The following is a 144,179-nucleotide window of genomic DNA, read 5'->3' as shown; positions in this document are numbered from 1 at the left end:
TTTGTTCTTCTAAATGAACTTTGTTATAGCTTTTTCTAATTCAGTAAACAAGTTTCTTGGTAGTTTAATGGGTACAATACTAAATGAGTAAATTATTTTGGGTAGCATTGTCATTTTTATTATATTAGCTCATCCTACCCATGAACAATTAATGTTTTTCCAGTTATTTAGATGTAATTTTAATTGTGTGCCTGGCATTTTGTAGTTGTGTTCAAATTATTCCTGTGATTGTCTCGGCAGATAAATTCCTAAGTATTTTATTTTTTCTAGGGTGATTTTAAATGGAATTTCTCTTTCAAACTTGTCCTGCTGAGATATGTTGAAAATGTAAAGAAATGCTGATGATTTGTGTGGGTTTATTTTGTATCCTGCAACTTTACTAAAGTTGTTGATTATTTCCACTAGCTTTTTAGTGGATTCTATAGGATTCTTTAAGTAGACTATCATATCATCTGCAAAAAGTGATAGCTTGGTCTCCTCATTACCCATTTTAATACCTTCAATTTCTTTTTCTTCTCTGATTGCTACTGCTAGTATTTCTAGTACAATGTTAAATAATAGAGGTGATAATGGGCATCCTTGTTTCACTCCTGATCTTATTGGGAAGGCTTCTAATTTATCCCCATTGCAGATGATGTTTAGTGATGGTTTTAGATATATGCTATTTATTATTCTTAGGAAAGTCCTTTCTATTCCTATACTTTCTAGTGTTTTCAATAGGAATGAGTGTAGTATTTTGTCAAAGGCTTTTTCTGCATCTATTGAGATAATCATGTGTTTTTGTTGTTTTATTTTGGTTTGCTAGTTGACATGGTCAATTATGTGGATGACTTTCCTAATATTAAACCATCTTTGCATTCCTCGTATAAATCCTACCTGGTCATAATGAATGACTCTCATGATCACTTCCTGGAGTCTTTTTGCTAGTATTGTATTTAAAATTTTGCATTTTGTTCATTAAGGAGATTGGTCTATAGTTTTCTTTCTCCTTTTTTAACCTGCCTAGCTTTAGAATCAGTACCATATTTGTGTCATAAAAGGAATTTGGTTGGACTCCTTTGTAAGTTAAGTCAAATACTTTGTATAATATTGGGATTAGTTGTTCTTTGAAAGTCTGATAAAATTCACTTGGAAATCTATCAAGCCCTGGGGATTTTTTCTTAGGGAGTTCTTTGATTGCTTGTTCAATTTCTTTTTCTGATATGGGGTTATTTAAATATTCTATTTCTTCTTCTGTTAATCAAAGCAATTTATAGCTTTGTAAATATTCATCCATATCACCTAGATTACCATATTTATTGCTATATAATTGGGCAAAATAGTTTTTAATGATTGCCTTAATTTCCTCTTCATTAGAGTTGAGGTCTCCCTTTTCATCTTGCATACTGCTGATTTGATTTGCTTCTTTCCTTTTTTAATTAGATTGACCAGTACTTTGTCTATTTTATTTGTTTTTTTTCCCCAAAGTATCAGGTTCTAATCATATTTATTAATTCAATAGTTCTTTCACTTTCAATTTTATTAATTTCTCCTTCAATTTTTAGGATCTATAATTTAGTTTTCATCTGGGGATTTTTAATTTGTTCCATTTAAAGTTTTTTTGATTTGCGTACCCAATTTTTTGACCTCTGCCCTCCTTAATTTGTTAATATATGAACTCAAGAATATAAATTTCCCCTTGAGTGCTGCTTTGGCTGCATTCCATAGATTTTGAAAGGTTGTCTCATCATCATCATTTTCTTCAATGAAATTATTGTTTCTATGATTTGTCCTTTAACCCACTTTGGAGAATCATACTATTTAATTTCTAATTAATTTTTATTTGCTACTCCATGTACCCTTACTAATTAGTATTTAATTGTTTTATGATCTGAAAAGGTTGCATTTATCATTTATTCTTTTTTGTACTTGTTTGCCATGTTTTTATGCCCTAGTATATGATCAATCTTTGTGAATGTACCACATGCTCCTGAAAATAGGTTGTATTCCTTTTTGTATCTATTTATTTTTCTCAACATATCTATTACATCGAATTTTTCTAAGATTTCATTCACATATTGTACCTCTTTCTTATGTATTTTTGGTTTAATTTATCTAGATCTGATAGAGGAAGGTTCAGGTCTTCTACTAGTATAGTTTTATTATCTATTTCCTCCTTCAACTCCACTAGTTTCTTATTTAGAAATTTGGATACTATACCACTTGGTGCATACCTGCTGATTACTGATATTTCCTCATTGTCTATATTGCCTTTTATGAGGATGTAATGACCTTCCCTATCTCTTTTAATCAGATCTCTTTTTACTTTAGCTTTTTCAGATATCATGATTGGAATTCCTGCCCTCTGTTTCTCATTTGAGGCCAAATAGATTTTGCTCCAGCCTTTGATTCTTATTTGTGAGTATCTACCTCTCTCATGTGTGTTTCTTGTAGACAACATATGGTAGGATTTTGATTTCTAATCCACTTGGCTATTTGCTTTTGTTTTATGGATGAGTTCATTCCATTCACATTCAGACATGATAACCACCTCTGTATTCCCTAACATTTTGATATCCTCTCCTTGTTCTGCCCTTTCTTCTTTTGCTATATCTTTTTATACCAGTGATTTGCTTTCAGTCAGTCCCCCTAATGTCCACTCTTATTATAGTTTCCTTTCTTCCCCCTCCCTTTTTATTCCCTTCTTCTTATTTTTTTTGTCTATTAAGTTCCTCCCCCTTTCCCTCCTTTTTTTGTACTCCCTGCCCATTCCCTCCCCCTTAGCTTTTCCCTTATGGCTTTCCCTGTAGGGTAAGATAGAATTCTATACCCCACCAGATGTAGATGTTCTTCCCTCTCAGAACTGATTTCACTGAGAGTAAGATTTAAGTATTCCTATTAGCACTCTCTTCCTCTCCTTCTGATGAGAGTATTCTTTCCCTTTCTTCCCCATGGGCCTCTTCGTGTGATATCAATTATCCTATTTATCTTATTCCTTCAATTTTCTCTTGGTACCATCTTCTATTTCCCCCTCCCTTTTTCTTTTCTTTTCTTTTCTTTTTTGCATATCATCTTAGGCTACTCATTGACCCAATCTTTACCTATGAATGATTCTTCTAATTACTATAATACTGAAAATAATTTTTGAAAGTTACAAAAAACATTTTTCCATACATTAATTTAAACAATTTGATATTATTGAAGTCCTTAAAAAAGAAAATTTAAATTAAAAAAAAGCATTTTCCCTTTCTCCTCTCTCTTATTTACCTTTTCATGTTTCCCTTGATCTTTGTGTTTGGATATCAAACTTTGCTCTTAGTTCTGGCATTTTCTTTAAAAATACTCGGAAATCTTATATTTTGTTGAATGCCTATACTATTCCCTGGAAGTATATAGTCAGTTTTGATGGGTAGGTGATCCTTGGTTGAAGATCTAATTCTCTTGCCTTTCTGAATATCATATTCCAATCCTTGGGGTCCTTTAGTGTGGAAGCTGCCAGATCTTGCATGATCCTAATTGGTGCTCCTTGATATCTGAATTGTCTCTTTTTGGCATCTTGTAAATTTTTTTTCCTTATCTTGGAAGCTCTTAAATTTGACAATTACATTCCTGGGGGTTGTCTTTTGAGGATTTAGTGTAGAGGGTGTTCTATGAACTCTTTCAATGTCTATTTTGCCCCCTTGTTCAAGAACATCAGAGAAGTTTTCTTGGATAATTTCTTGTAGTATGATGTTAAGGTTTCTGTTTATTTCTGGGTTTTCAGGTAGAACTATGATTCTCAAATTTTCTCTTCTAGACCTGTTTTCTTGGTCAATCATCTTCTTAGTGAGATATTTCATGTTTACTTGTATTTTGTCAATCTCTTGATTTTGCTTCATTAATTCTTGCTGTTTTGAATGATTATTGACTTCTCATTGCCCAATTCCGGTCTTTAAAGACTGGTTTTTCATTATAATCTTTTGATTTTCCTTTTCATTTTGGTGTATCCTGCTTTTCATGGCTTCCAACTGTTTAATTTTGGTCTCTAATTTAGTTATTATTTTATTTGATTTCTGGGCTTCTTTCTCCAATTGGGAGTTCCTATATTTTAAATTGTTTTCTTTTTTAACTATTCCCCATTTTTTTATAATATTCTTCTGTGTCTTTGATAAACTCTGATTTAAATTCTTCAAGAGCTTGTAGCCAATTTCCTTTTTTTTTTGAAGTTTTGAATGCATTTGTTTGTGTGTCTTCTTCTGCTATTTCCTCTGTAGTCTGGATTTTTCCTCCATAAAATTATTCAGGGTCAATGCCTTCTTCTTATTTTTCTTGGTGTTGGGAAGATGTTTTTTCTGGGTATTTTTTGACATTAGTATGGTGGGTTTTTTCCCTTTCCAGTCAGAAGTCTGAGTGAGGAGGGCAGGCTCTCTGTGTATGGAGCTATAGAGCAAAGTTTTTGCCTGTGGCCATCTCTTGAGTCTCTGGAGCTTTTACTATTTGTAACTCTTCTCTGAGCAATCTCCTCACCCAAAGTCTGTGCTCCTATGCCTGTTGGGATCTCAAGTCTAGCTGCTCTCAGGGGCAGGTCTTTGGTGGTCTTAGTCAGTTGCTAAGGACCTAGACATGCCGCTCACTTGCTCAGATTTTAGCATATGCAGGCTCTGAGTCTAGTTCACTGGCTCCATAGGTTGAGTAGGGGCAGGGTAGATCATCTCTTGTTTTAATGGAAGCTATTTCACCCCTCATAATGTGGAAATGTCAAAATCCCACATACCTCCAATGTTGCACCCTACTGTGCAGTTCCTTAGTTCTCATGAATTTGTTTTTTTTTAACCTTTTGAGGTAGTCTATATGGGTAGCCACTGATGAGAGGTAGATTCCTGCATCTAAACTGCAGTAATGTTTATCCAGAAGTCTCTTGCATATGACTTTCTAATGCCATTACTCTCTTTGACATTCCTAAAACTAATCTCGTATGTCCCTGTGCTGTTATTGTTTATCATGTGATTTTACATGATGATCAAATCTTTGGCAGTTGTGTTTAAACATTTAAAAGCAATCATCAAGCAATCTACTGAAAAGAGTTATCTAATGTTAAAAATGAACTATCTATAGATTAAACTAGATAGAATGCAAACTCAATATGAGGAATTACTCAAGGCTAAAGGGGAAATGGCAGAAACTAAAGAATATGAAGCAACTAAATTAGAGAGTGCAACTAAATCAGATAATCCAACTAAATTAGGAATGGAAACTGAATCATTAGAAGGCAAACCAGCTCATATGTTACCTCTAAGGGAGGTACCCAAAGTATCCCCAGAGCATGGTATAGTGAATCTCATGTGGTACAAACAGTTTACACAAGCTGATATAGACAGTTTTAAGAAAAATAATCCAACATATGAAGAAGAACCAATGGGAGTTGTAAAGCAGTTCAAGTGCTTAGTTAAGCTTTACAGTCCTTCTTATTTGGACTTTGTCATCTTTATGGATGAATTATTTAAAAAAAGGAGAAACAGCAGATTATACAGGACACTAATATTCTCCAAATTGCTGATTGGCCAACTCAGTATCCTAGTTGGGAAGTTAACTCTTTTGCGGGGTACAGAGATGTAACTACAGCCAGTGAGGCAATAATTGAAACTATGAGGCAAAATTCCAGACCCCCAGGAACCTGGTCTAAATTTGAGCTCCTAAAGAAGGAAGTGGGAGAGATTCCCTCCACTTTCCTCAATAGAACTATTGACTGTGAAGAAAAATAGATTGGATTTGATACTTTAACAGATGAGAATATAAATTGTATTCAAAGGCAGTTTGTAAAAAATGCATGCCCTGTGGTCTGAAATTATTTTCAGAGTAACTGTTCAAATTGGTTTGGCATTGATCTTGATGAAATTAGGAGAATTGCTATGTTTTCCAAGAAGAGAAATATAGGCAATCAGAAGAGAAAAATTATATAATTGATAACATAAGCAAAGAAATCAGAGATCTTAAAGAAAAACTAAAATCCAACGAATTGCAGGAAAAAACTGTAGCTGCACTAAGAACTTATAGATAACCCAGAAATATTTACAACCCCAGACAATACAGACAAACCCCAAGATGTTTTCTTTGTAACAGATCTGGTCATCTCATGAGAGAGTGCAGATTTAGGGGACAATTTTTGGGACAAAGGTTCAGAGGAAATTGAGGCAATATATAGAATTGCTTTAATGGATTCAGGCAAAATGGATATAGGAAATTATGGGTTTAATAATGGAATTAATAATTAATTCCAGTATGGAAGACCAAACTATTCAAATTGTTTTGATCCTATATTTTGATCCATAATTCACAATAAGCCACAGTCCTGAATACCATGCAAGAATATATCAAAGCAGTTGCTTGTCCAAAATATTCCCAGCAGCTGGAAGGAATCCGCAAAAAGGTATAACTTCATTATGAAGATATGTCAAGGTGTATGCATTTAAAATATAGTATATGGAGAAAATGAACTAGGATATATGGAAAATGGAATAAAAACTAATTAAAATGACAAAAAGATTTTAAAAACATGGCAAATTGGGAGTCAAGATGGCGGTGTAGAGGAAGTGAAAGTTCAGACCTCTGAAAACCCTTCCTTACCGATTACAAAATAAATGCTCATAGAGGACTGAAATTCAAACCTAACAAAAAGAGAGAGCAAAGGAACCCTCCTCCTGGACTCAACTTAAAAGGTACTCCCCCAAAAGCTGGAATTTGAGAACACACCTGTATAAGGGGAAGAAATAAGGAAGGTCTCAAGATCCCTCCCCCACCTAGAGTGCTAAGACTCCACTGGTAGCTTGACCCTCCGGATGGGCAAAGGAACTGGTCTGGAGGGAGTGCCTTATGGGAAAATCTGTGCCAGGCTCAGTGCTTCAAACAGGCAGTGAGAAAGAAGTTAAGAGAAGCTCAGAGAGTAGAGCAGGTAGCCTAGTTGCAGCATTGGAGACACTTCATATTGCCCCCCTCTACCGAGGTTTTGGACTCAGGACACATCCAGCTCTGCACCTCAGCTGGACTTAATCTCATCAAGGCCTCCAGAGCTCAGGGAAGCTCAAGTTCCGACACCCATGCTGCACAGACTACACTGAGAGATTTTCTGAGAAAACTCCAAGGATGAAGGCTAACAGAAATACCTAAACCCACAAAAAAAATGAGAGGATCAAAAACACAGGCAACTTCAGAGAGTAAAGAAGAGATAAATATGAGCAAACAACAAAAAAAGTAAAAAGAATTACAATCAACAGCTTCTATACAGGCAATGAACAAGGAATAAAGGAAAGTATTGAAGAAGGATGCAGGAACACCAATCAAAAAACACAGAAACTCAAGCAAATTGGATACAGGCTTTGGAAGAACTCAAAATACATTTCAAAACACAATTAAGAGAGGCTGAAGACAACTTGGAAAAGAACTTAAAAAGTAAGATAAGTCATCTGGAAACAGAAAACAGTGTCTTGAAAGCCAAAATTAATCAGCTTGAAAATGAGGCAAAGGAGACAAAATATGAGGCAAAGAAGATGAAAGATGAGGCAAAGAAAATGAAAGATGAGGCAGAGAAGATGAAAGATGACCTCCAAAGATAATCATACCAGAAGGAGAAGGATGACCAAAAAGCGAGGGAAGAAATCCAGTCTTTAATATCCAGAATACAGCAACCAGAAGCAAGCAACTTCACAAGGAAGCAGGACACTATAAAACAAAACCAAAAGAATGAAAAAAATTGAGGAAAATATAAAGCACCTCATTGACAAAACAGAAGACTTAGAAAATCGTTCCAAGAAAGACAACTTAAGAATCATTGGTCTACCAGAAGACCATGACAAAAGAAAAAACCTGGACACCATACTACAGGAAATTATTCAGTAAAAATGCCCCAATATTCTAGAACAAGAGGGAAAAGTGGAGATTGAAAGAATGCACAGATCACCTCCTGAACTTATCTCCCAACTAACAACACCCAGGAATGTTATAGGCAAATTCAAGAACTATCAGACCAAGGTAAATATATTACAAGCCCTAAGAAGAAGTCATTCATATACCATGGAACCACAGTGTTAGGATAACACAGGATCTGGCTGCATCTACACTGAAGGACCGAAAGGCATGGAATATGATATTCCAAAAAGCAAGGGAATTAGGTCTACAACCAAGAATTAATTATCCAGCAAAACTGGCCATATTCTTAAAGGGGAAAGTATGGACATTTAACAAAATAGAAGAATTCAAGCATTCGTAAAGAAAAGGCCAGAACTGAACAGAAAATTTGATGCCCAAGAACAGAACTCAAGAGAATCATCAAAAGGTAATTAAGAAAGGACAAAAGAAAAACAAAAGACCCACTTTTTTTTAAGAGACCCAATAAGTTAAAATGATATGTATCCCTGTAAGGAAAGAGGCCATTGGTAACTCTTTAAAATTGTTATTATCACCTGGCCAGCTAGAAGAATTATATGTAGAGGGAACAGTGACAAACAGTATAGGATAAAATGCCAAAACATAAATATGTATATAGATATATGTATGCATAAATACATACATATGTGTGTGCATGTATATATATTTATATATATACAATTAGAGCTATAAAAAGAGGTCAATACTAAAGGAAATGGGAAAAGAAACAAAAGGGCTTAAGTTTATATTTCACAAAGAAGCTCATGTCAGGAGTGGGGAGAATATCAATACACAGGAAGGGTAAAGAGCTTGGAGATAGGAAATATTCAACTCTTATGCACAGTGAAATTGACTCAAAGGGGGAAGAACAATCAAATACATTGGGGCAGAGAATTAATTTTCTCCCTATAGGGAAGTTGAAGGGTAACAAATGGACTGGTGGGGAGGGAAGCAGTGAAAGGGAGAGTGAGGGGGGTAGTATAAAAAGACTGTAAAGAAAATAAGAGGGGGATAAGAAAGGAGGGGCAGTATAAAGGGAATTAATATAAGGGTGGGAATTAGGGGGACTGATTAAAAGCAAAACATTGGTGTAGAAGGAAATAGAGAAACAAGAAAAGGCAGGATTAGGAGTGGAAATCAAAATGCTGGGAAACACACAGCTGGTAATCATGACTCCAAATGTGAATGGAATGAACTCACCCATAAAATGCAAGTGGATAGCAGAATAGATTATAAAACAAAACCCTACTATATGCTATCTACAAGAAACACACATGAGGAAGGTAGACACATATAGGGTAAAAGTAAGAGGAAGGAGCCAAATCTATTGGGCATCAACTGATAAAAAAAAAAAAGGCAGGAGTCTCAATCATGATATCTGACAAAGCCAAAGTAAAAATAGATCTAATTAAAACTATAAAGCTAGTGGAAATAATCAACAACTTTAGCAAAGTTGGAGAATACAAAATAAACCTACATAAGTCATAAGCATTTCTGTATATCTCCAACAAATCTCAGCAGCAAGAATTAGAAAGAGAAATTCCATTTAAAATCACCCTAGACAATATAAAATACTTAGGAATCTATCTGCCGAGACAAACACAGGAATCATATGAATAAAACTACAAAACACTCTCCACACAATTAAAACTAGATCTAAACAATTGGAAAAACATTGATTGTTCATGGGTAGGATGAGCTAACATAATAAAAATGACAATCCTACCCAAATTAATTTACTTATTTAGTGCCATACCCATTGAAATACCAAAAAACTTTTTTTACCAAATTAGAAAAAAAACATAAAAAAGTTCATTTGGAAGAAAAAAAGATCAAGGATATTCAGGGAAATCATGGGGAAAAAATATGAAAGAAGGAGGCCTTGCAGTCCCAGATCTCAAATATACTCTAAAGCAGTAGTCATCAAAACAATTTGGTACTGCCTAAGAGACAGAAAGGAGGATCAGTGGAATAAACTCGGGGTAAGTGACCTTAGCAAGACAGTCTGTGATAAGCCCAAAGATTTCAGTTCTGGGGACCAAAATCCACTATTTGATAAAAAACGCTGGGAAAATTGGAAGACAGTATGGGAGATATTAGGTTTGAATCAACTTCCCACACCCTACACCAAGATGAACTCAGAATGGGTGAATGACTTAAATATAAAGAAGGAAACTATAAGCAACTTAGGTGAACACAGAATAGTATACTTTTCAGATCTTTGGGAAAGGAAAGAATTTAAAACCAAGCAATAACTAGAAAAAATCAGTTTTTTGTAATTGTATAATGTAAATGTATAATGTATATGTAATGTACATGTAAATGTAAAGTGAATAATTTTGTTCACATCAAATTAAAAGGTTTCTGTACAAACAAAACCAATGCAACCAAAATTAGAAGGGAAGCAACAAATTGGGAAATAATTGTCATAACAAAAACCTCTGACAAAGGTTTAATTACTTAAATTTATAAAGCACTAAACCATTTGTACAAAAAAATCAAGCCATTCTCTAATTGATAAATGGGCAAGGGACATGAATAGGCAATTTTCAGTTAAAGAAATCAAAACTATTAATAAGCACATGAAAAAAGTGTTCTAAATCTCTTATAATCAGAGAGATGCAAATCAAAACAACTCTGAGGTATCATGTCACACCTAGGAGATTGGCTTCATGACAGCAATGGAAAGTAATGAATGATGAAGGGGATGTGACAAAGTCGGGACATTAATGTATTGCTGGTGGAGTTGTGAATTAATCCAACCATTCTTGAGGGCAATTTGGAATTATGCCCAAAGTGTGCTAAAAAACTGTCTTGCCCTTTTATCCAGCATAGCAATGCTGGGTTTGTACCCCAAAGGGATAACAAGGTAAAAGATTTGTACAAGAATATTCATAGCCTCGCTCTTCTTGGAGGCAATGAATTGGAAAATGATGGGATGCCCTCCAATCGGGGAATGGCTGAACAAATTGTGGTATATTTTGGTGATGGAATACTATTGTGTTCAAAGGAATAATAAACTGGAGGAATTCCAAGTGAACTGGAATGACCTCCAGTAATTGATGCAGAGTAAAAGGAGCAGAACCAAGAGAACATTGTACACAGAAACTGATATACAGTGGTACAATCAAATGTAGTAGACTTCACCATTAGTGGCAATGCAGTGATCCTGAATAATTTCGAGGGATCTATGAGAAAAAACCAGTATCCACATTTAGAGGAAAAACTGTGGGAGCAGAGACACAGAAGAATAACAACTGCTTGAATACATGGGTCGAGGGGGATATGGTTGGGGATGTAGACTCTAAATGAACATCCTAATGCAAACATCACCATCATGGAAATAGTTTTTGATCAAGGACATGTAATTCCCAGTAAAATTGTGGGTCAGCTATGGGAAGAGTGAGTTTAGGGGAAGGAGTGAAAAAATATCATTCTTATAACCAATGAATAATGTTCTAAATTGACTAAATAAATTAATTTAAACTTTAAAATTGGCAAATTAGTACAGTAAAAATCAATGAAGAATTAGAGAATGAGGAATAGGAACAAGTGTTGAGTTTTTCTGATCCTAGTGTGTTAGCTCCTGTGATACCTGTCCATTCTCCAGGAAATAGCATAGAACTCCATGTAACCCTAAAAATAGAAACACAAGTTTATGATTGTAATTTAGACACAAGTGCTACAAAATCTGTGTTGCAGAAATCCCATGAGGAAAGCTGTGGGTTCAATAGAAGTTGTGGGTGTGACAAGTGTCTATTACTCCTTACGATAAATCCTAGGGATTCAGTTTACATAAAAAGTCCTTAAGTATTAAGTGTATTTGAGAAAAAAAATGTGACTGCATTGCCTTCATGTGAATAAAAAGCAACAGAAGCAGAAGAGATTACATCAGACAAGACCACAGTCAAAAAGATATCAGAAGAAGACATTATTCAAGAAGAAGGAGAATGAAATAGACAGAGATCAAAATCAAGACAAAGAAGACAACATAGAAGAAACATAGATGACAGCAAAAGGATGATTGAACAGTTACAAAGACATTGCAGAAAAAATCAACACAGAGAACAGGAACACAGACTGATTATGGACATGAACTATAATTTTTTATTTTGCTCCATTCTAACATTACACACTTTCACTATAGTTGCAAACAAACTCTATATAGTAACAGCACGAAGACAGAAGATAGTAGCAGACGAGGTGACTTTAAAGAATTGGTTAAGTATTCAATACAAAATGACATACACATATAAGACACATTTCTCACAAACTCTGAAACATCATAACCAGGTGATGACTATCCATAGAAATAAATAAATACAGATAAATCACCTTGGGAAAATAATAATAACTGTACACATTAAAATAACAAGATTTTATCTCATATTATTTCACAGAACACACAAGAACACCTATGTGTTCCTAAGAGATATAATTAAGAAAACATACATAACTTTCTAAAGAAAATCTTTAAGTTTTTCTTAGACTATCTTAAGGGGGAAGTTTATTTTCCTGCTGCAACATATAGTAGTAGTAGTAGTCTCTCAGTAACTGAGGATGACTATTGTCTCTGTGTGTTTCTGTGCACAATGAAACTTGTGCATGAAGATTTAAGTGGAAAAGTCGATGCACAGAGACAGTCCCACTCTCTCGGCGTTGGAAGCCTGGGTCCATTGGCACGAAAAGTCGTTACATCTGGAGACTTCCTCAGCTGCATTGAATGGCCGTGTTGTCTTTTGTGCTCCAACACGCCCTAAGCACTCCACAGTGCCTTGCTGTGTTGCCATCTCAGCCATTGAACCTTCTTAATGTTTTCTTCCATCTGTTCAGCCGAAGCAGTCTTCACATATTGGGTGAGCAAAGCCCTAGTTCACCAGGGGTCCACGACGACCCGATGGCTACCCTAACAAGGTTTAGCCGGCCTGTCGAAGCCATTGCCCAGAGTGTGACCTCTGCCCCATGCTAGCAGCTACTGGGAGCCACAAGTGAGAGCTGAGTGTCAGGTGAGGGTCAAAGGCTGGAGAGCTGCCCTAGGAGGGCACAACAAGCCCTCCATACCAAAGATATTACTCCTCCCTGAGCACCCCATACACCCCAACATATAGTTTATATATAACATATATAGAGATGTAGAAATTGTACAGATCTGTATATTTATATAGATGTATATATAGTTAAATTATTATAAAGTTTTGATTTTATTAGTATAATAAGTTGATTTTGAGTTTTAATGCAGTTAATTTTGGTTTTCTGTATTAATGATAAGATCTTAGGATAGTAAAAAGTTTCATTTGAATTGTTCAAATAGTATTTGTAAAATGAAGTTTGCATGAATTTTGCATATTTATTATTTTAGATAGACTTTAGTTTTTGTAAAACAAGTTAGTTTGTAACATATTTTATTGTTTGAAAATTTTTTCAAATGTTTGCATTTTGTGTTTTCCATTTTAAATTTCTCTAATCGTTTATTCTGCACTTTCATTTGTGCAAATAATTTTTCACTGATTATTTGTTTTTATTGAAATTTTCTTTTCTTTCATTTATATCCCTATTATAGGTTAGCATAGAAGTGTAGCAATAAGAATAGGATAAGCAGTATAAGATTAAAATTATTTTTAGGAAATATAATAATAATAAGGTTAGGTATAGTTTAGAATTACATAGAATAGCAAGCATATGGGAGAGTTTTTTATCTCTTCATATGCTTGAAGGGAAGAAATTGTAAGGATGATATTAGAAAACAAGTATTGTTTTATCAGTTTAGGGATAAAAAGTAGAGTGCTGGCTTGAGAAAGAACTGGAGTTTAAAGCTGACCTAAGAGAGTATGTTAATTTCAGATGTTGACAGTTATAACCATTTTTCTGTGTCAATTACTCTCTCTGGTAATTGGGAGTTGGTTTCTGGCAGTTGGCAGAGACACACACTCAGAGATTCCCTCTCAGAGCTGGAGGAGGTAGCATCTTTGTCTCTCTCTCTATCTGAGGGAAAGACCTGGAGGAGCTTAGTGTTTTCCTTTCCCAACTTGGGAAACAATATTGACTATCTATTGCAGCCTTTATAGATGGATTTAACTCTGAGAAGACCAAAGAAAAACCTGGTTTTTAGTTTGGACTCTGAGTTTGTTAAGGCTCAGAGTCATAACTTGATTCTTGCTGAGACTCAACTAGCTAGCCTTTGCTATTTTATAATTTGAAGGCAACATTAAGAATTACAAGGATAACAGTGGTAGTTTTTATTTAGATAGTATAAATTATGGGTTAGTCAGATCAGGGAGGATTAGTGTAGCCTGTGAATCACAGGAGAATCAGTTCCTTGTGGAACCAGGGCATTTATTTGGGTGTATTTTAAATCCCTTAGAATTAGAAATCCTTTTCTATCCTTATATATATCAAAAATATTTTAGTTTTATAATAAGAATCTCTTTAGCATTCTTGAGCCTGGCCCTGAAGGGAAGTTCACATTTGAGCTTCACTTCATCACTGAGGATACTTTTGATTACATCTATCAAAAGTATCTGAACAGTTTTGAAGCTGTATTGGCGAGTTTCCCATATATTTTTATGTACCTCACCATTGTCATTTATTTTTACATTAGGTGTGTGCCAACTCATTGATAATGTCTCCAAAATATGACAATACATATCTTCCAATCTTGACCATAATCTTTTTTTTATTTTTATTTGGTCATTTCCAAACATTATTCATTGGAAACAAAGATCATTTTCTTTTCTTCCCTCACCTCTCTCACACCACCTCTCCCATAGCCCACACGCAATTCCACTGGGTATCACATGTGTTCTTGATTCAAACCCATTTCCATGTTGTTGGTATTTGCATTAGAGTGTTCATTTAGAGTCTCTCCTCAGTCATATCCCCTCCACCCCTGTAGTCAAGCAGTTGCTTTTCATCGGTATTTTTACTCCCACAGTTTATCTTCAGCTTGTGGATAGTGTTTTTTAGATCCCTGCAGATTGTTCAGGGACACTGCATTGCCACTAACGGAGAAGTCCATTACCTTCGATTGTACCACAATGTATCAGTCTCTGTGTACAATGTTTTCCTGGTTCTTCTCCTTTCACTCTGCATCACTTCCTGGAGGTTGTTCCAGTCTCCATGGAATTCCTGCACTTTATTATTCCTTTTAGCACAATAGTATTCCATCACCAACAGATACCACAATTTGTTCAGCCATTCCCCAATTGAAGGACATCCCCTCATTTTCCAATTTTGGGCCACCACAAAGAGTGCAGCTATGAATATTTTTGTACAAGTTTTTTTTTTCCTTATGATCTCTTTGGGGTACAAGCCCAGTAGTGCCATGGCTGGATCAAAGGGCAGACAGTCTTTTATCGCCCTTTGGGCATAGTTCCAAATTGCCCTCCAGAATGGTTGGATTAATTCACAACTCCACCAACAATCAATTAGTGTCCCTACTTTGCCACATCCCCTCCAGCATTCATTACTTTCCATAGCTGTTATGTTAGCCAATCTGCTAGATGTGATGTGATACCTCAGAGTTGTTTTGATTTGCATCTCTCTGATTATAAGAGATGTAGAACACTTTTTCATGTGCTTATTAAGAGTTTTGATTTCTTTGGCTGAGAACTGCCTGTTCATGTCCCTTGCCCATTTATCAATTGGAGAATGGCTTGATTTTTTGTACAATTGATTTAGCTCTTTGTAAATTTGAGTAATTAAACCTTTGTCAGAGGTTTTTATGAAGATTGCTTCCCAATTTGTTGCTTTCCTTCTGATTTTAGTTACATTGGTTTTGTTTGTACAAAAACTTTTTAATTTGATGTAGTCAAAATTATTGATTTTACATTTTGTGACTCTTTCTAAGTCTTGCTTGGTTTTAAAATCTTTCCCTTCCCAAAGTTCTAACAGGTATACTATTCTGTGTTCACCTAATTTACTTATAGTTTCCTTCTTTATGTTCAAGTCATTCACCGATTCTGAATTTATCTTGGTGTAGGGTGTGAGGTGTTGATCCAAACCTAATCTCTCCCACACTGTCTTCCAATTTTCCTAGTAGTTTTTATCAAGTAATGGATTTTTGTCCCAAAAGCTGGGGTCTTTGGGTTTGTCATAAACTGTCTTGCTGAGATCATTTACGCCAAGACTATTCCACTGATCCTCCTTTCTGTCTCTTAGCCAGTACCAAATTGTTTTGATAACCACTGCTTTATAGTATAGTTTGAGATCTGGGACTGCAAGTCCTCCTTCCTTTGCATTTTTTTTTCATGATTTCCCTGGATATCCTTGATTTTTTTGTTCTTCCAAATGAACTTAGTTATGTTTTTTCTAATTCAGTAAAGAAGTTTTTTGGTAGTTCAATGGGTATGGCACTAAATAAGTAAATTAATTTGGGTAGGATTGTCATTTTTATTATGTTAGCTCATCCCACCTATGAGCAACCAATGTTTTTTCCAATTGTTTAGATCTAGTTTTAGCTGTGCGGAAAGTGTTTTGTAGTTGTGTTCATATAGTTCCTGTGTTTGTCTCGGCAGATAGATTCCTAAGTATTTTATATTGTCTAGGGTGATTTTTTTTTGTTTTTTGTGTGTGTTTTTTTTTAAATATATTTTATTTGATCATTTCCAAGCATTATTCGTTAAAGACATAGATCATTTTCTTTTCCTCCCCCCCCACCCCCCATAGCCGACACGTAAGTCCACTGGGCATTAGATGTTTTCTTGATTTGAACCCATTGCTTTGTTGATAGTATTTGCATTAGAGTGTTCATTTAGAGTCTATCCTCTGTTATGTCCCCTCAACCTCTGTATTCAGGCAGTTGCTTTTTCTCGGTGTTTCCACTCCCATAGTTTATTCTAGGGTGATTTTGAATGGTATTTCACTTTCTAATTCTTGCTGCTGAAATGGGTTAGAGATAGATAGAAATGCTGATGACTTATGCGGGTTTATTTTGTATCCTGCAACTTTGCTAAAGTTGTTGATTATTTCGAGTAACTTTTTGGTTTATTCTCTAGGATTCCTTAAGTAAACCATCATATCATCTGCAAAGAGTGATAGCTTGGTCTCCTCATTGCCAATTTTAATACCTTTAATTTCTTTTTCTTCTCTAATTGCTACTGCTAGTGTTTCTAGTACAATGTTAAATAATAGAGGTGATAATGGGCATCCTTGTTTGACTCCTGATCTTAATGGGAATGGATTTAGTTTATCCCCATTGCAGATATTAGCTGATGGTTTTAGATACATACTGTTTATTATTTTTAGGAAAGGCCCTTCTATTCCTATACTTTCTAGTGTTTTAAATAGGAATGGGTGTTGTATTTTATCAAATTGACCATAATCTTGCCAGGTCCATTCTAATAGGACATATTCCTGGGCAATTGTTCCAAATCACTAGAGCTGCACTATAGTTGTGGCTAAATTCTATCTACTTTTTTTTTTAACCCTTATCTACCATCTTAGAATTGATACTGTGTATTGGGTCCAAGGTAGAAGAGTTGTTAGAGCTATGTAATGGGGGTTAAGTACCTTGACCAGGGTCACTCAGCTAGGACCTCCATCTGGACCCAGGACTTCTGCTTTCAATCTAGTGAAGCACCAATCTACCCCCATTCAATCTACTTTGGGTGCTAAATTTGGATTTTGATGATTTCAGAATTAATTCAACATATTTTTATGGTGGGTTGAGATTTTTGTTTATCTCTATTTTGTTTAGTCTTTTAAATTATACTTTAATTATGATCTCACCAAAGGCCAGGCTACCTCTAGGAAGTTCTAGATAGAATATGTCATAGTTACAAACTTAATCATGGTTAACATCTCCAATAGGAAAAGGCAATGAATACAAACTTGAATTAAGGTTTGGTTACTATGTGTTATTAAGAAAAAATCATTTAATTTAATTGAAACTCTACATCTTTGTTAAAGGTGTCAGAACATGAATGTATTGACTGAACTTGTCTTATTGTTGTGAAATAAAAACACATGGAATTCTAGAAAAAAGTGATTAGTGTCAAAGAACTGAGTTCAAAAGTCTCCCATTTACCCTTTCCTAACTATGTGACCATGTACAAATCATTAAACCCCTCTGGAACTTAATTTATGTCTCTTATACATGGATGCATACCATCATGGTTGACAGGAAGAAAACTCTTTTTCTTACCTCTCATAATCATAAATAGCTGTAATCATGACAGATAAACTTTGACATATGATTAATTTTAACAATAAAAATGTGAACAGAACCATATGGTATAAATTTATTCATTAGCAGATTTTCCTTCTGGTGACATCAGCCCATGTCTTTTGTCAAGGCAGGGCAAAATTAAATAATATCTGACCTGGTTGGAGCTGCTCTTCTAAATTGCTGATCTTTAATCTAGAGAGGAAAAGCTAGGTGGCACTATAGATAGAACACCAGACCTGAAGTCAGGAAGGCCCTAGTTCAAATTCAGTATCAAATAGTAGTATATAACCTGGGTAAGTCACTTTACCCTGTTTGCCTCAGTTTCCTCATCTTGTAAAATGAACTGGAGAAGGAAATGGAAAACCATTCTAGTACTTTTACAAAAGAAAATTCCAAATGGGGTGATAAAGAGTCAAGTATAATTGAGAAATGATGAAACAACAGAAAATCCAGAGGTGGTGAAAGTGGCATAGAGTAGAGCATTGGACTTGGAATTAGGAATCTTTAAGTTCAAATCTTTCCTCAGATACTTACTAGCTGTGGGATTCTAGGTAAATCGCTTAATCCCCTTGTGCCTCAGTTCCCTCCTCTATAAAATGGGGATAATAATAGCACTTACCTCCAAGAGTTGCAATGAGAATCAAATGAGGTAACAATAAAGTGCTTTGTAAACCTTAAAACACTACATAAATGCTAATGATGATAACCTATCCATCCAAAAAAATTAAGACAGATCCCTGTTTCATCTGGCAGTTATTGCTTACCACCCAAGAAAAAAGAACTTGTCATTTCAGCATAACCTAGAAATGGAATAGAGTCTTAGATAAAAGTCTGAGAGACCCAAAGAGAAGCCCAAATGGCTTCCTCTTAGAAAATAATGTGCTTTGGGTTCTCAGGAAGTGGAATCCATCCTGAGGAGCAGAAAAGTAAATAATCAGTTACCTAGCTGGGAAAAGGCTCACCATAGCCTCAGGCAGTCTGTGTTGATCATGAAACAGGGTTTGTTTGAAATTTCAACATGCCAACTCTAGATTGGTCTGGAAAGACAGGAGAAGAAATGCATTGATGATTTATATTATAGATCCTCCCCAATCTCCATGCCCCGATATACGTCACACATACCTCCTCACGCCAATTAATTACTGGACAAAGAATAATCTTTAATATGGAGCAGGTTCCAGCCCAGAAATGAGAGTTGCCTTCAGGAAATGCCCACACACCTTTGCTGAGAGGACATTTGTTTTACTAGCCCTTTGTAGGAAACTTGAACTCCATTTGGTCAAAAGATATCATAGCCATCTGAGCAAAAGAAAGGTCAGTGCCATCATTTGGTTCAGCTGTCACAAATTTTCAGAAACATTTTCTTTTTCAAAGAAAGTCTTCCTAGGCAAAAATCCTGTGATCACCTTCTGTAGTCCAATGACCTGACTGATCTAAAGCTTCCAGCTCCTTTTGTTTTTGCTCAGTCTGGATGTCCTTGAAGCAGTCAGTCAGCATTTATGAAGCACAAGCTATGTGCCAGGCACTGTGCTAAGTGCTAGGGATACAAAAAAAAACAAAAAAGAAAAAGAAAAAGAAAAAAGAGAGTCCCTGCCCTCAAGGAGATCACAGTCTTTTGGGGGAGACAACAAGTAAATAACTGTGTACAAACAAGTTATATATGGAATAAATAGGAAATAATTAAGAGAAAGTAGGTGCTATGATTAAAAGGGAATGGGGTAGGGCATCTAGGTAGCTCAGTAGATAGTCAGGCCTAGAGATGGTAGGTCCTTAGTTCAAATGTGGCCTCAGTCACTTCCTAGCTGTGTGACCCTGAGCAAGTCTCATAACCTCAGTTGCCTAGCCCTTACTGCTCTTCTGCCTTAGAACCAATACTTAATATTGATTCTTAGATGGAAGGTAAGGGTTTAAAAAAAAAGAGGAGTTGGGAAAGGCTTTCTATAAAAGACTGGATTTTAATTTGCACCTTAAGGAAGTCCTGGAAGCCAAGAGGTAGAGATGAGCAGAGAACATTCCAGGAATGGGGGACATCCATGAAAATGCCCAGAGACAAAAGCCTTGAAGGGTAAATGAACAAAAGGCAGCAATGGTTCAAAGGGCCATGGATTAAAGCAAACAAAAGCTTAGAGATAATACCCACATAGCAGCTGAAGAAGTCTCAGAGGTCTGGTTCAGTCCACTAATTTTATAGATTAAGAGACAAGGCCAGAGTGCAGAGATTTCTAAGGTCACTCAGGTAGTAAGTAGTGTGGAGATTTGAGCACAGATCATCTAACTTCACATCTAATTCTTTTTCTACTACCTTATAGCTGCCTTAAGGTCATCCAGTCCAAGCCCTTCTTCCTAATAAAGTGAGGACCAAGGAGGTCCAGCCAGGGTCACTAGCATGACAGAGGATTACAACTCAGGTCTCCCTCCTTCCAGGTCCAATATTCTTTCCACTATGCCAAGGTTGATCAATATAATTAAGGTCTATCACATTTAAATGATAGTACTAGGATTTGTGTGATGGTGAAACTGGGGTCAAACTCCTACGTGTGGCAGTCAAGACCTTACACAAGTGGACTCTCCTTTACATTTTTTGGCTTTATCTCATACTATTCCATTCCATATATTTTTGTTAAATTACTCTCTGAATCCTTCACACGCAAGCTGCTCCTGAAATCACTCACTACTCTCCCACATCTGTACCTTTTCTTGGTCTATTCCCTATGCCAGGAATATCCTCCCACCCACGTGGGCTATTGCAACAGCTTCCTTTCTTTCCACCTCCACTCTCCCCTCCTCTGATAGATACTTTATTACTCTGCCAAATTTATCTTTCTTATGCATACATCTGGTAGAGTCACTCCTGCTGAAAAATACCCAATGACTCCCTATTGCCTCCCAAGTAAATTTCTAATTCCTGGACAAAGTCTCTTCTCTCCAACCCTACCTTTCCTGACATTTCATGCACCATATGGGGCTCTCAAATTAAATTATTCCTTGTAGCTACAAAACACACTATACTCTCTCTCACACATCTGTATCTTTCCTTTGATTGTTCCTATGCCTCGAATGTTTTCTGTCTTCCTATTATATTCCTACTCATCCTTTTAAGCCCAACTCAAATGCCAGTTCCTCTAGGAAGCCTTTCCTGATCTCCATGAGTGATTCATGTATAAATAACTTATTTTTAACAAGAGAAAAACAAGGAGAGACAGTAGCAGACAGACAGAGTGGGAGAGATTTCACTCTATAGGTATAGATAAGTCTATCTATCGTTATCTATAGAAAAAATGGATACAAATCTATCTATAGATATAGCCATCTCTCTCTATCAACTATTAAAAAGGAAGTACATTAGAGAGTTACCTCCCAAAGTGCTATGTGAGTGAGGTCTGAGGGAGAAATTTGCCACTGCTTATGGAGATCAAGGAAAGGTTTTTTTCCTAGAGGAATTCGCATTTGAGTTGGGCTTGAAAAGATGAAAGACTGATATCTATATATATATAGATCTTTCTATCTATATCTATAACTCTCTATCTTGATTTGTCTATGTGTATATAGTATAGGTATATATGTGTCTATATATATACATATTCTATAGATATGGGTGTATCTACATTGGACAGCTAGGTGGTACAATAGCTAGAGCACTAAGTCTAAAATCAGAAAGACCTGAGGCCAAATCAGGCCTCAAATACTTATTTGTTGTATGACCTTGGGCAAGTCACTTAACTTTGTTTGCTTCAGTTTCCTCATCTATAACATGAGCTTAAGAATGAAATGGTAAATCACTTCAGTATCTTTGCCAAGAAATCCCCAAATGGGGTTACCAAGAGTTGGGTACAATGAAAATAGCTAAATAGCTGAACAACTCACCTATATATAGGTGAGTTGTTTATATATATATATATATATATAAACATATATATATCTTTCCATGTCAACTAAATATTGATAGATATAGACTATATCTAGGAAGAGGGAGAGAGGAGAGAGAGAGAGAGAGAGAGAGAGAGAGAGAGAGAGAGAGAGAGAGAGAGAGAGAGACAGAGAGAGAGACAGAGAGAGAGACAGAGAGAGAGAGACAGAGACAGAGAGAGAGAGACAGAGAGAGAGAGAGAGAGAGGAGAGGAGAGGAGAGGAGAGGAGAGGAGAGGAGAGGAGAGGAGAGGAGAGGAGAGGAGAGGAGAGGAGAGGAGAGGAGAGGAGAGGAGAGAGAGAGAGAGAGAGAGAGAGAGAGAGAGAGAGAGAGAGAGAGAGAGAGAGAGAGAGAGAGATGGAGAGGGGGAGAGAGAAGGAGGAGAGGGAGAAAGGGAGAGAGATTTCAGTCAGCTAAGTCAGTAACTTATCCTCCTAATAGACCAGATGCTTTTGAGGTCAGGGACTATTCTATGATCTAAACGTTTTATCTACCTCAGCACAATGAAACAGTGGGAAGTGTGTGAAAATAGAGTCAGAGAATCTATTTTTGAGCCCCAGCTTTGCTGCATACTACTGATGTCCACTTAATTGTGTGGACCTCAGTTTCCTTATCTGTAAAATGAAGAAAGTTTAACTAGAATACCTTTAAGATCCCTTCCAGCTACAAATCAATGATCCCATGTCGTGCTGTTGATAGTCATTGATCCATGGCTCTTTTTATTTTGCCTTCCTAGAAGCTAGATTAGTCCCAGACTCTGGGACATTGTTGAGACTGCAAGTGGGAGATTAGAAGAATGTGATCGTTTCTACACAAGGATACATATATGAGGAGGTGGCACTAGAGTACCTCCAAATATTGATTGCCTCAAGTCATCTGTAGATTGCACCACCACCACTATGACTTTCACTGTCTTTCTATGTGGTTCTTTCACCGCCAGATCACTTCTTTGGGTATAGTGACTCCAGAAGGTCACTATTAAAATCCAAAGGTGAATCAGAACCCATTCACACATTGGCAGGGGCTCATGCCAGAGTAGTTTAGAAAGAAGAAAACAGGGCCTGGCAGTAATATAGCACCAGCCATTTTAGTTGTAAGTCATAGGGTCAGAGAGACAGTATAGGTCGGGGATAGAAAGCTTCCCTGGGAGTTAGGAAAGCTGAGGTTCAAGTGTTCTCTTTGGCATACTAGTGGCTGGCTTTGTGACACCGGGCAAATCACTTTACCTCAGAGTGCTGGGCAGAATCTTTAATCTTTTTAAATTGATTATTCATTCCTTTATGCATTTTTACATTCTTTTTTAAAAATTTGAATTCCAGATTCTTTCCCTTTCTCCAGCTCCTCCCTCACCTGTTGAGAAGACATACAATATGATATCATCTGTGAAGTCATGCAAAATATATTTCCTTATTAGCCCTATTGTGAGGAAATGAAAAATGAAGTGAAAAAAAAAGAAAAATGAAGTAAAAAATTATGTCTAGGCAACATTCTAAGATTATAAGTGGCAGAAAAGGGGTTGACCTGTACTGGTTGCAAGAGGTTCCCTCTATTTTAGGATCATGGAGAACAAGCTAGAAGGGAATCATGTACAATGCTTCATGACCTCATGGACCATGCTCTCCATGGGCTTTTCTTGGTAGAAACAATAGAGCAGCTTGCTAATTCTTTCTCCAATGAGTTAAGGCAACAAAGCTCAAGTGACTTGCTAAGATAGCAAATGTCTGAGGCCAAATTTGAACTCAGGTCTTCCTGACTCCAGACCCAGCACTTTTTCCACTATGCCATCTTGCTGCCTCTAAGAAGTTCTTAGGAAGGCATCTTAGATATCATCAGCATTACTCTATTTTATAGAGGAAACCAAGGCTGAGGGTTGAAGGTAAGTGTGATACAGTCATAGACTCCATCCCTTGCCAGGGTTATAGATTAAGAGCTAGCAGGGTCCTTAGAGTTTTTCTAATGCAATTCTCTCATTTTACAAACTGAGCCCCACAAAGGCAAGATAACTTGTGCCTTGTCAAAAAAAAGTATTCAGTCAGTCATCAAACATTATGAAACCTCCCCTAAGAGGCAGGCACAAATTATCTCTGATTTCAAGGATCTCACAGTCTAATGAGTGAGAAAGAATATGAGCAATTATGCACAAACAAACCATATACATATAAGATCAATTGGGGACAGCCTCAGAAGGAAGACACTAAGATTAAGGGAGACTAGGAAAAGTTGTTGCAGAAAGGGTGATGTTACCTAGACTGAAAGGAAGCCAAGGGAGTCAGGAGGCAGAGATGATGAAGGAGAGAATTCCAGGCAGTGGAAAAATACTCAAATGGAGTGTCTTGTGCGGGAAATAGCAAAAGCACTAGTGTCGATAGATCACCAAACAAATGGAGGGGAGGTTTTCTAACTCCACATTCAATAGTTTCCATCATGCTGCACTATTATCTTTCTAGGTCTCATTTGAAAAATGGGGAAGATGAACTAAATTATGCCTGTTGTTCATCCTTTGTTTTCAAAGATTGGTGATAACTAGAATGGATGTCCCACTGTGTTGGGAAGGTAAGTTCTGAGCAAGTGAATCACTAAGTTGGCCTTAATATGATGAATTCTTTGACACAGCTAGGTGTTTTGAGTAGATAGAGACCTGGGCTCTCTATCTACTGGATAGATACTGGACTCTAGAAATCTAGAGTTCAAATCTGGCCTCAAATACTTCCTGATTTTATGACCCTGGGCAAGTTACATAATTTTTTCCAGCCTCAGTTTCCTCAACACTAAAATGAGGATAATAGCAGCACCTGCCTCCCTGATGTTTTGGGGGCTAAATGAGGTAAATTTATAATGCTAATACCACAGTGCCTGACATATATTAGGTAAAAATGGCTTTAAAATAAATACGATTATATAGTACTGGGATTAAATGAGAGAGAATGTGTTAAGTGATTAGCATAGTACCTTGTGAATCTTAAAATTTCTCAGACTCTACCTTGGAACATATTTGGTTAAGGGTTTGGCCTCACTATAAGTATGGGTTGGGGACTTTTTCTCATTGTTCCATCAATAGTGGTGAAGGTGCTTGGTCAGGAATGTATTGAGAACTTTACATTACTCCATCCATACTTAGGCATACTTTTGGGGAAGATAAAGTTGTAAACTCTTGATGGAACAATGAGAAAAAGTCCCCAACCCATACTTATAGTGAGGCCAAACCCTTAAGCTAGGTCTATTTTTGGATCTAATACAAAAGGGTGTTAAGTACCTATAAAGGTCCAATTAATCACTAAAAGGTCAAGCAACTTACAAAGGGCAACCTTAGCAAAGAGGTGTGAGGTACTCAGAAGATATAATCTACCCAGAGAAGGTGAGAACTAAAGAGTGGTAAAAACTAAGAATGGGCAGTCCTAGGAAAAGTGTGTACTGTGATTGGTAGACATGAAAATTTAGGGGAGGTGACACAAGAGAAAATTTTCTTTAAAAGGAAGTAGCTTGAGGCCTCTGAAAAGGAGTTCAGCTTTGGAAGCTGAATTGGAGGTCAGGAATGAGAGGAGGCTCTTTGAAGGAGTTGGATCTCGGACTAGTTGGAGTAGCTGGGCTTCTGAACCTAGTTGGAGTTTTGCTTGGGACAAAATTTTGTGGTGAGTGGATAAAAGACTGACAGTTTTCTCTCTTAAAGAGAAAGGCCTAGGCCATTTGGCCTAGGCCCTAGCCTTTTCCTACTATTTCCTCTTACTCTGTCTCTCACCCTTCCCTTAATTCCTTCATTCATATTAATTAAAATCTCCATAAAACCCAGCTGACTTGGGTATTTCTTATTTGGGAATTTTTCCCATGGCAACCACTTATTTTTGATTTAAATCAAGACTCTAAAATTATTTTTACAGTTTTGGCAATTCACAGTCTTGAACCCACCTTTTTGTGGTCACAGCCTGGCACATAGTAGGTGAAAAAGGCACTTTATAAATGCTTATTTTCAACTTTCTTTGACCCCAACAACTATTGAATACCATCTTCTAAATTACAAAGGGGTTGCAGTCTTCTCTGGTTATAGGAATGCCCACATTAACCCAATTATGGATTTTTTTTTGACATATTGAAAAAATACCTTCTCCCCCAGTGGGTCCTCACATCACTTCTTTACTCCTTAATGTGCTGTTTAAGGTAATCAGAAGGTTTAAAATCACAACCCAAGGCTCCATGAATACAAGTCTATGCCAGGCACATGAACTTTAGGCATTTAATTAAGGAAAATCTCCTTTTAATCACTTTCCCTCTCTGTTAATCTCTCCTTCCAAGGAGAGAGACACATTGAACCCACCTAACTCTTGGAAGCAGTGGGAAAGGAATGAGCACCTACTATGTGGTAGACATTATACTAAGCACTTGACAAATATTATCTCATTCCACTAGTGGGGAAGCTTAGGGTCCAATGGTATCTGCCTTGAGTTTGTTTTTTGTGGGTTTCTTTTTTTGTTTGTTGTTGTTTTCTTCTGTAGTCTCAGCAGGACAGGCTAGAGAGCACTGAAGCCACAGGAATAGACAGCTGTGGAAACCTGTTGCCATAGCTCCCAAATCATTATACCATAACCAGACTTCACCATCCATCCCCATCCTGAATCCCAAAGGCCCCACCAATTTCTACTCCCCACAGCTCAATTGCTGCTCCAGAAGGCTGCCATCTCTTTCTTCCAAGTCTGTGCCTCCTGCTCTCTCTCCATGTGGCCACTCTATCCTTCTTCCAGTCCATGCTGTCTTCTCTCTCTCTAGCATCTGGCTGCTTTCCTTTCTAGTCCACACCAACCCAACATAATTTTGTATCCAGGCACAAATTGTCCCCAAAGGCTTTTCTCCTGGAACTTTCTCCAATGAGCAGTAGCTCCACCAAACTAAGGCAAACGGAAACTGTGCTAGGAAAAGCTGTCCATGAAAGACAAAAACTACCTCTGCCCATATTAAAGATGTAATTAAAGATTATAAATATAAGAACAAGAAGAGAGAAAATGAGACACAATAGATGGAAAGCTAGCCTTGAAGCTAAGAGGACATGGGTTGAAGTACCATCTGTAATGTAACTTCTGGGCAAGTTGCTTAAATTTTCAGCCTTTAGGCAACTCTCAAAGAATATAAGTTGCAAAAAGGTGCCAATGTGCATTGGAAAATTAAGTTGCCTTACCTGAGAATTCTCTAAACCAGTGACATCATAGTTAGAGTCCCTGTCCCTGAGTTTGAAAGAAAAAATATGACAGAGAACCAAATGTTAAGTTGACTAAAGTTTTGTGGCTTTCCCAAGTGATTCATATATGAAAAGGATATCAGTCAACTAGCATTTACTATGTGCCGGGCATGAAGGTAAGTGCTAGGTTTACAAAGAAAGGCTAAAAACAAGACCTGTTCTCAAGTAACTCACAGTCTAATGGGGGAGAAAAAATTCAAACAATTATGAATGAGCAAACTATATTATACATTATAAATTGGAAATAATCAAATATAGGAAGCATATTATGGAGGCCCTGGAACCCTTCTTTTCTTATTTATTTTTGTGCAGATTAAACATAGGTACAATTTTCAATAATTATTTTCTAACATTTTGCCGTCCATATTGTCTCCCTTTCTCCCAATCTTCCCCTTTCCTAAGATGGAAGGTAATATGGCATAGGTTGTACATGTACATTATACAATGCATATTTCTATGCTCAATATTTTGTAAAACAAGATACATATTACTTACACTAGAGAAAAATTCATGGAGTAAATAAAATGAAGAATGGCATGCTTTGATTTGTATTCAGACTTGGTCATTTCCTTTTGGAGCAATGGATTGCCTTTTTCCTATTGAGTCTCTTGGATTAGTTCTGGATCCTTGCGTTAGTAATGGTAAGTTATAAATCATGATGCTTTATTGTTGTTATTGTGTGCACTGCTCTCCCACTCATTGCTCACTTCATTTTGTATCATTTCAAATAATTCTTTCCTAGTCTTTTTTTTTATCAGCTTGTTTATTCTTTTACAAGAAATGTTTCTTGGAGGGAGAGTCAAGATGGCAGTGTAGAGGCAGCAAAAGTTCAGACCTCTGAAAAACCTTCCTTACCAATTGCAAAATAAATGCTCCTAGGGGACTGAAAATCAAACCTAACAACAAGACAGAGCCAAGGAACCCTCCTACTGGACACAACTTAAAAGGTATGCCCCCAAAAGCCAGAATTTGAAAACACTCCAGTTTAAGGGGAAGGAAGAAGGAAGGTCCCAGGGCCCCTCCCCCACCTAGAGTGCTAAGCCTCCAGCAGCAGCTGGAACCTCTGGGAAGGCAAAGGCCCTGGTCTGGAGGGAGTACCTTGAGGGCAAAGCTGTGCCAAGATCAGAGCGTCCAACACAGGGACTGGAGAAGCTGATAGCGGAGAAACATAGAGCTCAGAGCTGGGGGCATAGTTGCAGCAGCAGAGACACTCCATAATCCACCCCCCCTTCCAGAGATTTTGGCCCCAGGGCACTTCCAGCCACCCAGCCAGACTTAATCCTATCAAGGTCTCCAGAGCTCAGGGAAGCTCAAGCTCTGAAACCCCTCCCCCACAGACTGCTGGACTTAATCCCATCAAAGCTTACAGAAGGCAGAGAGGCTCAAGCTCCAACACCAGTCCCCAACAGACTGCACTGAGAGATTTACTGACAAAACTCCAATTGTGAAGGCAGAAATAAAAGCCCAAAACCACACACACACACACACACACACACACACACACACACACACACACACATACACACAAATAAAAAGGAGAGGAGCAAGATCTCAGGCAATAACAGGGATTAAAGAAGGGGGCAAATATGAGCAAACAACAGAAAAATAAAAAAAATAAATTACAATAGACAGCTTCTATGCACACAATGAACAAAGAGCAAATGAAAGAGAGAAGGATGAGGGAACTCCAAGCAAAAAATGGAAAACCCAGCAAATTGGATACAGGCTCTGAAAGAACTCAAAATACAATTCAAAATGCAATTAAGAGACACTGAAGACAACTTTAAAAGCAAGATAAATCATCTGGAAACAGAAAAATGGCTTGAAAGCCAAAATAAATCAGCTTGAAAATGAGGCAAAAGAGATGAAAGAGGAGGCAAAGAAGATGAAAGATGATTTCCAAAGAAAATCAGACCAGAATGAGAAGGATGATCACAAAGCCAGGGATGAAATCCTGTCTTTAAGAAGCAGAATACAACAATTAGAAGCAAGTGACTTCACAAGGCAGCAGGACATTATAAAACAAAATCAAAATAATGAAAAAATTGAGGAAAATATGAAGGATCTCATTCACAAAACAGAAGATTTAGAAAATCGTTCGAGGAGAAACAACTTAAGAATCATTGGTCTACCAGAAGACCATGACAAAAGAAAAAGCGTGGACATCATATTACAGAAATTATCCAAGAAAACTGCCCCAATATTCTAGAACAAGAGGGAAAAATGGAGAGTGAAAGAATCCACAGATCACCTCCTGTACTTAATCCCCAACTAACAACACCCAGGAATGTTATATAGCCAAATTCAAGAATTATCAGAACAAGGAAAAAAATATTACAAGCTTCCAAGAAGAAGTCATTCAGATACCATGAAACCAAGTAAGGTTAACACAGGATCTGGCTGCATCTACACTGAAGGACCAAAAGGCATGGAATATGATATTCTGGAAAGCAAGGGAACTAGGTCTACAACCACGAATCAACTACCCAGCAAAATTGACTATATTCTTATAGGGGAAAGTGTGGTCATTTAACAAAATAGAAGAATTCCAAACATTTGTAAAGAAAAGATGAGACCTGAACAGAAAATTTGATGTCCAGGCCCACAACTCAAGAGAGTTATCAAAAGATAATTAAGAAAGAGAGAAAAAAAGAAAAACAAAACCCAAAAAACACGATTTTTTAAGAGTCTCAATGAGTTAAAATGATATGTATCCCTATAAGAAAAGAGGTCATTGGTAACTCTTAAAAAACTGTTATTAGGGGGCAGCTGGGTAGCTCAGTGGATTGAGAATCAGGCCTAGAGACGGGAGGTCCTAGGTTCAAAACTGGCCTCAGCCACTTCCTAACTGTGTAACCCTGGGCAAGTCACTTGACCCCCATTGCCTAGCCCTTACCACTCTTCTGCCTTGGAGCCAATACACAATATTGACTCCAAGATGGAAGGTAAGGGTTTTAAATTAAAAAAAAAACTGTTATTATCACCTGGGAAACTAGAAGAATTACACTTAGAGGGAACAATGACAAACTGTATAGGATGAAATGCCAAGACAAATATTTATACAGATATATTTATGCATAAATACATATATATGTATGTATATATGCATATATATATATATATATATATATACAACTAGAGCTAAAAAAGAGGTTAGTACAAAAAGAAATGGGAAAAGAAACAAAAGGGGGTAAATTTATATGTCAAAAATAAGTTCATGGCGGGAGGGGGGAGAACATCAAATCACTGGAAGAGCAAAGAGTTTGTAGATAGGAAATACTCAATTCTTAAGTGCATTGAAATTGACTCAATCCATTGGGGCAGAGAATTGATTTGCGCTCTATAGGGAAGTAGAAGGGTAAAAAGGGGACTGGTGGAGAGGGAAGCAGTACAAGGGAGGGAGAGGGTGGGGGTAGTTTAAAAAGACTGTAAAGAAAATAAGGAGAGAATAAGAAGAGAGGGCGGCAGAAAGGGAAGTAAAACAAAACATTGGTATAGAAGGAAATAGTGAAAGAAGAAAAGGCAGGACTAGGAATAGAAATCAAAATGCTGGGAAATACACAGATGGTAATCATAACTCCGAATGTGAATGGAATGAACTCACCCATAAAATGCAAGCGAGTAGCAGAGTAGATTAGAATCCAAAACCCTACCATATGCTGTCTACAGTCTATGACAAGCCCAAAGATCCTGGCTTTTGGGACCAAACCCCACTATTTGATAAAACGTTCTGGGAAAATTAGAAGACAGTATGGGAGAGATTAGGTTTGGATCAACACCTCACACCCTACACCAAGATAAACTCAGAATGGGTGAATGACCTGAATATAAAGAAGGAAACTATAAACAAATTAGGTGAACACAGAATAGTATACATTTCAGATCTTTGGGAAAGAAAAGACTTTAAAACCAAGCAAGAGCTAGAAAAAGATCAGAAAATGTAAAATCAATAATTTTGATTACATCAAATTAAAAAGGTTTTATACAAACAAAACCAATTCAAGCAATATTAGAAGGGAAGCAACAAATTGGGAAACAATCTTCATAACAAAAACCTCAGACAAAGGTCTAATTTCTCAAATTTATAAAGAACTACATCAATTGTACAAAAAATCAAGCCATTCTCTAATTGATAAATGGGCAATGGACATGAATAGGCAATTTTCAGTTAAAGAAATCAAAACTATTAATAAGCACATGAAAAAGTGTTCTAAATCTCTTATAATCAGAGAAATGCAAATCAAAACAACTCTGAGGTATCAGTTTAGCTAACATGACAGCAACAGAAAGTAATGAATGCTTGAGGGGATGTGGCAAAGTTGGGACATTAATTCATTGCTGGTGCATTTGTGAATTGATCCAACCATTCTGGAGGGCAATTTGGAACTATGCCCAAAGGGCATTAAAAGACTGTCTGCCCTTTGATCCAGGCATAGCACTGCTGGGTTTGTACCCAAAAGAGATAATAAGGAAAAAGACTTGTACAAAAATATTCATAGCTGAGCTCTTTGTGGTGTCAATAAATTGGAAAATGAGGGGATGCCCTTCAGTTGTGGAATGGCTGAACAAATTGTGGTATATATTGGTGATGAAATACTATTGTGTTCAAAGGAATAATAATCTGGAGCAATTCCATGTGAATTGGAATGACCTTCAGGAATTGATGCAGAGCAAAAGGAACAGAACCAGGAGAACATTATACACAGCGACTGATACACACTGTGGTACAATCAAATGTAATGGTCTTCTCCATTAGTAGCAATGCAGTGACCCTGAACAACTTGGAGGAATCTACAAGAAAAAACATTATCCACATTTAGATGAAAAACTGTGGGAGTAGAAACACAGAATAAAAACAATTGCTTGAATACATGGGTTGAGAGGAAATGGCTGGGCATCTAGACTCTAAATGAACATCCTAAAGCAAACATCAACAACATGGGAATAGGTTTTGATCAAGGACACATGTGATACCCAATGAAATTGCATGTTGGCTGCGGGAAGTATTGGAATAGGGGAGGGAGGGAAATAATGTGATTCTTGTAAACAAGGAATAATATTCTAAATTGACTAAATAAATTAATTCAAGAACTCAAAAAATTTAAAAATTTAAAAAATGTTTCTTGCTGAATGTAAGTCTAACTGAGATTTGAAGGAAGCTATGGAACCAGTATATAGAGTTGGGGAGAGAGACAGGCAAAAAGAAAAGCCAGAGACAGAGAGAGAGAGAGAGAGAGAGAGAGAGAGAGAGAGAGAGAGAGAGAGAGAGAGAGAGAGAGAGTTCTAGGGTTCTAGGCATGCAGGGCAGCTGGTAAAAATACTTGGAGTTGGAGGAAGCCAAGTTGCACAATGGATAAAGAGCGAGCTCTGGATTGGGAGGACTTAGGTTCAAATTTGACCTCAGACAGTTCCTAAGTGCATGGGCTGAACAAGTTACTTAGGCTAGATTGCCTAGTCCCTGTATTTCTCTATTTTGGAATTGAAACTAAAACAAAAGAAAAGGGTTAAAAAATACTACTTGGAGTTAGAAGATGAAATGCTTAATGTGAGGAATCAAAGTACCACAGTGTCACTGGATCACAGAAAGAATGGCAGGGAGTAAGGTGGAAAGGTAGGAAGGGGCCAGGTTATGAAAAGTTTTAGTGGCAAATTTTCTATTTGATCCTGGAGGTATTTCGGAACCACTGAAGATGATTGAATAGGAAGGGAGGATGACATGGTTCGACCTGCATTTTAGGAAGATCAATTTGACAGCTGAGTGGAAGATTGGCAGATATGAAAATGTAGCTCATGGAGTGGGTAAAAGACAGGGAAGGTCAAGACACTCATCTCAAGAGAAGTAGAAGTAATAAGGAATAGATAATAGCATCTCAGCAGAGCTTCAGCTGTTAGATGAACTCAGTCAGGTGATTTTTAGTGGTACCCATTTTACCCCCACCCCAAAAAAAACATAGAGGAGAAGATCGTTCATAGAGTAACAGCTGCAGCTAAAAACATTTGAGGGGGGGGAAAAGAGTGCTCAATGAGAAGGAAGGCTACAGGCTCTCATATGGGTCTACTACCTTTCCACAGCTGGGCTATTAGAACTTGGCTTCAGGCTGCTGTCTTCAACAAGTGGCAGTTCATCTGAAGTTCAAGCCTACAAAATAATAGGTAAATAAATATGACCCAGGGTTCAAGTGTCTGAAATACTCTTATAGACATGTATGGGTTATAAATGAATGAACTTCAAGTGTATTCCTCTTCCTGATGTGGTCTATAAATATTTATGATGGGTCACATGAATCATTTAGGACTGAGCTGCCTGTCTTTTAATTTTTCAGGGATGGTTTGGTTGATTCAGACCTGGAGATGGTGGCAAGTGGGAAAATTTGGGGTTGTGCTGACTTCTCAATTGCCCACCTGGGAAACAAATGAAGAATCAGGAGTTCGAAATGGAAAAGAAAGGTCCTGAATGTCTGACACTTTTCAGATACCTCTTCATCAGCAAATATTGAGAAAGGAAGGCAGCCTTTTAAAGTGGAAAGAGCACTTGAATGGGTGCCAAAGGATGTTAGACTCTGCTGCTAACGGATGCCTAACATCTTTGGACCTGTTTCCTTAGCTGTAACAGGAGAAGACCTAGATTACCTCTTAAGTCTCTAAAGTCTACTTCTAAGGGCAGCAGACTAAAAAAAAATGTCTCTCAAAGCTGAGCTTTCCCCCCTGACTTATTTTGACAACCCACGCCCAGCCTCAGCTCTGTTTCACACCTTAGGCACATTAATTGTTCCATGTGAGTTGGTTTCTTTGTTCTGATTAGAATGTAAGTTTTTTGAAGGCAAAAACCTTGTCCTCTACATTTGTAGTTCCTTCAGTGGTGATTAAGAATTTTTGTTGAAGAATTTTGGCTCGGAAGCTGGCAGAATCCCCCCACTGTCTTCCATTATCATAGCATAACATAATATAATATAGTTGAATTAAGGTTATTTGTTGAAATGAAAGTCTGGAAGTGAAAACAAGCAAGCAGAGCATTGCTGAAACTACTACAGTAAATTTAATATATACCTTAAAAAACAAGCTATAAATAATAAATTCAGTGTCATATACAGTCCTCTTTTTCTGCTTCTTTTTATAAAGAATTGTTCATAATTGTCACACTTATCATGAAAAAGGAAAATTTTAAATAAATATTTATTAACATTTATCTGAAGTATGGACCCTAATATTTAACTCCATCACTGAATCCCTGAGTAACTTGAAACAAATTAGATGATAGATTTGGATAGGGATGATACCCATGATTTTATTGGTATGGAAAATGTCTATATGAAGAAAATCTTTCTAGCAGTGAAATTTGACACCATCTCTACTGCTTAGAGTTTTGAGATTCTTCTATGGCACTGAAAGAGTAGATGCCTTGCCTGGGGTTACATAACCAGAAAAAGTCAGATGGGCAACTGAGAGGCACAGTGGATAGAATGAAGGAACTGGAGACAGGAAGACTCTTCTTCCTGAGTTCAAATCTGCCCCCAGACACTTTCTAGTTGTGTCACCATGGGCAAGACTGTTTGCCTCAATTTCCTCATCTGTGAAATGAACTGGAGGATGAAATGACAAATCACTCCAAGAAAACCCCAAATGGGGTCAGGAAAAGTCAGACATGACTGCATAACAAAACAACAAAGGTCTCTTCCAGGTCTCAACGATCCAATGATTGTTATCATCCTCATCAATAACCATTCCTTCCATTTATGTAAGAACTTTAACTTTTCAAATATTTTCGCTTCTAGATGCTCATAGCATTTTATTACTATGCCCCAGTTGTTCTCTCCTGACATGTCTGACATTGACCAATGGCATCCCCTCCCTAGGAAAACTGCTTTGTAACTCCATGAATGTGTGTAGAGGTACGCTAAAGCCAGGTTTAACCAGCTCACTCAGTTGTTACATTATCAGGGTAAGCTTTTGTACCTTACAAATCAGTAACTGCTACAAATCTAAGTTTGACTTGTTGTTTTGTGGATCACATAGTGATGGGGAAAATGTGACGAATGCAGATGAAATTTAATATGTGTTCAAGAGTTTTTCTTTCACAAGAAAATCCAATTGTTAAATTTTTTACCAGCATACACCTGGCATGTCCCCACTTGGGATAGATAAGAACAGCACCCCTCAACTCCCTAGAATACCCATCCCCCTACAGAATGTACCTCAGTTGCCTTTCTGAATGTCATTTGCCATGTTGGAGGAGAAAGGAAAATTGCTTTTTGCTGGCACTTGTTTTCCCTACTGACCTTAGAATTTGTGTCCCAGGTAGTAAACCAGAGCTGCCAATCAAACAGTTTCATCTGACTTTTTTGAAAGAAAATGTCATTTAAAAAAAGAAAAAGGAGGTTTGCTAGGCAAGGAAATAGATCACAAGGTTTAACTAGGTGAAGCATTAGTGCCCAGGAGCCAACTCTTCTCTTTTGCGACTTTTCCAACCCAAATCCCTAATTGTATTATCAACCAGTTCTTCTGCCCTTCTTTAGGTAGAACATTAAATTTATCTAAGGCCCGAGGAAGCAAAACTCCCTCTAATCATAAGAAGCAATGAAACAAAGTGGAAATATTTTTAGTTTGATATCAAGGCTCTTTAAATGTATTTCTGAGGACATTTCAAAAAAAAAAAAGTGGAAACCCAATATTGACCTATAATTTCATCACTGATCGCACAGTTGGCAGGAAAAAGGGTACTGTCACTTAGCATTTTTTTTATATTCAAGGTGCTTCTTTCTCATGCCAAATAGTGAATTATATCCCTAAAACCAGGGCACATTGACGTGTGGCACCCATCAGATGTACAGAACAGATTTCTGTCTATTTGCAGAGAAATCCCATGAAGTTATAGAGAGATTCTCAAGAGTGCTGATTTTGTTTTTCCCCAGGCAGCCAGGTGGTATAATGGATAGGGTGTTAGGCTTGGAATCAGGAAGTTCTGAGTTCAAATCCTGCCTCAGAAGCTACTATCTATGAGACACTGGGGAAATCATTTAACCTCTCTGGTGCCTGTTTTCTCATCAGTAAAATATGGATGATAATGGCACTTACTGCTTACAAGGTTGTTGTGAGGATATAATGAAACAGAAGATGTAAAGCTGCATTGAATACCTTCTCCGTTTCTCTCCATGACACTCTAGACTTTCTCCACTACGCCCCCAAAACATCCTGGAAACTCATTTCAGCTCTGAAATTCATATCTTAGAAATTCCCTCAAAGCAAAGGCTTATTTTCCCCTAGGGTATGTAGGGAAGGGGAATGTTCAAGTTCACCCACAATATTGGTACCATGAATTGAATTAGTGAGGAGAGAGGACTTCCTTCTGGACTTCCTTTCTCCCCTTTATCTGTGAACCTGATTCAGTCTTGGGTTTTTTTTAGGAGGTAGCTAGGTTGCATAGTAGATAGACTGCTGGGTCTGGAGTCAGGAAGACCTGAGGTCAAATCCACGTCTCAGATACATACTAGCTATGTGACCTTGGGAAAGGTCATTCAATCACTGTTTGCTTCAGTTTCCTCATCTATAAAATGGAGATAATAACAGCATCTATCATATCCCAGGATTGTTGTGAGGCTCAAATGAGACAAAGTTTTAAAGTGCTTAACACAGTGCCTGGCACTTAGTAAGCAGTCTATAAATATTTTATTTTAAATAATATATTATTTTCCCCCATTTACATGTAAAAACAATTTTAGTGTCCTTTTTAAAATTTTGAGATCTAAATTCTCTTCTTCCCTCCTACCTCACCATGAGAGGGGTAAGCAATCTGATATAGATTTTATGTGAGTAATCATGTAAAATATTTTTCAATATTAGTCATTTTTGGAAGAGATATCAAACAAAAAAGGAAGAAAGTAAAATATAATATGTTTTGATCTGCATTCAGATTCCATCAATTCTTCCTCTGGAGGCAGATGGCATTTTTCATCATAAGTTGTTGAGATTGTCTTATATCACTGAATTACTGAGAATGGCTAGATCATTCACAATTGTCCATAAAATAATATTACTGTTCCTATGTAAAATATACTTCTGGTTCTGCTCACTTCACTTTTCATCAGTTCATGTAAGCCTTTCCACATTTTTCTGACATTATCCTGTTTGTCATTTCTTAAGTCACAATAGTATTCCATTGCAATCATATACTACAACTTATTCAGCCATTCCCCAAATTCCCCAATTTCCAATTCTTTGGCACCACAAAAAGAGCTTCTACAAATGCTTTTGTACAAATATGTCACTTTTCTCTTTTGTTATCTCTTTGGTATACAGATATATTAGTGGCATTGCTGGATCAAAAGATATACATCATTTTATAATCCTTTGGGCATAAGCACTATATAAATGTTAAGTTATATTGTCCCTTTCCAGTTCTAGACACAGATTTTAGAATTTCCATCTGATTTGGAAGTTCCATCAGGGCAGTCTTGGAGTCAAGATTCCAGGCCAGATGTATGGTCAGCTAGCTGAGCAGGGAAGCCCCAAGAAGCCACCAAACTCCAACCTTGAGGCATTGGACTTGAAGCCTGGTACAACTCTGCTAATAGGAACTGAGTTAGACTGCGAACCTAATCTCCATCCCCTCTTAGAATATGAGATGGGAGAGAGAGTTATGTCCTCATGTATTGGGGGTGGGGAGGGTATTTGTATGTTTTATTCTTGTTTTTGAAGTAAGATATTTCTTTTGAAGAAAATATTCCTTTGTTAAAAGCTAATCCTACTGTTAAATTATAAAGAGGAGTGGGGTGAAAAGGACCCCTACCCCAAGTTAAAGGAATATCATCAATTGGGGATGTATCCAATGGAAGAAAGCTTAGACACCCCTAAACTTCCTAAAAGGTACTGAAGTACCCTAGAAGAGTAGAGAGGGTAGAAAGCTTTTTCCAGATCCTCCTAACAAGAGTGCCCAAGGCAATCATCTCATCATTTCCCAACCAGCTGTACTACTGGTCTTCACCATGCTCCAGTGCTACATAGTTCCCTTCTCTCCTCTTCCTTTTAGCTTTCTGTGCTCTCTTCCCTTTTTAGATTGTCAACTCTTTGAGGACAGGAATTGTCATTTGTCTTTATATCCCCACAATTTAGCAAGGTCCTTGTCATGTAGTAGGTATTTAAATGTTCATCAACTGCCTGACTGAAATATAATATTGGCCATTCAGGCAATGTGGGGGGGGGGGCAGAATACTCACTGTTACAATAATAAATTCTTGTTGATTGATTGATTAATTAGGTTATCTCTAAAGTTTCTTCAAGCTCTGACATTTATGTTGCTCAGGACATGGAAGTCCAAGGTCAATGATCCACACATATAATTCACTAAGTCCTCTTTGTCAAGTAAGAGACCAAAAATAAGTTTCCCCTTGAAAAGCAATTAGGCATTAAAGATTCAAATAATAAAAACTCTAAATTATACTAAAGAATGGCTTACCTTCTGTCTTACTATTAATTCTAAGACAGAAGAGCATCAAAGGCTAGGCAATCAGGGTTAAGTGACTTCCCCATGGTCATCCAGCTAGGAAGTAGCTAAGGCTAAATTTGAACCCAGGATCTCCTAACTCCAGACCTGGTACTCTGACCACTGTGCTACCTAGCTGCCCCTCCAAATCATACTTTTAAAACCACTAATCTTCCCACCAAGAAAGAAGAGGGGGGGAGGACTTGCTGCCACAAAGAAAGAAGGAGGGGAGGAGGAAAGTTATACTCTTCATTCTCCTTGGCATCTCAAACTGCTGAGTATGAGGCATTGCTATGACAACAAACTACTCCCTCCCCCCCCCCCCCACACACACACATACACACCCCATTCTCCTTGTTGGGTAGGAAAAAATGTGGTGAGTCCTTCAAGTCAAATAGACATGCATCAGAACATTTTGTGAGCAAATAGTGGTGTGCTGGCTTACACAAGTTCCCAGCATTATTACTTAAATAGGGTGAATCACTTTTTAGCCGAAGATGAAGAGCTGGCTTCTTGCCTAAAGAGTTGAGGTTAAACAAGCCCTCGGAAAATCTTTCAGTGACATTGAGAACTAATCCATTTTGCTCTGGGACCTGAGCTCATCAATGCGAGGATTAGAAATCAAATTGTAAAGTAGAATGGGAGTTTTTGGCAAGTTACTTTATGGCAACAGCAGCTCCCTTTTGGAGACTGACATCATCCTGTCTGTCCTTTTGATTCGAGCAGAGATCCTTGTTGCTTAGTCTGTTGGAATACCACAAAGTGAAGTTGATGATTATTCACTTGAAAATGAAAGGCTTTATTTTGATCAAGAGAGTTAGTTTCTGAAGGAGGCTATTTTAGCCTCCACACAATTCCTGACACTGTTGTTATAATTTCTATGTGATATTCATGTCGACTCTTTGTGGTAGAGAGGGCTTAATCAAAAAAGAAAATTTCCCTACCCTCAAAGGAGAGTCTTGTATTGTCGCACTCTAACTGGGACACTGACATGTTCAGAGTGGACCAACATTAGTATCCTTCCTGATAGTGATTGTTCTAATGGGAAGGAAGGAAAGAAGCATGTATTAAGTGCCTACTATGTGCTAGAAGTAGCAAAATGGTGCAGTGGATAGAGTGTAGGGACCGGAGGCAGGAACATTCACCTTCTTGAGTTCAGATCCGACTGCAGATACTTACTAGCTTGGTGAACACTTAAACCTGTTTGCCACAGTTTCCAAATCTGGTAAATGAGCTGGAGAAGAAAATGGCAACAAATTCCAATATCCTGCTTGCAAATGGGGGTCACAAAGTCAGATATAACTGAAATGGCTCAACAACAACACTACACACTATTTTTATAATTAGTATCTTATTGGATTCTCAAAACAACCCTGGGAAGTAAGTAGTGTTATTATAGCATTCCCATTTTGCATTTGAGGAAACTGAGGCAGATAGAGGTAAAGTGACTTGCCCAGAGTTCTATATCTAAATTTGAACATTAGTCCCCTGACTTGAGGTCCTTTGTTCTATCCATTGCATCACCAACTGCCTCTAGCGCTCTTATAAATTCATCTAGTAAAAATCCCTTATTTTATAAATGAGAAAATTAAAATGTACTCTGCTCATCATCACAGTGTTAAAAAGTATTACAAAAGGGACTGAAACCCAGGTCTTTGGATTCCAAGTCCAGGGCTCTTTCCTCTCTCCATAAAGCTGCCATTTTCATAGTAGTATAAGAATATGTGAATTATTTGTGATTTTATCAACACAGGGAGCTTGGTATAGGAACTCCATCCACTAATATACATCCACTAACCCAGCTAAAATAGAGTTTCTTAATCTGAGGTCCAAGGATAGATTTCAGTAGATATATGAACTTGAAAAAAAAATTCATCTTTATTATCAACCAGAATGCCTAACTGAAATTTGGTATTTCTTCAATTATCTAAAAAGATTATGCTGAGAAAGAATCTGGTTTCCCCAGACTGACAAAGATGACTAAGATGCAAAAAGGTTAAGAACCTCAAACTTAAAAGATTAGCCCAGGAGAGTTGCTTGATGCATGGAGAAGTTAAAGGACTTTTCAAGGTCACATAGCTAGCAAGGGTTTGAGGTAGAATTTGAACCTAGATTTGCATTCCTAACTTCAAGTTAAGCCCTCTTTAGGTATTGCATCTTGCTTCTTAGCATAGCAATAAAAATAATAGTTATGATTCATATGGTACCTATAGCTCATAAGAGGGCAGCTAGGTGGCACAGTGAATAGAGTGCTGGGACTGAGGGCAGAAAGACTCATCTTCCTGAGTTTGAATCAGGCCTTAAACACATAATAGCTATTGTGACCCTGGGCAAGTCATTTAACCTTGTTTGTCTCAGTTTCTTCATTTTAAAAATAAACCAGAGAAGAAAATGGCAAACTACTGCAGTGTATTTGCCAAGAAAACTCCAAAATGGGGTCATGAAGAGTCAGATGTGACTGAACAACAACTATGGCTCATAATGAAAGTACTTAAAACCATGGCTAGAGGTTGGAGGTGGATTCTGGTATCATAGAAGGGAAAACTAGACGAGAATAAGAACTATTCCAAGGTGTATTGGACTGCCTTGGAAGGAAGTAAATTGCCTCTCACTTGTGGTTTTCAAACCAAGGTTTGATAACCACTTGCTAGGGCTGTCATAAGTCAATTTTTGTCCGTGCATAGGTTGGACTATCTGGCTTCTGAGCAAACTTCTTGCCAGCTCTAATTTTCTGTGACTCTATGTTTCTTTCATTCATCACATTTTATCCTCAAACCAACCCTGAAAGGTAGAAGATAAAAGCATTATTATTTCCATTTTCCCTAGGAAGAAAGTGAGATACAGAGATAGGCACCATGCAAAATTGACTAACAAAGACATGCACAGGTTAGTGTGCTTCTGGTCTGAAAACAGTAGATAATATGGCAAGCAAATGTTAACATGTTTCCTGGTGTTTATGGATTCTCTCTCAAATACAAGTCCTTTGTCAGGCAGCCAGGTAGATTTCTTCACACACCCCATGCTCATTTTCTTGCCTTATCGTGTTTCATGCTCATCTCCTTGAATGAAATACTTTGTCTACCATACTCCATACATCCCCTAAGACACAGCTCAAGACATGTCTTTTGGGTGGTCTATTTAAAATTGTTTAAACTGGGAGAAAAATTTTATAACAAAACTCTCCAACAAAGGTTAACTCTTCCAAATATACAAGGAACTAAGACAATTGTACAAAAAAAATCAAGCCATTCCCCAATTTACAAATGGGCAAGAGACATAAATGGGCAGTTTTCAGATTAAAGAAATCAAAACTATCAATAAGTACATGAAAAAGTGTTCTAAATCTCTCATAATCAGAGAGATGCAAATCAAAACAGCTCTGAGGTATCATGTCACACCTAGCAGATTAATCAACATATCAGTAAAAGAAAATGATAAATGCTGGAGGGGATGTGACAAAATTGGGACACTAATACACCACTGGTGGAGTTGTGAATTGATCCAACCATTCTGGAGGGCAATTTGGAACTATGCCCAAAGGGAGCTAAAAGCCTGTCTGCCTTTTGATCCAGCCATAGCACTGCTGGGTTTGTACCCAAAAGAGATAATAAGGAAAAAGACGGGTACAAGAATATTCATAGCTGCGCTCTTTGTGGTGGCAAAGAATTGGAAATGAGGGGATGCCCTTCAATTGGAGAATGGCTGAACAAATTGTGGTATAAGGTGGTGATGGAATACTATTGTGCTCAAAGGAATAATGAACTGGAGGAATCCCATGTGAACTGGCACAACCTCCAGGAAGTGATGCAGAGTGAGAGGAGCAGAACCAGAAGAACATTGTACACAGAGACTGATACACTGTGGCACAATGGAACATAATGGACTTCTCTACTAGCAGCAATGCAATGATCCAGGACAATCCAGAGGGACTTATAAGAAAGAACGCCATCCACATCCAGAGAAAGAACTAGGGGAACAGAAATGCGGGGGGGGGGGGGGGGGAACATGATCAATCACATAGTTGGATGGGGACAAATATGAATAACATGGAAATAGGTTTTGAACAATGATACATGTATTGCCCATTGCTTGTTAGGTCTGGGAGGGGGGTTCATTCAGGTGGGGGAAATCATGAATCATGTAACCATGGAAAAATATTCTAAATAAAAAATTAAAAATAAATACAATTAGAGGTTTTTGTTTAAACAAATACAACTCTTAGTGACCCTATTCTTATTTTATTTATTTATTTTGTTTGCAAAGATCCTGGAGGGGTTTGTCATTTCCTCCTCCAACTCATTTTCCAGATGAGGAAACCATGGCAAACAGGGTTAAGGGACTTACCTGGGATCCCACAGCCAGAAAGTAACTGAGGCCAGACTTGAACTCGGGAAGAGGAGTCTTCCTGCCTCCACTCCCTGCACTCTATTCATTGTGTTACCTAGCTGCCCCATTAAAAAAGTAAGAGAGGCAAAAAACACTGGTTCTGGAATCAGATGATCTATGTTGAAACCCTACTACTGATGCATAATCCCTGTGTAATTTTGGATAAATTACATTACATCTTTGCGTTTAGGTTTTTTTATCTTTAAATTAGGGGGTTCAATTCAATGGCATTTGATGTCCCTTCAAGCTTCAGTTCCACACTTCTGTAAGTCCTGGATTTAACATCAGAAGATCTGGGTTTGAGTTTCAGCCCTTTCATTCACTAGTTCTAAGAGCTTCAGTAAATCATTTTACCTCAGTTTTGTCATATGTAAAATGAGAATAATAGTATCTATTATATATATATATATCTACTTCAAAGCATTGCAGTGTAGAAAGCATGTAGTAAACCATAAAATATTATGCAAAAGTAAACTATTATTATAAGTCTGGCCTATGTTCCTCCCTCACTTCTTTAAACTCTTTTTACATTTTTTTTTCTCTCCTTAAAATCACCATAGGTATAAAAGTATTAGAAATCACATTGGCAAAGCCATTTAGAAGGCACTTTTACAAACATCTCATTTGATCCTGGCAAAAACTTTGGGAGACTGAGTAATACAAATATCATTACCTCCATTTTATGGATAAAGAAACTAAGATAAAAAAAAACTAACTTACCCAATATCACCTTTTAATAAGTGGATGAGTTATGATTTAAATTTGACTTTTTGGCTTTATCCTCTGTGTTTCTCTCATAATTTCTAGTTCAATAAACCAATTAAGTATGTATTAAACATCTACTATTTACTAGGAAAAAAAAGACAAAAATTAAACAGAGCCTGCCTTCAAGGAAATTATATTCTAATGAGGAAGAAAGCATGTATGTATAGGGACAGCATATGCATAACTAATAAAAGATAATTTCAGATTAATTTGGGGGGTACTGGAATGAGGCGCTGACCTGCAACTGAATGAATCAGAAAGGGCCTCATGTGGAAAGTGCCTCTTGGGCTGATCTTGAAGGATACAAGGGATTCCAAGACAAAGAGGTGACACTTTATATAGATATAGATAGATATAGAATAATGACATGTAAATCTGAGATAGATGTATATATGTACCTGCATACAAGCCTAGATATAGATAGAGGAGACAGAAATAGAGCAGTGGATGAAGACAGAGATACGGAGACAGAGATAATGACAAAAATATAGAGACAAATGGAAATAGAGATGGATGGTTTAGAGATAGAGACAGAGCTAGAGATAGATACAGTTCTGCCTTGTCTTTCTTTTACATGTTCTCAATTGTTTTATGTTTTAGTTGTTGCAGCTGTCAAAATGTCTTGTTTCCCTGATTCATATATATATATATACATACACACACACACACACACACACACACACACACACACACACATATATATAAGGACAGACACAGATGAGTATACATGTATATGTATCTAACAATTTGTGAAGATTTGTGATGATGATGATAACAGGTAACATGTATATAATCTCATTTGATCTTCACAACTACGCTGGGAAGTTGGTGCTATTATTACCCCCATTTTACAGATGAGGAAACTGAGATAAACAGAGGTTAAGTGACTTCTTGTTCAGGGTCAGAGAGCCAGCAAATGTTTGAGGCAGGATTTGAAGTTGAGTCTTCCTGACTCCAGGCTCAGTACTCTATCCACTGTGCTGCATGTGTATGAACGCTTAAGTGTATATACATGTGTGCAATTGCATAGATTTCTGCATGTTGCTATAACAGCATTATATACATTTATTAATATGTATATGGAAGTGGATTTTGAATGCAAACTACTCCCTTATGCATGCATATGATATCTCTACATACATATTAAGGTGAGCTTATCAGCATTATATATATTAGCATTTAAATGACATGTACAAATCAGCTTTAAATGTTTACATATGAATACATGCCAATATTATATATATATATATATATATATATGAAAGTATATTCTCTTACTTGCTGAAACTTTTAAATTCATTCAGAAAACTGAGGGCAGTATTAATTATTCTTCCTGGCATCAGATTTTGGTTCTGAGCTCTCCTAAACACCACAGGAGAAAATGCCAACAAGGTTCCTAAGACATTTTGTAGCCTTCGTGTGTTATTATTGGAGGCAATAGTGCTGAGAATTCCTTGTCCTGACATGTCACCCATAGGGTGTTAACATGATATGGAGAAATATCTTAGGAACACCAACATGGTACCTACCTAAAGAATCAGGAATTAACTCTTCTTTTTTTCAAAATCCACCTATTTATTACCTGCCTTCTTGGGGAGAGGGGAGGATTTGGAGGGAGAGGGGAAAAATGAGATATAGATTTTTAGGCATAGCTAATGTGAAGATTTGTTTCTCTCGGATAAACGTATTTACTATAATTTAATGCATATTTGCAAAAGTCATATATACTATGTTACATATTTATATTATATTATATTATATTATATTATATTATATTATATTATATTATATTATATTATATTATATTATATTATATTATATTATATTATATTATATTATATTATATTATATTATATTATCATGTTATGTTATATGTTATATGATGTTATATTATATTATGTTATGTCATCTTATATCATATCATCTTATATTCTATAAAATGTAATCCAAAAACAACCTATTTAAATCCATGACTTTTCTTACGTCCCAATTGTAGCACTCTCCTTAGCAAAAGCTGTTTTCAGATTGCCACAGGCATCATGTCCTACCCATCCATAGATCCCTGTAATTTGGATCGGAAGCCAAAGCAGCATGTTGTGCCACTTAATGAAGGGTTTATCAGGATTCGTACAACTTCAGTTCTGTGCACAGCGGCCACCAGGCTTGTTTGTAAGTCTCTTCTGCAAACATCGGGCAGATGTGCCGATCTGAGCGGAAACATGTTCAGTTCTTCCTGCTGAGGATATTGATCATCAGTCTAGTTCCACAACTCTTATATGACAGAACCTATCACCCCCATAGTGGTGCCATGATCTATCCCCTGACCCTGGCTCTGCCTCAGGAATTTCTTCTTGCATATATCAGATAGGTAACATGATAAATATTTCCAGGACTGTTCTTGTCTGATAATCCAATGTCATTCAATCAAAAGCATTTATGAAACCCCACCATCTACTATGTACAAGGCACTGTGCTAGACCCTAAGGATAAAGAAGACAAAAAAATCAGACCTTACTCTAAAGATATATATATATATATATATATATATATATATATATATATATATATATATAAAACAAAGATTTTATATTCTACTAGTGGGTTTCAGACATATACCCAGGATTCTAAACCTATTCTCTTTTTTTTTTTTTAAACTGAACATTCTGTCTTAGTATCAGTACAGTGTTTTGGTTCCAAGGCAAAAGAGCAGTAAGGACTAGGCAATGAGGGTTAGTTACATAGCTAGGAAGTGTCTGACTTCAGATTTGATCCCAGCACTTCCCATCTCTGGACCTGGCTCTCAATCCTCTCAGCTATCACTCTGCCACCTAACCTTATTTCCTGGTATGGAATTCTTTGATAACCTGGTGAAGCCTAGGGACCGCTTCTCAAAATAATATGTTTAAATAGTTGAAGGAAATACTAAATTTCAGTTAGAGATTAGTGAAGATTACAGTAAATTTTTTCCCATACAAGTCCATAACCTTTCTGAAATCTCTTATAGATTCCTTGTGTAAGTTTAAGAGCTCTTTGCCATAAACAAATAGGTTACTACAAAATGTATACAAAGGTAATGGAAACACGTATTTATTTAGTGCCTTTGCTATTCTTGGAACTTTGCTTGGCGTTCAGAGGAATGAAGAGATGAATAATCTGGAATTTGCCCTAGAGTAGCTTATACTCAAGTAGAACTGATGAGTCACATTCCTAAGTAGGATAGTACAAATTATAATGCTATTATCATGGCAAAGACCCTAATAGAAAAAAATGGTAATAATTAAGTATACTGCAAAGGACAGATGTTAAATATTACCATGAAATAATGTCCAGAGAAAACTATGACATACCTAGAAAAGATATTTGAAGATTGTGCTAATATCTAGTAGGTTAGAATAGCAGAAATTTTTAACTCATTTTATAAAATTAATGGAGATTAAAAAAATAAACATGTGAAGAATTTAGAATAAATGTTTAAATCTTTAATCAATAATAAAAAGTGAAAACCAAAAGGTTAGGGTGATCCAAGAAAACAAGCAACTTGAGGAAATAAATAAACAATATAAATTTAAAATTCTATTATTCAGACTTGAAAAGCAAAGAAATTAGAGAAAAATATCCCCAAAAAAGGGTAATATGAAAAGCTTCAGACTACCTATATGGCAAAAGACGTCCAACACACAAAAAATATAAGCCAAATGAAACTAGAAATAGATATCATGATGATATATAGATATAGTGTGATATTGAAATCACTTTAAAAAGACTGATATATATTAATTTAAGGTCACCAAGGAATTCACTTATGTAATTCCTAAATGAAACACTCAAGTCAGCTGCCAAATTTTTTTATGGTGTTTAATTACAAACAGGAGGAAGAAAATATCAGAAGGAGAGAGAGAGACACACACACACACACACAGAGAGAGAGAGAGAGAGAGAGAGAGAGAGAGAGAGAGAGAAAGCCAAAGTCTTCTATAAATGTAGATCAATTAAATGTTTCTGTATTTCCTACAAAGCATCTGCAACTTGTGTTGATCAAAGAAAAATATATAAACACCTAAAAGAAAACAATATACTGGCAAGAGCAAATAGGACATGTCAAGTAGTCATAAGGACATAAAGAGCAACTTAGTATTGTCATTGATTATTAAATAAGCTACCCAAGAGTTCTATAACAGTGATGTCACTTTTATCTATTCTCTTTAGTCCCTGACTTAGTCATGTTCTACAAATATATAAAACCCAAACATAGTGGGAAAAACCAGAGTATTTCATACCCATATGGAAAACTATTCTTTGTTTAAAACATGTCACCAACACAAAAATGTCAAGAATAATTGATATAAAATATGACATCTTCTAGTGAGACAGTTTAAGCCCACTATGGTTCTGCTAAGTCATAAATCCAGTATCATCACTCCTGAATAGAAATTAATATGGAGTTCACATTAAAAAGGGAGTCATACCAAAACATTAGATTAATCATTTGATGTAACTTGAATTATATCAAGTTATATGACTCCTTCAAAAACCACATTAACCTGCTACTCCATCTTGAAGAAATTATATCTAAAGATATTAAAAATGACACTTTGATTCAGTAAGTACAAAAGTGTTGAGGAATGCCAAAGAAGAATAGAAGTCAAAAGTTTGGGGTCTTAATTAAGAGTTCAAATTAAACCAATGGATGATGGTGAGCTTTATGAATACCTTGATCTTCTCCAGATCAGATACATAGATCATAAGTACTGGCAAGAAGAAAACTGAGGCTATGTATGATATGTCAGGAAACTAAATGGCATCCTGAAGTCAAAATGAAGAGGAAGAATAGATTTGGATCAATTAAAATTTATGTAATATATTTTAACATACATTTTTGGCACAGTGGAAAGTATGATCATGGCTCTAGAAGATACTCTAAAAAAATCTGTATGATTTTAATAAAGCACAGGGCTCTTCATCTCAAGGCAGCCATAGAAAGTTGCTTGTCATAAAAGGACAAAGTTTTATGTAGATCTCAGAGCATGTGATTAATGGGTAAAAAATTATAGGAATAATTTGGAAAAAGCAGAACTCACTTCATAAAATAGTAAAAGATAACAATAAGTATACCCCATTGGTTTAATTAATATAACTGAAAATGTTTTATTCTTGGTAGAGCCTATGAAATGTCCGAGTTTCAAACTGGAATCAAAAGATATTCCATGAGTGACAACCACATGAGCTCAACTAGCAATATGCTTACATAAGTGCTGAATAAATATTGATCAAGCAGATTTATGTATAGAAACTGAACATTAGGATAAACCCTTGATTCAGAATCAGGTTAATGCCACCATAAATATTAGAAAGATTATGCAAAAGCAACAAAGACTTACTGAGTAATATGCATTAGGCAATGAAAAAATGAAATCAGTGCAATATATAGTTCCAATTGCCAAAATTCAACTGCTAGTTACCTAGACACAATCAAGTGGTTAAGATTGTTTCCCAAAAGTTCTCTATTCTTTAGGAATTTATAGATGACAAATCCTGGCACTATAAATATTTCCCAAACATTCCTGAAAATTAAATATAGTAAAACTAGAACAAATGAAACTATTTTTACATAATTGCCTGGACATTAATATTGATCCATAAAAACTTAAGAGCAATGTTTTAATAGATATTTGGATGCCAAATGTTTATACTCTCCAAACTGCATGCAATAAAAAGATTTCAAAATATAGAGACCTAGCAAAAGAAATTAAAACCACGTGGAAAGAGGACAAGGTAGAGGTATCACAGACATTCTGTCTGCTCCCTATGTTCCTAGAAGTTGAACTTTAAACCAAATATTATTTTTAAATTACAAAAAGCAGTCATTTGGTCCATCTGCAAAATAGTTTTCAAAGAATTGACCATAGGCTAATAGCAGCATAGCAACAACATCCATTTCTATCTGAACATCACCTAGCTAGCATTTACAAAGTATTTTAAGGTCACCAAAGCTAGTGGTGTCAAACTCAAGTAGAAATGGATACCTACAGGGCACACTTTGACTTAGAAAACCACAAATTAACATTATATATTTTATGTTATATTTTTATTTATTTTGATAAATATTTCTCAATTAGATTTTAATCTGGTTGGACATTTGACAACTCTGTTCAAAACACTTCACAAATATTACTTCATCTGATCTTCATAATAATCCTGGGAGATTGGTAGTATTATTCCTTCTCCTCGTTTTATTGTACAGGAAATGGGGGTGACTCATTTAGAACCACTCATTTAAAAAGGTGACTGAAGTAGGATTTGAATTCAGGCCTTCCTGATTCCAGGTCTAGCACTCTATGTATTATGCTACCTAACAGGGTTGATCATGAGCACTAAACTTTACCTCACATAGAACATTATCACAGGCTGCTCTGTTGCTGACAGTCATCCATATATTACTCTGGCCAACAAAAATTTAAGAATGACATATCAAATTCTCATAATCTCTAAGATATATGGAACCAAAAACTTTCAAAACATAAAGATCAAAGTCATGTGGGAATAAGATGAGGAACATCTCATGTCTGTTATACTGTCTGCTTGTGGAGTTGTATTCAGGAGCCCAAAGATGAGGTCACATATGAAATAATTTATTCAACTACAAAAAGCAGTTATTTTATCTATATGTGTAATAATCAATAAAATGAATATAAAGGAAGAAAAATAGGAAGAGTGATTTCTTTAGGATAATTTCTCTCTCAATTGCATCAAATAAGATGAGAAGAATGATATAAAAAAAGAAAAGATGAAAAATATTGCAACATTTATACTGGTATTTCAGATATGTACTGACTTTACATACATTTTCTCATATGATCCTTATAGCCATTCTTTGAGGTAAGTATTAGAAGTCACAGTACTGGAGTACTGCAGGTACTATTATTTCCATTTTACAAGTGAAGAATATGAGCCACTAGGAGATTAACTTCTTTGCCTATCATCATGTAACTAGCAAGGATGGAAACAAATGTAAGAGCTAGAAGGGACCTTAGACACCTAATCTATCCCCTTGTTTTTACAGATAAGACAACTAAGGACTAAGGTCCTGATGGGAATAAGGATTTGCTCAAGATCACAAATCTAGTAAAGAAAAGAGCTAGGATTCAGACTTAGGTCTTCAAAGAATCCTATCTTCCTTCACTTCCATTAGTTCTAAGGCAAGTAAAAAGCTTATTAATAGTAATAAATAATTTGACTGTTATTGATTACAGACTATTCCAGATGATCAAATGATAGCATTCCTTTTTTCTTTAATTTCTACTACTATTTAAAATTTTTACATCATATTCAAAAAAATATCCTTGCCTTCTTTTGCCTCCCAGAAAGATGTCCCTTAAAACAAACTGGGTTTATTTAATTTATTCTTTTCCCTGAACTGTAAACCTTAAAATTTCTTAGACTTATGAATGTTGGAAATTTCCCCATTGGGAAATTTCATACTTGAAAAATTCCCTACTGATAGTAAGAACTCTATTGGAATGTGAAAACCCTTGGCATGGGAGGGTCCTTCTCCTCCCTACCTAAGACTACTTTAGGACAGAAACCTTTTGCTAAACAATGGAAAGGGCTTTGACCTATGCTTAAGCATAGAACAGGAAGTTCTTTGAGTCATGATTGATTTTAGAATTGATACAATAGAGATACTTGGAATGACAGAACCAGGTCTTGAAACTACAATCCCCACCCTACTCAGAGTAAAAGGATTTAGGAAGGGCTGCAGCAAGGATCAAGATTTAGTTATTTGAGAATATGACCTTCAACAGACATGTGCAAAGGGACAGACCTCTGGGCGGTCCTGGGTTAAGCTAGAGCCACCATTGGCACAGGGAAGACATGGACAGTGATTGGTAGATGTGAGAACTGAGGGGAGGGAACTGAGATGGTTTCCTTAAAGAGAGAGGGGTCTGAGGACTGGGAGGGGGTCGAGAGGTTTTGCTCTGAGAGGTTGTGCTCTGAGAAGTTTTTCTCTGAAGGAGTCTGAGAGGAGAGAGGTCCTGTAGGGAGAGCTCCTGGAGAGGTCTGAGAGGAGGGCTTGCTCTGAAGGAGGCTGGAGGTGGAGACCCCTGAGACTGTTTCTCCATTTTGGTCACGTGAGTGATAGGGACTGATCTCTTTTCTTTGCCTCAGCTATCTAAGGGCTTGGGCCTTTTGGCCCAGCCTAAACAGAGTGGGTATTTAAGCCCTATTCCCTTCTCTCCCCTTTCTCTCTCTCTCTCTCTCTCTCTCTCTCTCTCTCTCTCTCTCTCTCTCTCTCTCTCTCTCTCTCTCTCTCTCTCTCTCTCTCACCTTTCTTCTTCCTGTTTGTAATTAAAAACTCCATAAAAGGTTGACTGCTGACTTGAGTTTTCATTTATGAATTACATAGCTGAATTCCTTGGCAACCTTAAATTAATATATATCAGTCTTTTAAAGTGATTTCCTTGTCACAGAACATAACAAACTCACATGTTCATTAATCATCTGTGTTCAGACAGAAAATGGACAAGGCAATATATTGAAATTGAATTTGAAATTGAAATTGAAAATTTCTCCCAGATTCTTTCCATCAGTCCCTGATGAACTCTGACTTGAATGCTTTTCATAGTATTTATCCCAAGTTTGAAGTCAGTTCTCTTGGCCCACTGAGTTCAGTCATGAAGTAATTACTTTCACTCCCTATCATGTCCATTTCTAGTATGCCCAGATTTCATGATTAATGTCAGGCTAGCTGAAGTCTTCATGGTACAATGGGTCCTTTTCAATGCTTTATCTATTTTTCCCTTTTGACAGACTACTTCTCTTCATGTTCCTTTTTCTTTCTCAAAATTTAGAGGGCCATCCCAGAGCTTTCTCATCAGCTCTTTTCCACTCCTGCTTTCCATCTTCTTGTGATTTATTATTTGCACAGAGAAGACTAGTTAGAACCTGTGCCAGGTTATACACAGCAAGGAGATCTTTTCCCCCTCCCTGCCTCATAAAGTGCTGCTTCTTCCATCATAAGAGACTTCATCTATCTATAAAGCAAAGTCTTTGAAACAAATAGCCTGATAGTTAGAAGGGCAGAATGGAAAAACTGTTCTATACTCTATCAGAAGTCAGAAAACTTGGAATTCTACCCTTAGTTCTTCTCTGTTAACTGTTTGACCTTCAGACAGTCATGTAATCTGTCCAAGTTTCAGCTTTCTCGTCTGTAAAATAAAATAAAATTAAATGTAAAATTTTAACTAGGATAGGATGACTAGGATTTTTCCAGAGCAGGACCTTTGTTCCAGTTCTCTAACCTTCCATGTCCACACCTTGTAGTACTCTGCCAATCCTACACAATTGTACAACCCCTCTATTCTAGCCTTTTTTGCTAACTCCTAGATTTCTACCTCAAGGTATCAAAAATTGTACCCCTTTCCTAGGACATAATTTTGCTTACCACCCAATCACTATACCATTTTGCCACTTATTGGAAAGTACAAGGAAGACTCTCTAGAGGATACTCTGTCCCATTTCCATCAAGCACAATTGCACCCTATTGTCTTCTGTGTTCTTTGTGGTTCAGACACCTATTTCTTTTATAAAGAATTTTAATGTAGTGTGCAATGGTCTCTATTCATGGGAATAATCTTGGGATCTTTGTCTTTCCTTAATAAGGTTTTCTTTTTCTCTTAATTTTTTTAAAATTTAATTTAATTGATTAATCATGAAAAATTTTCATGGTTACATGATTCATATTCTTCCCCAATGCTCAATTCCACCGGATTTTACATGTGCCATTGATCAAGACCTATTTCCATATTATTGATATTTGTATTAGGGTGATCATTTAGAGTCTACATTCCTGATTTTATCCCCATCAACCCATGTGATCAGGCAGTGGTTTTTCTTCTCTGTTTCTACTCCTACAGTTCTTTGTCTGGATATGGATAGCATCCCTTCTCATAAGTCCCTCAAAATTGTCCTGGATCATTGCATTGCTGCTAATAGAGAAGTTCATTACATTTGATTGTGCCACCATGTATCCATCTCTGTGTATAAGGTTCTTCTGGTTCTGTTCCTTTCACTCTGCATCAATATCTAGAGGTCATTCCAGTTCACCTGGAATTCCTCCAGTTCATTATTTCTCTTTGCACAATAGGATTCTATTACCAACAGATAACACAATTTGTTCAACCATTCCTCAATTGAAGGGCATCCCCTCATTCTCAATAAGGTTTTCTGTACAGAATTCCACCATCTGTGTCCCCCCTCTCCCAAGTTTGTTTCATCCCAGCATTCTAACTTATGACTCAGACTAAATTATCTTAATGTCCTCTGCAGTTAAAAAATCCCATGATCTCTAATAGGGGTAGCATTGTACACAGTATGAATAGTAATGGATTTGGAGTCATGGCATCTCTGTTGATTATCAAGGCTCAGATACTTATTATGAGTGAATTTGGGAGACCTCCATTTCCCTATCTACAAAAGATGAGGATCTACATGATCTTCCAGCTTTAAATCACAGGATCCTCTGTGATTCATAATCTACTCACATTGGCTACCTATGGAGGTCACATGTTGTAACTGAAAGAATATTGGACAAGTAAGGACAGCTGGGTCCACAAATATACATGAGACCAGAAACAGGAGAAAGGGTAAGAGCTAGGCAAACCAATTGTAATGGGATTAAGTAACTTGCTCAGGATCATACAACTAGGAAGTGTCTAAGGTCAGATTTGAAAACAAGACTTCCCACCTCCAAGAATGGGATATTTCTTTATCTGTAAAATAAGTTCATTGGACTTGATGGTTTCTAAAGTCTCTTACAGTTTTGAGACTATCAGCCTATAATCCTATGACTTCATATTCAACATTTTTCTTACTTTACCTTTACTTCCTTAGTGAACTTTGAAAAGGGTCAAATGAGATAAAATATATTGAAACAACTTTGAAAAGTATCAATTGCTTAGACAAATGACAGATTTCTGCCAAAATGACTAAGATTGTTTTAGTAATAACATACCCATGAATGTTCTGTGTGCATAATTAATTTTTCTACCAAGTGTTTATTAAAATAGTGCTACATAAATAAGCCTATTGCTGGGTTTTGGGGTGGAAAGGTAGAGATAGGGATGGGGACACTAATCAAGAAAAAAGATCTGATCTCTATCTATGAGGAGATTAAAATTTAATCAGGTTTCTAGAAAACTAAGTCATAATATATAGAAAGTCAGCTTTGGTGCTTGGAAGGCCTGAGACTATATCCTATCAGATATATTGCTTCTGTGAACCTGGGCAAAACCTTTAACATCTCAGGTAAGCAACTCTCCAAGATTATGAAGTTGGAGAAAAGGTTACAGCCTACATTAATAAACAGACTTTCCTTCTCTGGAAGCTCCCTACACCAATGAAATCACAGTTCCATTTCCTATCCCTATCCCAGACAACTAAAGAAAAATTCCATGACAACTTATCAGTTCATATAATCTTGTTTGGCATAAACTATACAAGTGTTGAAAGAATTTAAGATAAGGGGGAAATTAACATGAAGGGAGATTAATCAAGAAAAGCTTCATGGAGGAAGTGAGTCCTGAGGTAGATATTGATGGAAGGATAAAATCAGAATTGATGGGAAAAAAAGGCAATAACAATTCCAAGTGGGGATGAGATCAGAGCACATGTCAAAAATCCAGTTAGTTAATTCATCCTGAGGAATTCATCCTGAGAAAAAGACCTTACAATAAAATCAATAACCAACACAGAGGCTTGAGATACAGAAAAGGGGAATTTGGAATCAGCAAGCACATGCATTTCATGCACCAGTTGACAGAAATGGCATTAAAACTGCTGATTCTCTTCTTTGAAATTTTCACTGTTTGTATTGAATGGTATGGGGCAGCAGGCAGCCCCACCCCTAAAACTAAGGTTTCAGATGCTCATAAAATTGCTGGAACACTGTTAGAGCTGAATCCAAAAATAATCATATTAGTCACATTCGAAGAGCTAAGCAGAAACAAAAAGAAATCAAAATTAATTTCAATACTTGCAGTGACAGCAGCAATTAAGGTGACATGATTATGGAAATCGTTGCTATCACTGAGCCTCAGCCTAGAGAGGGAAAAGAACCACTAAAGCAGAATGTTGAGAAAGAGAAGAGCTTAGAACTGAAGATGATGGACTCTATATCTCTCCAAGGTCTACTCCCCAAGAAGTCCCTGGAATTCTAAATGGAATGTTGGTCTGGAGAAAGTAGGAAAGGGACTGTGATTGTCCTTTCTTCGGGGAAAAGAAATCACTTTTTCCAGACTGCCTCCAAAATGTCATTTTAAAAATTCCTTTAAACTAAGAACATATACATGATGTTAGAGTAAATGTGCAGCATTATGATGGAAAATACCAAGAGTTAGATTTTCTGCCAATGGGACAGAAAAACCTACCTATATGAAAAAGAGGGAGAGATAAGAGTCTGCATTGTCAGGGGATCCAACCCAGTACCGTTACTTCTCAGAATATACTAGACACTGTCCAAAAGCACTGGGAATAGCAATTTCAACCAGACCACTGACCCTTCTAGTCTGGCCGTCTGTGGAGAGCAGCCACCAATAGCACTAACCACTGATCAAATGCCACTGATGATAAACCTGAGAGTCCTGGAAACATCAAGCACTACACCTCTCCCCAGACCACAAACTGTGCTTCGAGCCCTCTCCACAATGATTGTTTCCAAGGGAGCAATCACTGTGGAGTGATATAATATATTCTTTTCTGGGTGTTGTATCCCCTCCCTCCTTACAAGTCAATGAATACTGTAGACCCAGAAAGGAGACTTTTTGCATCAAAATCATTGTCATAGTCAAATGGTTTAACGTCAGAAACAGATACAATTTTATCAATGAAAATGACATTAAAGAAATTACATTACCATCTGCTTTAGCATTGTACCCCAAGGACTACTGGGCTTTTCCATCTGCCTTAATGCTGAAATTTCCTTTATGTGTTGTCTATCCTGATTACGATATGAAACTCCTTGAGAATAGAGACTCTCTTGCTTTTCCATTTGTATCCCCTGTGCTTAGCACAGTACTCTTAATAAATGCTTTCTTACAATAAGTACTGAATAAATGCCTCTTTCCTTCCATCATTCTACTTCTTTGGGGTAAATGTTCATTATAAAATTCTGGAAATGGTGAAACCAGACAAAGAGGAGCCTTCTGTTCTGAAATCATAAAGCTGGGAACTGAGGGCTTGTTGGAGAAAATAGTTCAAAAGGTTGTTGAAATGGAATGGGGCTTCCAGGAAAAATCATAGACTGCTCCAAGAAGTCTCTAATAGCTCAGTCCCCCAGATTAGCTCTCAGCTTTTCTGAGTTTACAATAAATATTTGCTGATTATGTGGCTGACTGATCAGCTGACCAGGGACAGGACCTGGGGAGATATGGACTGGATCCTCAAAGTTTAGACAAATGAGAATGGGTTGAAGGAAACTTGTTTCTAGCAAGATGGTAACAAGTCATTAGTTGATCACAATTAGATCTATCAGCATACTTCAGTACTATGCAGAGGGATTTTCAGAGAAAAGAAGAAACCTCTCTGGGGTAAATAGCAAAAGAGGCATGTGCCACTACTACCCCTCTTCTGATGCTCCAGTCCAACTGCGTCTGATTTCCTCAAGTGACTGGTTCCTGACCCTACACTCTGGCCCCTGACTCTGACAAAGATCTGTGCTTCCCAAGAATCCTTTCATGCCCTCCTTTAGGATTAGGATAATCTAATCCCTCAAAATCATCTCTTCTCTTCCAACTAAAAAAAGAGTAATTTGATATATTAAGAATGTTATGTGTTCTCCTCAATTTAAATAATATCTAGGGACAGCTAGGTGCCTCATCCTAGAGAAGAGAGGTCATGGGTTCAAATCTGACCTCAGACACTTTTTAGCTATGGGACTCTGGGAAAGTCACTTAACCTCTATTGCCTAGCCCTTACCTCTTTTTTGCCTTGGAATCAATATATAGTATTCATTCTAAGGTAGAGAAAGGTATGGGTTTAATATCACATAAAAACAATGATGGTGAACCTTTTAGATACAGAGTGCCAGGCCCTACTCAGTTCTGTGCCTGCCCTCACAAGAGACCACATGCCATGGCCCCCCCACACCAAGTGCCAGGCAGCCCCCCCCCCTTTACCCCACATAGGGGAGGGAAGAAGCACTCCCTTTGGGCTGCTGGTTGGAGGGGCAGGTGAAGTGACAAAAATTCTCAGCCAGTGTAGAGAGGGGGAGGGAGTAGCCCAAGCACTCTGCTCCCCTCCAGCTCTGCCACCTGTGAGAAACCCACCTTATCCCCTGTGCTCTCCCATTGGGATGCTGGGCAGAGAGGTGGGAGATGTGAAAAAATGTCTTCAGGCATGATGGAGAGAGGAAAGGAAGCAGCTCCACCCAAGTCCCTCTGCCTTTCTAGAAACAAACTCTGGGGGTAGGAGGTTGGGAGAGAGGATGTGTGTGTGCCCATAGAGAGTACTCTGAGTGCCATCTTTGGCACCTGTTCCATAGGTTCACCATCACTGACAAAAAGCATAATGTAAAAACATAATATTTAACATAACAGAGCTTAACAAGACAAAACAACCCATTAAATATATATTATTAAGCATCTATTATATGTAGGATGTGGTGGTAAGGAGTAAGAGATGGAAGGTAAAGTTTAGATGAGATGAGATCCCCATCATCATAAACTTTGGTTTCTATTTGAGGGATATTAACATACCAAGAAAACTGTAGTACATAATAAAGTTCAGTAAGTATTTTGGAGAAGAACAAAAAAAAATCATATGTGAGTTATGAGAATGGTCATTAACTAAGAGTAGGGAATCAGGGAAGGCTTCATGGAGGAGTTGCCTTCCTAAAGCACTAGTCTGAGCTTAAAAAGGTAGGTAGGAATTCAATAGATGAAGAGGGGAAAGGAAGACATTCTAAGTATAGGAATTAGCATGCATAAAGAATCATATATTAGGATCATATATTTAGGACTGGAACGAAACTTAAAGTCATTGAATCATAACCTCTCATTTTACAAATAAAGAAATTGAGGCATAGAGGAGTTTATTGACTTATTAAAGGTGACAAAACTGGATGATGTTTGAGGTAGAATTTGAACCTGTCTTTCTAAGTCCCGGTCCATCATTCTACATACAAGATCACATTGCCTTTCAGAGCAAGAAAAAGTATTTATGAGGGGCAATTTTATGCATAAAATATGTTAGGTAACTAATATGAAATAGGCCCAGAAAAATAAGAAATAAGAAAATAGTTTTCAATACCAGACAAAAATATTTGAATTTACTTGGACAATAGGTAGTCTCAGAAGAATTTTGAGCAAAGGAGTAACATGACCAGATTTTGTGCATGAGAGTTATTCTGACAGCAGTCTAAAGGATAGCTAGTTTAAAAAGGAAGAGAGAGGAAGCAAAAAATCTCATTAAGGAAATCTTGTAATAGTCTAGGTATTATCTTGTGGTTAAAAGATAGTGATGAGTCCATGGAATAGACTAGATAAGAAAGAAGCAGAAACAATGGAACTCAGCCTAGTGTTTGATAAAATGAAAAAGATAAATGACTAGGGGGCAGAAAACTCTTTTTTTGATTAATAATGTCTAGGGAAAACTGGAAAACAAACTGACAGAAACTAGATGCTTAAATCAAACACTTTATACCATATTCCCTAATAAATTGCTCCAGACCACTGCCTTCAAAGAAACTACTTACTAAGAGTCCATTTCCCTATACATTTACATGGTTTGTTCTTTTTTGAGCTTTGAGAATAATTGCAATATAATTTATCAGTATAATCTTTGGCTCATTGGGAAGCCACCAACCAGACATCTTGATTATTTGAAAAAGAATCTCCCTGTCTCTGTCCCTGACTCTCTTTGACTGCTTTCCTCTCTCCCTCTCCCTCTCCCTCTCCTTCTCTCTCTCTCTTCCTCTCCCTCCCTCCCCTCCCCTCTCCCCTCCCTGGTTATCTTACAACATATTGGGAAAGTCTATCATACCCCAAGTTCATTGCCCACGTCTCAATTCCTAATAAGTTTCAATTCTATCTTATTTTTTAGATGAGAAAGAAATAGTATTTTCAGACATGTTCAAAGAATACACAGTTCCCTAAAGTCAGATAGAGGAGAACCATGATCTATCCTATCTAGAATATATTGCCTCTCATGACCTAGTAACTATATCAACATGCCTTAGATTTCATCATCTAGGATGGATTCAAAGCAAATATTATCAAGGTACTTTCTCTTACTAGTAGATTGGTCGACCAGAGACTGGATTACATGTTGATCTCAAAGAAGCAGTGTAGCATAGTGTATCAATTCGCAAACTAGGAAATTTTCCTAAAAATGAAAGTTATCCATAAAAAAATGGCCTGCTCAAGAGGTAGTGGATTCTTTCTTTCTGGACGTCTCCAGACCAAGGTTGTATGTCCACTTGTTGGGAATGTTTTAGAAGGGATTCTTATTCATGTACAAACTCTACTTACTATGTGTTGTATGAAGTCATGTCCTATTCTTATATCCTATGATTCTTTAAAACTTCCAGGAGGAGCCCATATCTTTCATTGTTCCTTGACCTGGTCAGCCAAAGGGGATTCTGGCCTGGTCAGCAAGGATGCCTCCTCCTTAGCCATTCCCTTCTCTTTATCTGCATTGGGACACCATGCTGAGGGACCCTGAGGGAATAGCACTGTCTCTGTAACATCTGGAGCATGAGTCAAAAGACTTTTTCTATTCTATGCATGTGATGTTTCAAACATATGCTTCTATCAATCAAGGCCATTTCTTAATCATGCCTCTAAGGAGTAAGAAACATGGGGATGAAAGTTTACATGGATAGAGCCACTCTACATAAAAGTCTTTAAAATTGTATACCAGGAGAAAATGGCAATAATCTCACACTGAACATATGGAGACTGCTAAAAGAAATTAGATAAACTCAATTCTTAGTATAACATCAGAGAGTTAGCACTTTGAAGCAATCTTAGAGATCACCTTTTCCAGACTTCTTTTACAACTAATGCCCAGAGAGATTAAGTGACATGCCAAAGGCTATAAAGAGGGTAAATGACAGAGCTGCAAATTGAACCCAGAGCATTTGACCAACTCCATACAGTATCTTACTTGGAGAAAAAGCCAGTGAATTGGACAGTTCAGGTTGGAGAAGAGAAGAGATTGTTCATGAAGTAACAATTGTATCACCCAACAAACATTCTCCTCTAAAAGGAATTAATATTATGGATCCAAAGACTAACCAGCATCATACAGTAGTCGATAGACTTCTAATCTACTGAGATGCTTAAAAAAAACATTAGTTGATGCTTGATCACATGGGTCAATGGGGATACGACTGGGAATGTAGATGCTAAATGATCACAGTAGTGCAAGTATCAATAATATGGAAATAGGTCTTGATCAATGACACATGTAAACCCCAAAGGAATTTCATGTTGGCTAGGGGAGGGGGGTGGAAAGAGGGGAGGGAAAGAACATGAATCTTGTAACCATGGGAAAATATTCTAAATAAATTTTCCAAATAAAAAAATTATTTGAGGCACCTTAGACCATCTAAAGTAATTTGTTGTTATTGTCCAGTCAACTCTTAGTGTTGAATTCTTTGTTACCCCATGGACCATAGCAAACTAGATCCTTCTATGCTCCACTTTCTCTTAAAGTCTGTGTGGTTTCATGTTCATTGTTTCTATAACACTATACATCTCAACCTTTTCATACTTCCCACTTCAGGGTCTTGTCCAATGAGCCCTGCCTTGTCAGCTTGTGATCAAAGTACTTAAGCTTCATCTTTAGTATTTGATCTTCCAGTGAATATTTTGAATTGAGTTCTTTAAGTATTGACTGATTTACTGATTTGTCCTCTCTCATAGAATAGAAAGTCCAAGGGACTCTCAAAAGTCTTCTCTAGAACCACAAATTAAAAGCCTCAGTTCTGTGATGCTCAGCTTTCCCTGTAGTCCAACTCTTGCAGCCATGCATTACTACTAGGAAAAAAAAAATATCTACAGACTATATGGACCTTTAATAGAAGGTGATGTCCTTCCAAGGAGCAAACATCTTTTAACTTTATGACTGTAGTCACTGTCTATAGTAACCTTTGGGCCAATGAATATAAAATTTGACACTTCTGATTTTTTTCTCTATTTGCCAGGAAGTGATAGAACAAGTTGCCAAAATCTTAGTTTTCTTGATGTTAAACTTGAAACCAGTTTTTACACTCTACTCTTTCACCCTCATCAAAAGGCTTCTTAATTCTTCTTCACCTTCTGCCATCAGAGGATATCATCTGTGTATCTGAAGTGATTGACATTTCTCCTGATGACTGTAAAACCAGCTTTTGATTGGTCCAAACTGAAATTTTGTGTGATTTGTCCACTGAAGCACCTAGCTTTCCCACTCAGGTGCTGCTTTCATCTTTGATATACTTTTTTTAAAATTATAATATATTTTTATATAATATATATAATATATAATAAATATATATTTAAATAAATAAATATATAATAATATATATAATATATAATAAATAAATAAATTTAACATACTTTAATATACTGAATTTGTTTTACATAGTTCTGATCTTATTCTTCAATAATTCATGAATCCATGATTTCATTGTTATGAATTTTTTCTCATATATTACAATTCTTGTCCAGTGTAATAGATGGATTTTGAGATGGATAATATCATGAAAGAACTCTTCACTCATTGGCCAATCTGGTGATGAGTTTTTCTGACTGTTCTAGTGATGAAGCTTATTCTCAGGTGACAGTTTCAGACTAATGCCCAAAACATTTCTAATCTGGTGGAGATTATAAGAGTTTGTGTTCCATTAGGAGTCAATACCCTATCCATATTATTATGGGGCATCAAAATAGGACTATAGTGGAGAATTTCTTATATACACAGAATAAAAAGAAACACAGAAAAGGGCAAAGTAGAGTGAAATAGAATAAGAGCACTTCTAGCTTTCCAAGTTCTTTCTTCATATAAATAGTTGTTTGTTTTTTTTTACTCAGGTACTTCCTATATTAAAGGTGTGTTCCCAGACTATTGGCAATATCATAGACCCCCAGAATGAAAGGTCTAAAATATAGATTATATAGTTCATTTCACAAAAGAGGAAATTGGGACTTGAGAGTTAAAATTATTTCCTGAAGGTTATCCAGAAAACTAGTGGCAGAATTGGCACTAGAACCCAGTTCTCAACTTCCAGATACATTTTTTTCTTCTTTGCATTCATTCCCCACTGACTCATATGTAAAGGGAAGACTTTCTAAAACATTTTTCCTTGTGGTTTCACTAGACTATGGTATTGCATTATAGAGGTTATCATCAACAGGGAGAATTTTAATTTAAACAAGACACCAGAACAGACTAAGATGAGGTAATGCAAAATGGCAGAAACATCTGGATTTGGGATTCAAGAATATGAATTTAACACCCAGCTAATTTACTTTGTACAGCAGCCGGCCAGCAACCACTGCATAAAAGGGAAATCTAAAGGAATATAATTTTGAGGAGGAGAACAGAAGCCGGAGAGAAGGTAGTTAAACTGAAGCACACACAGATCAGATTTTGGGGAGGAAAGACACTTCTTCCTGTTATCTTCCTTTGTAGGGCATACATTGAAAGAAGATAAAAATAACCAAGAATGCATGGAGAGTAGAATTCTGAGATAGGATTATGAATTAGGTGTGAGGAAAGAATCAGTTGAAGAAAAGTATGGCTTGCAGAATTGGGAGATAAAACTCCAAGTGCAGATTGCACTGGCTGGTGGTCAGGTGAGAAGGAAGAAAAGAATAAAGAAAGAAGACTTTAGAGACCATAGAAAAGCTCCAAAGAAAGAGCAATCCATATGGCCAACAGGCAGGTTAGAGAGAGAGGAGAAAAGAAAGGAAGAGAGGCAGGACCGCACCCTTCCTGACTTTTATTAAGGTAATGAGGTAAGAGGTATGTAATGCATATGCAACAGCACATAGTGGATTTACACTGGCTTGACATATCTTTATTTCAATTTAATTGGTTATCTTTGTAATCTTATACACTATTTTCATTTAAATAATTATCCTGCAAAAATATGAGCTCTAGGAGATTGAAAAAGGGGCCATGGCACAAAAATTTTTAAGAATATCTGGACTGAAAGCTCACTATGGCTCTTTCCAGCTCTAAATTGATGATCTCATAAGACTGAGAATATCTTCTTTCTTAGACACCTCTTTAGAGAAGAACTAAAGAGAATTATTAGAACTTAGATACATTTTTTTACCAGAAGCTCATTCTTGAGAGACTATTTTCAAGAAGGAGGTAACAATTTTCAACTAAAACGATTCTAATATTCCCTATAATCTGGAACAATCTCTTACTTTTCTGTCTCTCATTAATAAATTCTAATCAGCCTGAAGGGGATTGATAATTGTAGCAACTGCACACAGTGATTGCTACCTACAGCAACAATCACTGGCATCACCTGCAGACTGATGAGCAATTTATTATCAAAGATTTAATTACAAAAAATCTGGAAGGAAAGGGATTTCACTTAAGATTTCCAGGTTTTCATGGAAAGGTGCTTCTCCAATACAAATTGATTTTGTAGAGTACAAATTTCAAATCAGATAGTTGTAGGCAGATGACAACATAATAGTGAGTACAGCAAATGTTTTTGCATACCTAACCTTGAACTTAAATGGGGAGCATTTAAGTTAACACTAAGTTACAGAGAAGACTTGAGGAAAAATGATTTCCATAATCAATGACCCATTAGAGAAACATTAGATAATAATGGCCTGGCAATAAATGTGCTAATGCTATGGTGAAAAAGTTTTTTTTTCTTTTCTGGTTAAAGATTCCAGTATGAATGGATATAAATTTGAAAATTTTGCCATGATTGCATAGTTTGGGTTCTATTAAAGCTGCTATGGATTATTTCTGTGATCCTGGGAGCTATGGGCAGGTGAATAATGGTGCCTAGTTTTGAATCTGATGGTCAAATGATTGGGTTTGCCCTATTCATCAATCAATAATCAAACATTTACTGACAAACAATTACTGACTGTGCACAAGTCACTATGCTAGGTGCCTGGGGATACAAAGACAAAAATAAAAAACCCAAGATAGCCCCTTTCTTCTAAGAGATTATATATAGGAATAGGAAAATGAAATACACATAGGGGACTAATGGCCAAGGAATGAAGTTTTGGTCTAGACATTCAGAATCACTGTAAATGGAAACAGTGTGATAGACCATCATTCTCTTTTCCAGCAATGATGATTTTTTTAAATTTAAATTTATTTATTTGTTACATTAACATACCTAATAACTCCCTCACTCACTCCCCTCACTCCATTAGATAAGGTATTATATGACCAAAAGATACAAACCTATATAAAACTATCTTTGTTATTACTATTTATCGGTTCTTTGTGTGGAGGTGGACATAAGCAAGTCATTCTTCAAATGATATCTCTGTTGCTATATATATAATGTTCTCTTGGTTCTGCTCTTTTCACTCGTCATAACTCTATACATGTTGACCCATCTGCAGTAATGGTTTTTTGTGTTGTTATTGTTATTGGCGGGGGGGGCAGATATGTGAGGGAGGGTGAGTATGTTAGCATGATAAATGATTAGGTGCCCATGCCTGGCAAGCCTCATGTCCTGGTAAAGAGTTGGACAGACATCCCTCCTCTTCATTTTCCCATCCCAAATAACCACATATATTGCTATGGACAAAGAAATGATGTTCTACTCTTTGCATTCTAGACACCAGGTTGGCTTGACATGATGGGTGAGATGAGTTTTTACCATCCACCAATCAGAATATCTTAGCCTCAGGGCTCTATCCCAAATCTGAGAATATGAACTACCCTGGGATACAGAATAGAGTCTCTGAAGTTCCACATCTGGAGAGTCTGACCCAGGTTTGAAAAAGGGGATGGTGGCAGGTCAAATATCATACTGAATAAGCCCAAGTATTGTGACAGTGAGAGATCAATACAAAATCAGAGCACATAACTAGACCATGATCTAGCTTCTTAAGCTTACATCATAATATTATATCATATGTCAGGAAGAAAGGAAGCAAGAATTTATTAAACATCTACAAGCCACTAGGCACTGTGCTAAATGTTTCACAAATATTATCTCATTTTATTCTCATAATTATGCTGGGAAATCAGTGCTGATTATTTCCATTTTTTTATTTGAGGAACTGAGACAAAGAGAAATTAAGTGACTAATCCAGAATCATGCAGCTACTAGGTACCTGAGGCTGACTTTGAATCAAGTTTCTCTGACTTCCGACCTAATACCCTATCCACTGCTTTACCTATTTGCCTGTAGGGAGAAAAAAGAGAAGAGGGGAGAATATAAGAGAAGAAGAAAGGAGAAGAGGAGAGGAGAGGAGGGGAGGAGAGGGGAGGGAAGGAAAGGGAAGGAGAGGGGAAGGCAGTAAAGGGAAGGGAAGGGAAGGGAAGGGAAGGGAAGGGAAGGGAAGGGAAGGGAAGGGAAGGGAAGGGAAGGGAAGAGAAGGGAAGGGAAGGGAAGGGAAGGGAAGGGAAGGGAAGGGAAGGGAAGGGAAGGGAAGGGAAGGGAAGGGAAGGGAAGGGAAGGGAAGGGAAGGGAAGGGAAGGGAAGGGAAGGGAAGGGAAGGGAAGGGAAGGGAAGGGAAGGGAAGGGAAGGGAAGGGAAGGGAAGGGAAGGGAAGGGAAGGGAAGGGAAGGGAAAGGAAAGAAAAAGTAAAGATCCTGGATCTTGATCTAAGAACAAAAGAGCCTTACCGATTCATAATTGAAGGTCCTCATTTTAAATGTCTTTAAAGTATATCTATTTATTAACTTTACTGAAACCATGGTGCTGCTTAAGAATATTCTTTAATATATGTTCAATTTAAATGACAACTGAAGTGTTTAATAAATGCTTACTATGTACAAGAAATCATAAGTAAGGAGATAGAGTCAAGATGGCAGCATAAAGGCAGCAAAAGTTCAGACCTCTGGAAACCCTTCATTATCAATTACAAACAAACTGCTCCTAGGGGACTGAAAATCAGAGCTAACAAAAAGACAGAGCAAAGGTACCCTCCTACTGGACTCAATTCAAAAGGCATGCCCCCCCCAAAAGCTGGAATTCGAGAACACTTGGGTTTAAGGGCAAGGAAGAAGGAAAGTCCCAGGACCCCTCCCCCACCTAGAGCACTAAGCCTCCAGCGGCAGCAGGAACCTCTAAATTCACAAAGGCACTGGTCTGAAGGGAGTACCTTGTGGGTAGGACTGTGCCAGGTTCAGAGCATCAAACACAGGTGGTGGAGAATGAGCTGGGGAGGGAGTGCAGAGCAGGCAGCCTGGTCACAGCAGTGGAGACCCTCCATATTGCTCCAGAATTCCAGGAGGTTTGGGCCTGAGGGCATATCTAGACCAACTCAGCTGGACTTAATCCCATCAAAAGACTTCAGAGGTCAGGGAATCTCAAATTCCAACATTACTCCCCCACAGAATACTGGACTTTAATCCAATCAAAGACACCAGAGGACAGGGATACTCAAACTCCAATACCCCTCCCCCACAGACTACACTGAGAGATCTCCTGACAAAGCTCCAAGAGGGGAGACTGACAAAAAACCCAAAACCAAAAAAAAAAAAAATGAGAGGAGCAAGAGCACCAACAACTATAGGGAACAAAGAAGGGGTAAATATGAGAAAACAACAGAAAAAGAAAAAAGGAGTTACAATCAGCAGCTTCTATACAAGCAATGAACAAAGAGCAAATGGTACTGAGAAGGAGGAGGGAACATCAAGCAATAAAACAGAAATCCCAGCAAACTGGTTACAGACTTTGAAAGAACTCACAATGCAATTCAACACACAATTAAGAGAGACTGAAGACAATTGGGAAAATAAATTAAAAACTAAGACCTAAAAACAGAAAATACTGTCATGAAAGCCAAAATCAACCAGCTTGAAAATGAGGCAAGGGATATGAAAGATGAGGCAAAGAAGATGAAAAATGAGGTAAAGGAGATGAGAGATGAGGTATGGAGAATGAAAGATAACCTCCAAAGAAAGCCAGACCACAAGGAGAAGGATGACCAAAAAGCCAGAGATGAAATCCAGTCTTTGAGAACCATAATACAACAACTAGAATTAAGTGACCTCACAAGGCAGAAGGATACTATAAAACAAACCCAAAAGAATGAAAAAATTGAGGAAAATATCTCATTCAAAAAACAGAATATTTAGAAAATCGTTCCAGGAGACACAACTTAAGAATCATTGGTCTATCAGAAGACCACGACAAAAGAAAAAGTCTGGACATCATACTACAGGAAATTATCCAAGAAAACTTCCGCGATATTCTAGAATAAGAGGGACAAGTGGAGATTGAAAAAATCCACAGATTGCCTCCTGTACTTAATCCCCAACTGACAACACCCAGGAATGTTATAGCCAAATTCAAGAACTATCAGACCAAGGAAAAAATATTACAAACTGCCAAGAAGAAGTCATTCAAATACCATGGAACCTCAGTGAGGATAACAAAGGATCTAGCAGCATCTACGCTGAAGGACCAAATTCCATATTCATTAAATATGATATTCCAGAAAGCAAGGGAACTAGGTATACAACCAAGAATCAATCCCTCCCCCCCAAAAAACTGACTATATTCTTACAGGGGGAAATATGGTCATTCAACAAAAAAGAAGAATTCCAAGCATGTGTAAAGAAAAGACCAGACCTGAACAGAAAACTTAATGACCAAGCACAGAACTCAAGAGAATGATCAAAAGGTAATTAAAAAAGAGAGGAAAAAGAAAAACAAACAAAAAAAACCACTTTTTTTTAATTTTAATATTATTTTATTTGGTCGTTTTCATACATTATTCACTGGAAACAAAGATCGTTTTCTTTTCCTCCCCTCGCCCCCCCCCGCCTTTCCCTCTCCCATAGCCGAAAAATGATTCCACTGGTTATCACATGTGTTCTTGACTCGAACCCATTTCCCTGTTGTTGGAGTTTGCATTATAGTGTTCATTTAGAGTCTCTCCTCAGTCTTATCTCCTCCAACCCTGTAGTCAAGCAGTTGCTTTTCAGCGGTGTTTTTACTCCCACAGTTTATCCTCTGCTTGTGGGTAGTATTTTTTTTTTAGATCCCTGCAGATTGTTCAGGGATTGCATTGATACTAATGGAGAAGTCCATCACCTTCGATTGTACCACAATGTATCAGTCTCTGTGTACAATGTTTTCCTGGTTCTGCTCCTCTCGCTCTGCATTACTTCCTGGAGGTTGTTCCAGTCTCCATGGAACTTCTCCACTTTATTATTCCTTTTAGCACAATAGTATTCCATCACCAACATATACCACAATTTGTTCAGCCATTCCCCAATTGAGGGGCATCCCCTCATTTTCCAATTTTTGGCCACCACAAAGAGCGCAGCTATGAATATTTTTGTACAAGTCTTTTTGTCCATTATCTCTTTGGGGTACAAGCCCAGCAGTGCTATGGCTGGATCAAAGGGCAGACAGTCTTTTATCGCCCTTTGGACATAGTTCCAAATTGCCCTCCAGAATGGTTGGATCAATTCACAACTCCACCAGCAATGAATTAATGTCCCCACTTTGCCACATCCCCTCCAGCATTCATTACTTTGCATAGCTGTCATGTTAGCCAATCTGCTAGGTGTGAGATGATACCTCAGAGTTGTTTTGATTTGCATCTCTCTGATTATAAGAGATGTAGAGCACTTTTTCATGTGCTTATTAATAGTTTTGATTTCTTTGGCTGAGAATTGCCTGTTCATGTCCCTTGCCCATTTGTCAATTGGAGAATGGCTTGATTTTTTGTACAATTGATTTAGTTCTTTATAAATTTTAGTAATTAAACCCTTGTCAGAGGTTTTTATGAAGATTGTTTCCCAATTTGTTGCTACCCTTCTGATTTTGGTTACATTGGTTTTGTTTGTACAAAAACTTTTTAATTTGATGTAATCCAGATTATTTATTTTGCATTTTGTAATTCTTTCTAATTCTTGCTTGGTTTTGAAGTATTTCCCTTCCCAAAGGTCTGACATGTATACTATTCTGTGGTCGCCTAATTTTCTTATAGTTTCCTTCTTTATGTTCAAGTCATTCATCCATTTTGAATTTATCTTGGTGTAGGGTGTGAGGTGTTGATCTAAGCCTAATCTTTCCCACACTGTCCTCCAATTTTCCCAACAGTTTTTATGAAATAGTGGATTTTTGTCCCAAAAGCTGGGATCTTTGGGTTTGTCATATACTGTCTTGCTGAGGTTGCTTGCCCCCAGTCTATTCCACTGATCCTCCTTTCTGTCTCTTAGCCAGTACCAAATTGTTTTGATGACCGCTGCTTTATAATATAGTCTGAGATCTGGGACTGCAAGACCCCCTTCCTTTGTATTTTTTTCATTAATTCCCTGGATATCCTTGATCTTTTGTTCTTCCAAATGAACTTTGTTATGTTTTTTTCTAAATCAGTAAAAAAAATTTTTGGAAGTTCCATGGGTATGGCACTAAATAGATAGATGAGTTTGGGTAGGATGGTCATTTTTATTATATTGTCTCGTCCTACCCATGAGCAGTTAATGTTCTTCCAATTGTTCAAGTCTAGTTTTAGTTGTGTGGAAAGTGTTTTGTAGTTGTGTTCATATAGATCCTGTGTTTGTCTCGGGAGATAGATTCCTAAGTATTTTATTTTGTCTTGGGTAATTTTGAATGGGATTTCTATTTCTAGTTCTTGCTGCTGAGCTGTGTTGGAATTATATAGAAATGCTGATGACTTATGTGGGTTTATTTTGTATCCTGCAACTTTGCTAAAGTTGTTGATTATTTCAATTAGCTTTTTGGTTGAGTCTCTAGGATTCTTTAAGTAGACCGTCATGTCATCTGCAAAGAGTGATAATTTGGTCTCCTCCTTGCCTATTTTGATGCCTTCAATTTCTTTTTCTTCTCTAATTGCTACTGCTAGTGTTTCTAATACAATGTCAAATAATAGAGGTGATAATGGGCATCCTTGTTTCACTCCTGATCTTAATGGGAATGGATTTAGTTTATCCCCATTGCAGATGATATTAGCTGATGGTTTTAGATATATACTGTTTATTATTTTTAGGAATGACCCTTCTATTCCTATGCTTTCTAGTGTTTTTAGTAGGAATGGGTGTTGTATTTTATCAAAGTCTTTTTCTGCATCTATTGAGATAATCATGTGATTCTTGTTGGTTTGCTTGTTGATGTGGTCAATTATGTGGATAGTTTTCCTAATGTTGAACCAGCCCTGCATCCCTGGTATGAATCCTACTTGATCATGGTGGATGACCCTTCTAATCACTTGCTGGAGTCTTTTTGCTAGTATCCTATTTAAGATTTTTGCATCTATATTCATTAGGGAGATTGGCCTATAGTTTTCTTTCTCTGTTTTTGGCCTGCCTGGCTTTGGAATTAGTACCATGCTTGTGTCATAAAAGGAGTTTGGTAGGACTCCCTCTTTGCTTATTATGTCAAATAGTTTGTATAGTATTGGGGTTAACTGTTCTTTGAATGTTTGATAGAATTCACTGGTGAATCCATCAGGCCCTGGGGATTTTTTCTTAGGCAGTTCTTTGATGGCTTGATGGATTTCAATTTCTGATATGGGATTATTTAAGAAAACTATTTCTTCTTCTGTTAGTCTAGGCAATTTATATTTTTGTAAATATTCATCCATATCACCTAGGTTGGTATATTTATTGCCATATAGTTGGGCAAAGTAGTTTTTAATGATTGCCTTAATTTCCTCTTCATTTGAGGTGAGATCCCCCTTTTCATCCTTGATGCTATTAATTTGCCTTTCTTCTTTCCTTTTTTTAATTAAATTAACCAGTACTTTGTCTATTTTGTCTGTTTTTTCAAAGTACCAGCTTCTAGTCTTGTTTATTAAATCAATAGTTCTATCACTTTCGATTTTATTAATTTCTCCCTTAATTTTTAGGATTTCTAGTTTGGTTTTCTGCTGGGGGTTTTAATTTGATTGCTTTTGAATTTTTTCATTTGCATTTCCAATTGATTGATCTCTACTCTCCCTAGTTTGTTAATATAAGCATTCAGGGATATGAATTTACCTCTGATTACCACTTTGGCTGCATCCCAAAAGTTTTGAAAGGATGTCTCACCATTGTCATTTTCCTTGATGAAATTATTAATTGTTTCTATGATTTCTTCTTTAACTAAATGATTTTGGAGTATCATATTGTATAATTTCCAATTGGTTTTAGATTTGGTTTTCCATGTACCATTACTGATCATTATTTTTATTGCCTTGTGATCTGAGAAGGCTGCATTCATTATTTCTGCTTTTCTGCATTTGTGTGCTATGTTTCTGTGACCTAATGTATGGTCATTTTTTGTGAATGTTCCATGTGGTGCTGACAAGAAGGTGTATTCCTTTTTATCCCTATTTATTTTTCTCCATATGTCTATTAATTCTAATTTTTCTAAGATTTCATTCACTTCTTTTACCTTTTTCTTATTTATTTTTTGATTTGATTTATCTAAATTTGATAATGGTTGGTTTAAGTCTCCCACTAATATTGTTTTACTGTCTATTTCTTCCTTCAGTTCTCCTAGTTTCTCCATTAGAAATTTGGGTGCTATATTATTTGGTGCATACATTTTGATTAATGATATTTCCTCATTGTCTAAAGTCCCTTTTAACAAAATATAATTACCTTCCCTATCCCTTTTGATCAGGTCTATTTTTGCTTTGGCTTTATCAGATATCATGATTACCACTCCTGCCTTCTTTCTGTCAGTTGAGGCCCAGAAGGTCTTACTCCATCCTTTAATTCTGACCTTGTGGGTGTCAACCCGCCTCATGTGTGTTTCTTGAAGACAACATATGGTAGGGTTTTGGATTCTAATCCATTCTGCTATTCGTCTACGTTTTACGGGTGAGTTCATCCCATTCATGTTCAAAGTTATGATTGTCATTTGTGGACTCCCTGGCATTTTGATATCCTTCCCTAGTTCTAACCTTTTTTTCTTTGGCTCTACCTTTTAGTCCAGTGATTTACTTTGAATCAGTCCCCCTTGTCCCCTCCCTTGATGTTTCCCTTTTTAGTCCCTCCCTTTTTCTTCCCTCCCCTTCCCCCCTCTCTTTCCCTCCCTTTTTGTTCTCCCTCTCCCCCTCCCCCCCTTGGTTTTCCCTTCTCCCTACCCTTGTTGGGTAAGATAGAATTCAAGATCCCAATGGATCTGGATGTTTTTCCCTCTCAGAGTTGATTTCCCTGAGATTAAGATTTAAGTAAAAAACCCTCTCTTCCTCTCCTTCTTATAGGAATTTTCTTCCCCTCCCCTTCCCATGTGAATCTTTGTGTGAGAAAGATTATTCTATTTGGTTTTTCTTTACCCCCTATTTATATATTACATTTTCCCCACAAGTTAGTATACATAGATTGATAGAAATGTAGTCCTTATAGAAGAGAGTTTGAATAAAGGAAGAAGATAACATTTTTCTCCTTTCCCCTTTCCTTAATATTTACCTTTTCAGGTATTCCATGCTTTTTGTTTTTCGATATCGAACTTTCCACAAAGCTCTGGTCTTTTCTTTGCCAAAAGTTGGAAATCTTCTATTTTGTTGAATGCCCATACTTTCCCTTGGAAGTATATAGTCAGTTTTGCTGGGTAGCTGATTCTTGGTTGAAGACCCAGCTCTCTTGCCTTTCTGAAGATCATGTTCCATGCTTACGATCATTCAGAGTAGAACTTGCAAGGTCTTGTGTGACCCTGATTGGCATTCCTTTATATCTAAATTGTCTTTTTCTGGCTTCCTGTAGGATTTTTTCTTTTGTTTGATAGCTTTGGAATTTGGAAATTACATTCCTGGGAGTTGTCTTTTGGGGGTTTAGTGTAGAAGGTGTTCTGTGAGCTCTGTCAGTGGCTGTATTACCCCCTTGTTCTAGAATCTCTGGGCAATTTTCTTTGATTATATCTTGTATCACGATGTTGAGTTTGGTGTTTATTTCTGGCTTTTCTGGAAGTCCAATTATTCTTAAATTATCTCTTCTCCCTCTATTTTCTAGATCTGTCACCTTGTTGGTGAGATATTTTATGTTCTCTTCTAATTTCTTTGTGTTTTGGCTTTGCTTTATTAATTCTTGCTCTTTTACACGATCGTTGTCTTCCAGTTGCCTGATTCTGGCCTTTAAAGCCTGGTTTTCCTTTTCAGTTTGGTCACACTGGTTTTGTAGATGTGTGAATTTCTTTTGCATTATTTCCCACTTTTCCTCCCAGAAGGCTTCCATCTTTTTGGTCATTTCTGATTAAAATTCTTCATGGGTTTGTGGAGAGTTTCTATTTCCTTTGGAAGGTTTTGGAGCATTTTCTTGCGTATCGTCTTCTATCTCCTCTGTATTTTGTATTTTGGCTCCATAGAATGTGTCCAAAGTCGCCCCTTTCTCCTTATTTTTCTTGATATTTTGGGGCTTCTGTGCTTCTGTGGAGTTTGCCATCTCTGAATGGGGAGGATTAGCTTTTCTTATCTCTGTCTGGTGTTCAGAGGCTTTAGTCCTGGGCAGATTGTCTGTTCTATGAGCTTTCCCTGGGTTAAACTGAGTATGCCTTAAGGCAATGACTTTCACTGGAACTGGAATGGAAGTGTTGGACCAGGGGGCCACACTCTCCCCCGGCTCTCTCTGTTTCCCTGCTGCTAAGGTGCCCCCTCGACTGGACTGGGTCAGGTTGCTTTTCGGAAGTTGCCTTCAGAATAGCTGGCCATGAGGCTGTCTTGTTGGCCCTGAGGATTACTGTTGTTTCAGAGGACCCTGGGCAGTGACTTTCACTGAGACTTGGATAGAAGGATCTGTCTGTGAGGCTGTCTTGCCAGCCCTGAGGGTTGCTGTTGTTTCAGACGACCCTGCTCTCTGAGGGAGGAGGGGCAGCGGCTTCCCAGAGCCTTGGACTCTGGGCTCCTACCCCTTAGGTCCGAGTGATCTCGGGTTCTGGCTTTTGAGGGGGGCCATACCTTTTGATCCAGGTCCAGGTCCAGGAGGAGGATTCCCAGGGTCTATGCTGTTGATCGTTTTGAATTTCGCCACCTTAGGAGCTTATAGTTTGAGATTGGTCGGGAAGGGTTTCCGGAGATCTGAACTTTAGCTTTCTCTAAGCCGCCATCTTGACTGGAAGTCTGTTTATCACAATTCTAAGCATTGTAGGAGACAGCAAAAAGTATACACAGATTTCCTGCCATGAAGGACTTCAACCATATAGTTAGGAAGGCACAATTAACACATCAGAAAAAAACTGGAGGAAAATGCATTATAGTGATTAATCAAGGGTTTAAATGTGTTATGGAGTAGACAAAAATGTTAAAAGATAAACGATGGAGTGATCAGTGTGACCCAAAGTAATCATAGAATCATAGAATGTTTGGAGTTTCAGGGACTTTAGAGACCACCTAGTCTAACCCATCTATATAATCAGTTAAGAAAAATAAGAATCACAGGTTAGCTTATTTGTCTAGGATTACCCAATTATTATAATAGGACTAGAGTCAAAACATTATTTTTTTTCTGCTTGGGTAAAGTGCCAAAAATCATGCCAAGGGAATGACAGGAGGACAACATAGAGAGAGACAGAGACTCTATCTAGCATGAAGGCATGGTCCTACCATGGGGCAAGAGGGAAGCAGTTTGCCCCTGCCTTCCATCTAAGAGCTTCCTATTTTAATTAATTATTTTTGCCAACTAATTTCTATTGCTTCTGTGTTACTTTGCAAGAGATACTCTTAATTCATTTTTCTCCAAATTCAGAGACCTGGAGTACAAACTCATCACCTCTTCCTTGATGTGGATTTGCATATAAACATCCAGTCCTAGAACAGAAAAGGACCTTAGAGGTAAATTAATCCACCCTATGCCTGGAGTCAGGATCCCACAATCACTGAATAGAATAGACTCAAGACCTCTTATGTTAGTATAAAACAGAGAATCTGAAGGTATTGTCAAGTATATAGCTATTCCTGACTATATTTGGAAAATGAATGCTAAAGAAACAACATTAGAACTCAAGAATGTATTTATGAAAAAAAAAATTGAGGCTTGGTTGGTAGATTGAATTTAGTTTAGAATTCCCAAATGTGTCCCTGAGACTTTCTAGTCTTTGCTGGTCTGGAAAATATATCAAAATAACTTATGAGCTGAGACTATCTTTATGCAATAGATATTCTATTTCCCTTTTGTTTCCTGTGTTCTTTTTCTCCTATTTACATGGCTTCTGATCAAAAGCATTAAGATGTATTGAATTTTTCCTGCTTCTACACATAAGCCTCATATTCTAGGCCATGACCATCCATTGCAAAGCTCCAACAGAAATGAACTAGGACAATTTATTATTGAAAGGGATGAAAGTGGAATGTTACATTATTCTAATAGATTTTACTTTCTAGTCACGTGAAACTGGTGAAAAGGTAAGACTCCAGGAAATGGCTTGAAACCCTTTCTCAGCTGATATTGTTGATCTTCTCTGAAAATAGCAATGACTTCACAGTCAAAGCATAATTATCCCCAAGTTCTTTGCAGTCAAGGGATAAAGGGGAATGTTTGGGAAAACATACAAAATCACTAAGGTTATGTTCTGTGTGTGTGTGTGTGTGTGTGTGTGTGTGTGTGTGTGTGTGTGTGTGTGTGTGCGTGCGTGTGAAGAATCTCATTCAAAATCATTTCTCTGCCCAGCTCACTTGCCCTAAGAATATATTTTGGTGGATTTAATAGAAGAAGAATGTTATTACCAAAACAAAAAGAAATAGAACACTAACGCCAACACTTGGTTTTGAAAAGGCAAATCCTAGACCCTTAGAGAGGGCAAGAAGATGGCTTGGCAAAGTGAATGGAACAGTAGATTTTGAGTCAGCAAGTCCTGGGTTCAACTCCCAGCTCTGCCACTTAATACTTGTATGATCTCAGGTAAGTCATTTATCCTCTGTGGGCCTTGATATCCTTATCTGAAAATGAGAGAATTTGACTAACTGTAGCTTAAGGTCTCTTCCAGCTAGAAAATATTTATCCTAGTCTGACTACTTGTTTTTAAATGCTATTATATATCTGCTTTTCTCAGTAGTTATTCCTTGAATCATGTTTCAAATAAGTCTTTATTGATTTTTTTTGTTTTTTTTTTTATGTCACCAGAGTTTTTGCCAGTATTCCTCCCACTCCCAGATATGCATCCCATATAACAACATCATTTTTAAAAGAGAGGAAGATGAAGAAGAAAAAGAAGAGAAAGAAGAGAAGAGAAAGAAAGAAAGAAAGAAAGAAAGAAAGAAAGAAAGAAAGAAAGAAAGAAAGAAAGAAAGAAAGAAAGAAAGAAAGAAAGAAAGAAAGAAAGAAAGAAAGAAAGAAAGAAAGAAAGAGAGAGAGAGAGAAAGAGAGAGAGAGAGAAAGAGAGAGAGAAAGAAAGATAGAGAAAGAGAGAGAGAAAGAAAGAGAGAGAGAAAGAAAGAGAGAAAGAAAGAAAGAGAGAAAGAAAGAGAGAAAGAAAGAAAGAAAGAAAGAAAGAAAGAAAGAAAGAAAGAAAGAAAGAAAGAAAGAAAGAAAGAAAGAAAGAAAGAAAGAAAGAAAGAAAGAAAGAAAGAAAGAAAGAAAGAAAGAAAGAAAGAAAGAAAGAAAGAAAGAAAGAAAGAAAGAAAGAAAGAAAGAAAAATAGAGGAAGGAAGGAAGGAAGGAAGGAAGGAAGGAAGGAAGGAAGGAAGGAAGAAAAGATACATAACTGATACATCAGGAAAAGTATGAAAATTATGCAATGTGCAATAATTGTGAACCTTACACCTTCACAAATGGATAAGAGAATCTTGTCATGTCTCATCTTTCAAACCATGTTTGTTTATTATAGTTTTTCAACTTTCACTTTTGGCTTTTTGAATATATGTAGTTCTTTCAAATTTTCATATTTTTGTAGTCATTGGGTTTGTTGCATTTTGTCATTGTGTTTATTTTAGTTCCTGATTCTCAAAGCTTTAATATTTGCAAAGTATTTTATACTTGTTAATTCATTTGATCCTCACAATATCCCCTCTGAGGTAGGCTTTTATACCCATTTTACAGATGAGAAAACTCAAGTTGAGAGAAAGTTCAGCTATGTATCAAAGTCAGCATGAACTCATCTTCCTGACTCCTAAATGTAACATTCTATTGAATGAGCTAATATTTGTAAAATGCTTAGCATAACACTCACTTGGCATCTAATAGGTGCTTTAAAAATGCTTGTTCCCTTCTCTTCTCCATTCTTCACTGTGAGAATAGACTTATTTTGGATGGCCTGGGGAGCAAAACTAGAAGTAATTTGTGGAACTTTGCAGAAGTAAATTTAAATTTGAGTTAATGAAAAATTTCCCTAAAATTAGTTATCCCATAATGAAATAGATTCCCATGGGAAATAGTGTTTCTCCCTCCAGGGAAGTGAACAAGAAGGATCTAGAAGATTACTTGATGAAATCTGTTGCAGAAGATAATCTTGTTCAAGGACAGATTGGATAACTTAGTCACTCAAATGACCAGCCAGCCTTTATTAGGTACCTTTTAGATTCCAGGTGCTGTCGTAGGCAAAGAGAATGCAAAGACAAAAATGAAACAGGCCATCCTACAAGGAGTTTAAATTGTATCATGGTAAAAAAGAATAAGTAAGTACAAAAATAGATACAAACTAACCTGTAAACTATCTTTCAACTCTGAGATTTTTTTGTATTTTTGATGGAAATATTATCCTATCCAACAGAGGGGCAAATTACCCATCATTTACTTATGTCCACAATAATGACTCATAAAGAAAAGTCTCAAAGGGCCTCTTGAATCATCAAAGAAAGATTAAAATATATTCTTTCTAGTTCATGTTTTAAATATATTATAATTTTAATTATTTGATTAAATCCATCATTGACAGATTTCTAAGATAATGCTCTAATTGGTCAAATGTTTTCAAAAGCCAGCATGTGCTATGCAAGAAAATTTTGCTTTTTAAATTTTTAACAAGAATAGTTTTCATGTTATAGAGGATGGCAGAGTTCTTTGCTTCTAAAAGAAAATCCAGATAAATCTAGTTCATATTCTACTGGCTTCAATGCAAACCCATTTCCTTGTTTCTCTGCTTTGTGAAGAATAATCTGGAATCGTTAATTGTTTTCAGTTTCTTCCCTTGAACCCGAGTTACTCATCATCCTCTTTCTCCATTATACCTACAAAATGAATCAGGTTGGTGTAAAGATTTCAAAACAGTTTAAGAAACTTCTCTCTTTGGGAAGGGGAAGGAAAAGAAGGTAACACATTTTCTACACCTTAAAAATGAGATAGTTATAGTCATTCAACAAGCTTTAATTTTTTTTAAAAATCTACTTTGTGCCAGACATTGATCTAGGCTCTGGTGGATTTAAAGACAAAACGAAACAAAACAAACAAACAAAAAAAAAAAAAAACAGTCCCTGCTCCCAGGCACTGTAGTAAAATGATAGCTGGATTTGGAGTCAGAAGACCTGGCCTTGAATCTAGCTGTTTTTATTGACCAGCTATATAATTCTGGGCAAATAAACCACTTCAAGCCACTGTTTTCTCATCTCCAAAATGAAGGGAAATCCATTATGCTTTAGGATAGTGAAACAGAATGGAGTTTAAAATTTAAAATTAAAATGAGAAAATCCTGACTTCAATATTCCCAGATGCTAAGAATGTTACCCCTATAATTAATATTGTGTAAAGAGCCAGAATACCACTCCTCCTTCCAACACTGATCCTGGAAATAAGAGCTTCCATGTCTCCATGCTTCCTGTTTCTACCCTCCAATGTCAGAAGGGAAACAATTACTAGAAAACCTATTCATGAAATGAATCCACTGAAGAAGTCAAAGGGCATAGTCATCATATTATCTTTTGTACAACAGCTGTACCTAACCTATAGGGAAGCACTATGGTCCATGAACAGAAGACTTTTAATTGAAAAATCTGACAGATACTCCCTCAAGTAGGATTTTATTCTTCCACAATATAAGAAGATTGTTCAAAACCATGTCAAATCTCATTTCCAATAACTCCACACATTGAGATAAAGGAGTTATGCAAAGGGTCATGTTAGAATCTAAATGAATTTTTCAGTTATTATTTCTTTGAGCTCTGTCAGCTTTCACATTGTGAAGCTCTGAAACTAAGAGAAGAGGAAGAGACAAGCAAAGATGATGTGAAATACAGAAGTAAAATGTGATTGTGTACATTTATACGTGTGTATATGTGTGTGTGTATAAGAAAGGGAAAAAGAAAAAGAAGGAAGGAAAGAGAGAAAGGAAGAAGGAAGGAAGGAAGGAAGGAAGGAAGGAAGGAAGGAAGGAAGGAAGGAAGGAAGGAAGGAAGGAAGGAAGGAAGGAAGGAAGGAAGGAAGGAAGGAAGGAAGGAAGGAAGGAAGGAAGGAAGGAAGGAAGGAAGGAAGGAAGGAAAGAAGGAAGGAAGGAAGGAAGGAAGGAAGGAAGGAAGGAAGGAAGGAAGGAAGGAAGGAAGGAAGGAAGGAAGGAAAGAAGGAAGGAAGGAAGGAAGGAAGGAAACTTGAAATAAGTTGGAGGATCTCTTTTGAAATCTTTTCAAAGTTTCAGAAAAAGATTATAATAGTAAAAATTGTAAGGCATAAAGATTGAATACTGCTTACCTCCCAGCTACTAACCTCTTCCTACCATTACTTCATTATAGAGAGGAAAATTTTAAAATATTAATAATGTTGAATCCCTATGCTTGATTTCTGCTCCATTCCCAAAGAATCATCTCTGCATTATGATTGATGTGAAAATGAGTCCTCTAAACTCTATAGCTTATAGACAAAATAAACTTGGTTTCACAATCCTATTTGACTGATGTTATTCTTTTTTTTTCTTCCTTATTTTTTTACCCCCAAAGATGGAGTTTTCTAGCCAATAGTAGTGTAACAAAGAAGACCTCAAAGAATAAGTCCAGCATACTCTTCTGCATAGAGGAAAAATAGTATAGTAGTGAGAATGCTAGACTTGGTATTAGCAAAACCTGTGTCTAAATACCACTTCTAACACTTAACTAGCTATAACCTAGGGCAATTATTTTTTTTTCATGTTTACCTTTTTTTAATAAATTATTTCCCAATTACATGTAATAACACTTTTCAACATACATTTTCCAAAATCATGAGATTCAAATTGTCTCCCTTCTTCCCTTCCCTCTCCCCTCCTGGAGATGGCAAACAATTCTGGATTATACATCTATGATCATGCAAACATGTTTTATCTTTTTATGTTGCTTTTGACTACTTTGTTTTCACTTAAAATCTCTGTCTTTTCATTAGGAATGCTTGAAAACCCTCTATTTCATTAAAAATTTATTCCCACCCTGTAAAATTGTACTGTTTCTTGGGTAAGTTTTTCTTGATTGCAAGTCTACATCTTTTGTCTTCTGTATGTAAAAAGGAATTCTTTATTCCTTTTTTTTGTTTTTTTTTGTTTTTTTTAACTATTTGAATTTGAGTGCTACTTCTTTTTTTTATTCTTTTTTTTTATTGTCTGGAGTGATTTTATTTATTTATTTTTTTAATTTTATAGTATTTTATTTGATCATTTCCATGCATTTTTCATTAAAGACAAAGATCATTTTCTTTTCCTCCCTCCCACCCCCTGTGGCCGACGTGTGATTCCACTGGTATCATATGTGTTCTTGACTTGAACCCATTGCCATGTTGTTAGTATTTGCATCAGAGTGTTCGCTCAGAGTCTTTCCTCTGTCATGTCCCCTCAGCCATTGTAGTCAGGCAGTTGCTTTTCCTTGGTGTTTCTATTCCCTCAGTTTGTCCTCTGCTTTTGGATAGTGTTTTTTTCTCCTTGATTCCTGCAGATTGTGCAGGGACATTACACCACCACTAATGGAGAAGTCCATTACGTTCGATGATACCACAGTGTATTAGTCTCTGTGTACAATGTTCTCCTGGTTCTGCTCCTCTCGCTCTGCATCACTTCCTGGAGGTTGTTCCAGTTCACATGGAAATCCTCCACTTTATTATTCCTTTGAGCACAATAGTATTCCATCACCAACATATACCACAATTTGTTCAGCCATTCCCCAATTGATGGGCATCCCCTCATTTTCCAATTTTTGGCCACCACAAAGAGCGCAGCTATGAATATTTTTGTACAAGTCTTTTTGTCCATTATCTCTTTGGGGTACAGACCCAGCAGTGCTATGGCTGGATCAAAGGGTAGACATTCTTTTATCGCCTAACCTAGGGCAATTAATGGTGAACTTATGGCATGGGTGCCAAAGATGGCACACAGAGTGCTCTCTGTGGGTACGTGTGACACCCTTTCTTCTTACTTCCTACCCCCAGAGTTTATTACTAGAAAAACAGAGGGCCTCAGAAAGACTTGCTCCTCTCCGACTCTCTACCATGCCTGAAGACATTTTTTCACATCACCCACCACTTTGCCCAGGAGTCCAATGGGAATACATAGTGGGTAAGGTAAGCAACTCATAGGTGACAGAACTGGAGGGGAGGGAAGTGCTTGGGCCACTCTCCTCCCACTCTTTACACTTGCTGAGGACATTCCTCACTTCACCAGTCCCTCTGTCCAACAACCCAATGGGAATGTATTCTCCCTCACCTGTGCGGGGAAAGGGGAGTGGGGTGGGGCACACCCACTTTATTGGGGAGAGGAGCACAGCATGCAGTCTTGGAGGTTGGGAAGCCACTTTGTCTGAGACTTGGGATAAAGTACTGAAAAGTTGTCAGAGTCACCCAGCCAGTCAATATAAGAGGTAAGACTTGAACCCAGATCTGACTTTGTGTCTGGCGCTCTCTCTCTACTATACCTATCAATATGCCTAGCAAATGTTCAGCAAATTTTTGTTGAAACTGAACTGAATCCTTGAATCTCAGAGTTAGGAGAGGTTCCATTATCATGGAAAATATCACATTATTTCATAGTCCTACACTATGTCTTTAAGTCATGTGTGCCATTGATCATAAGGGGCAACTAGAAGATGATGTGGTTGGATCAGAGAATCCATCCCTGCCAGGGAACACAAAACTCACAACATGTGCCCTATTATCAGTGAATCAATAGCATCATCCCTGCAAACGAAATAGTCTTCATTTGTCTCAACTTCAACAAAGTTCACAGGGCCTTAATTCAAGAGGAGGAAAGAAATATTAAAGTCATCTACTCCAGTGGTGTCAAACTCAAATAGAAACTAAAGGGTATGTTTAGAATCACTGTAGGATACTTATTGATGTACAAAACCACATATTAACATAATCTATATTCTATATTTAAACTACAATATGGAATAACTGTGATATTCAAAAATTGTAATGTAGTGTATGATTGTTGGAAATCCCTGCTAAGTCCATCAAGCCAGAGGTACACCGTAGCTTCCAATCCAGAACTCCTGACCACCCAGATGAGATTAGTTGAACAGACAATGTCCAACTGGATATTCTAATGAAAGAACCCTAAGACGTTTAGACGTACTCCTTGAACAGTTAATCTGCAAAGGAATATTTGGTGTTATGAAGATGAGACCCTAATTCCTTTTCCTACTTGGACATCCTATCCTTGTTCACAAGCCCTTCTTCCCTTTCCTGCTTGTGGTTGTAAACTTTTAAAAGCCATGCTCACAGCCTCCTCAGTGAGTGCTTTCTTCTGCTGGGAGGGACTTAGTCCCTTATGCATACTACCACCAGTAACTTTCCTCTCTCAATAAATCCCTCTGATTTTGACATATTTATATCCAAAATGATTTTCTCAATCAATATTTGATTGTAGTTTTCATTTATTTTGTAAAATATTTCACAATTACATTTTAATTTGGTCCTGCCCAATGTTCTAGCCCAATGAGATCAAATAACTTGGCCAAAGTCACTTAAGTAGTACATGGCACATCCTTGATTTGAGCCAAGATCCTCTAGTATTGGCTCTGGAGTCAGAGGAGCTCAATTCAAATACTGTCGCTCATGCTTGCTCCTTATGTAACCTTGGAAGAGTCATTAGGCTTCAGTTTCCTTGGAACAGGAGGTCATTGAGGTCTCTTCCATAACTTGATCAATTCTCCTATGATTTCAATTCCAGAATTGGTTGTTCTGAACCATGCTGCCTCTCTAATTCGGCATGTTCTTATTCCATTCATACATGTAAAGTTAGAATTGATTTCAACTAACTGCCATATCAGTCTGTTAGTCCCTTCACCCTAGGTCTTTGAGGGCTCTTCTTAATAGGCTATATAAATCATTCCAAATAGAAGGTGAGAAATGAATAGAGCTAAACAAATTGGAACCAATAAGCATCTATTTGACACTAACAAGATTCACCCGAGTTTCAGATATTTTTCTTATTATTATTTTTAAATGAATCAAATTTCAAGATATGTTCCTTAATTGCCTCTGCCTTGGTACCTTCTTCATGTGCCCTGCTGGCATGAAGTCTGTCCCTGCTTGGTATCTTTTCCCTTTGAAAATATAACATTCTCTTGTCTGCTCATGAGCACACATTAGCTTTTCCTGACAACACTGACTCTTGGAACCCATGAGCTCTTCAGGAAGCTGCTTTCATTTTAAATATAATAGAAGAAAATCTGGACTTTGCATTTAACCTTTAACCAAAGGTTACCTTGCTCATAGATGTGCTTTCTTAGAGTTATTCTCTTTTCCTAAGTTTGTGTCTTACTTGTACCAAAATAGCATTTTAGGGTGAGTTTCACTTTTTGTTTGCTTAAGTCATCAAGCCTGCTTCTTTATTTCAGATGTGATGATAGAACTATGCTCTCTGTACTTCTAGAGAGAAGATTTGGGTTGGTCACATTGTTGCTTTCTTGGAGTATTCAATTTGAGATTTCCCTGTTCTCCTGGGATGAGAGCCATATAGCCACTGCTTGCGTCTAAACATTCTTCTTGCTCAGTATACAGGCGTAAAGCTCATGATCACTTCTCAGACTAGATCACTACCCCTAGATGCAAGTCCCATCTTAATTCTGTATTTGTGACCCAGAAATGAGGTCGTTAACAGCAGTACTGTCATTTGGCATCTATCCTTGTACCCTACACCAGATTTCCCCCCTTTGTTAAATCTGAAAACTCTTCCAGTCTCTCCCTATGTCAGAATGTACTGTGCAGTCATACCTGAAGAGATACTATTCCTCGGATCTATCTACAGTCTTCTCTGTCTCTCTCTGCTGACTGGGGATAGACAAAAATGACTCACTGTGATTTTTTTCTTGGATTTCCTGATCAAGACTTTATCTTGCACAATGCAGGAGAATTTATTAAAATGATAGAGGCAAAATGCCCAAGTTTTTTGCAACAAGATCTATGTAAGAACACTAAATCCTACTAAAATGGTAAATCCATGAATATTATTCTCATCCAATAAAATAATATATGTAAAGTAGTTTGAAAACATTAAAACTCTTTATAAAAATATTAACTATTGTTATGGTTATTCTTCTCCTCACCTCCATCAACATCACCAGCACTGATGCAAAAGAATTTACACAGCGCTAGCCTTTTGCATGGATGAATAAAAATAATACTGACTAATGAAAATATAATGATCTGCCTTTTAAAGAGAGGGAAACTTTTGCCCTTTACATGAAATTATGATGAGTGAAATGAGCAGAACCAAGAGAACATTATTTACAGCAACAGAAATATTGTTTAAAGAAAAAGTTGTGTATGTCTACCTCCAGAGAAAGAACTGATAAATAGAAACAAGCAAAACATAGTTTTATATATGCATATATCTTTTTGTCAAATGATGCCTTCTCTAGTGTGATGATGGAAGGAAGAAGGGAGGAAAATATCTGGGAGTTTTAATATAAAAATAAATTAATTAAATTAAAAATCTAAAGAGAGGGAAACTGCATTATCAAATGATGAAACCTAGATCATATGACAATTAAGAGACTGATCAGTATTACTCTGACATATATTATGACTTGAGAAAGCCAAATAGATACTACCTTTAGCAGTCAGTTACACAGACCCTATATTTTTTAAGTGCCTCCTTTATTAATGCTTGAAATCCTACTACTTACAATTTATTTCTTTGGTTAAGTATCACTTTCTCTTCATGATCATCTCTTTAAAAGCCTTGGTCATGTCACTCCTCTACTCCAACATCAGTTTATTCTTCTTCAAAATGAGAAGATTGGATTTTATGACCTCCAAGATCTCATTCAGCTCTAAGTTTGAAAGTTCCTAATACCTTAGTGGGAATGCGTGAATTGATGTTTTCCTTAGTGACAAGAAAGATCCAGGAAACACAGACTATTGGGAACTGGGAGGAAAGGGAACAATGGAGAAGAAAATAGAATAGTTGGATGGATATGTAAATGTTAAAGAATAACTTTTGTTTGCTGATGACTAGCCTTTCTGTTTTAAACCCACACTTTCTGAATGGTGCAGACTGTAGTCAAAATCCAAATGAGAGAGAGAAGACAGCAGTCAGAATGTCACTATATAGGCTGTATTTAGCAATGTACCAGCAGGCACTGAGAAAGTCAACTGAATACAAGATAGACTGTATCATGTAAGAGCCTCCAGTTACCCCCCCCCAAAAAAAAACAACAAAAAAAGCAGAACAAAACATTCTGCAATTCTCATTCCATTTACCCCTAGGGGTCCTAACAACTCATATCATTTCTAGGGGCAGAGATATTGAAGCCCCCAAGGTGGTCAAGGTCAGACATGAAGCAGTGCATTCTTGTTCTCATCTAGCAAACCTTAGGGGTTATGATGCCTTAACTTTGCTAGCTGGCCAGATTGAAGGAGGCAAGAGAATTATGTTCCTGGGAATTCTTGGCATTTCCCAAATGCCAGCCTCCTTACTCATGATACATTGCAGCCTATAAAGTCAAGATTCTGAACTGGGCAGAATCGCAAGGGGAGCCTCAGCTATACAAAGGAGATGGCAAATGAAATTCATTACATCCTTCCATGCGTGCTGAATTGGAAAACTGAGTGACCCGAAAGAAATGATAGATTGGGACAAGTGTGGGATAAAGGCATTGGAAGCATAAGGCCTGGGTTCTTCTCTTGCCCCTGATGCTTAACTGTAGACAAGACACTGAACACTGTAGGCTCCAATTTCCTCAGATGAAATAACAGATCATGTTCAAACAAGCATCTATTCTACAACATATATGCATATATATTCAAAAAAGATGATAATTATCAAGTTTTTAATACAGTGCCTGACATGGTAAGTGCTATATTTTATAATTCTTATTTTTGCACATATGTTCACTAACTATATACTGGCATGTGTATACATATATGTAGAGCTTTATATGTATTTCAGAATACTTGATGATCTTTCTGATATATGATTTCATTAGAAAAAGAGAGAAAGGGAGGGAAGGAGGGAGGGAGAGAGGGAGGGAGAGGTACTCAGAAAGCCAGAGAGAGATTGAGAGAAAGAAAGAAAGAAGAGAGAGAGAGAGAGAGAGAGAGAGAGAGAGAGAGAGAGAGAGAGTGAGGATATTAAAAATTTGAGAGAGAGAGACAGACAGAAAGAGAGAGAGAGAGGGAGGGAGGGAGAGAGAGACAGAGACAGAGAGAGAGAGAGAGAGAGAGAGGATATTAAAAATTTGAGAGAGACAGACAGACAGAGAAAGAGAGAGAGGGAGGGAGGGAGGGAGAGAGAGACAGAGACAGAGAGAGAGAGAGAGAGAGAGAGAGAGAGAGAGAGAGAGAGAGAGAGAGAGAGAGAGAGAGAGAGAGAGAGAGAGGATATTAAAAATTTGATGGGACTTTGACTTCTTGTCAGTAGCTCAGGTAGGAAGGAGGCTTGGAGAATAAAGGAACTAGATAAAAAGAAGTTTGTAAGTCATCTGTGGCTTTCACTCCTCATCAATGCTCACCCCAACCCTTTTATCAAAAGTATCTTAAACTTGACTATTTTTTCTCTTGAATAACAAACACTCAAAGATTAGGTAAAAACCAAGAGCTAGACTTTGACAAGTCAGTCACCATGTTTCCATGGTTCTGACCTTACAAAGTTAAAGGTGAGTTGGGGTTACCAATTTACATGTTATAGCTCAAAGCATCTGAATTAAAGGCAATGTGGGCAAGAGGTCATGGAGTCTTCATTGCAGAGAAGGCCTTAATTAGGCAATGGGCTTCAAAATTGCCTTATTTAAAAAAAAACAAGTAGTACATTAGCTAAAAATGGACCAAGATTCTCATTAAAGCCTTGATCCCTTCCCTTCTGAATCCCTAAAAATATGAATATGAGAAAAATCTTTGAATAAGAAGTGATTGCATTTCCCTCTAAAGCCAAAAAATTATATAAAAAAGAATATCATACAGAGAAATGACCCTTGGGCATTTTCATGCTTTTTTTCCTCATAAAAGAGTTTCCTACTCTAACTTATATGATAATAATATAAAACTGGTGGTGAGGAGGTAGAGAAGATTTCAGGAAGGAATGGGAAGGTATTGTACAAAATACCACTAACTCAAAATAGTCCTCACTTTATTTAAATAGCCTCCTTCTCTAGTCACTAAGAATTTTGATTATATTTTTCTTCAAGAGCTCAATTTTTCTAAATAGGGCCAATTTTACTCATTATTTTCATGTCAGCATCAATAGAATGAAAATTAGCCATTCTTACCAATTTTGCTGTTTTTAGAATATAATCAGAAGGGGAGAATAAGCCACTAGAGAAATCACTTTATTACTTTACCCATCACCAATGATGAAGATCCCATTTGGGGCAATTCTCTATACCTCAGTTCTTTCCTAAACAAGTTACACTTTCCTCCCTTCCATCACTCTCTCCCTTGGCAAATCAGTTCAACTGTACACTGAAATAATTTATCTCCCTTTTTCCTGCTGAGGATGATTCCTTGCCAAATCCCAACCTTAAGTTCTTTCCATCATTTGCCTTCTCTACTCCTATTCATATGATGCTGAAAGAACCTGGAGAAAATCTAGAAATTGTACTAATTAGATTTATAGCAAATTAATGCTATATCAACTAAATCAGACCCTTACTAAAGCAAGGTGATTTTTAGGCCTCCCTAATGGATTTTATGTCCCCAAGTCTTTAATGGCATTCTTTTCCTTCCTTCAGCTGAGAATTTTACCTCATAGTCTACCAAAACAGATGAGACTGCTAAGAGCTCACTCTTCTCCCCTCTCTTCCTTAGTTCACATCACTCATGCATGTTTCCTCTTTCACTCCTAAATCACATGAATAGGTAGCCTTTCTCTTTGATCCCTAATATGCTCCCTTGATCCTATCCTAACTCATCTTCTCCAGCAGATTTCTCCCACTTTTATCCTAGCTCTTTCTAATCTTCTCTGTTTGTTCCTTCCCTTATGCTTATAAATGTCTTCATGTCTTTTCCATTCTTAAAAAATCCTCATTTTATCCAGCCTTTCCTTCTAACTATCACCATAGATCTCTCCTTCCCTTCTTGGCTAAAATCCAAGAAATAGCTATCTGCAATTGCAGTCTCCATTTTTTTCTCCTTTCACTCTCAAAGCCTATGCAATCTAGAATTATTCAACTGAACTGTTTTCTGAAATCACCAACCTTCTCTTAATTGTCCAGTCTAATGGCCTTTTCTCAATAGGTCATTCTCGGCCAGTCTGCAGTCTTTGGCACTCCTGGATACTCTCTCCTGCCTGGGTTTCATGGTATTGTTCCTTCTTTGTTTTCATCCTTACTCTCTGTTGACTCCTTTCTAGTTACCTTTGCTGAATTTTCATCCAAATCATGCCCATGAACTGTAGATGTCCCCTAAGGAAATGCCCTAATCCATTTTCTCTTTTTTCACTCCATACAGGGATCAGCAACCTATAGTCTATGGGGCAAATTTTGCATGCGACCCATTTTTGAATGACCCTTGAGCTCAGAGCTAAGAATAATTTTTACATTTTAAAAATGTAGTCTCTTTCTTTTACATGAGTATAATTGAGACTATATTACAAATGTCCCTCTCACACCTCAGCTTTCCCTATTATAACTTCAATATATTGTGGGTCACCATAAGAAATGTGAGAATTTTTTAGGCATTTTGGAGAAGTTGCAGACAACACACAAAGGCCAACAGATGACACAGAAATAGTTTTGAAACCCAGAAATTCATTAAATATATATAGTATTATATAATATCAACATATTTTATCTTTGAATACCATAAATATATAGTATTTTTAAAGATAAAATAACTAAAAAGCTAATGTTTGCAAAAAGAACATGAAAGCCAGCAGTCAGAGTTATCTTAAAAATTTTAGTAACTCATAAATGCATATAAGGTATTATAAAAAAAACTAATTAAAGAAATTCAGACTTTTTCACTGGGAGGGCCAAAAATTTTAACTCAGAGTTTCCAGATCACTGGAGTACTGTGCCTCTATCATATACCCCCACTGTCACTGATGAAATGGAAGGGATACCTTTACCTGCCTTCTCAATGGTGGGGGAAGGCTTGGAGAGAAGGAAAGAAATTGGAACTTAATATATTTTTTTAATTTTTTAAAAAGAATGTTAAAATTTTATAAATTAAGACTTGGAAACTAAAGGAATGTCCTTCAATTGGGGAATGGCTGAACAAATTGTGGTATATGGTGGTGATGGAATATTATAGTACTATAAGGAATGATGAACAAGATGATTTCAGAAAAAGCTGGAAAGACCTATGTGAACTGATGCAGAGTGAAATAAGTAGAACCAGCAATATTATGGAACAATCAAATATGATAGATTTTGCTATTTACAGCTATATAATAATTAAGGACAATTCTGAGGGACTTAGGGAAAAAAGGATGCTATCCACCTCCAGAGAAAAAACTGTTGGAATAGAAATGCAGATGAAAACATATGATTTATCACTTGTTTATTTGAGTATATTTTTGTAGGGGTTGGTTTTATAAGATTACTCACTCATAAAAATGAATAACATGGAAATATGTTTTGTGTGATAATACATGAATAACACAGATTGAATTGCTTGTCAGCCCTGGGAGGGGGAGGAAAGAAGGGAGGAAGGCAATATGGATCATATAACTTTGGACAACTTATGTGGAAATTTATTATTAAAATAAAATTATAAATTTATAAATTAAAAATATGGGCTAGATTTGGCCCAGGGGCCATAGTTTGCTGACCTTTACCCTATACTATTTATGGGTGATCTCTTCAGCTCACATGGGTTCAATTATTATCTCTGTGCCCATGACTCCTAGGTGTCTCTATTCATCCCTAGTCTTTCTCTTATGAGTTCCAGTTTTCATTTTAACTGCCTTTTGCCCATCTCAAACTGCATATCCCATAGGCTTCTCAAATTCAGCAAGTCCAAAACAGAAATAATGTTCTTCTCCCCCCCCAAAATCCTTCTTTCTTTCAACTTTCCTATTATTGTTAAAGGTACCACCTATCTTCCAGTAACCCAGTGAATTTACAATGTGGACTCCTTAAACTTCATTCCTTCACACTCAGCTCTCATATTTAATCTCTTATCAGGTCTTGTCATTTCTACCTTTACTACCTTCCCTATATACATTCTCTTCTCTGAACTCATATAACCAGCACCTCAATGAAGGCTTTTTATCATCTAATGCTTGGAATAGTGCAATAATAATTTGTTTAGTACTTTACCTTCAAATCCCTTCACTCTCCAAGTCTATCTCCACTCAGTTGTCAATGTTATATGCCTAAAACACAGGTCTGATCTTGTCATCTCCATACATAGGAAATTGTACTTTGGTTTTTTAAAATAACTTTAAGGATCAAATATAAAATCCCATCTTTGGCCAGAGGCATTGCCATTCAGTTTCCTGAACAGTTGCTGGAAGCATAGCACAGACCAAGCTAGGGTGGAAGGAGGGACCTTGGCAGTAATACTTTTCAAGTCTTAGCAATGGCTCAGGAAATCTCAGCTACTGTGATGATGTCCCATTTAAGATATAAGACAAATTCAAGATACTACCTAAAGTCGGTTTGCCTATTGTGTTCTCCTTGCCTGATTATTTATAAGCTGTCAGGGAAATACAATATAACTTTTCTTTGGTGGAAAAAAAGCAATAGAGTGGGTAGAAGACATTAAGAAAATCCAGGAAGTACAATGGAAAACTGAGTGAAAAGCTGAAAAAGCAGAAGCTCCCAATAAAATATTGTGAGTAGGAGTTCTAGAATTATTAGGATCAGGCCAAGGGCATTAACCCTCATCCTTGCCAGGTTTCAATGCAAAAATATTCTTACCCCAACCCGTGTCAGCATCAGTGCAATAAAAAAGAAGATTCTCAACTCACCACATACAAAGGCAAATTTCAGCCCCATTGACTTGAATGTGAAGAAGACCCACTTCATAACATAGAATTAAAAACTGTCGATGAGAAAGAACTGAGAAGCATTCCTGTTGGTATAACTGAACCTGCATTGGCCCAGATCTTAGACCATAATTTGCCCAAAAGTGGCTATGGGTCTATGTTGCAGGACCAGGAAATCTTAACATCCCTGGAATGAGCTATGCTAGATTTCAAGCCCCTTCACAAACCCAATGTCTTTATCACTTTACCACAGTTAGGTAAATGTGAAAAGTGTCCCTCCTCCTCATTGCTATGAGCAATAGTTTATTTTCTTCCTTCCTTGAACTTGACTCAGATAACAGTAAGCAAAAGATAGCAAAACATGCAAGCATTTTTCACAGTATCTCCCGCCTCCACAATGGCACTTTTCTTGAATTCCTTAAAGTCATCCACCCAGAACAATGCTAGCAAACTCATTGGATGCCATGAAATAAAACTTTTAGCTTTAAATTTGGACAGTGGCAAAGAGATGCCAACACTATCCCCCTCATCCCAGCTCTTTCCTGATTGTTTTGTCAGTGTGTACAGAAGAATCATCACCTCCAAACACAATGCTGATGGTCATGCCTCACAATGTCAGGACATAAGTTCTTAACACACCCAGATGTCCCCATCATTCAAGTACATCAACCTTTTTGAACCTGCAAGCACCATGCCCCAGTCATCAATGTGGACTACACATGAAAAGTCATGAAAAAGGAAGGAGAAAATATACAGCAAATTCTTGACTAAATTTGCACATGGACACTGTAAAAAGAGTTTTAATCCCATTCCAATAGAAGGTAGAAGAAGCTTTGGAAATGTACCAACATTCAGAGGGAGAGTCAACAGAAGAAGGAGAGGAGAGGAGAGAAGAGGAGAGGAGAGGAGAGGAGAGGAGAGGAGAGGAGAGGAGAGGAGAGGAGAGGAGAGGAGAGGAGAGGAGAGGAGAGGAGAGGAGAGGAGAGGAGAGGAGAGGAGAGGAGAGGAAAGGAGAGGAGAGGAGAGGAGAGGAGAGGAGAGGAGAGGAGAGGAGAGGAGAGGAGAGGAGAGGAGAGGAGAGGAGAGGAAAGGAGAGGAGAGGAGAGGAGAGGGAATATATTTCAGTTTGCATTCAGACTCCAGTTGGAAAGGGAATATATTTCAGTTTGCATTCAGACTCCAGTTTTTTTTCAGAGGACAGATGTCATTTTTCATCAGAAGTCTCTGGAATTACCTTCGTTCACTCCATTGCTGAAAATAACTAGGCCATTCACAGTTGTTCATCAAGAAATATGCGGTCACTGTGTATAATGTTCTTCTGGTTCTAATTTCTTCACTTTGCATCAGTTCATGTAAGACTTTACAGATTTTTCTGAAATCATACAATATGATTCCATAATTATCATACCACGACTTGCTCAGTCATTACCCAATTGATGAACAACCCCTCTATTTCAAATTATCTGCTACCACAAAAAGAACTACTACAAAAAGAACTAATTGAGGTACCTGAGTGGTTCAGTGGATAGAGAGCCAAGCTTAGAGTCAGGAGCTCCTGCATTGAAATCTGGCCTCAGATACATTCTAGCTGTGTGGCCCTGGGTAAGTCATTTAATCCCCATTGTCTATCCCTTACTGCTCTTCTGCCTTAGAACCAATACTTAGAATCAGAAAGAGCTGCAATAGATATTTTTGTAGAAATAGGTCCTTTTTCCTTTTTTGCTCTCTTTGGGTTGTAGACCTAGTAATGGTATTGATGTATCAAAAGATCTGCATAGTTTGAGTCCTTTGAGCATAATTTCAAATTGCTTTCCAGAATGATTAGATCACAATTCCATTAATAGTATATTAGTATCCCAATTTTGCTGCATCCCCTCCAATATTTATTATGTTCTTTTTCTGTCATATTAACTAATCTGATAGGTGAGGGTTTTTAGCTTTTAGTTTTTCATAGTTCTTTCAGTTTCCATTTTCTAATCAAGAGTGATTTAGAGCATTTTTTCATATGACCATAGATGGTTTTGATTTCTTCATCTGAAAAAATGCTTATATCCTTTGACCAATTAATTCCCTGCCTTTTCAACCCTCATTCCTGGGATATTTGTTTGCTGCATATACTTAGCTATTTCTATATCCTCCCCTCCATTAAACTGTGAAATCCTTGATAACAGGAATGCTGTTTTTGCTATTCTTTGTATCCACATCTGGTAGAACAGTGTCTAGCATATCTTAAGAAATTTTTTTAAATGCTGTTGACAAAATCCCTTCCATAGCTTCTCTATACCCCTAAGGTATAGCTTAACTAGTTTCTCTTCTATCAGTCTCAACTCATCAGCAGTTTCTGGTCCTTGTCAGTTCCCACCTCCTTCAATGTTCCACTAGATCTCTTTCCTTCCCAGCAGACTGTGGTCATATCATTGCAATGCTGCCAGCTCTCATTCTATCCCATGGTTCTCTGGAGCTTGCTGCTCAAATGTCACTCTACCTGCTATTCTATGCAGTCTTGTTTTCCTCCTAAGGTGGTGCTCATTGTCCCCCTCTGCCTTCTCGACCCTCAACATTCTCAATAGCCTATCATTCATGAAAATGAGACTTGTTATTTTCCCAGATGATCAGTTCAAATCTGGACTTAGAAACTAATTTGAAATTATGCCCACACCAGGACAAGTCACTTGACCTTTGTCTATTTTTTCATCTGTAAAAATGTTACATCTATTGGATTGGCTAATATGCCAGAAAAGAAAAATGATAAATATTGCAGGGGATACAGGAAAATTGGGACACCAATACACTGTTGGTGGAGTTGTGATCTAATCTAACCATTCTGAAAAGAAATATGGAGTTATGCTCACACCTCAGCAAGTCACTTGACCTCTTTCTCAGTTTCTTCATCTGTAAAATGAGAGTAATAATTGCACCTACTTCCTATGGTTGCTGTGTGGATAAAATATGATATTCGGAAAGCACCTTGCAAAACTTAAAGTGAGTGCTACATTAATGCTAACTATTGTTATTGTTTTTGGTGATGGTGGTCCTTATGGTCTCAAACTTCACATAGTAGGATTTGTTTTAACTGAGGGAAGGGAACACCTCTTGTCTTTTGCCAGGCCAAGAAGGCTTTGTTTCTAATCAATGCTTATTTATTCTGAGACATTGCCACCTGTCTCATTTCTTCTTCCTGTATCCCAAGACATACATCTCCTACTTATTTCAGCATCTGTCCCTGCAGTTCCATTCCTCTCTCCCCATTTGTCCATCCATTACCCATCTTGCTTTGGGAAGCTGGAACAAGTTTTTCAAAGTATTGGGCTGCTTCTAGATGGCAATAGAAATGTCATTAATTCCTGCCATTATAGGTATGTGGTAATCAGGATAAGGGATTTATTATCACTACTGCAGTGATTTTTACTATTAAAAAGGTAAAGAGTTATTTAACAAATTCAGTCACTCATTTGGAAGCTAGAAGTTTGAAGACTGTGCAACTGTAGGGGTCAGGGAAACTCTGCCTTTAGGGTGAAGAAGCTAGCTGAAGGCTAATAGATCTGTCATTTCAACCAAGAAAAGAACTAGCCAGGATCTTCCACCTTAGTTTAGGAAAGTGGAGAAATTCCAGCTAGACATACAGAAACAAATCAACATTAGGAGATGGTATAGAGGAAAGGGGAGAATCATTACTATAGTTTCCCCTTGGCCATAAGAGTCCAATCACATTACTAAGTTGATAGTTTAAAAAACTTCCAACAGGTTTAAAAAATGCATAATTTCTGTCTAAGGCTAGAAAGCAATAGCACTGAAAGAATCCCAACATGATTCTGTTTTTGTTGAATTCAGTAGAAACTCATTGGAACACTTGATAAGAAAAACATCTCCCATTAGTGACAGCTCTTGTTTTTAGTGTGACTCTTGGGGGAATGACCTACACAGAGAGCAAGAAATCAATTGTTCAACCAGACAAACAATTTATTTAAGCTATATGCCTTATGTTTCTGTTAATAATAATAAAAACAATTAGAAGCAACTACCTGGATCAGTGGACAGAGAGTGCCAAGCCTAGAGACGGGGAGGTCCTGGGTTTAAATCTGGTCTCAGACACTTTCTGCTTATGTAACCCTGGCAAATCACTAACCTCAGCTGCCTAGCCCTTATCGCTCCTCTGCCTTGGAACAAATACTTAGTATTGATTCTAAGACACAAGGTAAAGGTTAAAAATGTTTTAATAATAATAATGAATCAGTTTGCTTTAAAAGATAATACAGTCTTGTTGGAAGACCTCCCTTCATAAGAAACTAACTGAGATATTCCATTCCATTCTTTTTTATCTCTAAGTGATCAAAAGTTTTCCACTATATTGAATGAAAACCTGTTTCTCTGTAATTTTTAGAACTTGCTCCTAATTTTGTCATCCAGGGTCAAGTAAAATAAGTCAAATCTCTTCTAAATGACAAATCTTTAAAATTTTAAGATACTTATTTCTGAACTAAATATTCCCATTTTCTTTAACCAAGTCATCTATAGCATTGTAACCCCAGAAATTTGTCCAACCTGCAATAAAACAGAGGCCAAATTCTGAGCCAATTTATTAGAGAGATCTGTCCCCCTCCAACAAATAAGACCATAGCCCTTCCTCCTGGTCTGAGATATCTTTCTTCAATAGAGTACAATTTTTATTTGCTTCAGTGTTCAGTCCAATCTTTTGGTCAGTCCAGGCATCAGTTATGGATCTTGTTGGTGGGCTCCAAATTTTGGTATGATCCCTGGTCATATTGCTACCAAACAGTAGACATATAGAGGTTAGTTCATTCACTCCATCTTTGTGCCATCTACTTATTCATCAGATCTACTTTCTCAATAGGTCCACCTTAGTTTCTTGTTTAGATGGTCACAAGGGAAACAAAACTGTATGGAAGGGCTTCTTTACAATATTTAATATCTCATGGAACTTAGAGGTCCTCTTTCAAGTTGATTTCCTTCCAGGTTAACTAAGCTAAAATTTGATATGGAACCCTGGAGGCAGTTATTTGTCTGGTGGTGGTGCTGGTGGTGGTGGTGGTGGTGGTGGTGGTGTGTGTGTGTGTGTGCGTGTGCATTTCTGTGTATGTGGAGAAACTTTTGTTTCTAATAATCATCAAACCATAAACTATACCTGGAACTATGTAAACCTTAAAATTTCTTAGACTTATAAATGTTGGAAATTTCACCATTGGGAAATTTCATACCTGAAAAATTTCCTACTGATAGTCTATTGGAATGTGAACCCCCTTGGCATGGGAGGGTCCTTCTCCTCTCTACTTAAGATTACTTTAGGACAGAAACCTTTTGCTGAACAATGGAAAGGTCTTTGACCTATACTTAAGCATAGAACAGGAAGTTCTTTGAATCATGATTGATTTTAGAATTGATACAATAGAGATACTTGGAATGACAGAACCAGGTCTTGGAACTTACAATCTCCACCCTACTCAGTCCTAACAGGATTTAGGAAGGGCTGCAGCAAGGATCAAGATTTAGTTATTTGAGAATATGACCTTCAACAGACATGTGCAAAGGGACAGACCTCTGGGCAGTCCTGGGTTAAGCTAGAGCCACCATTGGCACAGGGAAGACATGGACAGTGATTGGTAGATGTGAGAACTGAGGGGAGGGAACTGAGATGGTTTCCTTAAAGAGAGAGGGGTCTGAGGACTGGGAGGTGGTTGGAGAGGTTTTGCTCTGAGAGGTTGTGCTCTGAGAAGCTTGCTCTGAAGGAGGCTGGAGGTGGAGGCCCCTGAGACTGTTTCTCCATTTTGGTCACGTGAGTGATAGGGACTGAGCTCTTTTCTTTGCCTCAGCTATCTAAGGGCTTGGGCCTTTTGGCCCAGCCTAAACAGAGGGGGTATTTAAGCCCTATTCCCTTCTCTCCCCTTTCTCTCTCTCTCTCTCTGTTTCTCTCTCTCTCTCTCTGTCTCTGTCTCTGTCTCTCTCTCTCTCTCTCTCTCTGTCTCTCTCTCTCTCTCTGTCTCTGTCTCTGTCTCTCTCTCTCTCTCTCTCTCTCTCTCTCTCTTTAATACCTTTCTTCCTCCTGTTTGTAATTAAACTCCATAAAAGGTTGACTGTTGACTTGAGTTTTCATTTAGGAATTACATAGCTGAATTCCTTGGCGACCTTAAATTAATATATATCAGTCTTTTAAAGTGATTTCCTTGTCACAACTAGCAACTTCTGATTTCTGTTCACTATCCCTATAGCTGATCACTATCCCTACTGAATCACTTTAAGCTAGTTAATACTGATTAGAACTAATCACAGGCACAAAATTATTAAAATGGGCAATGGTCTATCAAAAATAGGGAAGGTGTCAAATTATTTCTCAGAGTATAATTTTAAGCACTCTCAAAGTCTTGAACCCAACATTTTGGACATGCTGCATCTTGCTAATTTTCTTCCATAATAAATGAAATTCTTAATTTTCAGTTAATTTATTAATTGACTACTCAAGAAAATCTAACATGGCTAGTAGATTCCCTCCAAAATCCAAATGGCCACCCAAAAGAGCAATCAGGACCAAAGAGAAAGTCAAAAGAAAGCATGACGAGAGAGGGGCAAAAGAAACCATGGCCCTCTCATGCAGCCCAATATATGCCCTTTGTGACCTCATCTCTCAGTCCCTCCCCTGGACATCTCAAGATATCTCTGATTGGTAAATAGTCACTAAAGAGGTAGACTTAAAGACTTCATCTCCTTTAATAGTTCATCACAGGAAGAGGCAGGTCTTAAGGATGCCAATACATCCTTCCCTCCTTGCCATATAATGGGGCCACCATGCTTTCCAACATGATGTCTAGAGCTTACTGACTTCATTTAATTTTTCAAGTGGGCCAAATGGCTGCTACTTGGCTCTTAATCTTTTTATCCTCAATAAAAGAAGCGAGATTCAACTCAGTTTCATAGCCTGTGGGAGAAACGGTTTTAGCCTGATATTAAAATCAGGCTGTTCTCAGTGGAGCTAAAGGAGAAATTATTTCACAATTTAATATTAATTTTCCACACTTTCAAAATTCTGATGTCCAGAACTACACATGATATTTGATACTATAAAATCCATTATTTCAGACACTACCCTTTTAATACAAACTAAAATGTTTTATCTTTGACGATGTATTTTTGCTTTAGTGACTACCATGTTAAACAATTAATTCTTACTACAACTCATTGAAACAACCAGACTACTTTCTAGTCATATCTCTCTCAAACTTTAAATGCACAGTAGATTTTTTAACCCAAGTAGAGATCTCTAGATACAACTACATTAAATTTAATCTTATAATTAATAATATTAGCTATATATGTATGTGTATATAAAATAAATCCACACATATAAATAAGTTTTTATATCAATTTCATTATCTAACAAAAGTAGTTATTTCCTTCTAACTTTATTAACCAATTTGATAAGAATTAAACTAAGATTATTGATAAAATATTGCACAGAACAGGGAAAAGGTGAAGACTAAGTTTTTCTTCCACTAAAAATTTTCCTCTAAACTAATATTTATGCTTAATCTCAACCCTTTCAATCTGCATATTTAATGATTTCTGAAGTCACCATCCTCTAGCCCACATCTCTCCTGTTTTGTCATGGCTATCATGGAATACTTTGGTAAATGTCTATTGAAAGTTCAGGAATATTCTCTACATAATATTCCCCTGATCTGCCACCCTAACAATCCTACAAAAAACAAAATTAACAGAAGTAAATCTGGCCTTTATTTTTTATGAATCTATGCTGACTTTTAGTGATCACTACTTAACTTTCTAAGTGTTCATAAACCGGCCTTTCAGAAATGACTTCTAGAATTTTGCCAGGAAATGAATATGTACAAATTTGTCTGAAAAGGCAAATTTTCGTGGCTCTGAATTAAAGCACAAACTTAACACATGTATAATGTGCATTAACAATGTACAAGGGACAATGGTCAACAAAACATGTAATATTTAAATCTATTGTTTTGCAAAAGAGGGAAGCTTTATGTAAATGGATGTTGGTTTAATTGTTATCCTATTAAAGGTAACAGAAGAAAATTAAGTACTAACTCAATGAAAATATTTTAATGAAATAATGGTCCAGGTACTTTGCTCTAAATCCATATAAAGATAGAACAGGAAGAATATAGTTGAGTGCATATTTAGCATAGTCAATCATCTACTTTTCTCAAATATCAAATATCTCAAAAGAATCATTGATCAAATGATATGAATGGGCATTTCTTAATGAAATAAATCCAGAGATTAACTACTATATAAAAATGCTCTGAAGGACTAGTAATTAGATAAATAAAAACAAAACAGCTCTGAGGCTCTACTTTATATCCATCAGATTGCCAATGATAACAAAAGAGGATAATGATAAATATTGTCGGGACTGTGGAAAAACAGGCACATTAATGCAATAATGATGGAGTTGTGAATTAGTCCAGCTGTTACATTTTAGGGGAAAAATTATAATTATTCATGAAAAAAAGTAAATCCCACTACCAAGCCCATATGATAAATGAAAGGAATGGATTTATTGTACAATTAGAAATGACAAAATGGATGATTTCTAAAAAATCTCAGAAGACTTATATTAACTAATGCAAAATGCTGTGAGCTGAAACTAGAAATATGATAAAAAATATATATCATAAAGAAAAAAAACTACTTTGAAAACCTTAAGAACTCTGACCAAAACTGGGGAAGATAAATGAAAGTGATGCAAGAAGAAATGGGCCGATTGAAAAAGGAGAATCAAAAACTGACAGGGGATAGCCAGGTCCTAAAAATCAGAGTTAACCATCTAAAAACTAATGATTTCATGAGAAATCAAGAAACAATAAAGCAGAATCAAAAGAATGAAAAAAAAGAGAAAAATATCAAATACCTTCTTGAAAAAACAACAGACCTAAGAGACACAATCTGAGAATTATTGGATTACCTAAAAGCCATGATAAAGGAAAAAACATTGAATATTATATTACAAGAAAATATCAAAGAAAACTTTCCAGAGATCCTTGAACAAGAAAATAAAATTGAAATTGAAAGAATTCACAGATTGCCTCCAGAAAGAAATCCTCAACTGACAACTTTCAGTATTGTAATAGCTAAATTCAAGAGCCATCAAGCCAAAGAAAAAATATTTTAAGCATCCAGAATGAAACCATTCAAATACCATGAAGCTACAATCAGGGTTACTCAGGACATAGAGACTTCTACATTAAAGGATTGGAAGACATGAAATACGATATTCAGAAAGGCAAAAGGTTTGGGTTTACAAGCCAGAGCCAACTATCCAACAAAACTGAGTATATTCTTTCAGGGGTGGAAATGGTCATTCAGTAAGATAGAAGATTTCCAAGCATTTCTGAGGAAAATCCCAGACCTAAACAAAAAAAATGAAGGCCAAAATGAGACACAATAGAAATCCAGAAAGTTAAATAAGAAAGAGAAAACTTAAGAGACTAATTAAGTTAAAAATGTTTATATGTCTACATGGAAAGAAGATCTCTATAATTCCCAAAAGTTACATATAGTAGTAGAGAAGACAAAGAATTTACTCAGAGAGTGAAAAAGTAAGCTGATTATGATAATATGATGTATATGTTGATATATGATGATATTATATATGTAAATGTGATGATGTGGAAAGATATATGTATATATGATATAATATGATATGCATGCATATGAATGATATGTAAAAAATCAATCAAGGGCTGAAAGAGAGTGTTACACAGAGAGAAAAGGGAAGGGAGACATAGAATGGGATAAATTATATAACATAAAGAGGCAAGAAAAATCAATATATAGAGGAGAGGATAAGGTTGGTGATAGGCAATGCTTAAAGTTTACTCTCTTTGTAACTGGCTAAGAGAGGAAAAATGAATATATTCAGTGGGGCATATAATTCTATCTTAACCTATAGAGAAGTAGGAGAACAAGACAAGGGAAGTGGTGGGGGGGTAATAAAAGGGAGGAGGAACTAGGGGGCCTGATGAAAAACAAAATACTGGAGAGAAGGAATAGAGTGAAAGAGAATAGAGCAGGATCTAAAGGGAATAATAAGATGGAAGGCAATAAACATTTAGTAATCATAACACTTAATATGAATGGGATGAACTCACCCATTAAACTGAAGTGGATAGCAGAGTGGGTTAAAAACCAGAATCCTACTATATGTTGTTTACAAGAAACACATTTGTGGCATGGTGACACACAACTATTTAAGGTAAAAGGCTTATTATTATTATTATTATTATTATTATAAATATTATGCATCATCTAAAGTAAAAAAGCAGGTGTTGCAATCATGATACCAGACAAAGCCAATGTAGAAATTGGCATAATTAAAAGAGATGAGAAAGGAAATTACATTTTGTTAAAAGGTACTATAAACAATGAAGTGATATCATTACTAAACATCTATGCACCAAATGCTATAGCATCTAGATTTGTAAAGGAAAAATTGAAGGAGCACAAGGAGGAAATAAATGTAAGACCATACTAGTGGGGGATCTTAACCTTCCCCTCACAGATTTAGATAAATCAAACCAAAAAAATAAATCAGAAAGAAGTAAGGGAAGTAAATGAAATGCTAGAAAAATTAGTGTTAACAGATATCTGGAGAAAACTGAACAGGGATAAAAAGGAATACGCCATCTTCTCAGCAGTACATAGTACATATACAAAGATCAACCATGTGCTAGAGCATAGAAATATTACAACAAATGCAGAAAAATATAATTAATAAAAGCCACTTTTTCAGATAATAATGCAGTAAAAATTATACTTAACCAGTGTCTATGGAAAGGCAAATATTAAGTTAATTGGGAATTAAATAATCTAACTCTTCAAAAAAGGTGGATCAAAGAAGAAATCATAGAAACAATTACAGAGTTCATTAAAGAGAATGACAATGAGGAGACATCATATAAAAACCTATGGGATACAGCCAAAGTAGTACTCAGGGGAAATTTTATATGACTGTTGCCTATCCCAACAAAATAGGGAGGACAGAGATCATTGAAGTGGGCTTGCAACTTAAAAAATTAGAAAAAGAACAAATTTAAAATCCCGAGATAAAAACTAAATTGGAAATCCTAAAAATTAAAGGAGAAATTATTCAAATTGAGAGTAAAAGAACTATTGGACTAAATAAATAAGAGTAGAAGCTGGTACTTTGAAAAATAAACACATAAAATAGATAAAGTACTGGTCAATCTAATAAAAAAAGAAAGAAGAAAAATCAAATTAACTGTATCAAAGATGAAAAGGACAATCTCCTCTCTAGTAAAGAGCAAATTATGGCAATTATTAAAAATTACTTTGTACAATTATATGGCAATAAACGTGACTATCTAGGACAAATAAGTCAATGTTTACAATAACACAAATTGCCCAGATTAATAAAAGAGGAAATAGAATTCTTAAACAATCTCATCTCAGAAAAATAAATTGAATAAGCTATCAAGGAACTTCCTAAGAAAAAAATCCCCAAGGCCAGATGGATTCACAAGTGAATTCTATCAAGCATTTGAAGAACTAATTCCAATACTATAAAAATTATTTGACAAAATATGTGAAGAAGGAGTTTTAACAAATTCCTTTTATGATACAAATATGGTACTGATTCCAAAGCCACATTGACCAAAAACCAAGAAAGAAAACTACAAACCAATCTCCTTAATGAATATAGATGCAAAAATCTTAAATAGAATACTAGCAAAAAGATTCCAGCAAGTGATCAAGAGGATTACTCACTATGATCAGGTGGGATTTATACCAGGAATGCAAGGATGGTTTAACATTAGGAAAACCATTCCTATAATTGACCATATAAATAACTAAAATAACAGAAATCACATCATTATTTCAATATATGCAGAAAAAGCCATTGACAAAATACAACACTCAGTCCTACTGAAAACACTAGAAAGTATAGAAATAGAAGGCTCATTCCTCAAAATATTAAACAGTATATATTTAAAACCATCAGCTAGTATCAATTGTAATGGGGACAAGTTAGAAGCCTTCCCAGTAAGATCAGGAGTAAAGCAAGGATGCCCATTATAATCTCTTTTATTCAATATTGTACTAGAGATGCTAAGAGTAGCAATTAGAGAAGAAAAAAATGAAGGCATTAGAGTAGACAGTGAGGAGACCAAGCTATCACTCTTTGCACATGATATGATGGTCTACTTATGGAACCCCAGAAAAATCAACTAAAAGGCTAGTGGAAATAATTAACAACTTTAGTAAAGTTGCAGGGTACAAAATAAACCCACATAAATCATCAACAATCCTGTATGTTTCCAATAAAATGCAATAGCAGGAATTGGAAAGAGAAACTACATTTAAAATAAATTAATTTAATTTAATTTAATTTAAAAATGACTCTAGACAATATAAAAATATTTAGGAATCTATCTGCCAAAGCAAACACAGGGATTATAGTAACACAACTACAAAACACTTTTGACACAATTAAAACTAGATCTAAACAACTGAGAAAACATTAACTGCTCCTGGGTAGGATGAGCTAATATAGCAAAAATGACAATTCTACCCAAATTAATCTACTTATTCAGTGACATACCTATCAAACAACCAAAATTTATTTTTTATAAAATTAGAAAAAAATTATAACAAAGTTCATCTGAAAGATCAAGAATATCAAGGGAAATAATGGGGAAAATGTGAAGGATGGGGAAAATTAGGTTTAGATCAAAATCTTACACCCTAAACCAAGATAAATTCAAAATGGGTAAGAGACTTAAATATAAAGAGTGAAATCATGAATAAATTAGGTAAACATAGAATAGTTTACCTGACAGATCTGTGGGAAAGGAAAGACTTTAAAACCAAGCAAGAGCTAGAAAAAAAAATCACAAAATGTAAAATCAATAATTTTTATTACATCAAAGTGTCCTTTAAGAAAATAGAAACCTTGGTCACATTCTAAGACAAAAAAAGAGTACTTGTGATTACTCACTGATAGAAACATAGACAAGAACAGTGACCATATTTCTCCTTAGATCATACCATTTTGGGAACACTAAAAACCTATAGACATCCTAGCATTGAAAACAGCAATGTGAAAAACCTGAACATTGGGACAGTATCCCCTCCAACTCAGGAGTGGACCCCAACTTTAATGTAAAGTTAAAAGACAAGAAATATGCTGGGGAAATGAGCAAAGAACAAAAAAGGGACTGATTTGAGAAAGTTACTATGCTGAGAGGGAAAACTAAGAACAGATGCAGAAAATAATTAAGTAAAAACCATTTGATGCAAAGTCTTAAAGAAAAATGTGAATTAGTCACAGAATCAAAAAGAATTCCTGGAAGATCTCAAAAATAATCTTTAAAAAGATCTGAGAGGTAGAGGGAAAATTGGGAAGGGGGAATGAAAGTAATGAAAGAAAATCATTAAAAAGGAGTCAATGACTTGACAAAGGAGTCACAAAAAATGTTGAAGAAAATAAATATTAAAAACTAGAATTGACGAAATAGTAAAAGAGACTCCAAAATCCATTGAAGAATTATTTTAAAATAAGAATTAGTCAAATGGAAAAGAAGATACAAAAGATAACTGAACAAAATAATTCCTTAAATATTAGATTGGACAAGTGGAGACTAATAACACCCTAAGACATTAAGAAACAACAATTTTGAGACTTCCGGTTAAGATGGCGGCTTAGAGAAAGCTAAAGTTCAGATCTCCGGAAAATCCTTCCCGACCGATCTCAAACTATAAGATCCTAAGGCGCCGAAATTCAAAACGATCAACAGCACAGACCCTGGGAACCCTCCTCCTGGACCTGGACCCGGATCAAAAGGTACGGCTCCCCTCAAAAGCCAGAACCCGAGATCACTCGGACCTAAGGGGTAGGAGCGCAGAGTCCAAGGCTCCAGGAAGCCGCAGCCCGGCCCGGCTCAGAGAGCAGGGTCCTCGGAACAACAACCCTCAGGGCCTTCTATCCGAGTCCCAGTGAAAGTTACTGCCTGGAGCTCCCACTGCAGAGAGCAGGGTCGAAACAACAGCAACCCTCAGGGCGGGCAAGATAGCCTCACGGGCTGGATCCTACTATCCAAGTCTCAGTGAAAGTCCCTGCCCTCGGAGCTTGGGGAAGCTGCAGCCCATCCCCCCGCAGGCCGACGAAACAGCCTCACGGCCAGTGATTCTGAAGGCAACTTCCGGAAAGCGAGCCGGGGGGAGAATGTGGCCTCGTGGTCCGACCCTTCCATTCCAGTTCCAGTGAGGCATATTCAGTTTAACCCAGGGAAAGCTCATAGAACCGACAATCTGCCCAGGACTAAAGCCTCTGAACACCAGACAGAGATAAGAAAAGCTAATCCTCCACATTCAGAGATGGCAAACTCCACAGAAGCACAGAAGCCCCAAAATACCAAGAAAAATAAGAAGAAAGGGGCGACTTTGGACACATTGTATGGAGCCAAAATACAAAATACAGAGCAGATAGAAGAAGATATACAAGAAAATGCTCCAAAATCTTCCAAAGGAAATGGAAACTCTCCACAAACCCATGAAGAATTTGAATCAGAAATGACCAAAATGATGGAAGCCTTCTGGGAGGAAAAGTGGGAAATAATGCAAAAGAAATTCACACATCTACAAAACCAGTTTGACCAAACTGTAAAAGAAAACCAGGCTTTAAAGCAAGAACTAATAAAGCAAAGCCAAAACACCCAGAAATTAGAAGAAAACATAAAATATCTCACCGACAAGGTGATAGATCTGGAAAATAGAGGGAGAAGGGATAATTTAAGAATAATTGGACTCCCAGAAAAGCCAGAAATAAACATCAAACTGGACATGGTGATACAAGATATAATCAAAGAAAATTGCCCAGAGATTCTAGAACAAGGGGGCATACAGCCACTGACAGAGCTCACAGAACACCTTCTACACTAAACCCCCAAAAGACAACTCCCAGGAATGTAATTGCCAAATTCCAAAGCTCTCAAACAAAAGAAAAAATCCTACAGGAAGCCAGAAAAAGACAATTTAGATATAAAGGAATGCCAATCAGGGTCACACAAGACCTTGCAAGTTCTACTCTGAATGATCGTAAGGCATGGAACATGATCTTCAGAAAGGCAAGAGAGCTGGGTCTCCAACCAAGAATCAGCTACCCAGCAAAACTGACTATATACTTCCAAGGGAAAGTATGGGCATTCAAAAAAATAGAAGACTTCCAACTTTTTGCAAAGAAAAGACCAGAGCTCTGTGGAAAGTTTGATACCGAAAATCAAAGAGCAAGGAATACCTGAAAAGGTAAATATTAAGGAAAGGGGGAAAATGTTATCTTCTTCTTTTACTCAAACTCTCTTCTATAAGGACTACATTTATATCAATCTATGTATACTAATATGTGGGGAAAATGTAATGTATAAATAGGGGGTAAAGAAAGACCAAATAGAATAATCGTTCTCACACAAAGATTCACATGGGAAGGGGAGGGGAAGAAAACTCCTATAAGAAGGAGAGGAAGGGGGGGGGGTCTACTTAAACCTCAATCTCTGGGAAATCAACTCTGAGAGGGAAAAACATCCAGATCCATTGGGATCTTGAATTCTATCTTACCCAACAAAGGTAAGGAGAAGGGAAAACCAAGGGGGGGAGGGGAAGAGGGAGAACAAAAAGGGAGGGAAAGAGAGGGGGGAGGGGGAGGGAACAAAAAGGGAGGGACTAAAAAGGGAAACATCAAGGGAGTGGACAAGGGGGACTGATTCAAAGTAAATCACTGGACTAAAAGGTAGAGCCGAAGAAGAAAAGGTTAGAATTAGGGAAGGCAATCAAAATGCCAGGGAGTCCACAAATGACAATCATAACTTTGAACGTGAATGGGATGAACTCACCAATAAAACGTAGACGAATAGCAGAATGGATTAGAATCCAAAACCCTACCATATGTTGTCTTCAAAAAACACACATGAGGCGGGTTGACACCCACAAGGTCAGAATTAAAGGATGGAGTAAGACCTTCTGGGCCTCAACTGATAGAAAGAAGGCAGGAGTGGTAATCATGATATCTGATAAAGCCAATGCAAAAATAGACCTGATCAAAAGGGATAGGGAAGGTAATTACATTTTGTTAAAAGGGACTCTAGACAATGAGGAAATATCATTAATCAACATGTATGTACCAAATAATATAGCACCCAAATTTCTAATGGAGAAACTAGGAGAATTGAAGGAAGAAATAGACAATAAAACCATACTAGTGGGAGACTTAAACCAAACATTATCAAATTTAGATAAATCAAATCAAAAAATAAATAAGAAAGAGGTAAAAGAAGTGAATGAAATCTTAGAAAAATTAGAATTAATAGACTTATGGAGAAAAATAAATAGGGATAAAAAGGAATACACTTTCTTCTCAGCACCACATGGCACATGCACAAAAATTGACCATACATTAGGTCACAGAAACATAGCACACAAATGCAAAAAAGCAGAAATAATGAATGCAGCCTTCTCAGATCACAAGGCAATAAAAATAATGATTAGTAATGGTACATGGAAAACCAAATCTAAAACCAATTGGAAATTAAACAATATGATACTCCAAAACAGTTTAGTTAAAGAAGAAATCATAGAAACAATTAATAATTTCATCGAGGAAAATGACAATGGTGAAACATCCTTTCAAACCTTTTGGGATGCAGCCAAAGCGGTAATCAGAGGTAAATTCATATCCCTGAATGCTTATATTAACAAACAAGGGAGAGCAGAGATCAATCAATTGGAAATGCAAATGAAAAAACTGGAAAGCGATCAAATTAAAAACCCCCAGCAGAAAACCAAATTAGAAATCCTAAAAATTAAGGGAGAAATTAATAAAATCGAAAGTGATAGAACTATTGATTTAATAAATAAGACAAGAGGCTGGTACTTTGAAAAAACAAACAAAATAGACAAAGTACTGGTCAATCTAATTAAAAAAAGGAAGGAAGAAAAGCAAATTAACAGCATTAAAGATGAAAAGGGGGACATCACCTCCGATGAAGATGAAATTAAGGCAATCATTAGAAATTACTTTGCCCAATTATATGACAATAAATACACCAATTTAGGAGAAATGGATGAATATATACAAAAATACAAACTGCCTAGACTAACAGAAGAGGAAATAGAATTCTTAAATAATCCCATATCAGAAATTGAAATCCATCAAGCCATCAAAGAACTTCCTAAGAAAAAATCCCCAGGGCCTGATGGATTCACCAGGGAATTCTATCAAACATTCAGAGAACAGTTAATCCCAATACTATACAAACTATTTGACATAATAAGCAAAGATGGAGTTCTACCAAACTCCTTTTACGACACAAACATGGTACTGATTCCAAAACCAGGCAGGCCAAAAACAGAGAAAGAAAACTATAGGCCAATCTCCCTAATGAATATAGATGCAAAAATCTTAAATAGGATACTAGCAAAAAGACTCCAGCAAGTGATCAGAATGATCATTCACCATGATCAAGTAGGATTCATACCAGGGATGCAGGGCTGGTTCAACATTAGGAAAACCATCCACATAATTGACCACATCAACAAGCAAACTAGCAAGAACCACATGATTATCTCAATAGATGCAGAAAAAGCCTTTGATAAAATACAACACCCATTCCTATTAAAAACACTAGAAAGCATAGGAATAGAAGGGTCATTCCTAAAAATAATAAACAGTATATATCTAAAACCAACAGCTAATATCATCTGCAATGGGGATAAACTAGATGCATTCCCAATAAGAACAGGAGTGAAACAAGGATGCCCATTATCACCTCTACTATTTGACATTGTACTAGAAACACTAGCAGTAGCAATTAGAGAAGAAAAATAAATTGAAGGCATCAAAATAGGCAAGGAGGAGACCAAGTTATCACTCTTTGCAGATGACATGATGGTCTACTTAAAGAATCCTAGAGATTCAACCAAAAAGCTAATTGAAATAATCAACAACTTTAGCAAAGTTGCAGGATACAAAATAAACCCACATAAATCATCAGCTTTTCTATATATCTCCAACACAGCTCAGCAGCAAGAACTAGAAAGAGAAATCCCATTCAAAATCACCTTAGACAAAATAAAATACCTAGGAATCTCTCTCCCAAGACAAACACAGGAACTATATGAACACAACTACAAAACACTCGCCACACAACTAAAACTAGACTTGAACAAATGGAAAAACATTAACTGCTCATGGATAGGACGAGCCAATATTATAAAAATGACCATCCTACCCAAACTTATTTATCTATTTAGTGCCATACCCATTGAACTACCAAAATATTTCTTCACTGATTTAGAAAAAACCATAACAAAGTTCATTTGGAAGAACAAAAGATCAAGGATATCCAGGGAAATAATGAAAAAAAAAACACATATGATGGGGGCCTTGCAGTCCCTGACCTAAAACTATATTACAAAGCAGCAGTCATCAAAACAATTTGGTACTGGCTAAGAAACAGAAAGGAAGATCAGTGGAATAGACTGGGGGAAAGCGACCTCAGCAAGACAGTATACGATAAACCCAAAGATCCCAGCTTTTGGGTCAAAAATCCACTAATCGATAAAAACTGTTGGGAAAACTGGAAGACAGTGTGGGAGAGACTAGGAATAGATCAACACCTCACACCCTACACCAAGATAAATTCAAAATGGGTGAGTGACTTAAACATAAAGAAGGAAACCATAAGTAAATTGGGTAAACACAGAATAGTATACATGTCAGACCTTTGGGAGGGGAAAGGCTTTAAAACCAAGCAAGATATAGAAAGAATCACAAAATGTAAAATAAATAATTTTGACTACATCAAACTAAAAAGCTTTTCTACAAACAAAACCAATATAACTACAATCAGAAGGGAAACAACAAATTGGGAAAAAATCTCCATAGAAACCTCTGACAAAGGTTTAATTACTCATATTTATAATGAGCTAAATCAATTGTACAAAAAATCAAGCCATTCTCCAATTGATAAATGGGCAAGGGACATGGATAGGCAGTTCTCAGATAAAGAAATCAAAACTATTAATAAGCACATGAAGAAGTGTTCTAAATCTCTTATAATCAGAGAGATGCAAATAAAATCAACTCTGAGGTATTACCTCACACCTAGCAGATTGGCTAACATAACAGCAAAGGAAAGTAATGAATGCTGGAGGGGATGTGGCAAAGTAGGGACATTAATTCATTGCTGGTAGAGTTGTGAACTGATCCAACCATTCTGGAGGGCAATTTGGAACTATGCCCAAAGGGCGACAAAAGAATGTCTGCCCTTTGACCCAGCCATAGCACTGCTGGGTCTGTACCCCAAAGAGATAATGGACACAAAGACTTGTACAAGAATATTCATAGCTGCGCTCTTTGTGGTGGCCCAAAACTGGAAAACGAGGGGATGCCCATCAATTGGGGAATGGCTGAAGAAACTGTGGTATATGTTGGTGATGGAATACTATTGTGCTAAAAGGAATAATAAAGTGGAGGAGTTCCATGGAGACTGGAACAACCTCCAGGAAGTGATGCAGAGCGAGAGGAGCAGAACCAGGAGAACATTATACACAGAGACTAATACACTGTGGTATAATCGAACGTAATGGACTTCTCCATTAGTGGCGGTGTAATGTCCCTGAACAACTTGCAGGGATCCAGGAGAAAAAAACACCATTCATAAGGAAAGGATAAACTATGGGGGTGGAAACACCGAGAAAAAGCAACTGCCTGAATACAGTGGTTGAGGGGACATGACAGAGGATAGACTCTAAATGAACACTCTAATGCAAATACTATCAACAAAGCAATGGGTTCAAATCAAGAAAACATCTAATGCCCAGTGGACTTATGTGTCGGCTATGGGGCGTGGGGGGAGGAAAAGAAAATGATCTATGTCTTTAATGAATAATGCTTGGAAATGATCAAATAAAATATATTAAAAAAAAAGAAACAACAATTTTTTAAAATGAAAATTTGAAATATCTCATTGGAAAAACAATTGACGTGGAAAATAGATGCAGAAAAAATAATTTTAAAATTGTTAGACTGGGGCAGTTTGGTGTCTCAGTGAAAAAAATTCCAGACCTGGAGATGATAAATCCTAAATTCAAATCTGGGCACTTTTTTGCTGTGTGACCCTGGACAAATCTGTAAGCCCCAGTTGGCTAGCCCCTATCAGTCTTCTGCCTTGGAACTTGATGTTCGTTCATGATTTTTTTTTTAATTTAGATTATTGGAAATCCATGATCAAAAACAAGAGTCAAGATATCATCTTTCAAGAAATTATCAAGGAAAACTTCCTTAATATCTTAGAACCAGGGGGACAGAGTCAAGATGGCAGCATAGAGGCAGCAAAAGTTCAGACCTCTGAAAACCATTCCTCACCAGTTTAAAAAAATGCCCCTAGGGGACTGAAAACCAAATCTAACAACAGGACAGAGCTAAGGAACCCTCCTGCTAGACTCAACTTAAAAGGCACACCCCCACCCCAAAAAAAAGCCTGAATTTGAGAACTCACTGGTCAGACAAGGGCACAAGTCTAAAGGGAGTACCTTGCAGGCAAAGCTATACCAGGCTCAGGGCCTTGATCACAGGTTGTGGAGAGACAGCAGGAGGAGAACTTCAAAGAAGGCAGCCCAATTACAGCTGAGACACTCCATATTGCTCCCCCCCCCCAAGGTTTTGGCCTCTGGTCACATCCAGCTATACAAGTTCAACTCCGCTGGGCTTAATCTTATGATGCCTTCATAGGGCAGGGAAGATCAACCTCCAATGCCCCTCCCCCACAGACTGCTCTGAGAGCCTTGCTAAGCTCAAAGGGTGAAGGTTGATAGAAAAGCCCAAATCCACAAATCCAACACAAAATGAGAGGAGCAGGCAACTACAGAAAATAAAGAAGGGGCAAATATGAGCAAACAACAGAAAAAGAAAAATATACAATTGACAGCTTCTATACAGGCAATGAACAAAGAGCAAATGTAACAGGGGAAGATCAAGGAAAACCAAGTCAAAACACAGAAACTTCAGCGAATTGGACACAGACTCGAAAAAATCAAAAAGACAATTCAAAAGACAATTAAGAGAGGCTGAAGACAACTGGAAAAAGAAATTAAAGAGCAAGATAAGTCATCTGGAAACAGAAAATAGTGTCTTGAAATCCAAAATTAATCAGCTTGAAAATGAGGCAAAGGAGATGAAGGATGAGACAAAGAAGATGAAAGATAACCTCCAAAGAAAATCAGACAAGAAGGAGAAAGATGACCAAAAAGCCAGGGATGAAATTCAATCTTAAAAATCAGAATACTACAATTAGAAGCAAGTGACTTTACAATGCAGCAGGAAACTATAAAATAAAATGAAAAGAATGAAAAAAATTTAGGAAAATATGAAGCACCTCATTCACAAAACAGAAGATTTAGAAAATCATTCCAGGAGAGACAGCATAATCATCATTGGTCTAATGGGAAACCATGAAAAAAGAAAAAAAAAGCCTGGACATCATGCTACAGGAAATTAACCAACAAAACTGCCCAGATATTCTAGAGCAAGAGGGAAAAGTGGAGATTGAAAGAATCCCACAGATCGCCTCCTGTACTTAATCCCCAATTGACAACACCCAGGAATGTTATAGCCAAATTCAAGAACTACCAGATAAAGGGAAAAATATTACAAGCTGCTAAGAAGAAGTCATTCAGATACCATGGAACCACAGTGAGTTTAACACAGGATCTGACTGCATCTAGACTGAAGGACCAAAAGGCATGGAATATGATATTCTGGAAAGCAAGGGAACTAGGTCTACAACCAGGAATCAACTACCCAGCAAAATGGACTATATTCATACTGGGGAAAGTATGATCATTTAATAAAATGGAAGAATTCCAAGCACGCATAAATAAAAGAACAGTCCCAAACAGAAAATTTGATGCCCAAAAATAGACCTCAAGAGAGTTATCAAAAGGTAATTAAGAAAGGGGGAAAAAAGAAAACTAAAACTAAAACAAAACCCCTTTTTTAAGGGACTCAATGAGTTAAAATGATATGTATCCCTACAAGAAAAGAGGATATTGGTAACAGTTAAAAATTGTTTTTATCCCCTGGGGAGCTAGAAGAATTATACTTAGAGGGAACAGTGACAAACTGTATAGGATAAAATGCCATAAAATGCAAACAAATAGAAGAGTGGATTAGAAACCAGAACCCTACCATATGCTGTCTACAAGAAACACACATGAGGAAGATAGATACACATAAGGTAAAAGTAAGCAGATTGAGCCAAATCTATTGGGCATCGACTGAGAAAAGGAAGGCAGGAGTCACAATCATATCTGACAAAGACAAAATAAAAATAGATCTAGTCAATGAGACAGGGAAGATAATTACATTCTGATAAAATGCAGTATAGACAATGAGGAAATATCAGTATTCAACATGCACCAAATGGCATGGCATCTAAATTTCTAAAGGAGAAACTAGTGGAGCTCAAGGATGAAATAGATAGAAAAAATATACTAGTGGGAGACCTGTACATTCCTCTATCAGAACTTGATAAATCAAACCAAAAAATAAATAAATAAGAAAGAGTTAATAGAAGTGGGAATTAAATATTAGAAAAATTAGTTAGTAGATAAGTGGAGAAGATAGAGTTAGTAGATAAGTGGAGAAAATAAATAGGGACAAAAATGAATACCCCTTCTTTTCAGCAGCACATGGTACATTCACAAAGATTAACCCTGTACTAGGGCATAAAAACATTGCAAACAAATGCAAAAGAGCAGAAATAATAAATGCAACCTTCTCAGATAAGAATGCAATGAAAATAATAATTAGTAAGTGTACATGGAGAGGCAAATCAAAAATTAATTGGAAATTGAACAATACAGTTCTCCAGAATGGGTTAGTTAAAGAACAAATCATAGAAAAAATTAATAATTTCCTTGAAGAAAATGATGAGACATCCTTTCAAAATCTGTGGGATGCAGCCAAAGAAGTACTGAGGGGGAATTTTATATCCTTGATTTCAAATATTAATAAATTGGAGAGGGCAGAGGTAAATGAATTGGAATTGCAAATTAAAAAACTAGAAAGTGAACAAATTAAAAATCCTCAGATGAAAACAAAATTAGAGATTCAAAATATCAAAGAGAAATTAATAAAATGGAAAGTCAAAGAACTATTATAATAAGTATAATAAGAAATAATATACTATATATAATAATATAATAAATAAGGCAAAGCTAGTCCTTTGAAAAAACAAATAAAATAGACAAAGTACTGGTCAATCTAATTTTTAAAAGGGAAAAAGAAAACCAAATGGATAGTATCCAAGATGAAGAGGGATATTTCAAATCTAATGATGAAAAAATTAAGGCAATCATTAAAAATTATTATGCCCAATTATATGGCAATAAATATGATAATCTAGGTGTTATGGATGAATATTTACAAAAATACAAATTGCCTCGATTAAAAGAGGAACATATAGGATGCCTAAGAATACCCATATCAGAAAAAGATATTGAACAAGCCATCAAAAAACTCCCTAAGGAAAAATCCCCAGGTCCAGATGGATTCACAAATGAATTCTATCAAACATTCAAAGAACAACTAATCCCAATATTACACAAACTTTTTGGCAGAATAAGCAAAGAAGGAGTTCTACCAAGTTCCTTTTATGACACAAATATGGTACTGATTCCAAAGCCAGGCAGATCAAAAACAGAGAAAGAAAACTATAGGCCGATCTCACTAATTAACATAGATGCAAATATTTTAAATAAAATACTAGAAAAAAGACTTCAGCAAATGATCTCAAGGCTTATTCATTATGAACACATGGGATTTATACCAGGAATGCAAGGATGATTCAATATGTAAGATTTAAAAGAGTGGGAACCATAAATTGTAAGAGTTAAAATGGTTGAGGTCATAAACTGTAGTGATTAAAATAGTGGAAGAATTAAATTGTGATAAATATAAAGAGTGGATGAGTAAGTTGTGACCGCAGGAAATATGTTTTCACTATAGTGTTTTGTTTTTAAATCAAATATAAGGTGGTCGCCAGGGAAATATTCCCAATTATTCAAATATACCCAAGTCAGCTGGGTTTTATAGAGATTTTAATTAATACAAATGAGGAATTAAAGAAAAGGAGAGGAAGAGAGAAAAGGGGGAATAATGAGAAAAGGATAAGCCAGCCCTGGCCAGTCCTGGCCCACCCAGGCCTAAGCCCTAAGAGAAAAGATCAGCCAGTCCTTAATCACTCACCACAAGATCTGTCCAAGCAAGGATTCTAGTGACATCAGGCTAGCTCCATCTCAGCGGCCTTCACCAGCTCAATCCTCAATCTGAAATGTCCCCGAGAGCGTCTCGAGAGAGACCCTTCAAGGCAGACATTCCCAACTGGTTGTTTTTTCAACAGTCTGTCTTTTTTCTTATATAGCGGGTTTTCTCCTATGTTACCTTCCCTAAGTTCTTCCATCTACCAATCATAGTAGACATTTTCCAAAGGACAGCCCATTCTGAATTCACACCTGAATAGATTAATCCTTTTAGTAATCCACACCTGAGTAGGTTAGAATCTCTGTGTAAGTTTTTTCCTCTTTGATCCTTTTAAGTTCACAAGTTGACTGACCTTTATAGGTACTTAGCACCCCTTTGTAATTAATTCTAAAAATAGGCATGGCTTAAGTATGGGTGTAAGTATTTTTCATTGTTCAGCAAAGAGTTTTCTCCCCTAAAGCAGTCTTAAGTAAGGGTGGAGTAGAGGTCTTCACATTTCTGATCTAAGTAGAGTTCTCACATTTTAGATGGGGAATGGTCCCTAATAGGGAATTGTCCCAATGGAGAATTCCCCAATGGGGAATTTTTTTAACATTAGCAAGTCTGAGAAATTTCAAGATTCACAAATATAAGGAAAACCATCCACATAATTGACCATATTAACAAGCAAACCAACAAAAATCACATGATTGTTTCAAGAGATGCAGAAAAAGCCTTTGATAAAATACAAAACTCATTTCTATTGAAACACTTGAAAGTATAGGAATAGAAGAGCCTTTCCTAAAAATAATAAACAGTATATACCTAAAACCATCATCAAACATCATCTACAATGGGGATAAACCAGAGGCCTTCCCAATAAGGTCAGAAGTGAAACAAGGATGCCTAGTATCACCTCTAGTATTTAACATTTTATAAGAAATACTAGCAGTAGCAATTAGAGAAGACAAAGAAATTGATGGTATTAAAATAGGCAGTAAGGAGACCAAGCTATCACTCTTTGCAGATGAGATTATGGTCTACTTAAAGAATACCATAGAATCAACTAAAAAGCTAGTCAAAATAATCAAGAATATTATCAAAGTTGCAGGATACAAAATAAACCCACATAAGTCATCAGCATTTCTACATATTTCCAACACATCTCAGCAGCAAGAATTAGAAAAAGAAATTCCATTTAAAATCACCCTAGACAATATAAAATACTTAGGAATCTATCTACTGAGACAAACACTGGAACTATATGAACATAACTACAAAAAAAATCTTTCCACACAACTAAAACTTAAATCTGAGCAACTGGAAAAATATTAACTGCTCATGGGTAGGATGAGCTAACATATTAAAAATGACAATCCTACCTAAATTATTTTACTTATTTATTGCCATACCCATTGAACTGCCAAAAAACTTTTTTACTGAATTAGAAAAAAACCACAACAAAGTTTATTTAGAAGAACAAAAGTTCAAGGATATCCAAGGAAATAATGAAAAAAAATGGGAAGGTAGGTGGCTTTGCAGTGCCAGATCTCAAACTATACTATAAAGCAGTGGTCATCAAAATAATATTGGACTGGCTAAGAGACAGAAAGGAGGATCAGTGGAATACACTTGTGGTAAGTGACCTCAGCAAGACTGTCTATGATAAGCTCAAAGATCCCAGCTTTTGGGACTAAAATCCACTATTTGAAAATAAACTGCTGGGAAAAATTGGAAAACTGTATGGGAGAGATTGGATTTAGATCAACATTTCACAGATTACACCAAGATAAACTTTGATTACATTAAATTAAAAAGGTTTTGTTCCAACAACACCAATGTAACCAAAGTTAGAAGGGAAGCAACAAATTGGAAAACAACCTTCATAACAAAAATCTCTGACAAAGATCTAATTACTCAGATTTATAAAGAGCTAAATCCATTGTACAAAAAATCAAGCCATTCTCCAATTGATAAATGGGCAATTTATCTGAATAGTCAATTTTCAGATAAAGAAATTAAAACTATTAATAAGCACATGAACAAGTGTTCTAAATCTCTTATAATCAGAGATATTAAAATCAAAACAACTCTGAGGTATCACCTCACACCTAGCATATTGGCTAACATGACAGCAAAGGAAAGTAATGGAGGGGATGTGGCAAAGTCGGGACATTAATGCACTGCTGGTGGATTTATAAATTGATCCAACCATTCTGGAGGGCAATTTGGAACTATGCCCAAAGGGCGCTAAAAGACTCCTTGCCCTTTGTTCCAGCAATAGCACTGCTGGGTTTATACCCAAAATAGAGAATAAGGAAAAAGACCTTTACAAGAAAATTCATAGCTGCGCTCTTTTTGGTGGCAAAAAGTTGAAAAATGAGGGACTGCCCTCTAATTGGGGAATGACTGAACAAATTGTGGTATATGTTGGTGATGGAATACTATTGTGCTCAAAGGAATAATAAACTGGAGGAATTTTATATGAACTGGAATGACCTCCAGGAATTGATACAGAGTTAGAGGAGCAGAACCAGGAGAACTTTATACACAGAGACTGATACACTGTGGTATAATCAAATGTAATTGGCTTTTCCAATAGTAGCAGTGCAGTGATTCTGAACAACTCAGAGGGATCTATGAGGAAGAACACTATCTATATACAGAGGAAAAACTATGGGAGTAAAAACACCAAAGAAAACAATTGCTTGGTTACATGGGCCGAGGGGGATATGATTAGGGATGTGGACTCTAAATGATCATCCTAGTGCAAACATCAACATCATGGAAATAAGTTATGATCAAGGACACATGCAAAATCCAGTGGAATTTTGCGTTGGCTATGGGAAGGGGTGGGTGGAGGGGAGGTAAGGAAAAAATATGATTCTTGTAACCAAGGAATAATGTTCTAAATTGAGTAAATAAAATTTTCAAAAATAAATAATTAGTAAAAAAAGTGTTAGAACCAGAGGATAAAATAAAAATTGAAAGTATCCACTGATCACATTATGAAAGAGATCCCCAAAAGAAAACTCCCAGAAATATTATAATCAAATTTCAGAGCTCTAAAATGAAGGAAAAATATTATTAAAATCCAGTCAAAAATCATTCAAATATTGTGGAGTCAAAGCATAAAGATTTAGCAGTTTCTACCTTAAAGAATATGAAAGCTTGGAATGTGATATTCCAGAGGGCAAAAGAGCTAGTATTGCAATCAATAATAACCTACCTAGCAAAACTATGCATAATCCTTCAGTGGGAATTGGATATTGGATATTGGATAAAATTGAAACTTTTAAGCATAACTCATGGAAAGACCAGACCTGAATTGAAAAATGTGGCTTTCAAATACTAGACTCTAGAGAAGCATAAACAAGTAAATATGAGAGAGAAATCAGAAGGGAATCAATGACTCAACTATTTAAATACCGACAGAGGAAGATGATTCTTCTAATTCCTAAGAACTTTATCATTATTATGGCAGTTAGAAGAGTTATACAGATATAGAGAGCCTGGATACAAGTTAACTATTATGGGATGATATAAAAAAATTAAACGGTGAGAAAGAGGGATGCATCAGGAGAAAAGGGAAGAGAGAGATATAGTATTGGGTAAAGTATCTCACTTAAAAGAGACAAAAATATTTTTACAATGGAGGGGACAATGGAGGAACAATGAGCAATGTTTGAACCTTACTTTCATCAAAATTTTCTCTCAAAGAGGGAATAACATAAACAGCAGAAATATATCTTATCTTGCAAGGGCAAAGGAAAGGATGGCAGACTGGGGGAGGTGGTGGCCAAAAGCAAAACACTTTTTCAAAAATAGGATGGAGAGAAATACATAATAATCATAACTCTGAATGTTAATGGAATGGATTCACATATAGAAAGTAAATGAATAGTAGAGAGGATTAAAAATCAGAATCCTATTATTTGTTGTTTACAAGAAACACACTGAAATTACAAATGCATACACAGAGGAAAGGTAAGATGCTAGAGCAGAATCTGTTATGCTTCAGCTGAATTGAAAAAAATGCAAGGGTATATGAATCATGATCTCAGAGAAAGCAAAAAAAAAATAGATCTCATTAAAAGAGACAAGCAGGGAAACTACATTTTACTAATTTCTCAATAAGATCAGGGGTAAATAAGAATGACCATTATGATCACTGCTATTCATTATTGTGCTAGAAATGCTCGCTATAGAAATTAAGAGAAGAAAAATAAATTAAAAGAATTAAAATAGACATTGAAGAAACAAACTATCAGTCTTTGCAGATAATATGATTGCATTCTTAGAGAATCCTAGTAGGTCAAAAAAACTAGTTAAAATAACTAATAACTTTAGCAAACCTATGGGATATAAAATAAATCTATATAAATCATCAACATTTCTATATGTTACCAACAAATTTCATTAGGAAGAGATAGAGAAAATCTATTTAAAATTACTGTAGCTAATATAAAATACTTGGAAATCTTCTTCCCAAGACAGATCCAAAAATTATATGAACATAACTATATATTTTTTGACTTTTTAAACATTATTTTATTTGGTTATTTACAAACATTATTCATTGGAAACAATGATCATTGTCTTTTCCTTCCCCCACCCCCCTCCCACCACTTCTCCCATAGCCGGTGCACAATTACACTGGGTTTCACATGTGTTCTTGGTTCAAACCCATTTCCATGTTGTTGGTATTTGCACTAGTCATTTCCTCTCAGCCCCTGTAGTCAAGCAGTTGCTTTTCATCGGTGTTTTTACTCCCACAGTTTATCCTCTGCTTGTGGATAGTGTTTTTTAGATCCCTGCAGATTGTTTGGAGACATTGTATTGTCCCTAGTGGAGGAGTCCATTACCTTTGATTGTACCACAGTGTATCAGTCTCTGTATTCAATATTTTCCTGGTTCTGCTCCTTTCGCTCTGCATCACTTCCTGAAGGTTGTTCCAGTCCCCATGGAATTCCTTTAGTTTATTATTCCTTTTAGCACAATAGTATTCCATCACCAACATATACCACAATTTGTTCAACCATTCCCCAATTGAAGGGCATCCCCTCATTTTCCAATTTTTTGCCACCACAAAGAGCGCAGCTATGAATATTCTTGTACAAGTCTTTTTCCTTATTATCTTTTTGGGGTATAAACCCAACAGTGCAATGGTCTTTTATCGCCCTTTGGGCATAGTTCCAAATTTCCCTCCAGAATGGTTGGATCAGTTCACAACTCCACCAGCAATGAATTAATGTCCCTACTTTGCCACATCCCCTCCAGCATTCATTACTTTCCATAGCTGTCATGTTAGTCAATCTGCTAGGTGTGAGGTGATACCTCAGAGTTGTTTTGATTTGCATCTCTCTGGTTATAAGAGATGTAGAGCACTTTTTCATGTGCTTATTAATAGTTTTGATTTCTTTGGCTGAGAACTGCCTGTTCATGTCCCTTGCCCATTTATCAATTGGAGAATGGCTTGATTTTTTGTACAATTGATTTAGCTCTTTGTAAATTTGAGTAATTAAACCTTTGTCAGAGGTTTTTATGAAGATTGCTTCCCAATTTGTTGCTTTCCTTCTGATTTTAGTTACATTGGTTTTGTTTGTACAAAAGCTTTTTAATTTGATGTAGTTGAAATTATTTATTTTACATTTTGTGACTCTTTCTATGTCTTGCTTGGTTTTAAAGTCTTTCCCTTCCCAAAGGTCTGACATGTATATTATTCTGTGTTTATCTAATTTACTGATAGTTTCCTTCTTTATGTTCATGTCAGTCACCCATTTTGAATTTATGTTGGTGTAGGGTGTGAGGTGTTGATCTAATCCTAATCTCTCCCACACTGTCTTCCAGTTTTCCCAACAGTTTTTATCGATTAGTGGATTTTTGACCCAAAAGCTGGAATCTTTGGGTTTATCATAGTTTATCTTGCTGAGGTCACTTGCCCCAAGTCTATTCCACTGATCGTCATTTCTCTCTCTTAGCCAGTACCAAATTGTTTTGATGACCGCTGCTTTATAATATAGTTTGAGATCTGGGATTGCAAGGTCTCCTTCCTTAGTATTTTTTTCATTATTTCCCTGGATATCCTTGATCCTTTGTTATTTCAAATGAATGTTGTTATGTTTTTTTCTAAATCAGTAAAGAAAATTTTTGGAAGTTCTATGGGTATGGCACTAAATATATAGTTAAGTTTGGGTAGGATGGTCATTTTTACTATATTGGCTCATCCTACCCATGAGCAGTTAATGTTTTTCCAATTGCTCAAGTCTAGTTTTAGTTGAGTGGAGAGTGTTTTGTAGTTGTGTTCATATAGTTCCTGTGTTTGTCTTGGGAGATAGATTCCTAGGTATTTTATTTTGTCTAAGGTGATTTTGAATGGGATTTCTCTTTCTAGTTTTTGCTGCTGAGCTGTGTTGGAGATGTATAGAAATTCTGATGACTTATGCGAGTTTATTTTGTATCCTGCAACTTTGCTAAAGTTGTTGATTATTTCAATTAGCTTTTTGGTTGAATCTCTAGGATTCTTTAAGTGGACCATCATGTCATCTGCAAAGAGCGATAGCTTAGTCTCCTCCTTGCCTATTTTGATGCCTTCAATTTCTTTTTCTTCTCTAATTGCTACTGCTAGTATTTCTAGTATAATATCAAATAGTAGAGGTGAAAATGGGCATCCTTGTTTCACTCCTGATCTTATTGGGAATGCATTTAGTTTATCCCCATTGCAGATGATATTGGCTGATGGTTTTAGATATATACTGTTTATTATTTTTAGGAACAACCCTCCTATTCCTATGCTTTCTAGTGTTTTCAATAGGAATGGATGTTGTATTTTATCAAAGGCTTTTTCTATGTCTATTGAAATAAGCATGTGATTTTTGTTGGTTTGCTTATTGATATGGTCAATTAGGTGGATGGTTTTCCTAATATTGAACCAGCCCTGCATCCCTGGTATAAATCCTACTTGATCATGGTGGATGACCCTTCTGATCACTTGCTGGAGTCTTTTTGCTAGTATCCTATTTAAGATTTTTGCATCTATATTCCATTAGAGAGATTGGTCTATAATTTTCTTTCTCTGTTTTTGACCTGCCTGTTTTTGGAATCAGTACCATGTTTGTGCCAAAAAAGGAGTTTGGTAGAATTTCCTCTTTGCTTATTATGTCAAATAGTTTGTATAGTATTGGGATTAACTGTTCTCTGAATGTTTGATAGAATTCACTTGTGCATCCTTCGGGCCCTGGGGATTTTTTCTTAGGGAGTTCTTTGATGGCCTGTTGGATTTCATTTTCTGATATGGGATTTTTTAAGAATTCTATTTCTTCTTCTGTTAGTCTAGGCAGTTTGTATTTTTTTATATATTTATCCATTTCACCTAGATTGCTGTATTTATTGCCATATAATTGGGCAAATTAATTTTTAGTGATTGCCTTGATTTCCTCTTCATTGGAGGTGATGTCCCCCTTTTCATCTTTGATGCTGTTAATTTGCTTTTCTTCTTTCCTTTTTTAAAATTAGATTGACCAGTACTTTGTCTATTTTGTTTGTTTTTTCAAAGTACCAGCTTCTTGTCTTATCTATTAAATCAATAGTTCTATCACTTTCGATTTTATTAATTTCTCCCTTAATTTTTAGGATTTCTAGTTTGATTTTCTGCTAGGGGTTTTTAATTTGATCGCTTTCGAGTTTCTTTATTTGCATTTCCAATTGATTGATTCCTGCTCTCCCTAGTTTGTTAATATATGCACTCAGGGATATGAATTTACCTCTGATTACTGCTTTGGCTGCATCCCAAAAGGTTCGAAAGGATGTCTCGCCGTTGTCATTTTCCTTGATGAAATTAGTAATTGTTTCTGTGATTTCTTCTCTAACAAAATGATTTTGGAGTATCATATTGTTTAATTTCCAATTAATTTTTGATTTGGTTTTCCATGTACCCTTACTGATCATTATTTTTATTGCCTTGTGATCTGAAAAGGCTGCATTTATTATTTCTGCTTTTCTGCATTTGTATGCCATGTTTCTGTGATCTAGTGTATGGTCAATCTTTGTGAATGTGCCATGTAGTGCTGAGAAGAAGGTGTATTCCTTTTTGTCCCTATTTATTTTTCTCCATATGTCTATTAACTCTAATTTTTCTAAGATTTCATTCACTTTTTTTTACCTCTTTCTTATTTATTTTTTTATTTGATTTATCTAAATTTGATAATGGTTGGTTCAAATATCCCACTAATATTGTTTTACTGTCTGTTTCTTCCTTCAATTCTCCTAGTTTCTCCATTAGAAATTTGGGTGCTACATTATTTGGTGCATACATGTTGATTAATGACATTTCCTCATTATCTAAAGTCCCTTTTAACAAAATATAATTACCTTCCCTATCCCTTTTGATCAGGTTTATTTTTCTTTGGCTTTATCAGATATCATGATTGCAACTCCTGCCTTCTTTCTATCAGTTGAGGCCCAGAAGGTCTTACTCCATTGTTTAATTCTGACCTTGTGGGTGTCTACCCACCTCATGTGTGTTTCTTGAAGACAACATATGGTAGGGTTTTGGATTCTAACCCATTTTGCAATTCATCTACATTTTATGGGTGAGTTCATCCCATTCACGTTCAAAGTTATGATTGTGACTTGTGAATTCTCTGGCATTTTGATGTCCTTCCCTAATTCTAACCTTTCTTCTTTAGCTCTAACCTTTTAATCCAGTGATTTACTTTAAATCAGTCCCCCTTGTCCCCTCCCTTGATATGTTTCCCTTTCTAGCCCCTTCCTTTTTGTTCCCTCCCCTTCTCCCCTCTCCTTCCCTTCCCTTTTGTTTTTCCTCCCCCCTTCCCCTTTTGGTTTTCCCTTCTCCCTACCCTTGTTGGGTAAGATAGAATTCAAGATCCCAATGGATCTGGATGTTTTTCCCTCTCAGAGTTGATTTCCCTTTGAGTAAGGTTTAAGTAAAAACTCTCTTCCTCTCCTTCTTATAGGAATTTTCTTCCCCTCCCCTTCCCGTGTGAATCTTTGTGTGAGAAAGATTATTCTATTTGATTTTTCTTTTCCTCCTATTTACACATTACATTTTCCATATATTAATAGATATAGATTGATATAAATGTAGTCCTTATAGAAGAGAGTTTGAATAAATGAAAAGATAACAATTTTCTCCTTTTCCCTTTCCATCATATTTACCTTTTCAGGTATTCCATGTTCTTTGTTTTTTGATATTGAGCTTTCCACAGAGCTCTGGTCTTTTCTTTGCAAAAAATTGGAAATCTTCTATTTTGTTGAAAGCCCATACTTTCCCTTGGAAGAATATAGTCAGTTTTGCTGGATAACTGATTCTTGGTTGAAGACCCAGCTCTCTTGCCTTTCTGAAAATCATGTTCCATGCCTTACGATCAGTCAGAGTGGAACTTGCAAGGTCTTGTGTGACCCTGATTGGCATTTCTTTATATCTAAATTGTCTTTTTCTGGCTTCTTGTAGGATTTTTTTCTTTTGCTTGAAATTTTTGGAATTTGGCAATTACATTCCTGGGAGTTGTCTTTTGGGGATTTAGTGTAGAGGGTGTTCTGTGAGCTCTGTCAGTGGCTGAATTGCCCCCTTGTTCTAGAATCTCTGGGCAATTTTCTTTGATTATATCTTGTATTATGATGTCGAGTTTGCTGTTTATTTCTGGATTTTCTGGTAGTCCAATTATTCTTAAATTATCTCTTCTTCCTCTATTTTCCAAGTCTGTCACCTTGTCAGTGAGATATTTTATGTTCTCTTTTATTTCTTGATCTTTTGGCTTTGCTTTATTGATTCTTGCTCTTTTACCTTCTCGTTATCTTCCAGTTGCCTAATTCTGACCTTTAAAGCCTGGTTTTCCTTTTCAGTTTGGTCAAACCGGTTTTGTAGTTGTGTGAAATTCTTTTGCATTAATTCTCACTTTTTCTGAAAGAAGGCTTCCATCTTTTTGATCATTTTCAATTCAAATTCTTCAAAAGTTTGTGGAGAGTTTCCATTTCCTTTGGAAGGTTTCGGCCCATTTGCTTGTATTTCCTCTTCTATCTCCTCTGTATTTTGTATTTTTGCTCCATAAAATGTGTCCAAATTTGCCCCCTTTTTGTTTTTCTTGTTGTTCTGAGGCTTTTTTGCTTCTGTGCTGTTTGCCATCTCTATCTGAGTGAGGGGGGCTGGCTCTTCTGTTATCTGTCTGGTGTTCAGTGGCTTTAGCCCCAGGCAAATTGTCTGTCTTCCCCAGGAAGCCCGGAATTGCTGGTGTTTCGGGGTTTTGGTGTTACTACCCTCCTCAGTTCCCTCCTGATGCTTCTCTGTTGCTTTACTTCTATGCTCTGCACCTGGCTTGACACTCTCAGATGTATTTCAATGCCTTTGCTGGCCAGAGGAGCCTGCACTCTGAGGGGCAAGGGGCCCTGGCTTCCCAGATCTCCAAGGGCTGGTGATAAGATTAACCTCAGATTGAGTATGCCCTGAGGCAGGGACCTTCGGTGAGACTCAGATGGAAGGATCTAGTCAGGGGGCTACAGGCTCCCCCCGTCTCTCTCTGTTTCCCTGCTTTCTGGGTGCCACTGCGACTGGCTCAGGTTGTTTTCAGGGTGCGGCCTTCAGAATAGCCGGCTCCCAAGGCCCTTTTGCCTGCTCTGAGGTTCCTGCTGCTGCCTAGGATTCAGCTCTCTGGGTTGGGGGGGATGGGTCCTGGGACCTTCCTTTTGCCTACCCCTTAGATCCGAGTGATCTTGGGTTCTGACTTTTGGAGGGCCGTACCTTTTGATCCAGGTCCAGGAGGAGTGTTCCTGGGGTCTATTCTGTTGTTTGTTTTGAATTTCGGTGCCCTAGGAGCATTCAGTTTGAGATCGGTAAGGAAGGGTTTCTGAAGCTCTGAACTTTAGCTTTCTCTAAGCTGCCATCTTGACCGGAAGTCCTCTGAACATAATTATAAAATGCTTTTCATACAAATAAATTCAGATCCAAACAATTGGAAAAATATGAATTGCTCATGAGTATGATAAACCACCATAATAAAAAGGACAGTCATATCTAATTTACTGTTTTGCCAACAGTCAAAATAGCAAAAAACAAATTTTAAAGCTATAAAAAATTATAACAAAACTCCTCTGGAAGAACAAAAGGTCAAGCATTTCAAGAGAATCAAATGGATAAAAAATGAAGGAAAGTGATTTAACTGTACCAGATCTCAAATTGGATTACAAAGTGGTAATCATCAAAACAATCTGGTAGTGGCTGAAAAAGAGTGGTAGATCAGTGGAACAGATTAGATACATAATTCACAATAAAAAATGACTATAGAAAACTAGTGTTTGATAGCCATAAAGATTCAAGCCTTTGTGACTACAACTCACTATCTGTCAAAAATTGCTAGAATTGGAAAGCAATTTGTCAGAAACTAGGTATAGACTGATATCTCATACCATATACCAGGATAAAGTCACAATGAATATATGATTAAGCATAAAGTGTGATGTCATAAGCAAATAATGGTAACATAAAATAGCTTACCTGTCAAATGTATGAATAAAGGAAGAATTTATGACCAAACAAGAGATAGAGAGAGAACTTTACAGGATATAAAATGAATAATTTCAATTACACTAAATTAAGTACCTTTCATACTAAAAAGACCCATGCAGCTAATAGTAGAAGGAATTCAGAAGATTGTGGGAATTTTTTTTATGGCAAATCTCTCCAATAAAGGCCTCATTTCTCAAATATGTAGAGAACTGAATCAAATTTATAAGTATACATACAAGTCATTCCCCAATTGATAATCAAATAGGCAAATTTCATAAGAAATTAAAGCTATCTATAGTCATATGAAAAATGTTGTAAACTTCTATTTATTAGAGAAATTCAAATTAAAACAACTCTGCACTTTTATCCCATTCCTATCAGATTGCCTAATATGGAAAAAAAAAGAAAATGACAAATGTTTAAAATGTAGGAAAATTGAGAGACCTGTGCAATGTTGGTGGAGTTGTAAGCTGACCCAACTATTCTAGAAAACAATTTGGAACTATGTCTAATACTCTTTGGCACAGCAATACCACTACCAGGTTTATATCTCAAAGATATTTTTTTAAAGGAAAATGACCCATTTCTACAATAATATTTATAGTAGTTATAGGGATGTCCATTAATTGGGGAATGGCTGAACGAGTTGCAGTACATGATTGTGATGGAATATTATTGTATTATAAGAAATTATGAGCAGGATTCTTTCAGAAAAACCTAGAGAGACTTGTATGAAATGATGCAAAGTGAAGTTAGCAGAACCAGAACCACAGTAACAGCATTATTATACAATGATCAAGCATGAATGACTTATCTACACTTATCAATACAATGACCCAACACAAATCCAAAGGAATTATGATGAAAAATCCTACCCACCTTCAGAGAAAGAACTGGTCGAGACTAAATGCCAGTCAAGATATTACTTTCTTAAGCTTTATTTATCTTGGTTTGGGGGGCTCTATGTTTTCTGCCACTACATGGCTAGTATGAAAATGTGCTTTGCATGACTGCACATGTATAATGTATATTAAATTGCCTTCTCAAGATGGGAGGAAGGGAATTAATTTAGAAATCAAAATTTTAGAAAATAAATGGTGAAAAATAAGCCAGGTTTTTACATTTAATTTGAAAAAATATATTAAAAGCTTTTAAAATAAAATTTCATCTACAAGTCCCACAAGTTTTTCACATATAAATTAAAAAGAAGCAGAGAGAGAACATAGCCCTGACAACTGCCTTAATTACTGCTTCCTTTGAATCTTGTTTCCTTCAAAGCTCAGCTCTAATGCAAACTTCCATATGAAGCCTTCCTTGATCCTCCCTTTCCCCTACCTCCAGCTATCAATGTGCCTTCTGCTCCAGAATTACTTTTTATTTATTTACATATTGAATAATTTTCATAGGTACCTATTCTCTCTTCCTATATAAGTGACTTGATCCCATGGAATATTTGATTTTTATCTCTGAATTTTTTATTCAAAATAAATACCTATCACAGTGGAAGGGCATAGAGGAAATGTTTAACAAATACTCATTGATTAATTGATTGATTGATCATATACCATTTAGGACTGGATCTATATCTATGCCCTTTTGATCCATGGGAGAGAAAGGGAGGGGAAGCGAATTAGGAATAATCATTTTTATAGTGTCTGTTACTTGCCAGGAACTGTGCTAAGTGCTTTATCAAATATTATTTCATTTGCTCCTCATTTAATGCCTAGCATTAATGTGAGCCATTACATTGTTTGGGGCCAACATTAGTTCTGAATTCTTGCTTATAACAACTCCTATCTGTGTCAGAGCAGTGATTCTCTTTTTTTCATTTATGCTATGTAGTTATTAATAATGGACCAAAGTACAAGAGTGGTGGTGCTGGTAGTCTGATAAACCTAAGAAAAGTTGTAAAATATGTAGGTATGTTCAAAAAAGAAATACTTTCTAAATAATGGAATTTGGTCTTAGGCATGGTTTTCAGCTTCAGTGAAGAGTCTTGGAATGCATTGGTCATGTAAAATGAAGCCGTACTGTAACTTTATTTATTATAAAAAAGGATTCTTGTTTCTGAAAATGGATACAGCCCTTCTCTTACTCTGTATTCTTGAGGACACCAAGTCAGAAAGTCCCAAGGTAGCAGGGTTGTAACTCTTCCAGCCTCTAGACTAGAGGTAACTCCACATGTACTGGGCTTTTTACACCTATGGACCAACCAAGTCCTGAAGACAGCCTCTTTGGCTCCTTAATGGGGAAATGACCCTGTCACATTGAGGAAACTATTCTCAAATTATCCCTACTTTAACACATTAAGAATCATTATTGCATGGATCTGGACAATATCTGTAGCCATTCAGATCATGTCTCCCCCCACATCATCAGAAGATGTGTTTTAGAAATAGATAATCTGAGAAGAATATTTCTAGTTGCAGTGAATGGATATACTCTGGCTGTGGCTAGAGAGATACTAGGGGGAGCCTGAGGGTGCCTAGTTGTTATGGAGATAGAGATACTTCTGAGAGATAGAGAGATACTATTAGAGAGAGATTTTCTGGGGTTGCCTATTGATCACTACTGATGACTAATACATTAATATTTTTCCTACCCTCCTCCTCCCTCAATCCCTCCCTTCACCACCCTCTTCTGAAACCCGTGGCTTTGCCCCTCCCCCCTGAGTGGACTCTGAGATTTATGAGGAAACACTCTTTTCTCTTTCTTTCTCAAGAAAGGGGGTGTATTGGGAACAACAGGATGGAGAACTGAGGTAAAACTAGATGAGAGGGATGAGGGTTTCCTTAATCTATACTAAGGGATAGGAGGATTATGGGAAATATCAGTCCTGTCACCACTGTGACACAAAAGTCTGTCAAGTAGATGGAGGACAACTGTTTAATCTTCTTTCTTCTTCCTTCAACTCCAATCTCAAATATATAATCAGTTCTTCTGGTTCAGCTACCACCATCAGCCACACAAAACCTTCTTCTTGCCTGCCCTCTCCAAAGCCAAGAACCTTCAGCCTAGGACAGAAGCTTAACATGGATCCAGTTCAGAGCTTCTTCCCCCTTCAGCCTGGCTTGCCTCCAACTGACTTTCCTGGGAACATTCATTTGGAATCTTCACCTTGATTGACAGATGAGGTCTCCAGCTTTCTGTCTTGCATGCCTGAAGTTCTCTCTTCCTTCATGCTTCTTCCACAGATGCCATCATGATTTCTTATGTCCAAAATAATTTCTCTCCTAATAGCTAATGTTCTGATAATGAATCTCTTCACCCTTAGTTATACTGGTCCTCAAAAGATAGAGGCAGGGGAAAGATCATTGGATTCAGAGTCACCGGACCTGGGTTCATATCTCAGATATGTTACTTACTATGTGACCTCGATAAGTGAATTCATCTCTCATTTTCTCAAATGAATAATGATCTTGTTAGACCATACCACTGCTGAGCTCCCTTAAGGTTCTATATTTATGATCCTAAGATAGATATAGTCTGTTGCTGGTCTCATACAAGATATTTTTCATGTTTAACAAGCATTTTGAGAACTTGTGATCTACCAGCATAACCATTGACAAACTGAGATCCATTCCATGTTGGAGGTAGCTGGTTGGGTGCAGTGGACAGAGCACTGGGCTTAGGATTAAAAAGATTAATTTATCTTCTTGAGTTCAAATCCAGTATGAGACACATTAGCTGTATGGCCTTGGACAAGTTATTTAATCTTGCTTGCCTTGTTTTCTCATCTGTAAAATGAACTGGAAAAGGAAATAGTACACCATTTTATATCTTTGCTAAGAAAACCCTAAATTGGGGTCATGAAGAGTCAGACATGACTGAAATGACTAAACAGCAACATATTTTAAAATCATGTTCTCATGAACATGTATACAAAAAAAAACAGACTTGATCTTTATATTATGAACAATTTAAAAAACATTTTTATTCCACAAAGAAGCCAGATTGGGAGCAACAGTCTTCCAAAGCATATGTGCATTTTTATCCCTAATTACTAAGCCTGGAGTCTCCCATCAGGCACTATTATGTTATAATTGAATATATGTGTTTTTTTACATACATATGTTGTTTCATGAAAATTTTTCTTGGGTTGATTTCATCTGAATTCCATTCCATTAATAACTTCACTTTCTGTCAATCTTTAATTAAACCACATGGCAGGAAAAGCGGTCTTCTGATTAACATGATTCTAATTTGTTTTTCAAATATACACACATATGTACACATACATGTAAGTATTTGCAATAGGCCTGTATTTTCATCAGTTTGGTAAAAACTCCCATAAGAAAGCATAAGCGTGGTGTCATTTTTTCCTTGATTCTCAGGAGATTTATTTTAAAATTATAGGACCCTGAGAGCAGCTAAGGTACTCAGTGGCTTGAGAGCCATGGCCAGAGATGGGAGGTCCTAGTTCAAATCTGATCTCAGACTCATCTTAGCTGTGTTACCCTGGGCAAGTCACCTAATCCCCATTAGCTACCCTTTACCTCTCTTCTAGCCTGGAAGCAATACACAGTATTGATTCTAAGAGAGAAGATAAAAGTTAAAAAAAAATTATAGGAACCCATAGTCCATCTTAACTCTCATATTCTCTTTATTTTAATGTTCTACTTATTTGATTGATCAGATTGGGTAGAGTAAAAATGAATTCAAACATAATTAAAGACATTTTAATTTTAATTTGAAATGGCTTTTTAAAATTAAGGTTTAAAATTTAAATTTAAAATTAAAGTATATAGTAGATATTTAGATATTTTAAATTTAAATGAAGTATCATAGTGAATGGAATGCTAGAATTAGAGTCAAGAAAACATGAGTTCAGATCCCACTTCTGACACTTACTGGCCACATATTAGTCAGATACCATTATTTCACCATGTTTCAGGCAATTCTCTAAGACTTGCTATTTCAATTGAGAGCTGTGACCTGCTGGTAAATGTAAGGATAGAGGAAGACAATTGGATCTCAAGAGTCAATAATGGCAGGCTTCTTACTAAAGGTAAAAACAAAATTCCTCTTATTCTTACCTCACAGAATGCCATTTGGTATTTTAAGATTCTGAAGATAAATATGGTGCATCAGATGTTTTCCCTTTGGATTCATATAGCCAAACAGGAGAAATGGCTGGATGGGAAGCAAACTCCTGAGTTCAGATTTTCTATGATTAAATTGTTGCAAAGTTACCAATAATGATATATTTTTTTGTTTTCAAAAATAATCACATCAGCTAATAGCATGCAGAAGACACAAATTTCAAAGGACCTTATATTTTTTTTTACATTCACACAGTGAGTCAAATTGTATATGACCTGGCTAAATTTGCTTATTTATGTGTATAAGATTTGTTCTTCTTAGGAACCCAGATGGGGACTAGAAGAAATAAGTTTTCTTATTATTTACATAAGAGTCAAAAATTGACCTTCAGAAGTATTTGAAATCACTGTGGCAAGAACCTAGCCATTGCCACAACCAAAGTGACCACTAAAAAAGTGCATGAATCACAGAACCTGGGAATTGGAAAAGGCCTCACATAGACCAGTCAAAGGAATCTGTGTAGTGTCCTAAAAGATTTGGCACATCTTTGAACTTAATAGCTGTGTATGGATAGATTGCCCTAAAAATATTAGGTAGCTGAGACATTAGGAGAATCTTATAATAACCTGGGGAGAAGGGATGAGTTCCTGAACTGGGATGGAACTCTAAGACAAGGAGATAGATGTGAAAAGATAGCAAGGTAGTGTGAATGATATATATGCCACGTGGCTAGTCTAGTCACAGGAGTGGAGTGGGAAAAGAGCTTAATGTCAGTTAGAATAGTCAGAGAGGCTTCAGAAAGAATATGGTTGTTAAAAGATAAATCAGGAACTTCCAGGTTAACATGGCTGCAATCTAGATGCGAATTGCTTCCTCTCCCCAGCACTGAACGAAATAGACTACCTCAAAAGAGCATAAAAAGCACCTTTGGAAGAACAGAGGGACTCTCCAGTACCCCACAGAAACGAAGGTAAGTGGGGCTTGAACATTTCCACACTATAAGGAGGAGGAAAAGCTTGCACAAAAATGTGAAATGAGCTGCTGCTCTCCCCCACCCCCTCACCAAACAAGAGTAAGATATCAGAGCACTCACTGGGACAGCGAGTGAGTGAGGAGCGTCTCTGTCTGGGGGGGCACACCAGGGTCCTTGGGATCTAGAGACTGCAAGGAAACAACCTCTCAGGGTGGTTTCATGGGAAAATCCTGCGCTGAGCAAAGGGGTGGCTGTGCTGAGAACAGGGGCCCTCACTCTAAGAAACCTCGGAGGCTGGGAAGAACTATTCTGAGGCAACCTAAATTCACAGAAAACCCGCCTATATCACCCAGACCCCAGACCAAAAAAGGAAAGGGGAATAAAACCATCAAAGGGATGGCTCACATGGCCCAAAATCAAGCCTCCAGGAAGAAAGGGATAAAGGTGACTATTGAAAACTTTTATGGCGGGAGTGCCCAAGGAAAAGAAGAGAAAGAGGATGAAACCCAAACAAAATCAAAACATGCCTGACAAAATGGAAATTATCCACAAGCTCTGGAAGAACTCAAATTAGAGCTTACCTAAAAGATTGAAACCTTCTGGAAAGAAAAATGGGAGAAAGAGATCAGCAGTCTGATAGACAAGACTTTACAATTGGAGAAAGAGCTGGAAGCATCTAATAGAAGAGCAGACAAAGCTGAAAAGCAAAACCAGTCTCTAACGACCAGAATTAAACAACTGGAAGACAGTGAGCATGCAAAACAGCAAGAATTAATAAAGCGAAGCAAAATAATTAATGAATTAGAAGAAAACACAAAATATCTCACTGAAAAGGTCACAGACCTGGAAAACAGAGGAAGAAGAAACAACGTGAGAATTATTGGTCTGGCCGAAAAACAAGAGATAAAAAAAAAAAAAACATCCATGCTATACTACAGGAGATTTTAGAAGAAAATTGCCCCCACATTCTGGAGCAAGGGGGCAAAATAGAAATAGAAAGGGTTCATAGAACACCCTCTATAATAAATCCCCAAAAGACAACCCCCAGGAATGTAATCACCAAATTCAAGAGCTTCCAAGGAAAGGAGAAAATCCTACAAGAAGCCAAGAAGAGGAGCTTCAGATATAGGGGGGCTCCCATAAGGATCACACATGACTTAGCGGCTAACACACTAAGAGACCGCAAAACATGGAACACGATATTTAGAAAGGCAAGAGAGCTGGGTCTCCAACCAAGAATCAACTACCCAGCAAAACTGACTATATACTTCCAGGGGAAAGTATGGGCATTCAACAAAATAGAAGATTTCTAAGCATTTGCTAAGAAAAGACCAGAACTTAGTGGAAAATTTGATATCCAATCACAGAAAGCAAGAGAAACATGAAAAGGTAAATATGAAAGAAAAGGGAAAAGGAGATAAATCTTATCTTTTTATTTAAGTCAAACTCTCTTCTATAAGGACGAAATTTACATCAAATTATATATATTAATATGTGAGGAAAATGTATTGTGTAACTCTCAAAAATTGTATGCACCATAAGAATAGTTAGATATCATGCATAGGGAAAGATTGGGGCATCAAGAAGATTTGGAGAAAGGGGGGGCAAAGAAAGGAAAAGGGAGGGGGGAAGCATCGACAATACTAAGGCTTACTTCAAGGAGTAGAGGGGGGGACTAAATAGAATAACCTTTCCCATACAAAGATACACATGGGAAGGGGAGAGGAAGATCTCTCATATGAGAAGGAGAGGAAGAGAGCGTGAAGTGGAATTACTTAAACCTTACTCTCAGTGAAATCAAATCTGAGAGGGAAGAACATCTAGATCCAGTGGGATCCTGAATTCTATCTTATCCATTAGGGCAAGAAAGAAAGGGAAATTAAGGAGGGGGGAGAGGGAGTATAAAAAGGGAGGGAAGGAAAGGGGGGAGGGGAAGGGAGCACAAAAAGGGAGGGGCTAGAAAGGGAAGCATCTCAAGGGAGGGTACTAGGGGGACTGACCTAAAGTAAATCACTGGTTCAAAAGGATATAGCTAGGGAAAAAAGGTCAGAACTAGGGGAAGATATCAAAATGCCAGGGAATCCACAAGTGACAATCATAACTTTGAACGTGAATGGGATGAACTCACCCATAAAACGTAGACAAATACCAGATTGGATTAGAACCCCAAACCCTACCATATGTTGTCTTCAAGAAACACATATGAGGTAGGTTGATACTCACAAGGTTAGAATTAAAGGATGGAGTAAGACCTTTTGGGCCATAACTGATAGAAAGAAGGCAGGAGTTGCAATCATGATATCTGACAAAGCCACAGCACAAATAGACCTGATCAAAAGGGATAGGGAAGGTAAATATATTCTGTTAAAAGGGAATATAGACAATGAGGAAATATCACTAATCAACATGTATGCACCAAATAGTATAGCACCCAAATTCCTAATGGAGAAACTAGGAGAATTGAAGGAGGAAATAGACAGTAAAACCATATTAGTGGGAGACTTGAACCAACCACTATCAAATTTAGATAAATCAAACCAAAAATAAACAAGAAAGAGGTAAAAGAGGTGAATGAAATCTTAGAAAAATTAGAGTTAATTGATGTATGGAGAAAAATAAATAGGGGCAAAAAGGAATACACCTTATTCTCAACACCACATGGCACATTCACAAAAATTGACCTTACACTAGGTCACAGAAACATGGCACTCAAATGCAGAAAAGCAGAAATAATAAATGCAACCTTTTCAAATCATAAAGCAATAAAAATATTGATCAGTATGGGTACATGGAGAGCTAAATCACAAATTAATTGGAAATTAAATAATATGATACTCCAAAATTGGTTAGTTAGAGAAGAAATCATAGAAACAATTAATAATTTTGTTGAAGAAAATGACAATGGTGAGACATCCTTTCAGACCTTATGGGAAGCAGCCAAGGCAGTACTTAGAGGAAAATTCATATCCCTGAGTGCATATATTAACAAATTAGGGAGGGCAGAGATCAATGAATTGGAAACGCAAATCAAAAAACTTGAAAACGAACAAATTAAAAACCCCCAGAAGAAAACCAAACTAGAGATCCTAAAAATTAAGGGAGAGATTAATAAAATTGAAAGTGATAGAACTATTGCACTAATAAACAAGACTAGAAGTTAGTACTTTGAAAAAAAACAGACAAAATAGACAAAGTACTGGTCAATCTAATTTTAAAAAAGGAAAGAAGAAAGGCAAATTAACAGCATCAAGGATGAAAAGGGGGACCTCACCTCCAATGAAGAGGAAATTAAGGCAATCATTAAAAACTACTTTGCCCAAATATATGGCAAAAAATATACCAACCTAGGTGATATGGACGAATATTTACAAAAATATAAATTGCCTAGACTAACAGAAGAAGAAATAGATTTCTTAAATAATCCCATATCAGAAAAAGAAATCCAACAGGCCATCAAAGGACTTCCTAAGAAAAAATCCCCAGGGCCTGATGGATTCACCAGTGAATTCTATCAAACATTCAAAGAACAGCTAACCCCAAAACTATACAAACTATTTGACATAATAAGCAAAGAGGGAGTTCTACCAAATTCCTTTTATGACACAAACAAGGTTCTGATCCCAAAGCCAGGCAGGCCAAAAACAGAGAAAGAAAATTATAGACCAATCTCCCCAATGAATATGTATGCAAAAATCTTAAATAGGATACTAGCAAAAAGACTCCAGCAAGTGATCAGAAGAGTCATTCACCATGATCAAGTAGAATTTATACCAGGGATGCAGGGCTGGTTCAATATTAGGAAAACCATCCACATAATTGACCACATCAACAAGCAAACCAACAAAAATCACATGATTATTTCAATAGCCGCAGAAAAAGCCTTTGATAAAACACAACACCAATTCCTATTAAAGACACTAGAAAGCATTGGAATAGAAGGGTCATTTCTAAAATTAATAAACAGTATATATCTAAAACCATCAACTAATATCATCTGCAATGAGGATAAACTAGATGCATTTCCAATAAGATCAGGAGTGAAATGAGGATGCCCATTATCACCTCTACTGTTTGACATTGTACTAGAAACACTAGCAGTAGCAATTAGAGAAGAAAAAGAAATTGAAGGCATCAAAATAGGCAAGGAGGAGACCAAGTTATCACTCTTTGCGGATGACATGATGATCTACTTAAAGAATCCTAGAGATTCAACCAAAAAGCTAATCGAAATAATCAACACCTTTAGCAAAGTTGTAGGATACAAAATAAACCCACATAAGTCATCAGCATTTCTATATATTTCCAACACAGCTCAGCAGCAAGAACTACAAAGAGAAATCCCATTCAAAATCACCTTAGACAAAATAAAATACCTAGGAATCTATCTCTCGAAACAAACACAGGAAGTATATGAACACAACTACAGAACACTCTCCACACAACTAAAACTAGACTTGAACAATCGGAAGAACATTAACTGCTCATGGGTAGGACGAGCCAATATACTAAAAATAACCATCCTACCCAAACGCATTTATCTATTTAGTGCCATACCTATTGAACTTTCAAAAAAAATTTTTTTACTGATTTAGAAAAAAAACATAATAAAGTTCATTTGGAAGAACAAAGGATCAAGGATATCCAGGGACACAATGAAAAAAAAATACAAAGGAAGGGGGCCTTGCAGTCCCAGATCTCAGACTATATTATAAAGCAGCGGTCATCAAAACAATTTGCTACTGGCTATGAGACAGAAAGGAGGATCAGTGGAATAGACTCGGGTAAGTGACCTCAGCATGACAGTATATGACAAACCCAGAGTATACATGTCAGACCTTTGGGAAGGGAAAGATTTTAAAACCAAGCAAGACTTAGAAAGAGTCACAAAATACAAAATAAATAACTTGGAATACATCAAATTAAAAAGTATTTGTACAAACAAAACCAATGTAACTAAAATCAGAAGGAAAGCAACAAATTGGGCAGCAATCTTCATAAAAACCTCTGACAAAGGTTTAATTACTCAAATTTACAAAGAGCTAAATCAATTGTACAAAAAATCAAGCCATTCTCCAATTGATAAATGGGCAAGGGATATGAACAGGCAGTTCTCATCCAAAGAGATCAAAACTATTAATAAGCACATGAAAAAGTGCTCTATATCTCTTATAATCAGAGAGATGCAAATCAAAACAAAACTCTGAGGTATCATCTCACACCTAGCAGATTGTGGCTAACATGACAGCTATGGAAAGTAATGAATGCTGGAGGGTATGCGGCAAAGTAGGGACACTAATTCATTGCTGGTGGAATTGTGAATTGATCCAACCATTCTGGAGGGCAATTTGGAACTATGTCCAAAGGGTGATAAAAGACTGTCTGCCCTTTGACCAGCCATAGCACTGCTGGGTTTGTATCCCAAAGAGATAATAAGGAAAAAAAAAACTTGTCCAAAAATATTCATAGCTGCACTCTTTGTGGTGGCCAAAAATTGGAAAATGAGGGGATGCCCTTCAATTGGGGAATGGCTGAACAAATTGTGGTATCTGTTGGTGATGGAATACTATTGTGCTAAAAGGAATAATAAAGTGGAGGAATTCCATGGAGACTGGAACAACCTCCAGGAAGTGATGCAGAGTGAGAAGAGCAGAACCAGGAGAACATTGTACACAGAGACTGATACACTGTGGTACAATCGAAGGTAATAGACTTCTCCAATAGTGTCAATGCAATGTCCCTGAACAATCTGCAGGGATCTAAAAAATACTATCCACAAGCAGAGGATAAACTGTGAGAGTTAAAACACTGAAGAAAAGCAACTGCTTGACTACAGGGGTGGAGGGGATATGACTGAGGAGAGACTCTAAATGAACACTCTAGAGCAAATACCAACAACATGGAAATGGGTTCGAGTCAAGAACACATGTAATACCCAGTGGAATTATGCGCAGGCTATGGGAGAGGTGGTGGGAAGCGGGGGAAGGAGGAAAAGAAAATGATTTTTGTTTCCAATGAATAATGTTTGGAAATGACCAAATAAAATAATGTTTAAAAAAAAAGATAAATCAATTAGGAAGAAAGAGCAGGGAGTGGAGGGTCATCTACCTCCCCCAAAAAGAAGCTAGTGACCCAAAATGTCAAATATTCTCCCTTCTACCACTCAGAATTTTGCGTCATGATGTTTTTCATTCATTCAGGCAAAGGATAGGACAATAAATAGTTTGGACATCACTTTTATCCCTCCTGCAAATAGTGGGAATGGTTATGGCATGCTTGGTGAACACTAGAGAAGTCAGTGTGGCTAGAGCAGAGGGTTCACACCGATAAGTAGGAAGAGACAGGATTAAATAAGTAAATATAACTGTGGAAAATAATATTTTAAAAGCCATTCTATAATCACTGTGATTTCTCAGTTCAGTTCAGCATCAGTCTTTAGAAATGTGTTGTGACCTCAAACCTGAGCTGTTGCTAGTCTAATTATTTCCTCTCTGGGTGTTGTGAGAATAAATAAGATGACAATTATCTTAAGAGGCTTTTTATGCTTTCTGGAATTTATTCATCCAGGGTGGTAGCTATCTTTGGTGGTGCTATACTTTCCAGTTTTTTCTGGGATGTTGATCTGGTCCTTATGGGGAGAGAGGCCTTCCTTGAATTTCTTCAGCTGGTTAGGTAAGAGGGAGACACTGCTTTCTCATATGCCTTCCAACAAGTGCTAGAAGTGTGAGAAAAAAAGCAATTAGGGCAGTTTTATGAGTTGTATGTGTTGGAGAAATGAGGAAGTAGGAAGGAAACAGATGGGATTCTTCCTCCACCCCAGGGATGAAGAGAGTCTTCAGAAAATTCCTCTCCCAGTGTGTAAATCTAGACATTCTCGTTCATCATTAGAACATTACACAGGAAAGAGCATCAGATCTGGTGTCAGAAAGTTCAATTTCTGTCCCTGCTTCTTATTACTTGTGTGACCTCGGGCAGATTGGCTGATTATTCAAAGCTTAGAAAAAATGGCTCACCCATTTCACAAGAGAGTGCAGATGCAAAAGGCTTTGACAGGTAAGAACACTTAGCCAAGGTGATTAAGATGAAATTGAATCAGGTTAATTGTCTAATCTTACACTCTGGTTCAAAATATCAACTTTATGAGAAGCAATGGAATAAACCAGAATGAATGCTGGATTTGGGGCCATGGAATCCTAGATTTAGAGTTGGAAGAGAGCTAGGAAGTCATCTGGTCCAATCCTTTTATTTAACAAATGGGTAAACTGAGGCTCTGAGTAAGTTAAGTCACTTATCTGCCATCACCCAATCAGAATTAGTGATGGGTGTGAATCTAGATTGGTCTTCTGATTCCAGAGCCAGTTATTCTTTGAGGAAGCTGGATGGTACAGTGGATAGAACCCTACAACTGGGATCAGGAAATCCTGGGTTTAAAATCAAACCTCAGCACTTAGTAGCTGTGTTACTCTAAGCAAGTTGCTTAACTCTTGCTTTTCCTCTGTAGGAAACTTCTGTTTCCTCTGTAGAATATGAACAACAGATATATTATATGGATAGTAATAGTACTTAGCCATATAGGGTTTTCATGAGGATCAAATGAGATAATATTTGTTTTTAAAAAAAGGTACTTAGTGGGTTCAAATCTGGCCTCAGACACTATTTCCTAGCTGGGTGACCCTGGGCAAGTCATTTAAACCCTATTGCCTAGTCCTTACTGCTCTTCTGTCTTGGAACCAATGCTTAGTATTGATTCTAAGATAGAAAGTAAGGGTTAAAAAAATAGAGAGAGCAAGTCTTGTGTCTTTTCAAAGGGGAAGTCTCCAGGCTATAACATAGATAAATTTCAAGCATCCTCCTATCTAGGGAATATTACTAAACAGAAGATCCTGCCACTTTGGCAGCTAGAGCATCAAGATCTCTGCTTCAAGTATATGAAAGGGTCTTGCCCTGATGCTGTAATCCCTAGCCATCCCACAGATATAAGGGCATTCAGTATATTCTTAGTTGTATGAAATAGTTATCTGGGAGGGTCAGAGGAGGTTGGTTTACAGGATGGTTGGTTGGAATATAGATAATATAGAAATTTTAAAACTCAAATAAATTATTTTAAAATAAATAAAAAATAAAGGGACTGAGCATAGGGCTGGTAGATTTTGGTTAAGGTCTCCCAAAATCTGGAAGCTTTCACTTAAAACACTATATTGGCAACCTTTCTGAGAAGGATCTTTGGGTAAACAGAAAGGAGATAGCAGAATAAGAGTCCCTCATCAAGAAAATATTATTGTGTCTTCTTGACTTATGTCTGAAAATTGTATCCATGCAAGCTAAGCAAACCCTATTATTACAAGTACTGGCAGTTAGAGCTCTGTGTCTGGAGTTAGGAAGACCTGAATACAAAGACAAGTAGGCAAACAGGGTTAAGTAATTTAATCTCCATCTGCCTCAGTTTCATCAGTCATAAAATGGGGATCCTAGTAGCAGCTCTCTCCCAGGGTTTTGTGAGGATCAAGTGAATTAATAGTTGTCCAGAGCTCATCACAGTCCCTGGTACATAAAAAGTGCTTGATGCTTGCTTGTTTCATCCTTCTTTTATATCTTTTGCTTTTGCCAGGTCCATCATTTACCCCACTTCAATATCTGAGCTTAGGCCAGCAGTCTCAAAAAAAAAAAAAACCTTTTAGGTAAATTCCAAGAGTAAATCAGTGATTCTTTAAGTTTATGCCTAAGATGGAGGAAATACAACCAGATAGCAGGTAATCTTGCAGACTGCGAGTCCAGAATCAGCAATGATATGGCAGCCACAAGAACCAATGCAATCTTAGACTATGGTAAGAAAGATTTATCATCCATTATTTTCTTTGTACATGGTTCAGTTGTTTTCAGACAAATAAGATTCTCTGCGACCCCATTTGAAGTTTTTTGGCAAAGATACTGAAGTGGTTTTCCATTTCCTTCTCCAGTTCATTTTACAAGTGAGGAAACCAAGGCAAACAGAGTTAAGTAACTTGCCAATGATCACAAAGCTAGTAAGTGTCTGTGAATGGATTTAAACTCATGAAGATTTGTCTTCCTGATTCCAAGCCCAGTGCTTTCTTCACTGAGCCACCTAACTGCCATTATCCAGGCAGAATTGCTGCTTATCAGATAGGCATTTATTACAAAAGATACTTTTTCAGGTGTGGGTTAGACTTTGGCCACTGGAGTTGATTCTAACTTGGGCATTCTATCACTCTATAAAGTCACCCAGTTTTCCCATCTGTAAAATGAGAGGGTTGAAGTAGATGACCTCTAAGACCTCTAAGATGGCGATAATAATAATAATAACCAACATTTATATAGGTTTTTAAGATTTGCAAAGCATTTTATTTACCTTAATTCATTTGATCCTCCCAACAGCCCCATGTGGAAAGGTGCTATCATTATCCTCATTTTACAGAAGAGATAATTGAGAGAGCTTAAAGTTAAATGACTTGCCCAGGGTTATCTGACGTATGTGATATAACACAAACATCCCTGGCAGAACAGAGACTATGATTCCTATCTCAAGGATCTTTCTGCTAAACCCAAGGAGCTTTTGGGTCAAAGAGTCAGTAAAGACCAGGTTCCTCGTCTAATCCCCAAATATGCAGTGTATTGTTGATGAAAGATGTCAGTCAGTCCATCAACCAATATGTATTAAGCATCTACTATATGTCAAATACCGGGCTAAGGGCTGAGGATACAAAAGAGGGAAAAACGATAGTCAATGGCCTCAAGGAACTTACAATCTGATAGACAACCAACAAGCTTCTATTATGTATGAAGCAGAGTGCTGAGCATGGGTTGAGGATGCCAAGAAAGGGAAAAAACATAATCCCTCCCCTTACAGAGCTCATATTCTAGTGGGAGATAACACACGCAAAAGCAACTATATACTGTACATACAAGATAGCTATAGGGTAAAGGGGAGGAAATCTCAGAGGGCAGCAACTACCAGTGGAGGGTGGTGAGGGGAGGGAGGAAGGGCAGAAGAGAGGGAGAGGGCAGGGGAAAGGAGACTGAGAAAGGCCTCTTGCAAAAGATAGGATCTGAGCTGAATCTTAAAGGACCCCAGGGAAGCTGGGAGTCCCAGGTAAGGGAGCAGAATATTTCAGACCCTGGGAATGGTCAGCAAAAAGGGATGCTATTGGAAGAAGGAAGTTTCATGCT

The 144,179-nt window shown here is 36.8% G+C and overlaps 1 pseudogene; it reads left to right on the top strand.

Annotated features, from left to right (window-relative positions):
• Nucleotides 1-45,840: 45,840 nt before the first annotated feature.
• Nucleotides 45,841-93,942, top strand: LOC100618801 (ubiquitin-associated protein 1-like; annotated as a pseudogene).
• Nucleotides 93,943-144,179: the final 50,237 nt, after the last annotated feature.

Source organism: Monodelphis domestica, chromosome 7 (assembly GCF_027887165.1).
Source record: "Monodelphis domestica isolate mMonDom1 chromosome 7, mMonDom1.pri, whole genome shotgun sequence".
In the NCBI taxonomy this organism is placed as follows: domain Eukaryota; kingdom Metazoa; phylum Chordata; class Mammalia; order Didelphimorphia; family Didelphidae; genus Monodelphis; species Monodelphis domestica.
The sequence above is the reverse complement of the archived record's forward strand: the minus strand, read 5'-3'. Positions and strand labels throughout refer to the sequence as shown.